The sequence below is a fragment of the Epinephelus fuscoguttatus genome, linkage group LG24, assembly GCF_011397635.1.
Source record: "Epinephelus fuscoguttatus linkage group LG24, E.fuscoguttatus.final_Chr_v1".
Lineage (NCBI taxonomy): Eukaryota > Metazoa > Chordata > Actinopteri > Perciformes > Serranidae > Epinephelus > Epinephelus fuscoguttatus.
The window spans coordinates 12,867,685-12,971,156 of record NC_064775.1 but is presented as its reverse complement, the minus strand read 5'-3'; the positions used below and the strand labels follow the sequence as shown (position 1 = coordinate 12,971,156).

Genomic DNA, 103,472 nt, shown 5'->3' with positions numbered 1-103,472 from the left:
ATTAAATTCCATGTGACTGAAACAGTAAGACGCGCTGCTAAATCTTGTTACTGTAATTAAAATTAAACAAAAAGAGCACTCCTTCCTTTGTGCTCACTGAAAGGAGAAAAGAACCCGGGAGTGTGTGAGAAGAAATAGACCTATCACACGACTGGGATAGCATGGGAAAGGAGTGTTGATCCCCTGCAGATAAATGTTATTGGGCTGAGTTCAGCTGCTTGTAATAATCTCCTGCTGGTTTTTCTCCTTCAGCCCTTTTCCCTGTCGGTGCTGGCTAAACATCAACAGGGGGATAACATGCGAGGTGTGAGGGCTCCAGTCTGTTATCATTAGATTGTTAGTCTCAGGATAATAGTTTACCTTGGTTACATGTGACTGGATTTTTTTAAAAAGTTTCTTTGAACACTGAAATAGGAGAGGGGTCAAGGGAGTTTAGTGCTGGGAGAAGAGGAGGAAGGTGTTCTCTACTCTTTTATTGTAGTACAGGAAACACCTGCAGTGTGTCAGAGGGCATCTGTCATCTGTGGTCTGCTCTTTATTTGTAGGATACTCTCCGTGTGTCTACATCAGGTGTCTCTGTGTTTGTGTAAAGGACCAGAAAAACAGTGAGAGACAGAGTGAAAGCAAACAAAGATTTGCTTAAAGGTAACTGTCATGCAGTTATTTCCTTTCACATGGACTAATTATGAACAGAAATTACTCAAGTCACGCACTTTACTACTGCCAAATTGGCACAGTATATTCCTTATCAACAGTGATGTATGTTTACTTTGTTATCATGAGATGAAGTCAGACAGGGCAGCTGCATGACTGTACAAGTTATAGTTTTGTGCATTACTGTGTGTGTGTGAGTGTGAGAAGTAAAGACAGCATCTGCTGAGTAATCCTGACAAGACTGCCTCAGGACATACATAAAGAGGAAGCTCACTTGAACACTTTAATTGTTTTGAAGGGAGAGTTCAGATTTTTTTGAAGTGAGGTTGTGACTGTTACATATCCATAGTCAGTGCATTACCTACAGTAGATGTCATTCGACACGCCTCCAGTTTGGAGAAGCAGGCTTGAATCCGACATAGATGCTTGGCAATGTAGAGCTGTGGATGGGATTCAGCAACGAGACATATTTTAGCCACCTAAAAAAATTACTATTCTAGAAAGTATTTTTACTGCTTCACTTGGCCATTAACGGCTTCAGTTCCCCATCTCCAGACTCCATACACAAAAAGAGTCATTTTAGATAGCTGGACACATGAGCTGCTGGTCTGCTGCTGCCTTTATCAGTTGAGTAGTTATTGTGTGACTTGGGTGAATCCAAACTAACTCTTTTGAATACTGAAGTCACGCCATAACACAACCAAAAAAATGGATCGAGGCAGTGGTCGACTCCTTTGTTCAGTAGTGGAGTCTTGCTTTAAAAGGGTGATAAAACAGCTTCATTTTCCTGGTGGAAATCACTGACTGACATTAAGGTAAAGCAGTGAAAATACTCTCAGTATAGCATACACTTTTTTTAGGTGGCTAAAATACATTTCATTGCTGATCCCTCCACAACAGTAGATTGCCTAGCTTCTGTGTCAAATTCCAGCCTGCTTCTCCATTGCTGCTTGTGTGAATGGAGTCTGGTGGCTTTGACAAGAGCATAGATGGGGAACTGAAGCCTTTACCGACCTCTCCACCAAAACAGGCTGTCTGACATTAAAGTACAGCAGTGAAAATACTCTCAGTATAGCGTACACTTATTTTGTCCACATTAAATTGCTTAGTGCCTGTGTTGGACTCCAGCCTGCTACTCCAAACTGGAGGCATGCCGACTGACATCTACTGTAGGTAATGCACTGACTATGGATATATACCCCATAATACCCCACATCAAAAAATCTTAACTAACCCTTTAAGTACTTAAAAAAAACTATGTTAATGTACTTTGACAGTATATTTTTGAATGACAGCAGATTTATAAACTGGCTCACCTTTCCTCTTACTTTCCCTTTTCTTACACGCCTGTTGAAATAATTCACTGCAGCACATTATAAATAACACTATTATACATGATTCCAGTGAGTCATAATGAAACATTTGTGGCCTTGTGTTCATTTTTAGACATTTTCTCCCTCACGTGTGGAGCAGTATTTTAAGACTGCTGAGAGTAACTTATCTCTTTATCCTCACAAGTCTCTCACATGATGATTGTAAATGTTGCCCACGCCTCGCTGACACTTTCCCAAATAAATCAAGGTAAATATGAGTCAAACTAGTTGATGCTGAATGCACAGCCGACTGTGCGCACTGTTAATATTCTCAGCCAATCACATGAGCGCAGAGCCGTAAAGCGAACCAATTACGTGGCGCGACCGTTGCTCTCAGCCAATCAGGAGTCTCGGGGCGGGGCCGCTTAGGTGCTTTTTTTTGGGTTACTGTCTATCAGTGCTGTTGGCTCGTGTGGCCAGAGACGCAAACGTAACCTACCTTGGGGGCGCCGAGGGCTATGTAATATGAGTGAAAGCCCAAGTTACGCCACATATCCGGGAGCAGCAGTATTCAAGAGGGGTGGAAGTAGAGGGGAAAGTCCTCTGTGAGTGTGGGCCACCATGGATAAACCCACTAAAGACACCAAGACTAACCCGGCAGCGACGGCGAGCCTTTTGTCCAAGATATTTTTCTGGTAAGTCTGCTTCACGTCCCGGATGATAACTGTTAGCTACAGTTAGCGGGGGATTTAAAATGTGGCTAACACACCGTGACGGGGTTCAAATGTGAGATTCTCACGGTACCCCACGATGTCATGGACGTATGACTAGGTTACTGTGAACTTATAGAAAACAGAAGTGTTGCTTCCGGGGGCACAAATAAAGTATGTACATGTTTACCGTTAGTTTGATAAAAGTTGTTTCTCTGTGAGGGAAGATGTGAAACACCCCCTCACATTGTTCCCCTGGTGTTTATACAATGACGGGTTCCGGTTTGAATCCCTTGCTGTTGTTACTCACATGTAACAGGAAAGCTGGACATGTGTGCCATCTTTGATACAGATACACAGGACATAATGTACTGTATGATAACATCTGGAAGTCAGTTATTTTTTGGTGAGGGCGACATTTCAGTTGTTTAAAGTGAAGAAGTGGTCTAAATGTGTTATAAACCTGGGTTAAATGGAGACATTGGAGAAGTACCTGTAGTCTAAATATGGAAAAAAAAATCCACATTATGATGTAAGATTTTAAAGTCTGTGATGAGTGATCGTAGCTGACCAACATACTGGTAATTTCCTCTCAAAGTTGGCACACATTTAGGACTACTCACTTGTTATAAACGTTATCCACACTGCAATATGGCCAAAATGTGTCATAACATACTTTATGAAGGAAGCATTGTGGTGCCACTGCCTAAAAATCATATTCCAGATGTAAGGGAACGCACTTGTTTGGTACAGACCCCACCAAAAATCAGACTATCATTTTTATATATATTTTTTTTTCAGTAAAAATAAAATGCAAACATTACAATCGCCACCAAAATCACATTGTGACATCTGTCAGAATAATTTCAATATGATCTTTTTTGCATATTGTGTAGCCCTAGTTGCCTGCATTTGTAATTACAACTGTATTAAGCGATAAAAAACAAGATTTTTATTCAGTTTTATCATAAATTTTAATTGTCAATGGTGAAAGCAATTAGATATTTCTACTGATGAATCACTGATAGTATTTGCTTTTTAAAATGAGCAGATATAATATTAAATGTTTGTGTTTTCTAGTTCTTGTTTGAATGAAATACTACTGGTTGCTATTTATTTCGTAAGTAAAGCATTTTTACACTGTGCCCTGTGATGTGGCTAGTTGGCACAACTGCACTAATTTTAGAAAACATCTGTGAACATTAATACTTATTTATGGCTGAGACCTTAACTGTTAATTTGCTTCTGGTTATGATATTCTAACATAAATTATGCCAGAGAAATACAACAGAGAGTGAAAAATGTGCCTGTCAACCTTGGTCTCCATCACTTGTAATAAAAACTGTGTAATTAATGTCTTGTCAGATCATAAACGGTTGGTTCACTACACTTTTCACACTTCATATTTAAAAAGCTGAATGTGACTCCACTTGCCCACATTATGGTCACGACTTTGTGACTATGTCGGATCAGTTGTCTGAATAAAATCATGATTTATACACTGTGCTCATCTCTGTCAAACTCTGAACTCTCCACCTGACTCCTCTGATTGTTTCTCCATCAGGTGGCTCAATCCACTGTTTCGCACTGGATACAAACGCAGGCTGGAGGAAGATGACATGTACGAAGTGCTCGCGGAGGACAGGTCGGAGAATCTGGGACATGATCTGCAGAGGTAGAGAGGCCTTCAAACTCATCTTTCAGCATGGAAGTACCACAATAAACAATCATAAGTAGTGTTCACAGTTTAGTTGTCCTGTATTCACATCACAGATATCTCATTTTGACAAAACACGAAGATGAATTACATGCCCCAGTACACTGTGCACATCCTGACACTTTATGTTTGACAGCTCTCAGTTAAAAGAAATCTTAAAACCGTTGGGACTAAATATATCTAGATGATTGTTTGTGATATCTGCAACTGTGGTATTGTCAGTTAAAATGATAGATCTCAAAGTGGAGGTATGACAACTCAAATCTTAAATAGAAATAACTTACGTTTGAGTTACAACAAGACAAAAGATGCTTAACATATCACAAGGATGAGATGTACACAACAGATCCCTCTGAGACATAAGCATGTATTTATAAATATCATTATCAGTCTGACCAAATAAGATGAAGACGTCCAGTGATCTATGATCAATCAGGCTGTCTTTATGTAACAGGAGATAAAAAATGTATTATTCCCAGTGAATATCTTGAATTGATGTCAATAGGATGAGGCAAACCGACACCACAAATTCCTTGGTGATGAGCTCCTTTCAATTCACAGCACATCCTTGTTGTTGTTGTTGTTGGCTGAACAGCCACTCAGCCAGATTGACCACCACATTGATCACCAAATTTACAAAGCAGGGCGTTGTCTCAGATATCTGAGGATATCAGTGTTGATAAATCAAAACAGAATTGCAAATATCTGCACTTGTCATTCATAATTATCATGAGACAATCTGCATTGTGGAAAACTAGTCCTGGTGATAGGGCTGACACGTTGTGGTCAGCTGGTCGATCTACTCATTTGATCAAATTCTCATTGGTCAGGCAGTCATGGGTGTTAGTTAGTGCTTTGGAGGTGCAGCATTTTTTCAGCTGTGATAGTTTGATTGTGTCTGGTTGCTATGATACGAGATGTCTGCGGAAGTAAAAATGGCGACACTAGGTAGAATACGGAGGGAAGGGAGGGCTGAAGCACGTAGGGAGAGAGGACGTGTGGCGAGCAGTGTTCACAGTACGTGTCCACATGATCCATCATTTCCGTGCTTCCCATTCATTGTCTATATAAGCAGATGTGCGATGTATTCTGGTAGTGCAGCATTGTGTTTTTAGAACCAGGATGCCTACTCCTCGTTTGCATAAAGTCTAATCGAGGCTGCTTTGTGTAAATCGTGGACCAAGATTCTTTGGTTGACTACAGCCCTACCTGGTGAGAAGTTTCCCCCAAAACTGTTTGTTAAAGCAGAAGATGGTTGTTATCCTGTGACATATTTTTTCTGATAAATGTGAAAACCTCAAATTTGGAGATTTTGTCTGTCATGACATTCTCACACTCTGACCTATCAGGCTTTTGGGAATTTAAAGGTGCCCTGTGGCGTTTTCTTGTAAATCAACAACAGAAACAAAACATTGTGTTTATCCTTAAGGGCCAAACAAACACAATTAATGTTTTTCCCTCCTTATCATACATCTGCACAGCTGTTTTTCCTTCAGTTTGAATCCAGCATTATTTACTGTCTTGTTTACGAGCAAGCAGGCTTCTTCTTCTCTGCCTTTTGTGTCACATCATCATCTGTAGATCAGTGGAGTAACGCAAACCCAGTAACATGGGCTTGTGTTGCATCACCTGCGTGCATATGCACACACGTGTGTTCTTGCGCTCCTCGGGTAACCTTTAAACTATACTAAGTAAACAGTTTTATACCAGTAACAGACTTCAAGAAACTTGTTAGCCTAGTCACAGTAAGGCTGTGTTCAGACTGACTGGAGCCCCAGGTGTAGAATACAGTACTTAAATATTTTAAATTATGCTAAAATATAATGGCTGTATATGTCTAAAATATAATTGGCAGTATAGACATTGGTTCCTTAACTTTTTGGCTAATAATTTTTTTAAAAACTAAGCAATGTCTACTTGCACCCCTCATTGTTGGCTGCTTTTGTCCCCAAGTTATGACCAGTTCAGAATAAGTTTTTGTGGCCTGAAGAGGTGCAATCACTAAATTATTCTCAAGAGAAATAAACATCTGGCATAGACAATCAAGTGAAACTGTTTTATATTAAATTGGCTTGCCATCATGTCAATGATCAGCCAATCTCAAATACCCAACCTAAAAATGTGACCGTTAATATTTTGTTTTCTATAAAAACAAGGATTGATTGATAAAAAAAATCACAATAGGTGGTTATTACCCCAGTCAAATCTCTCAAGTCAAACATTTCCAGTCAAGTCAAGCATTATCAGTGGGCTGCCTGCACGGTTCAAGTTTTAATGTTTAACTTTAACAGTGATGGACGTCTGGAAAGCAGTCAGGTTAATGATTAATGTATCAATGTAACTCCGATATTGTAAAGCCTTGTGTTTCCCAACATGTCACGACATGTGCCAGCTGCTAACAGAAACAAACAGCTGGAGTTTAAGTCTATCTTTCAAACACAAACGCCCACACAGGAAACTCACGTCAACTACAAGGCTGCCAAAGATGAACTGGTTGTGTCCTCCAAATCTGGGGAAAAGCAGGCCTTTTGCCGGTTATTAACTCTTAAAATGTGGACCGAACATTAGCCAGTTTTTAAATTGGACACACAGCTATTGATTACTTGGTTGTTCCATGGTCTGTATTTGTTTTCAGTAGTAATCTTTACATCTTATGGCTGGCTGTTTAATTGACAGTGAATGCTGAAGTTACTTAAGTAAGTTTAAGTAAGTGACTTTATTTATACAGTACTTTAAAAAAGATGTTTGTAAGTGCTCCACAGGACACAGCTACAAAGGAATAAGAGACATACATACACAGTTAGAAACAGACAGGACAGATGTTCATTCATTCATTCATTCATTCATTCATTTAGTCCACCTTTATGACTGAGATTTTAGCAGTCTTATAAATTTAGTGCAAGCAACATGACATTGATCTAATGAACTTAGAGGGGACATCAAGTTTGACATATGCAGCCTGTATGGTGACAGAGCCAACTGAATTGCAGGCTATGACGTACGATGCAATAGCTTCCCCATACTTAGCGTACATGGATGCTGCATGGGTTATTACCTCTCCAACTGTGAATCACAACACAGAGCGTCACATTATTATATAACCCAATATTTAGTGGGCACTATACTCAATACTCCATGCTTCATCCTTCTTTACATGATCATGGTTAGAGCTGGTGGACACATCATACAGGCAAGGCAAAGTTTTCCTCTTTGCTGGAATCCCACACATTTATTTTAGCGCATTTTGGCTACATGACGAGCTGCTATCCATCTGTTAATTTGGATTTAGCGCCAGTGCGTCGTTTCATGCTGCAATTCTATTGGTTGGTTAGTAGAGGCAGGTCGCAACAGTCACCCCAAATTTGTGACACTGTCAGAATTTTATCTCAGGCTGTCTTTGATTGCAGGACTGTGACAATGGCCATCTTTGAACCTCTCTCACTGTGTGATGTAAGACAGATAAGATACCGCCACTTTTCTTTCACGTTGGTCATCTGTTGTCTGGGACAGCCCAAAATCCCACAGTGTTTACATATCGCCTCATGCACAAATGAGGAAGTGAAGCAGTTAAAGGCCTCCCTGTCAGGATGGGCTGTCTGAGGACAGGTAAAGCGCTAAAAAACTCTCAATATAGCATACACTTAGGTGGCTAAAATAGTCCCTTGTATTGTACATTGCTCAGCTTCCAGTAAGACTCCAGCCTGCTTCTCCAAACTGGAGCCGTGCCATCTGACATCTACAGTATGTAATACACTAACTATAGATATATACCCCACAGAGCCCCACTTTAAAATCTGAACTATTCCTTCAACAATACTTAAAACAGCTCAAATTTAAGCAAATAATGAACGAAAACAAGAACAGCTGAAAGTGAGCTAGGATGAAATCAAACATTGTGATTTCCCTCAGGTTAAAAATGAGGTCTAAATTGTTCTGCATGTTTTTCCAGTTTGCAGTAGCACAGTGATGAACTGGATTCTTCAGGCTCAGTGAAAACAGCTGGCAACTGCAACTTAATCCAATCTGTTGAGCGTGTTCAATGAGGGTCCACGTTAAAAAACAGCAATGAGATAATGACATTTAAAGACAGCAATGAGGCAATGTAAGGGGATAAAGAAACAATAAGACCCGTATACTTAAATAAAGCCCAGTATATACAATTACAGAGGACACACATACATACAGCCCTTAATCAGTGAAGGCACGTTGACAGAGATGGGATCTGAGACATTTTTTAAAGCAGTGTACAGAATCAGCTGATCTAGCAGAGAGGTGGAGACAGTTCCAGAAGGATGGGGCCCTTACGGCAAAAGCCCAGTCACCCTTGGATGTGCAGAAGGAGCAGGCTATGAATAAGAGAGTGAGTGGCCTGGAGGCGATATAGGGATTTAAGGATGTTCGAAGATGTATTAAGGGACAAGATCATGTAGGGCCTTGTGTTGGAGCTTTGATTGGTCCATAAAATTAGGCTTGAATGTTCATGAAATTGCATCAGCTCTGTCCAAGGTTCAGGCTGAGAATCCCAGCTCTACCGTGAATATGATAAGCAGGATCTTAAAGTTGATTCTGTACTTTACAGGGATCCAATGAAGGAATGCAAGGACGAGATGTTTAGCTTCATCCAGTGGTTTTTCACTGGCTCTTGGGCTGTTATTGAACTACAAATATTTCCTCTGTATTTTTATATGCCCGCCACTGCAGGCACAAAAGTATAGAAGCAGACAGACAGAGAGACCTGCCCCTTTCTCTCTGTCTCTGAAATTTAGACCAAAGTCTGATAAAACTAAGCAGTGCTGATCAAATATGAACCAAGATTATGTTACTGCATTGCCTCTGTCTCGCCTCCGGTGTTTTATGCAATTTATTTTAGCTTGCAATTTGATATCATTAGCAACCAGCTGGCCAGCATATTGCTTCCAGTGTCAACCACCAGTGGGAGTGTTTATTGGTCCGGTGCAGCGCAGTGCATTCTGGTAGTTGTAGGGTTTCTACCTCTTGAGCAAAAGCTAATGCCACAGCATCTTTTCCCTGCTCCTTTGGTCATGTAGCACCAGTTTCATAAGTATTTGTGTCTTGTCACTGCATAGACGGTCTGATATTTTGAAAAGACTCTTTCTCCAACGTAAAAAACTTCTTTAACTAAATGATACACTACATCTTGAAATTAAATTTCAGATGTTACAAAAGGATGTGATTTTTAGGCTAAAGTTATTAAGTTTTACATTCCATTTATATTGATGATTACCACCTCTGTAGCTGTCATGGGATCATTAGCAACCGGGACTGATGACTGTGAGGGGTATCATAGCAGGTTAGAGCGTGCCTTCAGCCAGACAGATTGCCAGACTGATGCCACTCAACCTGTCTCATTGCAAGCTTTGTTTTGAAGTGAAAGGGAATCCTCTTTTTGATTATGCAAGCTACGTAATTGCTAGCTCACAGGCAAGTCCTGACTCACCTGGATGCAAGGCTCGACTTTTTATAACACAATAAATAGACATCAAATAACATGGCATCTTTACATGACAGATACTGGGATCATGAGGTCCAGAAGGCTACCAAAGAGCTCCGGAAACCTGGACTCACCAAATCCATCATTCGCTGCTACTGGAAACCATATGCAGTGCTGGGAATCTTTACCCTCATTGAAGTAAGTGTTTTAAACAAACCTTTTTTTTAAAGTATAAGTATAAAACTCTACATGTGTGGTTTGTTAACTGTTAATTTCAACCCTTGTGCATGTCATTGTCTGCTGTCACCCTCTAATAAAAGTGTTGTGACGCTCACCCTTCTTCATCTCTTTCCCTCCATATCAGGAGATCATTAAAGTGATCCAGCCAGTCTTCTTGGGGAAGATGATTCAGTACTTTGAGAATTATGACCCAGAAAACATGACAGCCCTGTACGAGACTCTGGGCTATGCAGCTGGCCTCTCGATCTGCACCATTGGCCTGGCCTTGCTCCATCACCTCTACTTCTACCACGTCCAGAGGGCAGGCATGAAGATCAGAGTGGCTATGTGTCACATGATCTACAACAAGGTCAGTGGGAAGTCGACTTGCTTGTACTACGTAAAGGAGAACATAGAGTTCTGATTAATTATAATGAACACTGCTTAACTCACAAGTCAAGCGACATTTAATTACTTCACTGATGATTTTTCTGGCCTTTTTCCAGGCTCTACGTCTCAGCAGTTCAGCCATGGGAAAGACCACCACAGGCCAGATTGTCAACCTCCTTTCCAACGACGTCATGAAGTTTGATGAAGTAAGTGAAATGCGAGGCGTCTAGAGATGATAAAAGCAGAAGTGCTGCTATTTTTGCTGCAGTGTCAAGCAAGCCCTCTGTGTGACCACTTGCCCAACATGTACTGTACAATACAGTCTCACCTCCACTGATATTTTTCTCATACTGTAGATGAGACTAATAGGAGTCACAGTTTGTTGTCACATGTGCAAGGGTTTGCAAACCCAGCTGCATTGCTCCGTACCAAGCTCAGTCCAGCACTTTATTCTTTTAAATGCTGATTAGATACTATGTGTCTGACATAGGAATGCTGCTGTGAGGAAATTCTCCCACCCGTTACTAATCTCATTTCAACACCTGTGTTTGTTGAGATTGTACTGGACATTTTACAAGTTGATGATGCTTAATATCTGAGTGCTGCATGAACTTAGTCCGAATGCACCAAATTGCAACTTCACATAAAAAGCATTTAACTGGTTTAACTGGAGATCAGCACTACCGCTATTGTTGATAAAAAATGAAACAAGACAATGGACATTTTTAAAATTTGCTGACAGCAGATCAGTTTAAAATATTCCAGGGAGCAATGACACAAGAAGGAGCAGTCATAATAAGCTGATGAAGAGCTGCAGGCAACAGGTCGCACACCTCCAAATTCTCTCATGTCTTCACTCTCATTAACGTTATCCGGTTAGCTATCAGAGAAATTCCATTACCATTGTTGCCTTACCAGTCTCGATACCTACCTGAACTTGCATATTGAGCAATGCCAGGTACTGATCCGTTCCGATTGCATTAGATTATATTATTTTATATTACTAATCTTGAAAAATTAAAGCCTTGTACACGGCGCCTTTTTACTGGTGTGAAATACTGAGTTTTATTGACATTTTTTTCCTGGCAGTATATTACCGTATTTGCCAGTGGTTGCACAGCGTAAGCCACTGTGTAGGCTTCTGGTTTAAAGCAGCAAAGAAAAAGGGATTTCCAGTAAAACTGCTGTTTTGTCCGGGTGTCAAACCACTTTTGTGTTTGTTAATAAATTAAGTGGTATTGGATTGGTGCGTAGACTAGCGTACTTACTGATACCTGATCCAGCCTTTTAGGTTGTATGGAAGGTATATCCTAACCCTACCTGATCCAAATACTGAAGGAGCTACGATATTAAGTTTATAACCGTAATTGTCACAACGTACTCCCTAAGTATGCTGTTTAAAATGAGAGCAGTGCTGATGTGCAGGAAACACACTAAGGAAAGGATCAGATTTTGGTCGGCTTTATTTTTCGTTGAAATATCTCAGCATCAGCTCGGTACACCTGTCACACAGTCAGTTAAAGCCTGCAGCTTCACCTTTCTCTTGATAATCTTTTGATAATACACTTACAGAGAGTGTTTGGCTGCATTTACCTCCGCATTCTCGTGAGTCTTGAGGTGTATCAGCACCATCTTCACTTCTACCTGCTGCTGCATCCTTCACTTTGTCTGCAGCCCACATAGCACCTGAGACTCTACAGAGACTAATAACTACCAATTATGTTGCATGATTCGTGAAAAAGGGGAGTGTAGTCTACTGATATGAACTGAAGCAATGCATGTTGGACCTTACCTTGCAAGTCACCACTTATGAAGCATTTCATTCCAGGGTATGATAATAGCTGCAGGATAAACTAGTTTGATGGGTGTGACGTGTTTAATATGATGTGTGGTTACAGTGTCTCACGTTAGGCAGTGTCCTGACTTCACTCAAAGAAAGAAATCTCTCCCAGTGTGGGGATCAGGCTTGATTATGCTCCGAGGCTTCGTGGTACCAAACCCAATTAGTCTCGTTGGAGTGTTGTTGAGTGTTGTTTTAATCAGGCGGTCAGAGCCTGCTGTGTGTCAAGAGAGCATTTTGTTTCTTGGCAGTGGACTCTCAATTAAACCTTGTCATGCTCTCATGCTGGTTTGGATTTAAGTCTTTTAAAAGTAATTTCTGAGTGAGTCTACCACCCCTGTACAAACGTCTCTGAACTGCATATTTGGAGATAAAGACGCAAGCGTCTTCAGAGCAGATTTGGATCTCAGTGATCACTCTGTGACTCAGATTTTGTCCTGTTTCCCCATGCTTCTCAAATGAAGTCGCAGCTCATTCATTGCAAGTTCTCTTGAACAGGTGACGATCTTTCTGCACTTCCTGTGGGTGGGGCCCCTCCAGGCAGCGGTGGTTGTGGGACTGCTGTGGTCAGAGATCGGTCCATCGTGCTTGGCGGGCATGGTGGTCCTCATGTTCCTGATGCCCATGCAAACCATGTTTGGAAGGCTCTTTTCTAAGTTCAGGTAACACACGCTCACTCACAAAATCCAGATATAAGAGTCAAGCTGCAGTGTTTCCCACAGAATTAGATTCTGTGTGTGGTGATATCTGACTGGGGACTGCGTCTATGAGCATTTAGAATTTTTATTTATGTTGATTTTGCCTGTTGATGTTGCAAGCATGAAATATTGATGGATGATGATCATACTGGTGATTTGGCTCCCGATGAGCAGTCTTTTTGTTTTTATTTAGCAAGTGTTCTATTGGTCAAGTCTTTTCTCTGTACTTGTGAGTTTGTAGTCACACACTAAGATTTTAGACGGCTGGGGATCTTGCAGGGTCACCATTTGCAAGACTGCAGCTAGATTCCTCTCTGGGATTATTCCCCGTCCTGCTCCTGATGGAAAATATCACACCAAATTCCCTTTAAGAAATATGACCCATTAACATTTTGCAAAAACACATAACTCCAGAAACACAAGATAAAAGGCATCATATGTGTGCATCAGTATAATCCCTAAAAGTAACCTGTATTTGTGTATAAAACTTTGACACTGATAAGTAAGTAATAAGTGCTGGTTGGTGGATAAGATACACTAGACTGACCAAACGTCCTCTTTTGCCCGGACATGTCCACTTTTCACGTCCTGTCCGGGTGTCCAGGGGTTTTTAAAAACTAATGATAATGTCCGGTTTTCCGTGTGTTTGTGTGTGTTAGAGTGCGGCATGGGCCACATATTTCTGTCCGAACCCGATCCGAGCCCGACATTATTTAATGACCAAAGCTCTGAGTTTGTGTCACACAGTTGTTACGGTTACAGGGAGGCGGAAGGTCTGACGCTTCCATCGAGAGGAGAGGGAGAAATAAAACAAAATAAGATAAAATAGGAAAAACCTGTCTGCCTCTTTTATTTGATTTTCAGCGTTTAATCAAGGCGGAGGTGGGCAGCTGGAGGTCCGAGACTTCTAGTGAGGGGAGAGGTAGAAACAAACAGCCAATGTGTGTGTGTGTGTGTGTTATGTTTAGGTCTTGTCACGTTAATAACACTGCCCAAGCAATAAACAGGACAGACAATAGGATTTTATTTATTTTTACACTACATTTTCACTGAAAGCTGACCGAATACAGTTTATAGCTACATTTTTGACCAAACCTGCCAGACCCGTCGGGTACCGTCGGGCTCGGATCGCCACACTCTAGTGTGTGTATGTGTCCCCTGTTGAGGCCTATCTGAATTTCTGTCTTTGAGAGATATTATTTTGTAATATAACTGAATTTTCTATCCATACATATAAATTTTAAATATATTAAAATCATAAGGCATCTTTGAGTAAACTGTGAGTATCATTTAAATAGGCTATGTCATGGCCGGGCCGAGTGTCTTCTTTTTTGGAAATCAAAATATGGTCACCCTAAGATACACGTCAAATTAAACATCCTTCGTTCCACAACTCCACCAGTTTCTCCTCCTTTTCCACAGTACAAGAGAAGACTTGTTTACTGTCTACCCAGTTTGACTGTAGTCCTTTGCTAAACCTGATTTCAGTTACTTTAAATAGCTTCAAGTGAAGATAGCTGTTAGTTCTAACTGTAGCCGAGTAAATTGTAGAGGAATCAGTGTGCGTAGCAATCGTACACAATCTCAACTCATTTTTAAAAGTTGTCAGCATTGTTTCTTTTGAATTAATATTAATTATTAATTATTATTAATATTTCTACAGTTTTTTTTTTTTTTATCAAACTCATATTTTCTACTTTTCTCTCCAGGAGTAAGACAGCTGTTCTCACTGACAGCAGAATCCGCACAATGAATGAGGTGGTGTCTGGGATTAGGATCATCAAGATGTACGCCTGGGAGAAACCCTTCGCTGCTCTGGTCTCTGAGGTCAGAAGGTAAAAACATGAAAGGAGTCTTGTGGTCAGCAGTAAAGGTATTTTTAGATCAAAGTAAGTGTTAAAAGAGGTCCAGGCTCACACGTCAGATCTGTTCAGTTGATCAAGCAGTGCTCTTTTTTTACTTTGGCATTGGCACTATCTGTGAAATGAACAAATAAAACAAGCTCAAGTAATAATAATGAGTATAATAAGTAATAATGTGATTTATTTAATAGCACTAATAAACCCAATGTGTTTTAAATATTGAACAACCAGGTTTATGTATTTATAAGCAAACAATCTTAAATATAAGGCCTAAATATTTTTTGAGTGTGAGTGATAAACCGATTCACTGAACAAGACTGGCTTACAATTAGCCTGTTTTTGTTGTGTTGTTAGATAGCTAACAATCAAACAAACTACAGCAGAGCTATTCAATTACTATTTCAACTGGGCCGCATTTCAAAACCAGATAATGTCGACGAGCAGCGAGCAACGATACACTTTTTTTTGCATACATATATATATTTATATATACACAGGCATGGCCCTCCTCAACATGATGCAGAAACAGAATAAAAAAGAGCTATCACTGCACAGAAGCATAATAAGTGACAATAACAGTATCTAACAACACACACTATCTCTCTACCAGCATCTCCCTCTCTCCTCTCCTCCACACACACACATGCACACACCTCACCTCCTGATGCTTTCCTTGTAGGTCAGTTACACAGGATATAGTTTTATACAGTCCATGGCAGCAACAGTCATGTTTACAACAACAAAGTCACTATTTAAAACCCTGGAATATAAATATTCCTCCTGACGTCACAACACTGAGTGAAGAAAGTATTGTTATCTCAGCATACAGACAAATATCAGTATCGGTCATTCATCCTGGTCTCTGTCCCTCCTCTACTGAGGACACTCACTGTCTGCAGGTTGGCTGCCTCAGGTACATGTTCAGATAAAGTGTTAGCCTACATTCAGACAGCTTTCATTTAGTTTGTCTTTAACACTTTGCTGTTAACACCGCGAGCGTGATGTGCTTGAGTCGACTGCTATCATAAATCATAATAGCGGTGAATGGGAGACTGCGGACAGAGCAGATTGAAATATGGCTTTCTACATGGGTTATCACACTTACTCACAGTAACAAGTGTAGTTGTCGTTAACTAGAGTCATCTTAAAGTTATATTCCCTTCATCTGCACCGCGGCCCCACCGCTGCACAATGGTGATACATGAAACCGAAACTTTAAAAAGTTACGCCGATAATGGCAGAGCTTACTGTTATTACGGTGTTGATTAAACTTGCCTTGGGTTGTTTAATACCGGGTCTTGATACTGATCCCTGCCCGGGCGTTTGATGAAGTCTCCTGGTTGGCCGGTGATAGATTGGTGTCAAACTGTCATTACAGCCCGTCTGAGCGGTTCATGCCAGGCTCGAATCAAACCCCCCCACTGGTGATGTACGCATCGTCTCATTTGATGTTTCTCAATAAGAGTCCAGAATGTCATCGCATTTTTTTTCTCAATGGACACAGGTGTCAAAGCGGTGTTGACAGGAAAGAGGCAGAGGAGAAAACCGCAAAATCACCTGGGGCAGTGCGGGGGGGGCATCAAGGCCACTGTGGCCTTAGGGCAGGTATTTTTTTCAGGGGCACAGGTGCCAAATGAGGAGGGCATGAGAGCCATGTCCCTCGTGGCCCTCGTGAAATTCCTGCCCTGGTCATAGTTGTAGAGATTAATTATTTAACGCATACATAATATTTACATTTATTATTTACATTATTTTACAGTGGACATCCACTAGTGATGGTGAGTCACAAATTCACAACATCCACTATGACATCCACTTAAACAATTTCATATCCTGGTTTGGATGCTGGGTCTAAAAATAGTTTGACAGTATTTTCTCACACAGAAGAAGAGGTCCAAACAGTGAGCAATGGCTGCATTCCATTTAACCATGTTGGCATGATGCTTTATATAGTGACGGGGCGGGAAATGGAGGTATGACATTGAATCTACCAGCCGAGAATCAGACAGCAACAAGTGGTGGAAATGCTGTGATTAACTTTAATGGAATGCTTTCCAAAGTAGATTCAACTCCTACAAGCTGTATGAAACATTATTGGCATTAACTTAATCATTGTTGTTTGTTGTGCTGTTTAGACCTGTGGTATCTTGTTTTCTTAGAACACTGGCCCACAGTGCCCATGATTCAGGTCATGCGGCGGTGGCATGCTGTTTCAGGCACTGGACTGAAATAGAATGGGAGCCACACCCAAACGGCACCATCAGAGTTTGGGGCGTACCCACTGTTGTCAACTGGGAGCACAGTAATTTGTGCTGAAGGAACTGCCTGTCTCCTTCCTCAGGTGTACTGATATTCCCATCAGCATTAGCTCAAAAATATTCTATCTGGGTTCTTGTGAGGTTGAACTTTATGGTTGTTTCGGGTTCATCTGGGTCAAATATACAGTTTATGGCTGTGAGATTCTTTTGTCACCTTTACCATGTGTATAAAGCAGCTTCCACCACATTGTATAACTTTTTCGACAGCCATCTTGATTTTATTCTCTGGACCCTCATGATGATGATGTTGTGAATGATGCAATGTCTTATTCTGTGTTTAGTTGTGAAAAGATTACATGTGGATTTGAATTAGAGTATCTGTTCTACTCTCATGTAACATGACCAAACTTTGTGTAAAGACACACACAAGTAGATATAAACCATTTTGCCACATTCTTTGATTACTGATGAACCAGTTGTTGTAGGCACTTGAGGCATCATTGAACTCAGCAGAGATCCTTTTGTTATTGGGCAAATTTTTGTGGTCTTCTGGGGCTGGAGGCCCAAACAAATCCACTTCTTTGTATTCCCCACCACATGCAGCTTGGGAAAGAGAGCACTAGAATCCTCCTCTGCCAAATGCCCTGTACCTCTAATTTCCCTCCACTCTCGTTCCTGACTGATGTGATCTGGATCAAAAGTTTATCTCAAAGATTAAAGCAAATTCTCTCTAATAGATTCAAACATTCAACCCTTCATTATTATCAGGACGTTTTAAGGGCACCGTCCACAATGCTACCAAAAAGTGAAGCTTAAAGTCAGTCCATGTGATTGTTGGAACTCTCTGTGTCCTCTCAGGAAAGAGATCTCCAAGATCATGAAGAGCTCCTACCTGCGAGGCCTTAACATGGCTTCCTTCTTCTGCGCCAGCAAAATCATCCTCTTCGTCACCTTCACCCTCTATGTCCTTCTGGGAAACACCATCACAGCCAGCCGCGTGTTTGTGACGGTGTCACTATACACCGCTGTGCGACTCACCGTCACTCTGTTCTTCCCAAGTGCCATTGAGAAGCTGTTTGAGTCCCGGGTCAGCATCCGTAGGATTCAGGTACGGTGCTTTAATATTTTGATTTTAGTGGTTTGGGTGAACTGTCCCTTTGAGCTTGTTGAGTCTACCTCTAAAGATTTACAAATAATTTTCCCATTTAATAAAGTCTGACAGTACTTAAACTTGAGATGTCAGTCTTCAGATAGTGTGATGTTTGAGGTTTCGCCTTCATAGAAGCAACTATATAAAAGCAGATAAAAAGATGCCTTGTTCTGGCTGCATCCAGTTTGTTTTTTTATTGATATCAAGGTTCAGAGTGTTCATCTCTTATCATTTAATCACAGCACTGTTGCTCTCACATGGCATCATTTTGAAGGTCCAGCTCTGGAAAGCCACTATCTCTTTGCTATGGTGAGCTTGAAATTTAATTTTAAAGCTGCAAAACCGGCAGTTATGAAACGCTACCTAATGATTTACCCAGCCACTGCAGCAAAAGACATCCTAAAACACACATTGATCACTTTTGTGCACATGGCACTTGTGAGGACAATAGTGGAAGCGATTTTGCGGATAATATGATTCAGGGTTTTTTTAGTTCAACCCTCAGAACTTGGCACTGACTCTGTTCTGTTTTTTATGGTGAAGGAGTTCTTACTGCTGGAAGAGATCACAAAGAGCCCAGCTGCAGTGCTACAGGATGAGAAGAAGGACGCTTCTGTGGAGCTCCAGGACCTGGTCTGCTACTGGGACAAGGTCAGATACCTTGTACTCACTGGCGTACACATGAGGAATGCCTTGAGCCAATTCACTAGATTAAGCAAATCCAGGAATTTTCTTAAACCTTTTAGCACCAACTATTTTGCTTGTGGAGCACAAACACTATGTAGAACTTTCAATGACTGCTGGTATGTTGAAAAATGACACAAAGATCAACATATATGTTGTGTTGATTAATGGACTCTTGGTCGTTGTCTTCATTGAAAAAAGACCCTGGCATAAAAATACCATACTGGTCCAAATATTAGATGACATTAGATGTTGTACTTCCTTTGAACCATACTGTAAATGTCACATTTGTGGAACCTGTCTTTCAGTCACATACTGTACTTATCCACTCTGTTGTCAAGTTCTTTTTTCTCTGACAGCAATTTATAGACTGTCTCTTTAAGGGCTCATAATCTGTGTGACGGTGGCCGTTCTGGCCTGCTTGACATTTGAGTCCCTTTTGTGTCTGTGGTCGATGGTCGAACACACTTTTGACTTTTAAAAATTGAATGAAATCCTTCTTGGCCCATGCTAGTAGGGCATATAGTTTTCCCAAAATCCTAGGGTTTCCCACACATTGAGTCATTTAGGGTGGACTGCATGTATCAGCAGTTGACTTTTTGTTAATTCATACAGAAATAGAACAGCACTCTTGTTTCAGTGTTGTCTATTGTTTTTCCGGCCTATTTTAAATGAAACCGGCCACATTCTCATAGAAACCACACACCCCCTGGTCCGGAACTGGGTCTAACTCGTGCAACAGCAGCTACTGAAAGTTGCCGTTATAGAGTTCCTCCTGCACTGTGTGTCCTCTGAATACAGAGAGGGAGCACAGAATGATCACAAAGGATAACACGCAGACACACACACACACACACACACACACACACACACACACACACACACACACAATCCTGAAAGTCTGCTGATCAAGTGCAAACACTGATAACCCTGCTGACAAACAGACAAACATACACACAAACCACAAACATGATGTCCTTTGTGGAGGCAATAATACAACCAGATATCTCGTCCATTTAAAAAGATTGTATGCGATGTTGTGAATACATAATTTTCTAGTATGTCTCAATTTCAAATATAAATTCCTGGAAAATATTGTTTTGTATTCGGGCCTGTGTGGTGATCTAGGTGCTAATGCACTGTAGAGTCTACAAATGAAACATTTTAAAAACAATATCCCCATCAAGCAGGTGATAAAGAGTTAATTGATATCTTGAATAAAAACCTGATTCACGTTGTAATGTTCAAATATGTTTTGTACCCCCGGCAGAATCTGGATGCTCCAACTCTGCAGAATCTCTCCTTCACTCTGAACTCAAATAAGCTGTTGGCTGTAATTGGACCAGTGGGAGCTGGAAAGGTCAGACATCACTCATGTCATCATTTCAGAGTCAGAAGGCTGATAGACTTGTTACTTGTAGTAGACACATGTATAAGAAAAATTGCTATAAGTTGGACACGTTCAGGTAGTTTGTGTACATTTTCTCCCACCATCAGTCAGCTTGTATCTTACTTTCCTTTATGCCCACATGTCCATCCAGTCATCACTGCTGAGCACCATCCTGGGAGAGCTGCCGAATGAAAAGGGGGTGCTGAAGGTCAACGGTCAGCTGACCTACGCTGCCCAGCAGCCCTGGGTGTTCCCTGGTACCATCCGCAGTAACATCCTGTTTGGGAAAGAATTTAGCCCGCAGAAGTATGAGAGAGTCCTCCGAGCATGCGCTCTGAAGAGGGTGAGAAGTTGTTTAATTATTACATAATGTTGTATAAATTTACACCAAGAGCACATTACAGTTTAGATAAACAGATGACTCATTACATGCTAAAACTAAAAGGGCACTCAGACAGTATTGACCGCTGCCAAGGCCATATACCGTTTCATGTGGGGCGGCAGTAGCTCAGTCCATAGGGACTTGGGTTGGGAACTGGAGGGTCCCCGTCCAGACCAAAATATGGAGCGTGGACTGGTAGCTGGAAAAGTGCCAGCTCACCTCCTGGACACTGCCGAGGTTCCCCTGAGCAAGGCACCAAACCCCTGAACCGCTCGGAGCGCCTGTCATGGGCAGCCCCCTCTGACATCTACCCACTTAGTGCATGTATAGGTCCAGTTTGTGCATGTGTGTGTTCGGACCTGTGTGTAATTGACAACAGAGTGAAAAATTGAATTTCCCCACAGGGATTAATAAAGTATATGAAATTTAAAAAATTAAAAAAAAAAAGTGGTGTTACGAAAGTGATAAATACAGCTTGTATCTGCCTCAGACTAACAGACTTAAATTTACTCAGACTCTCTTTAATGTATCTGACCTCACTAAACATTGACAAACCTGGAACCAGCCAGCTCTGACTTATCTGGCTTATCAATCCTTGGGCAACCATAGTAGTAGTAACAACATCAACACATCCACAGTAGCATATTTACAGTAAAATCATATATTGCAATCCAGATGATGTCTTTTTTCATTCCAGCAAGACAGTATCAGGCCACATAGTAAGGAGTGCAGGAACTAGACTGACCCAACTGCATTGCAGACCTTCTGTGCCGCTGAGTTGAAGATGTGTGTGAAGCAAACACACTTTAGAATATGCGGCTTCTTTGCAGTATCATTTGAAGCATTGTCAACTGTCGTGGCTGCATATGAGTCCAGACAGACCTGAATGTAAACTGTAACTGCAACCCGACTGGTTTGGATGGTATTCTAGTTTAAGCCAGTTTAAGCCATGCAGTCAGTTTGAGCTCAATCTGTTCATTGCTTGATTGGTGGATGAACGACTCAGACCTTGGTTTTATCATGTAACTGCACATCTTAAATTATGAGATTGCTGGTGGTGCTGTCTGCTGTCCGCTATGATTGTACTAAACTGTTAGGATCTCCAGCCTGGCACGAGGAGAGGTCACTGAAGCTGTGTCCAGTGAATGAGTTACATGTGAGACCTGTGACATAATGAATCCTTATTATCCAAATAAAAACCCCAGCTCTGACGCAGACAAGACACTCATCATTGTCTTTGATTGGACCTTTTATGGTGTCAGTGTGTAATACACTCTCACACACACACCCCAAATGAACTCTATCTGACTCTTCACTTAATCTGTACCTTATCTAACCCTAACCAAGCATAAGCCAAGCCCATCTTTTTATCTGCCGTCACAAAATACTCCTGGCAGTATTCATGTCAGAGCAGCAATATGCTGACTCACTGTATATTCACATGCACTTTGGTAACTGTGCTACTGTCAGCTTGTGTCATTTTTTTTTACTTTGAAACAGCTTGGATCCTTTTATCGCCTTGAGGGATGAAGTGAAAATGGGGCAAAGGTAGATTTGAACCTCAGAAACCTGCTTTCTTGGCCCTTTATAAACTTCTCAGGGTTTCTAACTGTGTTCATGTGTGTTATTCTTAGTCCCATGATACTGTATAAGTTAGCTGACATTATATAAACCTATTAACTCATGCTTGGTAAAATAATATTGGTAGAAGGGAAAATAATATTTGGCCCAAATGTCCAAATGTTCTTATGAAAGTCTGTCAAGGCCTGTAATGTGCTGAAAAGATTAACTTCCAGCTAAAAAGTTGCCCACACTTGTGCATTGACATTACTCTTATCTTAGCAGCATGCCTTCATCAGACTGATAAAATAGTCAGAGAATGGGGGAAAGGATCCACAGAGGAAAAAACATTCTCACTTCCCGCTTCTTTTGTATGAAAACACAGTCTTCCAGGGAAAGTGATGTGTGCAGGCTCTTTCTGCACATGTTCCGACATCACATCACTGGAGGGTCAGCTCCAACAGTCCTTGATTTTCTACCTCTTAATTGTGCAAGGTTGTATGTAACAGCGTCTTTTCCTGAGCCTGGTCATCATTGCTCTTGGATCCAGATCAAGCAAAGCAACTTCATTGTTTTGTTCCGCTCAGTATTGCTACAGAAATGGCAACTAGTAGTAGTGTCTGTATGTTGTATACTCACTCCACACACTCATCTGTTCCACATAAATGATATTATTGTGTGTGTTTGTGCAGGACATGGAGCTGCTGCCTGACGGAGACCTGACACTGATCGGGGACAGAGGCGCCACACTCAGTGGGGGACAGAAAGCTCGTGTCAACCTGGCGAGGTAAGAGGACAGTCTAAATTCTTACTGTATATGATAATTAGATAAATTGTTTGTCCTGGACAAAGTGTGCAAAGTTGACGTCAAGATAATGTTTGTATTTTTTATGTCAAGATAAATGAGATATTTCCAGCGGTGTTTTTCTCAAGATGAAAAGAGCATTGATACATTAAACACACGTATTTACGTCTTGAAGGACTATTTGAGAATATATTTACAAATATATAGTTTAAAAATGTGTGCTATAGGGGCCTCGGTGGCTTAGTGGTAGAGCAGGCGCCCCATGTACAAGGTTGTTGCTTCAGCGGCCTGGATTCGACTCCAGCCTGTGGCCCTTTGCTGCGTGTCTCTCCCTCTCTCTTTCCCCCTTTCACACTTCACTATCCTATCAATTAAAGACAAAAAATATCTTTAAAAAAAACAAATGTGTCATGAAATGTACACTAAGCATGCCGTCAGTACATGCTAACAAAATAATGTGTGGTTTCAGGGCCGTGTATCAGGATGCAGACATCTACCTCCTGGATGATCCTCTGAGTGCTGTGGACGCTGAAGTTGGAAGACACCTCTTTGAGCAGTGAGTGACTTCCAAATTGAAGTGTGGTCTATGTGCTTGTGTAACCACCATACGTCTACATGCTGTAGTAGGCACACATTAGAGCAGCAGGTTAAGTTCTCAAACGCTGTTACACCACAGCACTGGGGATTTATTTTATCTATGAGACAGAAAAAATAGTGTTCTGGCCAACACCCTCTGGCGGAGAGAGCTTCAAAGCTGCAGCAGAAAGCCTTCAGGGACAGATCACAGCAGGAGAAAGTTGCTGTAAAAAGAGTGGTGGGAATTTATCTGCCATTTTACTGGTCTCCCCTGTATAGTTTACACTGATTGATATCCGCTAGTTGTTGTAGTTTATTTGAGCCACGTTCCTTTGCGACAAAATGACACTCGTGTGAGAAGAGACAGAGATTAAGAAAAGGTTCACAGTGTTTGAAATGCCTGAACCAAAGCAGAGTCAGGAAAAGGTGCGGTGCTGCTAGTGTCAGGCAGACAATTGAAGTTGGCCCTACTCTTCCTGTTACACTCTTCCGCTTGGATAACACAGTCCCACTGACAGTGCATAACAACTGTAACTAGGAGTAGGCACACACACACATACAGTGATTCTACTTAGGATTTGTTTTCTGTCTAATTGTAACACAACTTGCTGCTCTGTTAATAAGACATAAAATATGTGCATTCGCACTAAAATCTGACCTGATCTTGACTGTATGTCCATTATTCAGGTGTATTTGTGGCATGCTGAAGAACAAGCCTCGTATCCTGGTTACCCACCAGCTGCAGTACCTGAAGACAGCTGATGAGATTATCGTCCTCAAGGAGGTTGGTGCCTGTTCAGATTAAATTATTCCCTGTGTTCCCAAACTTTCTATGTACAGTAAGCTTGGTTGGTATCTGTTTTTTCATACCTTCCTTCTTAAACGCCAACCCCAACTGGCAAGTTTGCTATGTTCCACAAGCTCTGTTAGCTTTTTCAGACTAATTAAGCAATATAAACTCAGAAAGTGTCAAGAAAGGCAATATTCTTACACTGTCTCCTTGTTAAACAGAAATACAACCATACACCTTCTGAATTCAAGTTTCTCTCTTACACCCAACTAAGACTAACGTTAGCTTGTTGCCTTGTTAACTCAGTCATAAAACACACTTCATTCAAATTCAACAGAAACAAAATAAATCTCATTAAAACCGGCTCCGGTTTGGTTAAAATAAACCCTTAATTCACTGAGTTAGATCTGAAAATATGCTGTGTTTATCTCTGCCGTTGCTAGTTGGTTGTTAACAGTCCTGTAATGTTAACCCCATCTCTCACAGTTGCCATTTTTTCAGCTCAGCTGCACCGTAGAGACTGACCTCTGGTGGCGAATGCTGTGCACTGTTTACAATATGTCACCTCAGTATAGCCCCTCCATTTGAGTATGGAGGAAGAGCCTCATGGTATTGAAAATCATCATCATTCATGCTACAGCTGTCCTATCAAATAAAAGCAATAAGCCCCAAAAATATCTTTAAAAAAAGGAAAAGAAAAGAAAGAAAATTATATTGGCAGGATTTTTAAATATCCTGGAACACTGTCTTTAAATATATGGAAATCAACTAACTAAATTTAGTCATTAAAACATGAAATAGAGCAAAATATAAATCTATGTTCACTTCACTTTATCAGTGTGACCTCAGCCATACTCCTAGTAATGTTTATAGAAGAGAGGAATGTTGTTCCTTACAACAACGTAAAGAACATTAACAGCCTGTTCAGGTCACGAGCAGGACTGCACACTGTTTGTGTTTTTTAAAGGTTAGCACCAGCATCCTAGACTGATGAAATGTATTCACCATAAAATTGTCAAAGTGTGTGTATACATGGTGAGGTAGTGTTTATGTGTTGGCAGTGGTAATGTGAACACAAGTGCAGATGTGTAGAGTATCCTAACTGTGAGTGTGTGTCCACATGTCAGGGTCACATGGTGGCAAAGGGGACATATACAGAGCTGCAGCGGTCTGGACTGGACTTTACCTCCCTGCTGAAGGAGGAGGAGGAGCAACCGCAGCCTCCTCAAGACATCATCACCAGGTGCAGAACTCTGTCCCAGAACTCCGTCCTCTCACAGACTTCCTCTGTGCACTCGGTCAAAGATGGAGACCATTTACCGGTTTGTACATCATTTTCCATCTCTCTTTGTTTGTCTAACACAAACTACAGGTGACAGAGGATCAGCAACTGGCCTTTGTTCAAAATGAATGAACGCCATGTCTTAATTTGTCCAGAGGAGGGCAGTGCTGCTCAGTTTATAACGGCTGCTGTTGAAAGGGTATATATACTTGTATGGGCAGTTAGTGCAACCTACGCTCAGTCACCACTGTGTTACCTCATTCAGCGATAGATGATAATGTAATGGACATTTATTTCAATGAAAATCTTTGAGATTATTACCTTAAATATGACATTTTTCTCATGTGTTTGCATGGGACAGTATCTTCCTAAATAGGGTCAGTTGCTCTGACTAAAATGTTACTCTGCCTTTTTCATTATTGAGTGTGGTTTGTAATTTATTAAACTGTGCACTGTGATCATGATGTTTTTCCATGCAGGCAGAGCCAGTGCAGACAGTAGCAGAGGAGAATCGTGCTCAGGGAACCATTAAAGTGAGTCTGTACGTCAAATACCTGAAAGCTGGAGCCAACGTGGTGGTTCTGCTGGTGGTCATACTCATGAACATTCTGGCTCAGGTATGTGAGAAGCCTACAGAAGGGCAATACTATTAATAATAACAATCATAATAATAATAATAATGACTCTGAAAAAAGTTAATTTCACCTTCTACAATGTCGGAAAGTTTAACTGTTAGGAACACTAACCAATAATCCATCCTCTCTCTTCTAGGTAGCATATATCATGCAGGACTGGTGGCTGGCTCACTGGTAAGTATGAAACCAAAACCTGTTGTACACTAATCCCCATATTAGTGTGTTCCTCACAGGTCTCTGCCTTTGATTGATTTATTGACATTCTTCTTGTGTAACTCTGTAATATTTTTACTGCTCAGGGCTGATGAGCAAGAGAAGCTGAGTGCCAACAGCACTGTCACCCAAAACGGAGTAAATGTCATGGCAGAGCTGGACAGAGATTTCTACCTGGGGATTTATGGAGGTAATCTATAATGACGTACTGTCATCTCTTCCTGCACTGTATGTACTGTGTTCTTTTTCAGTGGAGAAAAGAATATTCCTCTGCTTGTGTCCACAGGTTTGACTGCAGCCACCATCATTTTTGGCTTCATCAGGAATATTTCCCTGTTCCACGTGCTGGTGAGGTGTACACAGACTCTGCACAACCGCATGTTCAACGCCATACTCCGAACACATGTGCGCTTTTTTGACATCAACCCCATTGGTAAGCAAAGGTTTTAACATTACCTCTAATTAATAAATAAATATCTCGGTAATATTTTGGGCATTAGTTGAAAGAATGCATAGTGACTTAAAGGGATAGTTTAGGTTTTTTGAAGTGTGGTAGCATGTAAATAAAGAACCATCCAAAACAAGGCTGAACCGTTGATGTAGAGGGCTTGTAATTTGAACCAGGAGGTCACAGACTTGGCTCCACTGTTGTGGTGCAGTCCAAAATTTCGTATAAATACATCTTGAAATGAAAAACAATACAGCAGACACAACCTGCTTTCTCTGGAGCTGTACCCACTGATCATTTAGTACAACTCTCCTCTTCAGCTGCAGTCAGTGATGTACGTAGTTTGTAAAATGTCCTATGGCTGCCAAGTTATCAGCCAAACCATTTAATTGGTCAACCTCAAGTAGGGGTTGTTACAAAGGTGGTGGCATCTGTTCGGAAGTCTTACTCCCGCCTTCTCCTCAACAATGTCAAACAGACATAGCTGTTCCTCAAACAAACTGATGATGTGATCTTCCCTCTTCTCCGCCCAAAGCTGCCATTCCCACAGTTGCTGCCTAGTTAGGTATCTAGCTTGCTAATTCCACCATGCTTTTATGGTAATGTTACAGTGGCTACAGGAAGTTAGCTGTACAAAGTTGTCACTCACCTGACGATAGCAGTGTGCTCTCCTTTGCTGTGACAAGAGTTTGAATGAAGCATTAAGTTGTTAAATTATATACTCTTGTAGTTACTGGCTAATGAGTTCTTTAGCCTACTAATTCCACTATGCTATCATGCGACACTGGTTACAGAAAATGAGGATTACTGAAATACATTTTGCTGCTGCCCCTTGTTCACAGCAGTACGTTGTTTAGCTTCCGTGGTGGTACTCCTGCGGCCACGGAAGCTAAAGTCTGCTGCCAGCCTGATTCTCTAAACATGCCGAGCATCTTATTATGGTTAAGTACCTTACAACCCCACTTCAAAAGATCTGAACTATCCCTATCCCACTAGAATTCCTGTCTGTCATTTGTAAGGAAATTATGTCTACTCTTTTATAATCTCTGAGTGACATGTATTTGATTGGTGTTTCAGAAAAGAATGTTAATTGCTGAAAGGCAAAAATCCATTATGTCAAGTACAGTAGCTCTTGGCATTTAGCTTTGAAGTAAAATTGGGGAGTTGTTGCAGCTTGTCAGAACCCTGCCAAACTTTAAGACACCTCAGGTGCTCCAAAAAAGACCTCCATCCAAGATGTAACAGAGCCTTACAAAACTGTGTGAGGGGAAACCACATGACTAAAAAAATGTGACAGCACTTCAGTCAGCAGATTCTCCCCATAACTATAAATTAGCAAATTAAATGTTATGGTAGCTCAAGTTGTTATTAAGATATTCTCTATATTCTCTCCTCAGGAAGAGTCCTGAACAGGTTTTCAAAGGATATTGGCCAACTGGATTCTAGCATGCCGTGGACTTTTGTGGACTTCATTCAGGTAAGGAGAGATGACACAGCAGCGCATGAGAGCCTCAAAACTGAGGCTAGATGGTTGATTAATACGAACAACCGCAGAAGGTATCGGCCATTCATTATATCAGTGTATTTTGTGTAGGACTTCACGGTTAAGTTTAAGAACATTGCGTACAAGACTCACAGAAATAGCTGAATACAATGCCATCCTCCTGATAAATGATGAAAGTGATGAGAATGTTTATTGGGAGACTGACTAGTGAGAAGTGGAGGGAGCATCTTGCACATCGGTGTTTAATTAATGCTTGAACAGCAAAATAAATTTTTAGATCCATCACTGGTGCAGCCTGAGAGAGAACAGAAACATTTTCTATGCCTCCACACTGACGTGACAGGAGGCATTATGTTTTTGGGTTGTCCGTCCATCTGTCCGTCCCAGATATCTCAGGAATGGCTTGAAGAAATTTCCTCAAATTTGGCACAAACATCCACTTGGACTCAAGGATGAACTTATTATATTTTGGTGGTCAGAGGTCAACTTCACTGTGACATCATACTGTTCTGCTAAAACACTTGTTTGGCCACTATTCAGCACCATAACTCAGGAACAAAGGTGAGCAAGTGGTTGGATACCAATCTCGAAATCCATTAGCTACTGTTCTGATATGCCTCGTGGTGCGAGGGCAATATTTCAGGCTGATGTGGTGTAGCCTGCAGCTATCTGAGTCACAACTTCTCCTCTGTGTGCCAATCATTTCATTGTATTTAAATTTAGAAGAAGCTAGTAGGGGTGGGAATCACCAGAGGATCCATGATACGATACTGTCACAATAGTAAAGTCATGATACAGTATAATTGCGATAAAATATATTGCGATATATTCCCTTTTTTCAACTGTAAATTATGTCCCCAGAGGAAAAATTGGTCAACATCTGTTTTATCGAACAAGATAAAGTTTTCAGTCTGTTCATCTCACTTCAGCCATTTTATTTTTGCAGCAAAATGTATCTAGTGAACTGAAAAAGCAGTTAATAACATTATTCTAGTAGGCTGCCAAAGTTGAATTTGTAATATATAATAATTTATATAATAAAAAATCAATACTTGGCACTGTGTGACGATACGATGTTGTTCCACAACAGTATTGCAATGCTATGCTGTATTGATTCCCTACCTACCCCCCCCTCTAAAAGCTAATACAAAGCTTATGTGTTGTCAGCAGATAGCCAGCGCATACGAGATTGCACTTTGACCAATGCATTCTGCCTCTCCACATGCACTTTAAATGTGATCGGTCAACGTGACTCACTCTACAATTGGAAAACAGAACACTTGTCGATACCAAAACTGGTCCCGTCGCCTAGAGATTCTGCATGTACATGCGTGTTTAAAGAGATTAGTTAGATACTAAATTGGTGACACTAATCTTGTGTGCCGACCATGAAAACATGGTGATTGTGTAGATCTTCTGTGCTGCAGGGTTGTAGATAATACAAATCTTCAACTGCAACGAGACTGATGTGTCTGAATGTCTTACGTTTTGAACTCACAGCTGGCTCACTCATGAGGTGCCAAATGTTACATAAGCCCTGTGACCTCTGCCGTACATGTCCTGTCATGTCTGAATAAAGCTGTAAGGCAGGCCTGTGTATTGAAAGAATCTGGTGATATGATACGAATCATGATACTGGGGTTGTAATTCAATATGTGGCGATACTGTAAACAAGGCCATATATTGAGATGTTTTATTTAATTTGAGGAAACTGTCACAGTATAATGAAAGGAGCACCATATGCATAAAATGAGAGTTACTTTTTTATTTATTTTTATTTTTATTTTATTTATTTTTTTACTTTTCTATGCCATCACAACAGTGGGATCTGCATTTGTATATATTACATTCCCTGTAACACATTAGCACTAAGCTGTTACGTTGTAGTTGAAGAATCAAATGACTGAATATAGATTACAACACGTAACCTCAAACGGCATCATTACAATCACTAGTTCATTCTCTCTCCTGTTTTTATGTCAGGTCAGATGTATGAACACTAAAGCAGCATTTATCAGAGGGTTGATCAGTTGAACATAACAATTCAGCATGTATGTCACACAGTGATCAGTTAACAAGCAGATTTTAGATGTGAAGTATTTTTTGTGGTTTTTTTGTGTCTCTGAGCAGGTGTTCCTGCAGATTCTCGGGGTGATCGCTGTGGCAGTGTCTATAATCCCCTGGATCCTAATTCCCGTGGTCCCCCTCCTCCTTGTCTTTCTCTACCTACGTCGCTATTTCCTGCAGACCTCCAGAGACATCAAACGCCTCGAGTCCACCAGTGAGTTTCCCACTGTGTGTTTCACCGTCAGTTTTAGGCTGGGCACGTGTAAGATTTGTTAAAACGAGCGACAATGCCCATATCGTGTATGTGTCTGTGCTGTATATTAGTGAGTTGAAATTCATTTGTTTTTTTCATCCCTCCCGCAGCTCGGAGTCCAGTGTTTTCCCACCTGTCATCATCTCTTCAGGGCCTGTGGACGATCCGAGCCTTTGGAGCAGAGGAGAGGTTCCAGAAAGCCTTCGATGCTCATCAGGACCTGCACTCAGGTTCCCCTCAGCCTCCGAGTCACTGCTCATCAGTATGAAGCTTTAGCTGTGTCGCTCCAATGAAAATAACATATTTCTTTGTCATGAACAGAGGCCTGGTTTCTGTTCCTGACCACTTCTCGCTGGTTTGCTGTCCGCCTTGACGGCATCTGTTCCATCTTTGTTACCGTCACCACCTTTGGCTGCCTGCTGCTCAGAGACCGTAAAGATGACTTGTGATCTTTTAAGATAAACTCTGACTTTGTACCACTCTCAGAATCAGAAATGTTTAAATCCTAGACAGTGATGTTTGTGTTAATGTGTTAAATGAGCTGTATGTGACATTTAGAGCGTATGTTTGACTCAGAGTTTGGGAAGGGATTGTCTGCACACAGCTCTCATGGAGTTGGCTGAGCTGGCTGTTAGCAGCTAACAGCGCTTGCAACAGCAACTGCCCTGACAGAGCAAACACTATTACCCTGAAGGGAACCACACAGTGGGTGCTACACTTCTGCGACAACCGCGTACCAATATTAGCAGTAAACGCCAAAAAAGTGCAGTGCAGAGCGGCACTCATTAGCTAGCCAGTGGGACACACTCTCAGCTCTTCACATGCACATGTGGCCGGACCATCTACCGCGACAAAGAACTGAGAAGCTTGGAATACAAAAGGAAGCATGCCTTCATCTCCACTATACTCCACCATATCTTTACATAGCAAATGGCTGCTATATTAATGCTCTGAATGTTGCATACAGTTCCTTTATAAGAACGAGTGTCCACTGTTGCAAAAGAACATGAAATGTCTTTCCTGGTTCTGTTAGAGCTGGACGCCGGCTCTGTTGGTCTGGCTCTGAGCTACTCCGTCACACTGATGGGAATGTTCCAGTGGGGTGTCAGGCAGAGTGCAGAGGTGGAGAACATGGTAAGATGTTTGGTTTGTCTGTGACTTCATTTACAACTTGTATTTTTAGTGACTGTATCTGCAATTTTTAGGTGTAGGTGAGTTGCCCTTTGCAGTACACATCTCATGGCTTTGGGGTCCAAATATTCAAAAATGTTATTTGTGAAGTCGTTATTCACATTTGGTGCTTTGATTTTTTTGTCTGTCATGTCTGTAAGTCACCTGCATCTCCACTGTCTTCAGATGACATCAGTGGAGAGGGTGGTGGAGTACACTGAGCTGGAGAGTGAAGCACCCTGGGAAACCCAGAAGCGCCCTCCTCCCGACTGGCCCAGCAAAGGCCTGGTGACCTTCGACAGGGTCAGCTTCTCCTACAGCAGCGACGGACCACTGGTGCTGCAGAACCTGAAAGCAATGTTCCAACCCAAAGAGAAGGTCAGACATCTTCAGAGGCCTGAATACTGTTCATTTCACATCACATTAAATGTGAACTGACATGTTTGATTCTTCTGTCCTGTGTGTCAGGTTGGTATTGTGGGAAGAACAGGTGCTGGGAAAAGCTCTCTGGTCTCAGCTCTCTTCCGCCTGGCAGAGCCTCAGGGGAAGATCTATATCGACGGCGTGGTGACGTCTGAGATCGGCCTCCACGACCTGCGCCAGAGGATGTCCATCATCCCTCAGGTACACATCAGCTGACCACCACTTGGTGTGTGTTTAAACGATACATGCAGAGAGCACAAGACCAGCGATGGGCTCATTTTATGATTTTGACAGTGAGGAGACTGAATCTGTATACTCGGAACAGAGTCATCTGTCTGTATTGTGAGATGTGGGGTGTAAAGGACTTTGGTGCAGTATCTGAGGGTGTGTTGTAATTGGCCGGGCTGGGTCCTATTTTCTTTTAGTGTTAAATCACATATTGTAGGAGACCCCAGGTCCAAGTCCTTAACTCAGAGCTGGTGGCACTTTCTTGCAGTGATGGCCTGCTTACCGGTCAGAGGAGAGGTGTGATCTCTGAGACTTGGGTGCAGTTAAGTCAGCTGACTCAATGTTTTTTTCCAGGACCCGGTGCTGTTTACAGGCGCCATGAGGAAGAACTTGGACCCTTTCAATCAGCACACTGATGAAGACCTGTGGAAGGCTCTGGAGGAGGTTAGTAGCACACTCTAAGGCTGGTGCACCAACCAAGATTAAATCCTTGTTTAATTTTAAATTTAGCTGCACTAAACTTAAATTTAAAGCTTTTTAAACGTCTCCAAACCTAGGTTAATTTACTTCTGTCACACTGAAACATTAACTCCAATTTGAAATGTGATCCAGTATAAACTTAAAACTTAGACGTGAGTTAATTAGTGATGTGCTCCCTGCTTCTCTCCTTAAGAGGAAAGGACAGCCCAAGCAGGAAGGCAAGAGGGCTGTCACACATTGTATACTGTGACTTCTTGAATTTTTTATACATACTATATGACTTTAATTTTATTTCAACATACTATGCTGACTTCTTTAAATTATTACAACATAGCAAACTTTTTTTGCTTACCATACTATGACTTATTTAAATTATACTGTACCATGAATTTACATACATACATACTTAACTTTTTTTTCCCAGCATACTTTACTACCACTTCTTCAACTTTTAACGCCTTACTATACTGTAAGTTTTATTTGCATACTATACCATGACTTGTTTAAACTTTTTTCCACATGCTATGAGTTGTTTTTTTATTAGTTTACTTTAAACCTAGTCTTGGTAAACTCTGATTATAACTAATCTTAGATGAAAATCATTTCTTGTTGGTGCAAGCCAGCCAAAGAGTTGACTTTCTTGCTCCTGTTGTTGCGTGCCTCAGACAAACACTCACTCTGTGTTCCCCACAGGTGCAGCTGAAGTCTGTGATAGAGGAGCTGCCTGGGAAGTTGGAGACAGTTTTAGCTGAGTCAGGCTCCAACTTCAGCGTGGGCCAGAGGCAGCTGGTGTGTCTGGCCAGAGCCATCCTGAGGAAGAACCGCATCCTCGTCATCGATGAAGCCACTGCTAATGTGGACCCCAGGTACTGCTGACACAGCTCACCTCTTTGGCAATCATTGGAAAGAGTGAAAAATTTGTGTGGTAGTACTGTTTTTTTCCCCTCTTCATAGGGTTTTTATTTGCGAGAAAGTAAAATAATACATAGTGGACCTCATGACATACTTGCTTCTTATGTCATCGTTCAGATACTTGTGTTCTCAGTGTGTCCCCAGTGTGAACGCTTTGGAGACACTCAGGGAAATGTTTAAGATCAGAGCAGAAAAAGCTCTAAGTTTGTCTTCAAAGCTTTAATTTAATGAAATCCCTGTAAGAAAAGGGAGGTATGTTTCATCTGATAATGATAAAATGTTTCAAAACATTGAGAGAACAGTTTCAAATTCCTACTGCAGCAGTTCCAAACACATCATGCTAACACAGGTGTTGTTTTCTTATCAAAGATTTTATTCGTTTTATTTGTGGCTCAGGTGGTAAAATGCATTTCTTTAATGTGTGTACTGTGTCTGTCTGCAGGACAGATGAACTGATCCAGAAAACCATACGGGAAAAGTTCAGTGAGTGCACCGTGCTGACCATCGCTCATCGTCTGAACACCATCATAGACAGCGACAGGATACTGGTGAGTCCTCTTACAGATTCTAGAAAGCGTTCTCTGTGGGGTATGTGCCACTGGTGGGAAACCGTTGACATCCCTACTTCCATGTAAGGTCATATTTATTCAAGACAGGTGTATTAGACTGCTTAAGGTTAAATGAGGTGAACCTAGTAATAAACTGACAGCTGAGTGTCAGATTCAACCCCTCAGACTGTACCTAACTATATAATGGTTTTTATTTTCTGCCCTGTCTACATTCATACCTTTAAATGGTGTCTAGGAAAATGGCAGCAGTTGTCACCACCTACAAGCAGAGAAGATAATAGCTGCTGCAAGATTAGCTCCTTTTCCACCAACGTTTCCAGGAACTTTAGGAACACTTCATTCCTGGTAATCTGTGTGGTTTGCTTTTTCACCACACCACAAAGTTTTGGAAGATTTATTCAAATTAGCGTGATGACGTAGATGATTCGGTGTGCGTCCTGTATTTGGCTCCGCCAGCTTATTGGCTGGTAACATGGCAACATTAGTGCTGGTACAGTTTGGGCTGCATGTCTCAGCCAGCAGCTAAGATTAAAAATATTTTAAGTCAAGTGTCAATCTAAGTTAGTCTACATACAGACAGCTGTCATTTGTATTGGTAACAATTCGCTATCAGCCGAACTAGCGTGCTGTCCTTGTGTAAGACATAACGTTAGTGTTGGTGGATGAGAGACTGTGGACGGAGCATAATGAATATTGCTGTCTAGATGTTTACATGTTCATGCTTGCTGAACACATGTATTGGGTTCTTACTTGCTAAGGTTTAATGTCACTTACAGTAATGAGTGTAGTTGCCGTCAACTCAAGTCATTTTTCAGTTATCTTCACTTTGTTTCAAATGCGGCCGCTCGGCTGTTCACCGGTTACCGTGTCGTGGAGGCGTGTGTGTATGTGGAGGAGTTCAGCGCCGGCACAAAAGAACCGATACCGTCAGCACTTATCAATACTACGGTCTTTGATCATTTAGCCTCGGGGCTAATTTAGTACCAGGTTTCGGTACCCATCCTAAATCAAAACACAAACAAAGTGGAGCTTGTTGAAATGAAATAAAGTTTGCAGCGGCTGCCGTGCCAGGAAGTGCGGAACGCTGCAAGTGTGTGTTCCACCAATCAGCGTTCTTTGGCACACAGCCCCACCCCTCAAGAATTCCGGGTAATCTGAAAAGTCCTACGCCCCTACAAGGTACTTTTTTCAGGGTAAGTTTGTGGTTGAGGGAAAATTTTTTCCCTGGGTAATTTCAGTGGAAGCGCGCTGAGGTTTTTCAAAATTTCAGGTAACTGATAAAAGAAAAGGGGCTATTGATACGACTCATCATATCTGTGCATTAAATATGGAACTAGAGCCGCGAGTAGGTTAGTTTAGCATAAAGATTGGAAGCAGGGGGAAAGAGTCTGCCTCGCTCACACCTATCGCCCCTCTGCAGCTCACTTATGAACATGTTATCTTGTCTCTGTTTTATCAGTACACTAATAGATTAGAAGTGAGAGGCTGATGCTTTTGGGGAGAGTGATGCGCTGGAGCTGTTTCTTTGTTATTAACTCCTGAGTGTAGTGAGCAGTGGCCTTGTGCTCACTGACTGCATTCTCACTCGTCAGAAAGACAATTCAATATATCCACAATATATTTCTAGTAGAAATTGTATGTCAAGGTATCAACAACTTTGTTTGTACAATTTAAAACTAAACATCAAAATTGAAAAAACATTCAGTGACTTTTTTAATGGCATACTACACTGACAGATGTGGACAAACCCTGAACTGAAAAGTCAGCATTTTGTTCTTGTACAAGGAATTTATTTGGAAGTCGCTTGTAGTTTTGAGCTGTAGCTCAATGAAATAAACTGATGCTTCTCATGAACACAAGTAGAATGAAAGGATTGTGTCCTATATCAAATAAATCACAGACTACATGAGAGTTTGTGTTATTCCAATTGGGGCTCAATAAACATCGAACGCCTCGTCTAATGGTTTAAGAGAAAATCCTCAAGGAGGAGTCTTAGAATGTCTCTAGCTCATTAGGTCAGGGAGATAGAAGACTAGTTTTAAGTTTAGAGAATCAGAGTTCAATTCTCAGGTGAACAATCAGTCTGTTTTGAAAGCTGATGTCAGAAGGAGAAAGTTAAAAGTTTTATGGGACACAGACTAAGTGTGTCTGGACTGATAGCCCAGGCTGTGAGAGAACTGGCTGGAAATCCAGAATGTGTTGGTTTGGTCCGGTGAATTTTAAAAGCTGCCGTTCAGAGGAGCGAGTGAAAGGCTTTGTGAAACACAGAGGAAGGGTGAGGTGGAATAGCTCAGGCTGAAAAAGAGCTGCTTGAAGAGCATGAGGTTGATGGTTTGATCCTTATCCAGGGCAGGTGAATTTTCAAGTCCAACACCCAAATGAAAAGGGTAAATGCACCCTGAGAAAAGGTTTTTCTATGGCAGCAGCTTAACTCAGTGGTTAAGGCTACTACCCTTGGCACAGGAGACTGGGGTTCAAATCTGGTCAGGTTGATGGTTTGACTGTTATCCTGTGCAGGTGAAATTTAAAGTCCAATGCCCAAATGAAAAGGTTAAATGCGCCCGGAGAAAAGGTATATGTATAAGCAGCAGCTTAGCTCAGTGGTTAAGGCTACTGTCCTTGTTGTGGGAGACTGGGGTTCAGATCTGCTCGGTTTGATTCTTATCCAGGGCAGGTGAAATTTAAAGTCCAACGCCCAAATGAAAAGGTTAAATGCACCCGGAGAAAAGGTGATACGTGTAGCAGCAGGATAGCTCAGTGGGTAAGACTACTGACCTTAGTGTGGGAGACTGGGGTTCAAATCTGGTTAGGTTGATGGTTTGACTCTTATCCTGTGCAGGTGAACTTTAAAGTCCAATGCCCAAATGAAAACGTTAAATGCGCCCAGAGAAAAGGTATATGTATAAGCAGCAGCTTAGCTCAGTGGTTAAGGCTACTGTCCTTGTTGTGGGAAACTGGGATTCAGATCTGCTCGGTTTGATTCTTATCCAGGGCAGGTGAAATTTAAAGTCCAACGCCCAAATGAAAAGGTTAAATGCGCCCGGAGAAAAGGTGATACGTGTAGCAGCAGGATAGCTCATTGGGTAAGACTACTGGCCTTAGTGTGGGAGACTGGGGTTCAAATCTGGTTAGGTTGATGGTTTGACTCTTATCCAGGGCAGGTGAAATTTAAAGTCCAACGCCCAAATGAAAAGGTTAAATGCGCCCGGAGAAAAGGTGATACGTGTAGCAGCAGGATAGCTCAGTGGGTAAGACTACTGGCCTTAGTGTGGGAGACTGGGGTTCACATCCAATGCTACCATATGCACGTCATCGCATGGCATGGGGGAGCCAGGACGCCGGGAAAAAGTGGGGATGTCATCATCATCCCCACATTAATTAACATTATTTGGGTAATAAGGAAAGGTAGGGTAGACAGGAAGGACAGGAAGGGGGCTAGAACAGCGTGATAGGAAAGGTAGGGTATGCCGAAAGGTGGCTAGGACTGGGGAGTAGGTAGTAGAAGAGGAAGGGAAGGTAGCTTGCTCGGTAGGAAAAGAAGGTAGGTAGGCAGGAAGGTGAGTAGGTGGAAGGAAGGGTAGGAAGGTGGTTAATTTGTACTGCTTTTTGTAGAAAGAAAATATAGAAGAAAGAAAAGTAATCAATGAAAATGAAAATCTTGATTAATTAAGTAATTGATTTTAATCAAGTAAAAATCAGGATCTTTATTAAACTTAATCACTTGAGAATCAAAATCAGGATCTTGATCCAATGCTACCATATGCACAATCTTGCTTATCTTTTAATCAATTACTTAATCAAAAAAAAAAAAAAAAGTTACTTGAATTTAAATTAAGTTATCAAAAATCAAGATTTTTTGAGACTTAATTTAAATTCTCAAAAAAAGAGGTACACCACCTTCCTGGCTACCTACCTACCCTCCCTTCTCCCAGTCCTTCCTACTACCCAGTCCTTCCTACTATCCAGTCCTAGCCACCTTCATGCATAGTCATTCCGCACTTTTGCTCTTCCCCTTTCGGCATATCACCCAGTCTAGCCCCCTTCCTGTCTACCCTACCTTTCCTTATTACCCAAATAATGTTAATTAATGTGGGGATGATGATGACATCCCCACTATTTACCGGCGTCCTGGCTCCCCCATGCCGTGCGATGACGTGCATATGGTAGCATTGGATGTGAACCCCAGTCTCCCACACTAAGGCCAGTAGTCTTACCCACTGAGCTATCCTGCTGCTACACGTATCACCTTTTCTCCGGGCGCATTTAACCTTTTCATTTGGGCGTTGGACTTTAAATTTCACCTGCCCTGGATAAGAGTCAAACCATCAACCTAACCAGATGTGAACCCCAGTCTCCCGCACTAAGGCCAGTAGTCTTACCCAATGAGCTATCCTGCTGCTACACGTATCACCTTTTCTCCGGGCGCATTTAACCTTTTCATTTGGGCGTTGGACTTTAAATTTCACCTGCCCTGGATAAGAATCAAACCGAGCAGATCTGAATCCCAGTTTCCCACAACAAGGACAGTAGCCTTAACCACTGAGCTAAGCTGCTGCTTATACATATACCTTTTCTCCGGGCGTATTTAACCTTTTCATTTGGGCACTGGACTTTAAATTTCACCTGCCCTGGATAAGAATCAAATCATCAACCTAACCAGATTTGAACCCCAGTCTCCCGCACCAAGACCAGTATTCTAACCCACTGAGCTATCTGCTGTGTTCCACAAAGCCTTTCACTCTCTCCTCTGAACAGCAGCTTTTACATTTCACTTGGCCTCAATAAGGACTGAACCATCACATTCTGGATTTCCATTCAGTCCTCTAACAGCCTGAGCTATTAGTCTAGAAACACTTTGTGTTCCATAAAACTTAACTTAATTCTTCATACATCGGCTTTCAAAACAGACTTACTGTTCACCTGAGAATTGAACTCTGATCCTCTGAACTTCATAAAAGTCCTCTATCTCACTGAGCTAATGAGCTGGAGACACTTGAAGACTCCTCCTTGAGGATTTTCTCTTGCACCTTTAGATGAGGCGTTCAGTGATCACTGAGCCCCAGTTGGAATCTAACACAAATTATTTCATATGCTGCTGTAAAACAATGGTCTTGCTAGATACTAGGGCCCAACCGATATGGATTTTTTGGGGCCGGTGCCAATATTATGGAATAAAAAAATTCGATAACCGATATATCAGCTGATTAAATTTTTACGTTTTTCCAATTTAAAAATCCCCGAAATACCTGCTTTTGGTGGCTTAAATATTAGTTCAAACACTTGTTAAAAAGATATAAATTGAAGGAAGAACATTTTACTATTTTCAAATACTTTTATCAGAAATTGTGTGGAACAAGCAGCATACGAACAATTTGAACACAAAATAAATCAAAAATATGTGCAAAAAGGCAGTAAACCTCTGGGAAATAAAATAATCATGCAAAGTCTATATGAATTAAAACATTCACATGTATGTTCACAGTACCAGAGTTCTTCTTATTATTGCCAATTTAACAGAGGTTATAGTGCAAAAAGTAACACAAGGACATAATTTCTAAGTAAAACAACATATTCTCTGCATTTTATTAGTGATGAAAATATAAGCGTTAACATTGGCATCAATCGGCCAACCTTTGGCCGATTATTCTCTAATGGCTATAATTGGCCGATTAAATCTGCCGGCCAATAAATCGGCCGGGCCCTACTCGATACTTCTGCTTGTCAACAAGTCCCTTAACAAGGACTGAGTCAGTAAACCATGAACAGTGTCATACACAATATCCTTTCATTCTACTTGTGTTCATGAGAAGCATCAGTTTATTTCATTGAGCTACAGCTCAGAACTACAAGCAACTTCCAAATAAATTCTTCGCACAGAACAAAATGCTGACTTTTCAGTTCAGGGTTTGAACTTGAACGTGGAACTTCATAGATTACAAAGATCTGTGACATAAAACTCACATGTGAACAATAAAAGACACATCAAACGTGTTAATTTACCAGTGTTTTCAGCAGCAGTATCAAAGTGGCAGAGTGGTATAAGAACAGCTGCTGAACATGCCTTAGTAATAAATGGTCCAGTTGTTTTTGGCTCAAGGTGGAAAGGCGGAGTACACAGAGCGAGCCTGATTGCCATGTTGGTTTACACATACAAGGAAATTGTCTTAAAATGATTAGAGTGCAAAAGTCAATAATAGATAGTAAGACACATGATGTAGTATAACATTTTAAATTACAGTAAATGTGTTAAAATCTGTTATAAATCTGTAATAAAGTCATAGCATAGTTTGTCATACTTTCATGAGAAAATTAAGTGTCGAAAAAACTCATGGTGTAGCACGTTGGCAAAATTTGAACAACTCATGGAATACTAAGTTGAAAAATCGGGTGACGTGGTATAAATATAAAATCGCTGAATAACTACAGATGTGGTGGATGAGTGGTTAAGGACTTTCAGGGTGTAGACCAGGGTTTGATCCTGTGAATGGCCATGTCGAAAAAGTTGCAGTATTACATACCAAAAAAAAGAAGTGCTGTACCCTTGTGTACCCTTTTTTGTATTATCTGTTGAAAAACCTCAGATAACTCATCGTAAAGTGTGCTGAGAAAACTGACCCCAAAACTTTCCCCTCTCACCTGGTTTCCCTTTAACTTGATGTTGCTCTGTCCTCAGAGTTGGCTGCCTTTTACAAAACAGTAGCATGGTGCAAGTGTTAACATTTCCTAATCCCACTTGTGTGTTGTCAAACTGACATCAGCACATGGCAAACAGACCTTGTTGCAAGCAACTTCATGTAAGAACTATTTTCTATCTACCAAACTACACCCAACAACTGTGCCACCGCACAGAAGGAAGCGCGCATCTACTCATAGACATGAGGCTCAGGCTTGAGACAGCCCAAGATGCTAATATTAATGGCGTCCTCCTCGGCTGAGCTGTAACATTAATTTCCTAGTAGCAGATGTACGCTGATCTCTGCACAGTGATCCAGTCAGCAGGTGTAGAGAGAAAATAGATCCTACGTGAAACTGTTTACAACAAGGTCTGTGGGTTATCTCGGGTAACTGGGTTATGATTTATGGAAAGAGGAAAAATATGTATTTTAGATTCTTGGGGTGAACTGTCCCTATAAAGCTACTCTTTAAAATAAAAATGCCCCTAAAGGCACAAAGCCACAGTGCAAGTTTCAAAATTGCAGCAGCTCTTACTTAACTTGCCTGCAGAGAAACTGCTTGCATCAGGTGCCTTCAGCCAATCACAGTCTAACCTGAAACAACATGACATTTTTTTTTTTAAATCCTTTTAAAAGGTACACACAGGTAAGAAAAAAACATTTTTAGCAGTTATCACAAATGTGTTTTTTATTTTCAGGTTCTAGATGCAGGAAAAATCGATGCCTATGCCGAGCCTTACACCCTGCTTCAAGATCCAGGTGGCATCTTTTATAAAATGGTGCAGCAGACTGGAAAACAGGAGGCAGCAGCTCTACTCAAGGCAGCTAAACAGGCCAGTTTTACCCTCAAAACAGACACTTTCTTCTGACACATTTTTAAATATGAAAAGGTTTTATCTTAAACCCAACTTGCTTTGCTATATCTTTACAGGCGTATAACAGCAGAAGCCATCCCAACATATCAAACGGACATGCAGAAACAGCAGACGGTAACTTGGTTATCTTTGAGACAGCTCTGTGAGCTCAGGGAGGCTCTGACTCGCTGCTTTGCCAGAAGACTTCAGAAAGTGCCTGGGCTCGTACTGCGCCCCTCCAGCCTCTGGTGAACACACACAGGCCTGATAGAAAGGCCTCATCCACTCCAGCTGCTGAGGAGACGACTGAAGATGGTGCTGCCTCAGTGTAGCCTTGACTGGATGAGCCAAATCCAAGCACATCATGCTGTTGTTTCCTCCAAGCACAGAAAGCTTGGAAATCACTGTTGTAAAAACTGTTAAAATGGATCACTATTTATTTTCTATGCTTCATATTTATCATATGTTAAATTGCTGCTCAGTATACTGATGCCTTGGAGAAATTGCTCGCATAATCCTTATAAAACTGTAAGTGCCTTATTTCAGGTTTGCAGCACTTTGTACACATCTTAATGTAACTCTATCCAAAGTTGCCTTGTGTTTGTAAAGACAGCATTGTTGCACAGGATTAATCATTTCCAAATCTAACAAATTACACAGCAGCGTACATTTCTACAATCTCAGTAAAATTTCTGTTTCATCCATTAATGTCCTGGAATTTACTGATCTATAAATGTCTTGTTCCTGCCTTTGGATCTTTTTATTAACTGTTAATATTCACTCTGCTGATTTTAGAGTTTACAGACAGGGAGGTCAGGTGGCAATCTGAACACAGCTGCTACAATGTGTGTTGAATTAGTTTCTGTTCAAATTATTTGATACTTTGTTTTATTGTTTTTTTTTTATCATTTTAAATGTGTTCTGACTGACATGTTCACACTTTATGTCAAATGCTGCATAAACACCTACAAATCTCACGTTGGTGATGCCACTTGTATTGAAATAGACTCTGTAATCTGTATTTACACAGACTGTTTAAAGAAAAAGGTTTTACCTTATTAAGTGATATTTTCCCTGATGGGCTCAGCAACTGTTTCAGCAACACATGCAGAAGAGAACTCAGACATTTAAAAATGGAATAATGTTTATGAGAAAGATGTAAAAAAGGATCACAGTTTGTATTACATTTCAATGATTAGCACCATCATTAGTGTACCTGAAGTTTCACAGGAGGACTTTGGCTTTCCAGGACAGTATCACACACTCACTGATACATTTGATTTGTTTTCCTTCACAAGCAATTTCAAAGACACAATAGAAAATCGACTTGTCCTGCATAGGTTCAGAACTGAAAATGAAAATCTTTTAGCAGAAAAAGGCTTTCTTTACAACAAGGTAGACATTGCATCTTTCAAAATAAATGAGAGGTCATGCAGTCATCCATATGGTTGTGATGGAAAGCCTCAGGTGTTCTCTGAGACTACTTACAGTCTGGAGTCTGTTATACAGCAGTCTTTGGAAATCTTCACTGGCCTCAGGCTGTCAAGACTTTTGTGCCTTTGAAAGTGTAAAAAAATCATCCCTTCATTAAAAACAAGTCCAACTGAAAACATGCACATATTTGCAATATGGTCATTTTTCACCTCACCTGTCTGGCTGACTCCAGCAGGGCTGCTGCCTCAGCCTGGCCCATCTGTTGCACCATCTTGTAGAGAGCACCCTCTTTGTTTTGCAGCAGGCTGAAAGGACGGTCAAACTCCTGGATGGTTCCACTGTCCAGCACCTTAAAGAAGGACAAAAGTCAACAATCAACAGATTAGATGAGAGGATCATTTGGAAAATAACACAGTATGTCCTAAAAAGTGTGACAGGAAAAAAAAGATATAACATGTCCTGAAATTAAAAAGTCATCGTAAAGTATGTCCTATAATTAAAAGAAAAATCCAAAGTGTAGTGTGTCCTTAAATAAAATTAAAAAAGTCATAGTATATTATGTCCTAAAATTAAAAAATGTCATAATATAGTATGTCCTGAAATTAAAAAAGTCAGAGTATAGTAGGTCCTAAAATAAAATAAAAAAACGTCATAATATAGTATGTCCTAAAATTAAAAAACGTCATAATATAGTATGTCCTAAAATAAAAAAACGTCATAATATAGTATGTCCTAAAATTAAAAGAAAAAGTCATAATATAGTATGTCCTAAAATAAAAAAACGTCATAATATAGTATGTCCTAAAATTAAAAGAAAAAGTCATAGTATAGTATGTCCTAAAATTAAAAGAAAAAGTCATAATATAGTATGTCCTAAAATTAAAAGAAAAAGTCATAATGTAGTATGTCCTAAAATAAAAAAACGTCATAATATAGTATATCCTAAAATTAAAAGAAAAAGTCATAATATAGTATGTCCTAAAATAAAAAAAATCATAGTATAGTATGTCCTAAAATAAAAAAACGTCATAATATAGTATGTCCTAAAATTAAAAGAAAAAGTCATAGTATAATATGTCCTAAAATAAAAAAACGTCATAATATAGTATGTCCTAAAATTAAAAGAAAAAGTCATAGTATAATATGTCCTAAAATAAAAAAACGCCATAATATAGTATGTCCTAAAATTAAAAGAAAAAGTCATAATGTAGTATGTCCTAAAATAAAAAAAACGTCATAATATAGTATGTCCTAAAATAAAAAAAAAGTCATAGTAAAGTATGTCATGATATAAAAAAGTCATAATAAGTATGTCCTAAAATTAAAAAAAAAGTCATAATGTAGTATGTCATAAAAAAACGTCATAATATAGTATGTCCTAAAATAAAAAAAAAGTCATAGTAAAGTATGTCCTAAAAAGAAAAAAGGATCGAATTATAGCATCACAAAAAAGTCAGAAAAGAAATCATAGTATATATCATATGAAAAAGTAAAAAAGTCATAGTATGGTGTGCCAAAGAAAATGTCGTAACTAAAGTCATAGTGTAGTAAGTACTCAAGGCTGGGTCACAGAAGGCATACACTGACAATGGTCCCCACCACTGTAATGGCAGCATTGACGACTCACCAGTATCCTGTCGCTGTCTATGATGGTGTTCAGACGATGAGCGATGGTCAGCACGGTGCACTCACTGAACTTTTCCCGTATGGTTTTCTGGATCAGTTCATCTGTCCTGCAGAGACACCAATCAAATGAGCGAAGTATGAAGTACGCTCTAAAAGCTTGAACACCCATTGAATCTCTGAACTGAGATGCATGTGTATCTGGTATGCAGTAGTTTTCTGTCAGCAGTACCTGGGGTCAACATTGGCCGTGGCCTCATCGATGACGAGGATGCGGTTCTTCCTCAGGATGGCTCTGGCCAGACACACCAGCTGCCTCTGGCCCACGCTGAAGTTGGAGCCTGACTCGGCCAGAACTGTCTCCAACTTCCCAGGCAGCTCCTCCACGACAGACTTCAGCTGCACCTGTGGGGAACACAGAGTGAGTGTTTGCCTGAGGCACACAACAACGCAAGCCGTAAAATCAACTCTGATTGAATACTAACTTCCTCCAGAGCCTTCCACAGGTCTTCATCAGTGTGCTGCTTGAAAGGGTCCAAGTTCTTCCTCACTGTGTCAGTAAACAGCACCGGGTCCTGGGGAACAGAGGGAGGACAGGTCAGACAGGAACATGGTTAGATTCATGGTTTCATTCAGTTCAGGCAGGATTTCCTTTTATTCTAACGCAGGAAAACATCACATTCACATGGTACCATTAGCAGAGGTCAGCTGATGTGTACCTGAGGAATGATGGACATCCTCTGGCGCAGGTCGTGGAGGCCGATCTCAGACGTCACCACACCGTCGATGTAGATCTTCCCCTGAGGCTCTGCCAGGCGGAAGAGAGCTGAGACCAGAGAGCTTTTCCCAGCACCTGTTCTTCCCACAATACCAACCTGACACACAGGATAGACTCTGACTGATCATCATACTTCATGTGTGATGAATAAGCAGACTGTGATGGTAGGTGAACCAAGATGTCTCACCTTCTCGTTGGGTTGGAAGGTTGCGCTGATGTCTTTGAGCGCTGGCTGTCCATCGCTGCCATAGGAGAAGTTCACCTTGTCGAACATCACCAGGCCTTTGCTGGGCCAGTCAGGAGGAGGACGCTTCTGGGTTTTCCAGGGTGCTTCACTCTCCAGCTCCGTATACTCCACCACCCTCTCCACTGATGTCATCTGAAGAGACAAGAGGCTCTTTAAAGACTGAGCCTGATCGCCAACCAGCAGGTCACAACAGCTGACGAAGAAACTAAAGACAACACAGAATTGCTAAAGAAGTCACTGGGCTCTTACCATGTTCTCCACCTCAGCACTTTGCCTCACCGTCCACTGGAAGTTTCCCACAAGTGTCACAGCATAAGTCAGCACCAGGCCCACCTCTCCAGCTTTGAGCCCTAACAAACACAAACACACAGAATACAGAGGGCTGTCTGACGGTAGGGTAAAGTGATGAATGTAGCATCCATACTTCTGTCAATCCGACCGCCATCTACTGTATGTAATACACTGACTATTGATAAGTCTAAACAGTCACTGATTACAGTAGTAAGACGACACTCATGTGTGTCTCGTCCCTCTGTGTGCACAGTTCCTCACCATCTCTGAGCAGAATGCAGCCAAATGAGGTGAAGGTGATAAACATGGAGCAAATGCTGTCGAGGTTAAGTGCAAACCAGCGGGAGGTCATCAGGTACAAAAACCACGCCTCTGGCACGAGAGAGACAGAACATTTATTTTAGCAAAGATCTTTGACGACAGAAACACTGCAGTGATCCAACACTAAAATGTTTAACATGAAAATAGCAATATGAAGCAGAGGAGAACCTGAGTGCAGGTCCTGATGTGCATCAAAGGCTTTCTTTAACCTCTCCTCTGCGCTGAGGGCTCGGATCGTCCCGAGGCCCTGAAGAGACGAAGACAGGTGGGAGAAGACTGGACTCCGTGCTGCAGCAACAAAGACAGGTTGACATTATCTGCTTTTCATTATTTTGAATAGCAAAAGGACGGACAACCCGAAATCAAAATGCCTCTGGCTACAAGTATCACCAGCACAGAGGCATACATATACCCTTTGTGCACCTGATATCATTATGGCAAGAATCCATGAACATACTTGTAGATTCGAGGCGTTTGACGTCTCGTGATGTGTGGAGGTAGAATCGTCTCAAGTACAAGAAGACAAAAAGCAGAGGAATGACAGGGATGAGGATGAGAGGGATGACTGAGGCCGCCACTGCAACCACACCTATATTCTGTAAAAATAACTGGAAAACAACAAGCACCGCACTGTGAGGAATACTGAGAAAGTTAAAAATTTAAACATCTCAGAGGTTCGTCAACTGCAAAAGGTTTCAAAGTAGAGAACAAACACATTTAAAAGTGTCCACAGGGGTTTTTATAAAATCGTCATCATCTCTCACTTGATAGAAGTCCACAAAGGTGATGGGTAACATGGAGTCCATCTGGCTGATGTCTTTTGAAAACCTGTTGAGTATTCTTCCTACAAAGCAGAAAAGAACTGAGTCAGAAAAAAAGTCACACTTGACTCTGCCTTTATTTTTAGTTTGTATGCTCCCTGACATATTGCAACAAACGACGTGGAGCATTTACACTCCCATGCATGCTAGTAGGTTAGGCACCAACTACAGAGGCCAGTGATGTAACTGAGTCAACAATGACTTTATGACAAAACAACCTAACCAGACCTGTTTGATTTTGAATTTTTAAAAGTCTTCTTAAGTTTAAACTGATGTAATTTCAGAGGAGGGCTCACCTATGGGGTTGACGTCAAAGAAGCGAACAGGCGTGCGGATGACAACACTGAACATGCTGTTGTGCAGAGCCTGAGATGACCTCACCAGCCCATGAAAGATCAATAAACTCCTGGTATAGCCAAAGACCACAGCAGCTGCTGTCAAACCTAAAAGCACAAACAGCAGACTACTTAACGTTCTTTAACGTTTTATAGCATGAAGGAATTTATCATCATCACAGTCAACAATAACACGTGTGGTGAAAAGGGAATGAAGTGTGGTGGCAAAATTATTATTCAATAAACAATTTAAAGAAAAGTCTTCACACGTCGGCTGTCTTTCTTGAGTTTTAATAAGCATTCATGAATGGAGACACTCACACATATAACCGCATGAACAGTCAGTCAGTGAGCAAGTGCCTAGCAAGTCTTCTTGCCCTGCTATCTTTATAGTTCCCATAACACATGCACATCAACAGTCAAAATATGTGGCGCCTTGACATTCCTAAAACACAACATATCTTCAGACTAACAAGGACACTTGTTGTCCTCCCTGGCTCATACTCTTGGTGTCTGAGCCTCCCTGGCTCGTGACCTTGGTGTCTCTCACTGCTGTCACAGTAGGGGTTAAATGAGCAACACACATCATACATCATAGCAATACCAAATACCAGAATTTTCCATCACAGAAGGCTTACCTGCATAAATACCAAGGTAAAATTTGAGCTCGAACTCTTGACCTGAGCGCGTAGCATTCGTCCTAGTTTCAATACTGACAGCACTGACTGTGCTGTTAAAAGAGTCCGCTCTCGCCCTGTCAGTTGACAAGATAAACACATCAAACTAGGCAGACAGTAAAAGGTTAAGGCAGATGCTATTAGTCCCTAGGTGTCTGTAGTTAACAATGCTATTTGCACGCAGGGTGGAATAGCCACATCTTACTCCCTCCATGGACTGAGTCGCTCTTTATACTATCTCACCTGACTGAGGATAAGTATAACTCTGAACTGACTCTGAACAAAATGTGTGATAAAACTAATGGTGCTACACGAACCCATAAAAGCTAATCACAACACCAGCACAAGGCTAACCAATACCCAAGAAATAACCCCCAAACCACTGCTGGGTCGAGAAGCAGAGGAGACATTGCTAACCCCACACTTGATAAGCCAGATACCACTGTGGTTGGGTGCTCTAAAACCAAACATGTAAGAATGGCAAAGACTGAAAATCTAACTACAGCTGATCCATCTGTCAGGAAGCTAACAAAGCTGTTGCAAGTCAAACTCTCCACACATCCAAGCAATACGAGGATTATTATCCATGCTGGGTCTTTTGATGTTCTGTAAAGGAAAACTGGCTCTGAGATTCTGAAAAGAGACTTTTGCCTGATACTGGAGAAACTTAGCGCATTCATTTCAGACCCCATTCCAACTTTAGGGGGAGGAATCAAATCTTTTAGCAGACTCCTTGGCCTGAATACATGGCTGGCATCTGCATGCCTCACCCATGGGATAAAATTTACTGACACCTTCAATATCTTTGAGAGGTGTACAGAACATCTCAAGCCTGACGGGACACAAACATCACTAGCTGCAGACCTGCTGGGTGCTAACCTACATCAAGCTCTTAGGCTGCTATACGCAAACAAGAATGCGGATGTTTCTCTCCCTCTTCTCCTGATCCTCTGCTCCACATCACCAAAGATCTCTGTCCCAATCAAGGACTCACCCTCCCCTGCACCACACTCACCGAGGAGCAAAGGTTTCTTCTTCATACCTGCCCGTCATGAATCTCAGTCAATGAGTTTGTGGATCATTTCAGCTTTAAAATCATGAATGCTATGGATGCAGTTGCACCCGCTGAGGTTAAGGCTGTCTCTGGTAAGACAAGATCTCCACGAAGAATAGCCACGCAGGTCAGAACAGAAACAAGAGAATGTCCTAAAACTGAATGCAGATGGCGAAGAACAAATCTCCAGGTTCATTATGACATCTGTAAAGAGAGAGAGGTTGGGGTGCCCTGAGGCTCAGTAGGTGGAGCAGACGTTGTCCTTGCTGTAGCGGCTGCAGGTTCGATTCAAGCCCAAAGTTCTTTTGGTGCTTGTCATCCCCTTTCTCTCCCCCTTTCACACTTGGTCTGTCTATCTAATAAAGGCATAAAAAAAACTTATAACCTCTTTTACATCAAGGTTGAGGACTTCTGTCTGCCACTGCTTTTTATCAAGTCAAATATTGTTTCATTTCTTACACTGCACTGTAACTTATATTCTGATATTTTATACATGTCTTAGCTTGTTTTTATTTTCTGTTCTATAGCTCAAGGGTCAGAAACCTTATGCACATGTTCCACCATTGGCACACTGTAGCACTCTAGTCTTGAAAATGTGGTTTGCCAAATGTTAAACACCATTTTGAGACAGAGAAAACGTTATGATGCCTTGTACAGGTGCAGAAAGCAGGCAAACACCAGTTTTTGCAACTGCTAAAAATCATGCTACCAAAGCAAGCTATCACAATGCTGACTGCAACTGCAAAATGTTGAAGTTTTCACACATGGTGAACATATTAAAGTTCTCCTATGAAGCTCAGAGGTTTCGTTTAATTGCTTACCAAACAAAGTGACAATAAAATCATGAATAACAGACATTCTCATGTCAGACAGAAGCCTTGGTATCACACTTGATGAGTGTGAATGTAAATGACATACCTCTGCTGCTTGAAAATAATGCCTCAAACAACAAAAGCTGAAGTCACTGCCAAGTTTTTCCAAAGCATTTTGAGGAGAAAGGGGTTGCCAGAAAAAAAGGCACTTTATATCAAAAAGGTTGCTGACCCCTGCTTTAAATTGTATCTAAATGTCCTTATTATTGTTTCTTTTGCTCTTTGTCATGATGCTTTTGATGTTTTGTGTAAAGCACCCTGACTTGCCAAGTACTAACTAAGTACTAACCAATCACAGCACGCATGCATAATAAAGCATCATATGGGTGGGTGCAAATAGCCCAATAGCTGCAGTGTGACTACTCTCACCTGGGTGCAAATAGACACACTGAAAGAATAAATATTAATTGGATCAATGATATTCATATAAAAGTAAGCAGATACAGTGCATTTACTTTAATTCCCATAACACAATAAATAAAACACTCACCAGTACACCAGCCACCAGTCCTGCACAATATACGCAACCTGTAAATGGAAACAGAGTTCAATAAGCTTCTTGGTTGAAATTATTGTCACTGTAAAATCATAATTATGTTGGAAAATTACTGGAATGTATCTGTAAATTTGCTAAATATCAAATCATCTGTTAGATAACTCAGAGAGACGCTGCAGCCTTTGACATGAGAAAAGATTCAGACTGCCCAGTTATAACAATTACAACATGAGTACATGTAATGGAATGAACTGTGGTACATGTTCAAAAGAGAATTCCATGAAAAACATACTTTAAATATACTATTTCACTGTATAAGTCCATGGCTTACCTCAGCTGTGACACTGATCAGCACTATTACCATGAACACCAGAGGGTTACAGCCTGCAGTGAAGTACTTCAAATAAATCTGGCTGCGAACATTCCCCTCAGCTCGAGTCTCCTCTGACATGGTATAAACTGTTTCAACCTGCAAAACAAGTCGTTACTTATCCATATCTTCACACTTCAGACTAGAACTGAACATACAAACCTTTCTTAACTCAAGTTGTGATGTATGAATGGACCAGTTTGGAAGTATACAGTCAGAGTTGTGGAGGAAATTTGTTATCAGGCAAAGTCAGAAAATGTATTATAACAATTGTCTAAACAAATAATAAAATTAAATGCAAAATGTATTTTAACATGTATTTAAAAACAAATCTGTATGTTAAACACTGGTGAATTAATCCTGACTCCACTTACAGGAAGATCAGACTTTATTTTGAAACTGTGCCTACCGGGAGCTGGTCAACACGGCTGCTCTCTGGTGGCAGGAGGCTGCTTTGTGAACTTTGTGATTGAATTGTCCTCTGGCTGAGTAACGACTGTCTGTCCGAGTCACCTGATCGAGACAATCGCTCCTGCCCCTCACTGATTTTCTGCAGGGACACAATGTCGAGGCCGGAGCTCTGCAGCTCATTGTAGGTACCCTGGGCCATGATGCGACCCTGGGAGACAGAAATGGGAAAAACACTGCTATCAAGGGCATGAATCACTGATTAATATGTTGAAATGAAGAAGAAACGAATACAAATGGTGAGCAGACCGAATTTAACATTAAAGCTGTAGTTGGTAATTTAAGTCATAGTTGCTGAAACTGTTATCCACACAGTATTACATGAGACAATAAATCATATTCCTCTTCTTTGTGCCTCTAATGGCATCTGCAAAAATCCATGAACAAAAACAACCAATCAGAGCCAAAGAGTCTCTAACGAAGCTGCCAATCATGTCAGTCACTGCTTGTGAACCGGGGTCAAATTGTCAAACTAGGAAGCGCTGATCAAATACGAATCAAGACTTTCTTCCTGCATTGGTCTGTGGGTTCTAGCAGATGCCCAGAGAAGCAATAGGAGGAGAAGAAGGGTCATGATTTCTCCCATACTATCCGTCTCATGTACTTCTTTTAGAATACAGCAACAGTTTCAGTATCTATGACAAAAACTTTCATAAAGGTAACCAAATGTAGCTTTTATGCATGTTTCCACATAGAGACATAACACAAGAAAACACATCCAGTGAAACCTGTGGTATTCATGACAATATTTTCCTCTCCAGAAACACCAACCTCCTTGAGGACCAGAATCTGGTCGGCTGCATTCAGATGCTGCAGCTGGTGGGTGACCAGAATACGAGTCTTGTTCTTCAGCAGGCCACAGATACACCTGATACATGAACATGGAGACAGTCAAAACTTACAGTGTAAATAAAGTGTATTGCATATGCTCAAACCAGACAGTATACATATTAAAAACAGCTCATTTTTGAGTGTGCTGTTGATGCAAACTATTCTACCACACAAGCTACTCGTAGCTGGGAAAAAATGAAATAAAACACAATTCTGAAAAAGATCTTGTAAAAGAAAATAAGGACTAAATCTTAAGACAGACATTTTTCTTTCGGTTTCTCAAGTTTAATTGACAGTGATGTTCCAAAGTTGCAGTTTGATTTTAGTCTCGAGTTTCACATAATAGTAAAGCACGGTTATTTTTTTATATTCATTTATTAAAAGTATAGATAGTATACAATGCACACTGTACTGGGACACATCAAATATTTGGACAGAAGGAGTCACTCACTGTTCAAAGAGATGTTTCCCAACCTCAGCATCCACAGCGCTTAAAGGATCATCCAGGAGGTAGACGTCTGCATCCTGATACACCGCCCTGAAGACACACACATACACTTGGGTGGAATGCATCAATGCAAAGTGCAAAATGCAGCCTGACACGTGGCTACTTCCTGCTGTGGGTCTTTTAAAACGAGACGTAGATGACCACACAGTGAGGCCAAATATGGAAATTCATTTCTAGGTAGTGTGCATTCTGCGTAACATAGAGATGATAGCTGTCACTGTTTCTGACCTCGCCAGGTTGACACGAGCCTTCTGTCCCCCGCTGAGTGTGGCTCCTCTGTCCCCGATCAGTGTCAGGTCTCCGTCTGGGAGCAGCTCCAGGTCCTGCAATACAGGGTTAGTACATATACAACATTTGAGCATGCAAAACATAAGACAATATTGCCAATATAATTCCTTTTGAGTGTGTGTGTACAAAGTCTGATCATTATCCTCCAGTGATGCCTCAGTTCGGTCTAAAGACGACAAGTTTGAAAGTGAATAAAATCTGAAGGTGTGGAGTTAGAAAGGAGTGAGCTTTCTGGGGCTGCACAATGTATTGCTTTACAATCAACACTACAGTGTGTGCATGCACAATATTTGCATCCCAGGACGTGCAAATGTTAGGACATGCTTCAACTTTTTTGCTGCTTAATACAAAAGGAAAACTCGCACGGTGGTAATTTTCCATAACTAATGTAGTCTGGCAGCGTTTGTTGTGAAAAGTGACACTCTTCTGTGTGTGTGTGTGTTGAGAAAAGTATTGTAACCCGGCAGGCAAATGTCCCAGACACAGTGACGCGCGCACTTTTCCAAAGCTACAGTAGTAGTTTTGCTCTTGCCTTTATGGGACAGGACAGGTGAAGCATTAAAGGGGGAGAGATGGGGGACGACATGCAGCAAAAGGTCATGGGCCGGAATTAAGCTTACGGCTCCTTCAGCAAGAACAATGGGATGCCTGCTCTACCCATCATGCTACTGGGCGCCCCTTAAGCCATTTGCCTTTTGCACTGTTTTCACAAAGTCTCCCAACCATTCTTCACTGTTGAGTTGCTGGACTGTACAAGCCAGATTCCAACTATGAGCCAGGCTAAAGCTAACTGAGCTAGCCTAAACGAGCGAGAGGTCTGCCAAACACAGTTGGAAGCCACTGGAAAGGTGACACTAATGTTAATCTACAAAGCACACCTGCAAGTAGTCAACCACAACCTGAAATTGAGCGAGGAACAGGAGGCAAGCAACATAAGAGAGCCCCTTACTTGAGGTTAGCAACATGCATCATTAATATGACACGTTAGATCACTGACTTTAAACAACAAAACAATCAAGGACAGCTGAACAAAAACTGCTTAGCAAAGTTAATATGTCTGTATAGTGACAAAATATACTGTTAAAAAAACAGAAGACATATTAATAATTCCCCCTGAGCTCTACTTTCAAGGCAAAGCACAAACAAAGCCTCCAGTATGGCCACCAGAGGGTGTGCCTGGCTCTGTGGTACGTCTCACCCTCTTCAGAGCGCAGGCTTTGACGACTCTCTCATACTTCTGCAGGTTCAGCTCTCTCCCAAACAGGATGTTACTGCGAACAGTGCCTGGGAACACCCAGGGCTGCTGGGCGGCATATGTCAGCTGACCTTTGACCGTCAAGGCCCCTGTGTCGTGTGGCAGCTCTCCCAGGATGGCGCTCAGCAGAGATGACTGGTGGGAACATAGATTTTATGGACATGTGAGCTGGCCAGAGGTGACACACAATAAATGAAATCAAAACTCAACTGTTTATCAAAGCAGGTTGTAGGCCATCATAAGCTAAACTAGTTTACACTGGAATTTCTCAATTATGGGATCAATAAAGGTGTATCTTATCTTATCTTATCTTATCTCATCTTATGTACTGACCTTTCCAGCCCCCACAGGGCCAATTATAGTCAGTAGTTTGTGTGACTTCACTGTGATAGAGATGTTGTGCAGCGATGGAGTATCCAAACTCTGGAACCAAGAAACCAAAACAACTGTTGGTTTAAGACTTGTACTGACTGTAATATACAGTCTTTAAACATACTCGTGACCTGTACAACAATGTTATACCACTGTGAAATATCCCTTTAAGGTCAGATTATTCACCTTATCCCAGTAGCACGTCAATTTCTCCATCTCAATGTCAAAGTTTTCCTTCCTTTCCTCCAGAGGCAGCCTGGAGTTTTTTCTCTCGATCTCCTCCAGCAAGAGAAATTCCTGGAAGGGGGTTAATAGACATAAGCCTTTACAGTGCGAACCCTATAATCAAAACCCAGACAGTTTGGCAGTTGCAGTGCTATTGGCTTTTGAAATGGGTAACATACAAGCCTTTTGACATTCACACGTTGTGAAACAAGTGTCGTGAAAATAAAAGTAGGTTATGTAATGTGTAACTGAACATTCACATGGCCCAGGTCTATACCAACAGGAGGACAATGAAGATTTACGGTCTCAATAAAAAAAAAAAAAGAAGTTACCCCCGGGCAAGATATGATCTTTGGTGTGACTGTATTCGTCATTTAAAACAAGACATGGCATGTCCCTGCTGTCATGTGATGTTTGATTTGGGCCTGTAAAGAAAGTTGTATCCCTCCTATACACTAAAATATGAGCTGTGATTGATGATCCAGGCATGCAGCACTGTACAAAGCAAAGGAATATGCCGTTTATGTGTTTCAAACACAGATCCTATTTTCAGAAACAGGGATAAGACCATATCCCGTTTACGAGAACCCCAAATATGCTACATATGGCCTCACCCACTCTTGTGTCATAGACTCCCTATCATGTTATGTCCAAAACAAAACAGCTGCTGTATTTCATAACAGAAAACAGAATTACCTCAATCCTGCCAATGCTGACCACAGTCTCCGACAACTTCTCGACGGCCAGTGGGAAGAAGAGAGTGACCGTGAGCTTGATGGTACCGTAGAGGGAAACTGTGACGAACACAGTGCTGGCAGTGATGGTGTTGCCCAGGAGGACGTAGACAGTGAAGGTAATGAAGACGATGATCTTGCTGCTGGCAAAGAAGGAGGCCATGTTGAGTCCTCGCAGGTAAGAGCTCTTCAATATCTGCCCGATTTCTGTCCTGGGAATAGAAGAAGAGTGAGGTTAGTGGCTTAAAGTTTCAGGAGGTTTTCATTCTGCAACCATCAGTTATCCTTTATGCATGCTTTCAGCCTTTTCAACACATATATAGGTATGTTTTGACCTCTTGTCCACAATCAGAGATTTTTTAAAAACTCCTGCAGTTTAATACAGTGTGCGGTGCAGCTGCGTTTATGCATATGAATACAGAAGTTCTGTATTTGAGAAAATGTAATGCCAAAGGAAAGGGCTGTCTGACAGCAAGGTAAAGCAGTGAAAATATTTTCAATATAGCGTCCACTTGGACTGATACTGATTTTTTTGCTAGCCCTGATCCGCCTGTCTCAGTCTACAAACTGGCAGTATGCCGACCGCTATGCAATTTAGGTAATACATTGACTATGGATAAGTACCTGCCATACCCCAATTCAAAAATCCAAACCAAACCTTTTAGTGTGTTAAAGTGATGCTCCACCCCACATCTATTATTTATTATCCAATGCCCACCCCGAGCAAGAGTGATTACAGAAACCAAAACCTCCTCCTCAAGGCTCTTCTCCACTGTCAAACCGTAAGTAAATGTTTACTGTCACTAAGTGTTTGTCAAAAGACTCACTTTGAGCAGAGTATCCCTGTAAGAGGTGTCCTATAAAGACACTGGTGGTGTATTAACTAGTGGAGATGATGTATTAACTGCAGGGCAGACATTATAAATGACCATAAAAAAAAAGACAGAGAAATTCTAGGAAACCTCAGCTGCTTTCTGAGGAATGCTCCACATGCTTTAAAAAACACGTCAATCTATCCTGTCGTGTGGGGTCAAAGTGTCCCACTTTCAGTAATGATGGACTTCTAGTGACTGATGTTAGATGAGAGCAAGTTGGACACTCTGTCCTTTTCAGCTGACCTCCTTTTTCAGAGTACAGTTCGCTTCAAGTCCCGATGCAGTTCACTTAACCTGTGCATTGTGAACACAAAGCGCTCCAGGTTCGCTTTGCTCTTTGCCATTGTATTTAGCCCTCTAGATCACATGCTACTGCAAAAGATGAAATCACATCGGCCTGTAACGCTTACAAGGATGCAGGATGAGGAGTAGTTTGGTCCACAGACGAAACTGCACATCTCCAGATGTGGAGTGTAGAATTTATCAAACGGCAACAGTCTACAGGCAAGGCAAGGCAATTTTATTTATATAGCACCATTCATACACAAGGCAATTCAATGTGCTTTACAAGGGAAATATGTTAAGATAAAACATTAAAGGAACAATAGATCATTAAAAACAAAAGCTAAAAGCAAGAAAAACAGTGCAGAAAATGTATTTAAAAAGCAAACATAAAGCAAAAGCAACAGCAGACAAATATCAAAACAATAGCTACAGATTATCCTAACAATAAGTTACATATGTAGTTCACTGGTAAGCTGCAGTAAATAGTAATGTTTTAAGCCCTGATTTAAATGAGCTGACAGTTTCAGCCGACCTCAGATATTCTGGAAGTTTGTTCCATAGGCGGGGAGCATAGAAACTAAAGGCTGCTTCACCTTGTTTGGTTTTAATCCTGGGAGCACTGAGTAAACCTGTTCCAGATCATCTGAGGGGTCTGGATGCTTCATAACGTACAAGTATATCAGAGATGTATTTAGGCCCGAGACCATTTAGTGCTTTATAGACAAGTAACAAGATTTTAAAGTCTATCCTTTGACACACAGGAAGCCAGTGCAGTGACTTAAGCACTGGTGTGATGTGCTCCACTCTCTTGGTGTTGGTGAGGACTCTGGCTCGTTCTGGACGAGCTGCAGTTGTCTGATTGATTTTTTACTCAGGCCTGTGAAGACACCGTTACAATAGTCCAACCTGCTGAAAATGAAAGCATGAACAAGTTTTTCTGTATCTGGTTTAGACAGAAATTCTTTTATTCTTGCTATGTTTTTAAGGTGGTAGTAGGCTGATTTAGTAATTGTCTTAATGTGACTACTGAAATTTAGGTCTGAGTCCAGAACTACACCAAGATTTCTGGCTTGATTTGTAGGTTTTAGTGTCATGGCGTCAAGGTGAGTACTGACTATTGATCTTTGTTCCTTGGGGCCAAAAACAACTATCTCAGTTTTTTCTGTGTTTAGTTGTAGAAAATTCTGGCACATCCATGTATTGATTTGGTCAATGCACTTATTTAGCAGATGTAGGGGACTGTAGTCATCTGGTGACACTGTTATGTAAAGTTGTGTGTCATCTGCATAAGTATGGTAGGAGATGTTATGATATTCCATAATCTGAGCAAGAGGGAGCATATAGATGTTGAACAGAAGAGGCCCAAGAATGGACCCTTGAGGAACTCCACATGTAATCTTTGTTCGCACAGATTCATAATTGCCAAGTGACACAAAGAAATCCCTGTCTTGTAAATAAGATTTAAACCAATTTAGCACAGTGCCAGAAAGTCCCACAAACTTTTCTAGTCTGTTGAGCAGTATCTTATGGTCAACTGTGTCGAATGCAGCACTGAGGTCCAGTAATACCAGAACCGAAATCTTTGATGCATCACTGCTCAGATGAATGTCATTTAAAACTTTTACAAGTGCAGTCTCAGTGCTGTGATGTGCTCAAAATCCAGACTGAAAGGCATCAAAGATATTGTTTTGCTCCAAGAAGGTGTTAAGTTGCTGAAAAACAACCTTTTCAATGATCTTTCCTAAAAATGGTAGGTTTGATATGGGCCTGTAGTTATTTATTACTGAGGCATCCAGATGAGGCTTTTTTAAGAGAGGTTTAATGACTGCGGTCTTCAGGGCCGTTGGAAAAAGGCCTGACTGAAGAGAACAGTTGACTATCTGTAGTATATCTGATGCTATGCAGTTAAAAACATCTTTAAAAAAGCTTGTAGGCAGAGTGTCAAGGCAGCAGGTAGTGGACCTAAGGTTTCTAACTATGTCTGTCAAAGTAGCATAATTTAATGGGTGAAAAAGTGCCAAATTAACTGGAGTAGTCTTATGAGGCACAGGTGAAATAGCCACTGTGTTGGAGTTACAGATTGTCTGTCTTATCTTTGAAATCTTGTCTGTGAAAAAAGAAGCAAAGTCATTGCATGCCTTGGTGGATAGCAGTTCAGGAGGGACTGACGCTGATGGGTTTGTCAGTCTGTCAACAACAGTAAATAAAGTCTGTGTATTGTTGTTATTTTTGTTGATAATCTCAGGGAAAAAGGACTGCCGCGCCCTTTTTAGCTCCAAGCTATAGATGTGCAGACTTTCCTTATAGATGTCATAATGAGCCTGGAGTTTGGTTTGTCGCCACCTGCGTTCTGCTTTTCTACATTCTCTTTTTTGAGCTTTTACCCGTGTGGTGTTCCTCTATGGTGGTTTTTTCTTACCAGAGACAACTTTGACCTTCATGGGGGCAATATTGTCGATAATATTCATAGCTTTAGAGCTGAAACTATGAACCAGATCATTGACAGAGACTGAGGGCAGAGCTGGTGTGGGCATAAAATCCTGGGTGAACAGTGTACAGGTGTTTTCATTAATATAGCGTTTTCTGATTACCCCTGTTGTACTTTTACTGGTGTCAGCGGAGATGGCCATTTTAAAGAAAACACAGTAATGATCAGAAAAGGCAACATCAGTCACCACAACCTCAGAAATGTTGAGCCCTTTGGAGATAATTAGATCTAAAATATGTCCCTTATTGTGTGTTGGCTCTGTTACATGCTGGGAAAGTTCAAAGTTGTCCAGGATGTAGAAAAGTTCTTTCGCACTGCCGTCTTTGGGATTATCAATATGAATATTAAAATCACCCACTATAACAACACAGTCAAAATCAATACAGACAACAGACAATAGTTTAGAAAAGTCATCAACAAAGTGTGCACTATATTTTGGAGGCCTGTAAATGGTTAATAATACTGCTTGACAGGAGGATGTCAACTGCAGTGCAACATATTCAAAAGACTCAAACTTCCCATATGACAGCTGTTTGCACTGGTAAACATCCTTAAATAAAGTGGCTACTCCACCTCCTTTCCTGAGTTCTCTAACTGAGCTGATAAAATGGAAGTTTGGGGGGGCTGATTCAATAAGTACTGCTGCATTGTTGTTTTCATTTAACCAAGTTTCAGTTAAAAACATAAAATCAAGGTTTCTCTTGATAATAAAATCATTAATTAATAGTGACTTGCCAGCCAGAGATCTGATATTTAATAAAGCTAAGTTTAGTGTACTAACATTGTCTGACACAGTCTGTGGCTGACGCATAACTGGAGTCAGATTAGATAGAGTAGCTGTGCGCTTCGAGTACACATTGTTTTTCCTGATGCTAGTCAAAACAGGAATGACAGACCTTGGAGATGACTCTGGCTGATGCTTTTCAATTTCAAGATGTGTTTGACCATGCCACCGGCTATTTAAGATTGCCGGTATGTTTAAGGAAGCGGCATGGGGTCTGACTCATCTCTGACAGGCACCTGAGTGATGACGTCTAGGGCTACTATTTAAGAGTTCATCAATTTGACTGAGCTTTAGTGTGGCAGCTTTAACTAACTCCTTGATTGGTGAGCGTGGTGGAGGGGGGGGTTGACGCTGGCTCCGTGGTGATTGTGGTGGTGGTGGGGAGGGTTGACATTGGCTCCTTAGTGTTTGCGCCGGTGCTGGAGGGGGGCGACGTTGGCTCCTTGGTGGTTGTGGTGAAGGGCAGGAGGGAGGTTGTTGGATCCCTGACTGGGACAGGGACATCCTCTGAATGCCTTGGGTGATGTGGAGCAAAGGGTCAGGTGAAGGGGGAGAGCTGCAGGCTGTCTGTCTCTGTGCCACGTACTTGTCCTTGGCTCTCATCTGTCCATTCTTGTTTTGGTATGGCCTTCCAAGAGCATGACGTAGGTTGGCCCCGAGTAGTCTGCATCCAGTGATGTTCGGATGAATCCCATCACGCTGAAAACGATCCTTACAGTTCCAAAAGATGTTAAAATTGTCAATGAACTTTATCCCATGAGTGAAGCATGCCGATGTCAGCCATGTATTCAGGACAAGGAGTCTGGTAAAAGACTCGATTCCTTTCCCCAGGGTTGGAATAGGGCCAGAAATGAACACATTTTGTGACTGACAGTCACTCAGTTTCTCCAGAAGCAGGGAAAAGTCTTTTTTCAGGATCTCAGAGCCAGTTTTTCCTCGTAGAATGTCAAAAGACCCAGCATGGATGATGATCCTCATGTTACTGGGGTGTGTAGAGAGGATCACTGGCAACAGCTCAGTTAGCTGCCTGACAGATGTGTCAGACACTGTTAGATTTTCAGTCTTTGCCATTCTTACATGCTTGGTTATTGAGTCTCTGATCAGGATGGTGTCTGGCTGATCAGGTGTGGTGTTAGCGATACTTCTCCTGGCCCTTGGCTTCTCAGGTGTGGAGTTAGCATAGTTTTTTCTGGCCCTGGGTCTAGCAGTGGTTTTGGGGCTATTGCTTGCATTTTGCACAGAAACACTGAGGTATTCCTGTAATTTTAAGTTCATATGAAAGGGAGGGGCATCATAACCACACTGTAGGGCCATATCAGAGTAAAAAAATATATACTACGTCAATATATACCATACAGGCTATGGTGTGGACAGAAAGAGGACTGAGGCCCCATCAGAGCTGGAGTGGACGAGAAAGAGAACTGAGTCCCTTTTCTGTTGGTCCACTTTTTGGTCCACTTTAAGAGGACCGGGTTTGGTTTGTTTAAAAAGGACTATATGTGAAAACACCCTAAGTTTAAAAGTCCTTGTCTGAGTTCAACTAATTTATGGGATTTTGGGGGTAATGCATATATATAATAATAATTACCATGCCAACAGAAAAAGCTTCGAAGCCTTTAGGTCAGCCCTACCAGAGTGAAATTTAAACGTATTTCTAAGGTCACTGTGATTAAACTGATTAAATATGAAAGTATGTGAATGGCATCATGAATAATAGTAACTGTAAGAAGGTGTATGATTCATCCATGGTAATGGTTTACATATTTGCAGAGGCCTCAGACAGGTTAAGGATACTGTAATATGAGGACCTGATAGGTGATCAGACTGCAGTTAAAAACAGACCAAGGGTGACACAACACTGTCTCGATTCCTCAAAGGCAGAATGATTACACTAGCTACTGTATGACCTGTGTAATCCACTATGTAAGCAGTACTGGACCATGCACATTTGGCACCCAAGGAAAGCTTCCTCTCACCTATGGGAAGATGCATCACTGCATATATGTCTTTGTCCATGCACCACAAAAGTAGACTAGATTTTCTACATCAATCACCAATTACTAATTCTTGTATCAGCGCCACTATCCATTCTGTTCAGACATTTTTGGGAGCATATTATGAGTATAGACGGTGTTAAGCAAGCAAAATAAGGCATTTTTAACTGATTCATAGATTCATTTTACAAAGTCAGTGATAAAAAGTAAATGTTGATACATGTAGGCATGTAGGATAAATCATACCTAGTTGCGTCCCACAGTGCTCAGATACATATACGTATGTACATATATTGTGTGATTTTTCTCTTGTTGTGAGTATTTTGTATGTATAATTGTTGCTACTGTACTGTTGTCTTGTTTTGTTGTTTGCACATGGGACACAAACGTAACACCTGCAGTAGGCTATTTATATCTGAGTGACTTAGTTTGCCCCAGGCGGTAGGGTGATTATTTCCCCCGGACTGCTTATAAAATGCACTTTATTCGATCAAAGCACTTTATTCCATCGACGCACTTCAAATAACACTTTATGGCATTACTGCTAACTCTGCACTTTACTTCCATGTATGATTGTTTGTCTGTTTGAACTATTCTTACTGTTTGTTTTAATTACTGTTTTTGTTTTTTAATTGTCTGTGACCTGCCAAGGGACAACGGATGTAAATTAGCAGTACTGCTAACACATGTTTTTATACTGATGTTCAACAATATGCATTGTCCCTTCCAAATAAATGCTTAAATAAATAAATAAATAAATACCCTGAAATGACCCATTTGATCCCTGCAAAAACACTCTGGCTACTTTTTGAAAGATACATTTTTATCCTTACCTTCTGACTTGAGTAACCAGAGCTGAGAAGGGTTTCTCCCAGGCATACATCTTGATGATCCTGATGCCAGACACGACTTCATTCATGATACGGATTCTGTTGTCAGTAAGAACTACTGTTTTACTCCTGTTAAAAAAAATAAATAAATAAAAATGATCCTATTATGAATTTTATTTGGAAAAACTACAACATTTACAAAAGTGTCCAGGTAAGAAAAATAGAGGAATTTCCTTAATACATTGTAAATAGGCATCATAAAACTAATCTATCATGCCCTACCTGAAGATGCCAAAGAGTTTTCCAAACCAGGTCTGTACAGGCATCATGAGGGCAATGACTGCCACACCTGCCAGACACGAGGGTCCGATTTCGTACCAAAGGAGAACGATGATCACCACCGCTTGAAGAGGTCCCACCCACAGGTAGTGCAGATTGAGTGTAACCTATTGAGACGATCATGAATCATGAGCAACGTTCCAACAACTCTGCATTTCATTTTTCACAATTTTCAAAAAAAACATGTGATTCTTGCAATGCAGGTCATGACATGGTTCAAACATGTAACCAAAAACATTGTCATAAGCCTGTGACAGACTTGAGAGGAGCGGGTTAATGTATAAAACCTACCAAATAATAAAACATGTCTGTCAAACTCAGATTTAAGCCTCCTGGCTTTGTGATCTAGCAGTCAAAAATCTCTACAAGTTGTTCTTAGCCTTTACAGTTTTTAGATGGTTTGTGTTAGTGTTTCAGCACAATTTGTGTCACATACCTCATCAAAACGGTTGACATCATTAGAAAGGAGGTTCACAATTTGTCCAGTGGTTGTTTGCCCCATGGATTTACTGCTGAGACCAAGAGCCTGACGAGAGACATTTCACCTGTCTGGTGAGTATTACTGAGAACACTCATAGGAATGATGACAGAAACATCTGCATCTAGGCTGCAGATCTGCTGAATGCTCACTAACCTTCCGGTATATCATGTGGCATGTGGCCACTCTCATCCTCATGCCTGTTCTTAGGACGTGATAGTAATAGATGTGTTGGAGGAGCGTCAGTGCAAATGTGGAGAGGGACATCGCAGCAGCGTAACCATACACCATGCTAAGACTCCTCTGGTCATCTGGGTCATAATTCTCAAAGTACAGGATTATTTGCCCCAGAAGAAGTGGCTGGACCACTTTAATTGCCTCCTGTTTGACAGAGTGACAAAGATACATTAGTGGCACTGGATATGGGTTTAAAAAATGGATCAGTTTTAGCAATCATGCAAAATACAAACAACTACAGCTCAATAAGAATCCTGATAATATTCTGACCCAAAGTAGAAAACAATACACCAGTTCTTTTAACACTGGCTTCCAGTTCGTCAAATATATACTTCAGCTGGTTGCACACCATTAATCTTCAGATTAACACCTTTGGGTATACCAACCTACTTCTCATCATCTCCCATAATGAATTAATCTGGTGAAATGTAAAGAAGGCTTTAAAAGGCCAGAACATACCAGTAAAAATGTAAACAAGCCAGCCATTGCGTAGGACTTCCCATAGCACCTAAAAATAACTCTGCTGAGATTAGGCCTCCGAGCTTCCTTTGTAGCCTTTCTAACTTCATGGTCCCAAAATCTGCGACAAAGAAAATGCATATTTATTCTGCACTGAAACATAGCGGCTGTCAAACCAGAATTATATATATACACAGTAACAGGGCACAGTAGCTTATATATATATAAGCTACTGCGCCCTGTTACTATATATATATATATATATATATATATATATAAACAAAATAATATATATATTAGTACAAAATAAACTTTTTTTAAAAAAAAATTTGTTAATTTTTATATATTCTTTTATTATTATTATTATTATTTATATTATATATATATTATTATATTATTATTATATATATTCGAATAGGCGACCCCCTGGTTCCCAACCCAAGTCCCTATGGACTGAGCTACTGCGCCCTGTTACTGTTATTTAGAAAAATGACTTAGGATTAAAATTCCCCTTTACAGCTTTTATTATATTCAAAAGCTTTTATTTTATTTAAAAGTGAGTAGGGCTGGGTAGTTTCGATACCACAAGTTTCCATGTGGTATCAAAACTTCTCTCGCCGAAATATACCTGCATTTGAGCCTGTTTATATCCAGATAAAAAAATATATATATATATAAATATATATTTAATGTCATGTGTGATTGTCCCAATACTGCAGTAGCTACAACCCATACCCGTCTGTGGTGCGGTGAAGATGAGCGCAGTGTATTGGACAGAGATTTTTGTACATTACTCAATATTTTAATAATTTAAACACTTTAAAAATGTATTAGTGTAAAACTCATTTCATATATTAAATAAAGTACTTTATCACACGGCTCTATAAAATGCTGTATTCTGATTGGTCAGTCACAGCATTCAGAGGTCTGATATTACTGTGTAATGACCGTTGCTATGTAGCCCAGCGTTGCTAGGGACGCTGCCCTGACAAGGAGATTCAGCCGTTGCCGGCAGTTTTTTTTTTTTTCTCCTCCCGATTTAATTTATAAATCAATAAAAATTGTATAATTAATCAATATTCTGTCTCAAATTATTTATTTAACTGATAATTAGTCGTGTAATAAGCGGGATAATGTATAATGAGCCGGTGAATACTGGGAAAACAACTCCCTTCAGGGGAATAGAACTATTCCCCTGTCGGGAGTTATTTTTCCAGTATTCACCGGCTCATTATACATTATCCTTTACCTATTGGTATCAGTATCACTTTAAGGTAAGTGGTATTGGTAATGGTGTCATATTTTTTCAATCAAGCCCTACAAATGGTTATATGGTACTTTAAATGATGCATGGCAGAAAAGGACAACAGACAACTCCATTTACACAGCTACTGCAGACATGCTGATGATCATCAACCAGCTAATACAGATCATCAAAACAACATCTTTAAACACCAAATAGTAGAAAGAAAAATACAACCCTGACTCTAAAGATGTTGAGATGCTGTGCAAATATTAATTAAAAACAAAATGCAATGATCTGCAAATCCTTTTTGACATACAGTGGGGGATATAAATCTTTAAGATGTTAAAAAGTTTTCATGAAACATATTTCTGATACAATTAAATCTCATGAATTTAGACCAGGCCTTGGTATTAACTCAATGAAACTACACTGTTAAAGAAATCGTAACATTTCAATCCATAAAAATGATGTGCAATGAAGTGGAATGACAAGAAAGAATTACTGAGCACTCCAACTGAAATGTATTTAAGACTAGGAGAGACCTTTGTTTGCAATGCATCTTAAAGGCACTTCCTGTATGCAGAAACGAGTCTCTCACGGTGTTCATAAGGGATTTTGGCCCATTCTTCCACAGACAGTCTTCAAGTTTAAGATTTTCTGGTACCTGCTTGTGAATGTGAAATTTCACTTTCAAAACTTTAAATTATTGTCATCTGCTCCCCAACACCTACTGAGTGTTGTTAGAAGAAAATATGATGTACCACTGTGGTTAACATGCTCCTGTCTCAGTGTTTTGGGAAAGTGTTGCAGGCATCAAATTCAGAATTGGTGTATATGTACAAAAACAATAAACTTCATCAGTTTAAACATGAGGTATGTTGTCTTTGTACTGTATTCAACTGAATATAGATTTTAAAAAAAGGATTTACAATCACTGCATTCTGTTTATATTTATGTTTTACACAGTGTCCTAACTTTTTTGGAATCGGGGTTGAAGTTAATTTAAGTCATGAGATGAAATATGTCATGTTCCTGCCAGATAAGTGACCAACTGATTTACACAATAACAATAGAAAAATGCATCTGTGTATCTGTGTAAACTTGTGATGTGAAGATCTTCCATAGAAAATGGTTATATGTATCAATATTATCTATGTGTTTTATAACAAAACAAGACACTCGCAATTCATCATTTATGCCCCCGGGATATTTAGTCTCTGCCTCCTCCCCACCAGCCTCAAAATCCATAAACCATGGACTGCAAATTCCACATCAAGTGTCTGGCTACAAGGGACCTCTCATTCCTGCTTGTCACGCCACTCTTATGCTTAGAAATCCAAATTCTTAATTTCCTTTTTGTCTTGTCCACATAATAAAACTCACGAGGACATTTCATGAGAGTTTAAAAACTGTGTAGGCCTAACAGAGATCTGTCTTTACGAGTCTGCCCCTTTAAATTACTTGATTGCTGAGAGGTAAATGTAGGACGGTTAACAAACTTTCTGCAAACAATAAGGTCACTACGCAGGATGTTTTTCTGAAAACACTTTGAACTGACTGGTAAACAGGTGAAAAGATAGAAGTGAGGACAACTTGTTCACAGTGATGCAATACCTGTGTAGTTCCTCTCCCAGTGTTTCAGATTGATCCTCTGGAAGAACGCTGTACATGTCACTTTCCTCCAGCCTCCGCTTGTGGCCAAGGTGCAGCAGCGGGGTTAACCAGCTGAAACAGACAGTCATTAGTGCAGTTAAAAAAACACAGGGAGGTTTATATGACTGGAACAGAATATGGATCACCAGTGTCACATGTATCAGTCTATCAGACAGGTTAGATTAGTGCTGTACCTGACAATCTGCACAGATTTTGCTTGGCAAATTGCAGAGAAGATTTGGCCAATTTTTCATGGGCGCAACCCACATACTCAGCTCTGCTGCTCATCCCACAAATGCATGTTCCTTACAAATGTGGCACCATTTAAAAGGGAAATAAACAGGCTTTCCAACGGTATAAGATTTATTGCAGAGAAGCATTGTTACAACAAAGAAATAATCTCCAAAACACAAATTTCCTTACTTTTTATGCTTAGTTCATATACAGGCATACTTCTGCAATCGAACAAGATCTCCCGAACAGCTCTCTTCCTGCCCAATTTTTTTCATCCACCAGTCCTCCTACAACTATCACAAACAACGTCTTTATGGTTACTCGTGCTTTAAGAGTCTGGCTTCAGATAAGGAAGTCATTGAAGTTGCCGTAAACGTCAGCCTGTACTCCATTTAGTCACAATCATGCCTTCCGATCCTCTCTTACTGACAACAAATGCAGGCGTTGGAAAAATAAAGGCATCATCACAATAGCAGACCTTCATATCAATAATACTTTTGCCACCTTCAATCAGATAAAAGAAAAGTACACACTCCCAAATTTGCATTTCTTCCGTTATCTACGTTATCTCCAGATCAAGTACACTACATTTTAAGTCAGGTCTCCACAGGAAACCTGGGAGAAAGACCTTGGCATCTCGAGTGGTGATGAAACCTGGGAAACCTGCGTAAAAGACATTCACAAATGCTCCATAAATTCCTGACACCAGCTTATTCGATTTAAAGTGTCATGGGGTGCACGATAACTATCGGGCCGATAACAGGAATTATTACGTCATTCCGATAAATCCGATATCATGACGAATAGCCCCTATATATATATAATTTTGTCAGCACTGCAGTGCCCGCTCCCACTATGAGACCTGAATGGCCTGCAGTGAATGCTGCGTTCAAGTGACATCGGCCTAATCAGAAAAACTCTTTCTGACTGGGAAAATTCAAGAATACCCCCTCGTGTCGGAAAACAACATAATTTCACACAGAAGCGCACACTCTCCCTTTCACACACGCGCGCGCGCGCGCGCACACACACACACACACACACACACACACACACACACACACACACACACTCTCTCTCTCTCTCACACACACACACACACACACACACACTTTGCACGGTATACTGGTACCAACGGTAGACCGCGGCACTAAAACTCCACAGTACATATCAGTGTTTCCGCTACATTCATTTAGCAGCGGTGTGTCGCCGCTGCTGCTGCTCCTTCAAAACATTTTTGCAAATGCACCACCACTCTGAGACATCTGTGCACTTGCACAGCGCAGCAGCCAGTATACTGAGGAGAGCAGCGGTGAGGGGAGTGGGGAGTGGGGGAAGGCTCCTATTTTGGGATGCACCGAATATATTTGGCCGAATATTGAAAAAACCCCCACACATTCGGTATCCAGTGGAGTAAGTGAAAAGCAAGGCCGAATAATAGCGGCGTGTTTTGATAACGCAATCAAACAGCGTGCGGTGACGGACAGAGTAAAATGTCGGCAGTGTGGCGATAAACAGTAACGGCGAATCCCGCCGGTTGTGGGTTGAACGGGGGCCACAGACAAGGACAGGAATATGTATTCCTGTCAAATACGGCGGCGCATGATAACGGCTTACCGGCGAAGAAGTCCGGCTCCAGGTGAATAACTTGTTGCCATGACTGCCCAAAAGTACCTGAACAGCTGAGCCATGGCGGCACACAGTATGTGGCGTATCAGAGGAGAAACTTTAGGGACTGTTCTTTATTTGTCGGGGAGGAGGGTGGCTGGTTGATTTTTATTTCATTTATTTATTTTATTTTGATCCTCCCTATGTTAGTCACTTATTGATGCTGTTTTTGAAGTAGGAATAAGTCAATAAGTAATTTATTCCTTTGAAATATCATTGATGTATTATGGAAAAGTGATTTATCTTTTTATAAATGACAAAAGGCACATCTGCCTCATTTCTGCTGTGGTATTGTGATACTACTCAGAACTGTGATACTGTCACTGGTATCGTACCGTGGGTCCCAATTTTGGTACCATGACAACACTATCTCAAACACACATAGACTCTGTCACTCTGTCTCTCTCTGTCTCTCTCTCTCTCTCTCTCCCCCCTAATATGAGATAAAAGAACAACTGAACCCCATTTACCTTAGTGAAAAGGTATTCATTTGAATGGAACCATAAGCCAAAATTCTTTAAACTTATTTTTTGTTACTATGGAATGCACTTTTTCAGTTTGTTTACATAGACAAGTCTAACTTGTTCAGTGCAATCATTTTCTATATATATTTATTTTTTTGAACTTCTGGAATGAACTTTTTCAGTCTGTAATCCTGATGCATGTATTTGCATCAGTTATCAGTTCAAGGGGCCTTTATTTTTATATCAGTAAGGAATGCACCTTATTTAAATTGATGTTCATTTGAGATATTAAATAGTTTTTTGTTTGATATCTTTTCAAAAATGTTTGAGATGCTTGCCAATAGATTTTCATTGGAAAAAATAAATATCTCTTCATTTAAAGAGTCAAAACTGTTTTGGTTTTGTTCATAGTATTGATGTCATGATCTTATATATATATATACACACACACATAATGTATGTGTGTGTGTGTTATCGGTTATCAGTTTAAAAGAAAAGTTATCGTGCCTCCCTAGGTGCACTGCTCTTATGCTAAACTCCTTTTGTCCCTCCGCCTCTCCACTTTTACCAAAATGTAAATAAGGGGCCACCTCTTTTGGTCTTGCCTGACGCTAAACAAGCTTGGTCAGACATTTTAAGTGCTTTTCAGAAGTATGCAACTGCGATGTCACACCAGACCCACACACTGCCGTCCTGGGTGGAACCCAACATCTATCAGCTTTATCTCACTTGCAACAAAAGACAATACAATATGGCATGGTGGTGGCAAAAGGAAATATCTTGAGTCTTTGGAAAACTGGGCGGGGGGAAGATTAGCAAAGTTAATCGCTGGGAGGGCAAAGGTCACCAGTGGGCTTGTTGTATTGGCCCATTGATGCGGAAGCAATGCAGAAGAGCCAGGTAATTTTTCACATGGAGGTCAAACTTTTTTGCTTTCATGCACCACTGAGTAACTTTCATTGGAAAGAACAACGCCCCACATCCAACACTGTATCCAATTTACATCCGTAATGTCAACAACTCAACCTTCAGAATATTGGTTATTAATTGTTGAGACTGACTTTGGGAGCTTCATATCACCAACACTTTGTGTGACCTTGTTTAATCTTTTAAATAATTTTTTAATCTTTTACTACTGTGCCCACGGTAGGGAATACAGTACATCCGATTGACCTATAACGGGACAGGTCAGGGAAAGCTTTAAGCACAGACACTCTTAGACCCTGACTTTGTTACAAAGCAAACCGTGTGATCTAATGATACCTCTACTTTATCTATTTTTCTGCACCCTGACCTGACATGACTGACCAGACACATGTTTATCTATATATGTGACTAACACCCCTCATAACCCAAACAAGGGCCAAGCCCAAGGGAGTAAAGGTGGTATGATCAAGCTTGTTGTTACTTGTATGTTGAGATAAGAGGATAATTCAATTGTCAAGGGCCATCCACAATTGCTGCTCATACACACACAATGTAAACACCAACTCCAACTACTTGTACCAGCCATGATTTATTTATCTTGTCAGATGCAATCTGAAAAGCATTTATGCATCATTGAATGTAGATGCAAAATGAGATTAATAACTCTTGCTGTCTGATTCAAATTCATGTTTACAGTATGTCTTTTTTCTTTATCATTCTGGGCTGAATTTTACAATTAAAACACTATCGCCCACGACTGGATCAACTACAAACTTATTCTTTAAAGATTATATTGGAATGCAACATGAAATAAACATTTTGCTGTTGCATTAATTGTAAATAGTTGAGTGAACCTAGTCAGCTAGTCAATGACTTTACTCTCCTACAAATGTATGGAGGACATTACTTTGAGTTGCGACTTGTAGTTAAAGCTGTGAGAATTCGTTTCTCCAATTAAAAGTAAAAAAGTAATGAATCATGTTACAGCTTAAACGTCCCTTTGAATATGAGACACACTTCCTCTCCTCCAGTCCCACTTCAACAGCTCCCATTATAACAAGTTAAGATTTCCTTTAGTTTTGCACCAGTGTCCAAAAACTAATACGTACACTTCAGACCCAACGCCACAAATGTGCCAGTCACTACTTGTCCCTGCGCATTATTACCCCACTGCTCATTTATGACTCATAACAATGTAATGTTCATTACTTACCACAGAAACACCCTGGATAAACAGCCGGCGGTGGCCAGTGGGTTGTGTTTCTCTTCTTTCTTACGGATATCCATGACTGTCTGGGAGTTTGTTCATGCGGCTGTCCCGGGCGTCCGCCTCGAAGGGAGACGCACAAGTATCTTCGCGCACCAGTTTACTCAGACACAGCATAATTCATTACAGGTATGTGTGTAGTTCGCGGACATCACGGAAATCTGAGACTCCACCGACGCTGCTGCAGCTACTCGGGTCGGCGTTGAGGTGTCTTTACGTGCTCTTTAAATATGCAGTAATTACTAGCCGGCTACACACCATAAATTACGGTTAGTCAATGACTCTTTACTTTCCGAGTAGTGTTTGGGGGAAATTACTTTGTATTGAGTTGCAACGGGTGGTTAAAGTTGTGTGATGAAAAGTCAAAAAGTATGTTTTTGGATGAAATGTTTTGTTTTAGGGACTCTTTGTTTCTAGTATTTGCTGTTATTGCCAGTATCTGTTTTCATAGTTTTGTTGCTGAAGATGCTTTTAATATTTAGTGTTTGTTTTTAGAGTTAGTGTCCTTATATTTATTTCTTGAGCTTGCAACTGAGATCTCTGTAAAATGCTTTCTCATTCTGTCCAGCACAACAAAATAATGGCGACATGGCAAAAAAAAAAAAAGTTGAATTTATTGTCAGCGATGTTGAGTAGATTGGTTACAGCTTTTGCCATTTAAAGTCAGTGTTAACATAAATCACATGCTTGTTGTGCATGAAAGTTGGTTATGGCGCTTGATGTCTGACAGCTACCTGTGCACTGTAAATTTAACTCCTTTAGACAGCCATGAATTACATGACACGCTCCAAAACTCTTTATGTTTACGAGCAGGCCCTGAAGGCGGCCTCTGCGCAACATGCTTGTGTCCCGCCTGTATGTATTCCATGTGGTCATCACGTGGGTTTTCACGAGCGCAGGCACGTGGAATGTGGCCAAGCTAAAGTCCTGGCGGCAAAATGGACTAAACCCTAATTGGTTACTTCGATTTGGGTACAGCACATAACAAGAACTTGTGATCTCCTCACAGCATGCCCCTTATCCCTGCAGAAGGATGTGTGCAAGATGTGGTTCTTGGCCCCTTGAGACTACAGTGTGAGGAACTGGAGTCTTTTGTTTTACATCTTGATAGGACCCAGCAGTGTACAGCATGCAGTAATTAGTTATTACATTAGCTAACACCATCAGTTAATAATGGCTCAATAGGAATATTAAACACTCAATGGGCCAACCAGTTTATCCTGTTGATGCAAAACCAGTTTATATTTAATAATACTGGGTTGTTTTCATTAACAAAGAGTTTAAAAATAAATCACATTAATTTGTCCTGTAAAACATTAGGACAATGCCTTCAAAGGACTTAATACAGGAGATACGTATGAATATTATATTATGACAATAAGTATTTAATTCTGTCAAGCTATTAAAAACTGAAAGGAATGTAGGGTACTTTACTTTTTATTTAGGGTACATTTGCAGTTCCACGAAGTCACCAACAGAGGGAACCGAGAGCCCATTTATGTATGTTAATGCTCTGATAGCAGTCAGTCAAGTCGCCAGTGAAGCCCAATTTGAAAAGTTTCACATAATGTTTTTGCTAAAATTGTTTTTAGATTGTTCTGTGCACGCCTGAGAACACAGAGGGAATGTTTGTAATTGGTCATGATGGGATGGGACCAGTGTCCATTTAAGCAAATGGGTTTTACATGAAGGTCTTAGATTAAGACATTTCTCCAAGTTTTATGCCGGGACAAACCATTTTCACAACTCAGCGATGCTTGGACACAGCCAACATCAATTTCTCAACCTTACCTCCAGTGTCTACCTGCAATAGTTCAAAGCTTGACATCATCACCGACCAAGCTGTGCTCTGGAGTGCAAGCGTTCCTCAGTCTATCTCTGCTGGCTGTCCATCTGCTGTCAGCAGTCACTGCTGCTTCCTGGGCCCCAGCTGTTGCTGTGTCACATCTTGTTTACACCAGGGGCCACGGCTATGTTTGACCTAGTTGCTGAAAAGCCCAAGAGGCAAAGTCAAAAGCACACTACACATAACATAGATGTGGGGAGGGGGAAAAAGCCATTTTGTGAAACAATTGTTGTTTGGTGTCAATACATTAGGTGTGCTAAACATAATGAGCAAGCATCCGTAACTACGCCAACAACTGACACTGTGTGGAAAGGTGAGGTCAGGTCTTGGCAGGCCAGTGTGGGCGGGGAGCTACAACACTTTGACAGTTTCAAAAAAATGTGTGGTTTTAAATTTGTTTGGTTTTATTGTTTATTCATAAGGGAGCCAATAGTGAAGGACACAAGCCCATATTAAACATGAGCTGAGCTGATTTTGAAAGCAAAGGAAACATCTTTTGGGGATACACAACAAGGTTACCTGACCTCAGTCTCTCAGGTCGTATCCTTACACTGGCAAATGTATAAATAATCACTTTCCCAAAATGTCAAACTGGTTCTCACAGAGATAGATGTACAGTGCTCACACACACATACAGCAGGCAGAGCTGGAGGACAGTAGTTGGTGAGGTACAACAGCGTCTTTTAATTCTCATGTGAAGCAGTTTCCATTTAGAGAGAAGGTGTGTGGAGTCCAGCCAAAGAAGAGACCCATTTATCCTCCCAGGTGTGTGAACTCCCACCTTCAATGTCCAACAGATAACAGGCAGTAAGGCAGCAACTGTCACTCGCTGCATGAGTCCTGAGTCACATCCTCCTTCGGCGGTAAGCTCAGCAGATCCTGGATCCTTTGCATGTCCTTACTGGTTTCCTCTGTCTGAGTGCTGACATTCAGATCGCCGATCAACTCGTCTGTCAACTGCAGACGAGCCGACCTTGGGATTTGAAAGGAGAGTGACTTGTGAGCAAGACATCAGGATAACAACCAAATTCAAAAGGCATCAAATAATATTAGAAAGGTTTCATAATATATCTCACCATTCTGAGAGTTTGAGCTCGTAAAGCTCCCTGCGCTCTTTCCTCCTCCTCTCTCTGACAGTTTCTCCGGCCACCGACTGCATGCTGATGATCAAAGCACCAGTGGGAATCCTGAGCAGAAGTTAGCTTATGTTATGACAAGTAAAACAAAAACTACACTTTATACTTCTGTTGTCTGAACACGGTTGTTACTACCTGCACAACTACAGGTAGAAATATCAACAGTGTAACGCATGAAACCATTTCTGTTGACACTTTACTGAACACATCAACACTGGGGAAACCGGGTATGATTAAGATTCCTGAAAAAACTTCCTGCTATTGTATAATCTGTTTTGTATAATCTGTTTTGTAACAAACCTAGCTGTCACATTATGTTCTGTCAAAGCAGCTACTTTAATTGCATAACCCTTCCAAGCTGTCTGTCACAAACACCATATTAATAATTTTGTGCCAAATTTCCTCTCCGCAGTGTCTTACAAAGTCACACCCTCCTCTACAGTCCCTCCGGCCCAACCTAGAAGTTCCAGTCACACCTCTGCCATGTTCCCGGACAAGAGGATCATTCTGGGGTGAGATCTGGAGCGTGATGTGCTTTCCGATTAGCTGCCTGCTTTCATTTCACTCCCTTCTGCCCCGACTGCACCTGGCATAGCCAGGGCCGGGCCTGTTTGCACAAATCAAATGCTCCAGGTGGCTGGTCGCTCAGGCAGACAGTGAGGAGAGGAGAGAAGGAGGAGGAGAAGGAGGCAATGCTAGTATGGAGCCAACAGGAGAACAGACTAGGGCTGAGCCAACACGGAGCTGATGATCACAGAGACAATCCAAACCAGCCCCTCCAGTCTGTTACACCATCAAACACCTCACACTCAATCACCATTACACAATCAAATTCAAATCTGCTCTTGGCTCCGTGCGCTCAGCTGAAGTGGCCAGAGGAGCGAGTGAAAAGTGGGACAGGGGGAGAAGAGAGGGTGGAGGAGAGAGAGGAGATGGAGTGAAGCATAAGTCCAGATCAGACCATGGTAGATGGAGATGAGAGGCTGGAATAACAGAGATGGTATAAATGGAGAAGGGCAGCTGCTGCCTTGGCCTGCCTCCTTGCTCTAGTACCCAAAACATGGCCCTCTGCAGTGCACATGAGTCCCTCTGGCACTGTGAACAGAGTTGGAGGTGGGGGGTAGGGGGTGGGAGGAGGTTCAGCTGGGTGACAGAGGGTTGCTGGGAGGGGCGCAGCTGGCTGCCAGAGTGCTCACTGCTCTGCAGCACACGGCCATGAACAGGGACACGCACACAAGCATGAGCAGATACGCATGTCTGTTAAAAAATAAATGCATGACAGCTTCTAACAATGTAACTCAGGTCTGTGATGAGGATTGAAAAGCGTCAGGGGAGAAACTAGACTAGTGACTGCAACAAGTTTAACTGTTAAACTACTGGGGTGATCAATGGATCTGTGTGGACACATGTGGTAGCAGAAAACAAGCTCACCCCATCACTACTCCGATGACTGTCCCTGCCACCAACCCTCGCAGGCCCAGGTTCAGTCTGAAAAGGCCTCCAGTCACAGCTGTTCTCACACACACACACACACACACACACACACACACACACACACACACACACACACACACACGCACTTTTATTATTATCATTCATAACTCAATGTGCTGGTATATGATGTCTGTGTTTAAACAATTTGTCATCAGGTCAAATGAGGATTATAAACATTTCATAACTATTATCAGCACCAGAAATTTTACTACTAACTCTGAACTTTTTGGGAGGTGAACAACCAGTGTTGTCCAGGCAGAACACTGTCCGAAATAAAATCACATTTTCTGGACAGTGAAATTTCAGATTAATCTCTTTTTTATTAAATATTTTATGGCCATTGTTGTTATGCACTGTTTAGACAGCTGTAGCAGAGAGATGAAAGGAAATGGAATTGGAGAGACAAGGGAATGGCACGCAACAAAGCCCCTCGGCCACAGGTGAACTGAGGACATTGTGGCTCATGGTCTGTGTCCTTACCCCCTCGGTGCCACAGGAATCTGGTTTTCTAGAAATGATGTGTGACTACTTTGCACAAAATAAATATTAGAGGGATTGATTGGTGTCTGTCTGCTCTGGGAGTCAACAGGGTCCAGTGTGCAGGGTCAATAAGGTCGCAGTGGATTCATTCAAAAAGCTTGGAATTATATTAGAATAACATGTACATATTCACAAGTAACCATTTTACTATATTCTTTTGCGAACTTAAATGACATTCTGTGGTTTTGACTACATGATGAATGCGTTTGTATGGAAACAGGATACACTGGGTTGCAACAGGTCAGTTAACAAAAGCATATATTATAAAGTGTTGTATCAATTAAAATCTTTTTTTAAAACATAAACACAGCATCAGTGCAACACATACAACTGCAGGCCGACAGTACGCTGCTCTGGGGCCTGTTGTTCGAAAGTAGAATTAACCAATCCAGGATAAGTGGAAAAGCGAGATAGGACAAATTCCCCTAAATCCATCCTGGCCTAACTGGTTGTTGGAACACCAAGCCAGGCTGAGGAGGCGCGGCTTTGTCAAGCCAGGTGTAACTTATTCAGGTGAGTGCGCGTCCACGGCTTTCTTAAATAGACCCCGAGATCGATCACAGATTCACCGATGCAGCAATGGAGAGGGCATGTGCCGCATACTTCTCACCCAGTGAGCAGCGTCTCATCATGGACTCTCATGAAGAGGTAAAACATATAATCACGAAGAAAGGAAACACTGCAGCGATAACAAAGGAGAGAGAGAGCGCGTGGCAAACAACTGCGGACCGACTGAATGCGTAAGTAATCTAAAAATATACACTTGTTGCGCAAATTAATCTGTCATAATTACAATTAAAGTTCCTTCCACAAATTAACAGTTGTACACTTCGCCTTAAAGCTGAGCAGTGGAAGTTAAGCAACTGCTAATTTCACACCAGCAGAAAAGCTCGCCCTGGATCACAACCGAGGCAGGCCGATGATGGAGGACGGAGGGGGGGAACTGCCCTCTTCATACAAGTTACATTATTCCAGTATACTGTACATGGAATCAATCATTTTATTTATTAATTAATCAACCATTGGTGTTATGTGGACTGTCTGACTTTGGGTTGTTTTGCAGTGTAATGCAAATTGACAAATTAAAAGAAAAACCTTAAGGAAATTGGACTTAGAAATTAAGATACTAGAGAAAGAAGTAAGTGATTTTAATGCACACTGTAAGCATGACTGTGATGCAATGTCTTAATCAATATTATTTCTCTCTTTCTCTCCACAGCTCAAAGCAGACAGTGACTGATCACAGCATTTTTCATTTAAATAAAATGAGGTCAAAGAATATTGTGGTTTCATCTTCATGTTTTCATTCATTGATGTAAAGTACACTGGAGTTATTGGTCCACTTAACTGGGAATATAATTTGGGAAGGTCACACAGTTATGATACCTAATAACCACTAATTGTGTTAATGCCAAATACACCTACTTGTATGTTTATTCCAACAATTAATCCTTTTATTGGTAAAGACATGTGCATGTCAAAGTATGCTTGGGCTATGACAAAAATAATGTTTTAAATGTTTTGGGTTTTTTTTATTATTGTAGGCTTAATGTATTTTGTTCAAAAATGAGGCATATACGTACATAAGAACATGAAATGACGGTAAAACACATTGATTTTTGATCACAGTGACAGCTGACTGGACAGATAAGGCACCAGGCTAAACTAAACCTGGTTGTTAACCTGGTCCCAACCAGGCTAAGTGCACAGAATAAATATCCATCGCAACATATGTGCCTCTGCTTTCGAACAACCGAATCACCGCTAAGTTAAGTCAGGATAACCAACATATCCCAGCTTAATCCCTTATCTAGGTTTCGAACAACAGGCCCCTGGATAAACACTGAGTTCGGATAACACAACTCCCTGACAGAAATGTGCGAATGTGAGCAGTGTTGTTGTGACACAGCAAGTGCATTCAGTCAGCTTTCCTGGGTAAATAAAGGTTTAAAAACGAGGTCTGATCAGGCCCCGTTGATGCCAATGTGACTCACCTCCAGCTGCAGCATAATGGCTGAGGGCATACTTGTCTCGGTACACAGACAGCCCTGTGCTGACAGAACTAGAGAGGAAAGGGAACAGATAGACACACGAGTAACAGACGGTTAGACTTGCCTTGTTTTTCTCATACATGTTCCCTTAAAGCACTTTGAATCACCTTGTTATTTAAAGGTGCTGTACAAAAACATGCTTTGCCTTGACTTCAGCTGAGCTTAGTTTACAAGGAAATTGCTGAATCAAATGCAACTTATCTGTCGGCGTTAAATGCCTCCTTTGTAAGAAGTTCCTTACATAGAGTAAAATATTTTCATGTTCATTGTCTAAGATGAAAAGATCAGAAAAGACAAGATAATCATTGTTTGCTTACTTGAATAGGGTGACAAAAGCAGCCACTCTCCAGCTCCACCTCCATCCATACCTCACAAAGCCCCGGACTGCTGCATTATGGGCTGAGCGCTGAATTAGACACAAAGGACACACAATAATAAGGTTACTGCTGTGGGATTACCATGAGGCCAAAACATTACAGTTAATGTCATCTATTAAAAAGGTTCCCAGGAGTGCAATCAGTTTCTACTGGAACTTAATCAGCAATTGTTGCAATAAGTGTCACAATTTACAGCACAACACTAACTGAGCAGTAGAGTGGTTGTGCTACACTCAAATGTAGATCATGTGTTGGGTGCTCCTGGAAAACTGGGGAAGAGCAGGATAAACAAGACGACAATGCAGGTACTCCAATAACTCCAATAATAATAAGAAGAAGAAGAACAACAATAAGAATAAGAAAAACAAGAAGAAGGAGAACAAGGTGAAGAAGAAAGAGAGAAGGAAGGAGTAGGTCTTGGTCTTATGGACTGAGCTACTTTCTGCCACTTGCCCACTTACCACTGCGTCCACTCTGCTGGTGTAGATTTCCGCCTGGCTGACTTGGATATACCTCTGCTTGGCTTGGAAAGCTGCTGGCAGGCCTCCGTAGAGCAAGCCTGCAAGTGCGCCAACTAACCCGCTCTTTACCACGTTGGTCAGCTCCTCTGGGTACCTCTGTGTTGCACTGCAGGGAGACAAGAGCCACATTTTCTTTTGAGGACATAGTCAATGCCAATTATTCCTCATCTTTAGACACAACTGAAACTGCAGTGTCAGAAAGGTAACTGCTACCTAAACCTAGACCTAAAGAAGTTATTCAAACCTAAATGAGGAGGCAAGAAAACTAACTAAAAACCTGTCCGAGTAACACAGCAGTGAGCATGCGGAGATTATTAAGCACGTAAATGCTGTAGCTGGTAACTTTAATGAAAAATGTTAGAGGGAAGCATAATATGAATAAAACTGAGAAAACTCCTGCACAGTCACTATTTTCTGACATTCTCTGTCACAAAGTGAGTTCAAGAGTAAGAGGAGAAGAAGAAAAGTAAAGAGGAAACTGAAATACCAACTCTCTGTCAAAGAGGTCCTTGATACGGTCCCATCCTGTGTCTGGGAATTCTGGCTTGCCTATGATCCTTGGCATGGTGCTGGAAGAGGGGATGGGTGCAGGAGCAGAACTGGTGGAGGAGGAGGAGGAGGAGGAGGGAGAGGGCATCTGTGCAGGCTGGGCAGCAGCCACATCAGCTGCATGGACCCTGGGGAGCAGGAAGCAGAAGGAAGGAGGCCTGGCACTCTGGATGAGGCCCTGCAGTAGGCCGGTGCTCAACATGCCCCGAGGGGCTGAATCTGCCCGTCGTCTCTGCAGGGCGAAGCCCGTTCTGGGCTGCTCTGGATGCATCACGCTTCAGCTGGCATTGGGCTGCAGCAGAGAGGCAGAAACACATGGCCATGGGTTGGGATGTTGCACTCTCTGCCTCGACTTAAGCTCCATCCTCAAAATAAACAGCCTTAAGGCAAATGAAATCCTGGCAGGGCTACACAGGCTGTTCAGCTCAGCAGCTGTTAAATGGTGCAGTCCTATCAAAACACACTGGGCACACAAGCAGACTTTCTGGAGAAAGATTTCTTTATTGACTTCAAAGTGCGTCACTGATGTTTCAACGAGCTGCTGGGAGTCAGGTCCTCTAAGCAGGGGGTGCTGGCTGGTCCCGGGTCAAAGAGAAATACATAAGGTCAAAGAATCTTTACAAAGCTATCTTGTGACTTGGGAAATGCCACCCTATAATGATTTCTGTGGTAAGAAATTACATAAAAAGTAACAATTTTCAGGGGTTTTTTTGTTAAGAAAGAAGTGAACGTAAAATGAGTAACACCTTTTCAAATCCATATTTTGTTCCATAGCTTTTTAATTTGCACACATCCTGCTTTGTATCCTTCTTTGTTAATTCATAAAGTGAGGACCCCTTAAAATGTAATGACCCAAAAGGTGATAACCGACCTAAAATAGATTAACGTGACGTTTCTGTTTGTCAACTTCAAACAGCATTAAAATACACTGAGCGATTAACTCTGCTATGTTAGAAAATTAGCATATTTTCGACTGTTAACTTGAAATGGGCGTTTGCCGATACCTGTATCATCTTATAAAGTACACTTCTTATTGATGATATATTTGGAATATCAATAACGAACGAAAATAAAGTCACCTGCAGCCAAGCTGATGTTAATAGGCGTCCTGCACAGCGTCTGTTCAGTTGCTGACTTTTCCCCTAATTAGTTTGATACTGTGCACCTGTGTCAGGTCTCACTTTACACTGCTGCTCGCTCGGCTACAAACACTCACACATTTCTGTAATACAAATACCTTACTACCTAACATTATAATTGTCCATGGCGTGTAAAATGAAGGCTTTAATTGCAATTGTCTGGTTATATATTTTTGTTGTCAAAAAACTAACCGTTATGTTAAATCATCATGTCTGTCCGATAATGGGAGCTGTAGCGTTAGCATGTAGCCTATTAGCTTCTGTCATCTGTGATTTAAAGGAGCAGCTTACCAGCAAGCGGCGCAGAATTTCTCTACAGTTAACCGTTTGTTTTATGAAGCACAGTAGCCCTAGTTAAGACTCATTAATTCTAGTTGGTGTCCATATTTCTGTTTTTCATAATTGTCCTTATGCTGTTTGTTTCTACGCGGTGACTTTCCGACGAGCAGCCGGTGCTCCGACCTCTGACCCCGCCCACAGCGACACACACCAGATGTGAACACAGCGCCCCTGCCAGTGGAGGACTGAACAGCACGCTGCAAGATCAAGGATGTTTCAAGAGACAAACTTTTTATTGACACAAAAACAAAATGCTGCACAAGCCACAACAACCTGGATGTTACACTCTGACCAGGCGCAGCATCACAGCTTTTTGGTCAATTCAACTCATATTCAATTCATACTAATGGACCAGCTTTTTTTTATTACCACAGTTCTTTACAATAGTGTAAAAAATAATCTTACATCAGTGAGAATCTCGTTGTTCACAGCACAATGTGAATACTACAACATATTCAACATTATCCTGCATCAACTTTACATCATCTATCACCTGTCAACATTAGACACATTCTTTTCAAGAGGTAAAAACAATTAAGAGGTTTTTTTTTCTTTTTAGGAAATACTGCACATGAAATATTTACTCTGTTATTATTGCTAACTGTTAGCACTTCGTGTGGAATGAAGTGGTGGCTGTGAATGACTCTTTTGTGCTTTCAAGTTATCAGAGGTATGGCAGAACCCATCCAAATGCAGACACTGACAAGTAAATCAAACAGTACATGGACATATTGCAAAGACATTTGGTGAAGGGCTGCTGGGGTTCCTTCAGTTGTCCAGTAGAGGGTAGCAAAGCTCCAGTGTAAGGCTCCCCATTACTTTGATTTCTATTGATAAATTGAGTAAATATCAGGGCGCTTGGGTAGAATATCTCCCATATTTTCTTCATACAAAAAGCCCAGATCAAGATATTGCAAACAAGTGTTCCATGTGGTGCACTGTTTCCGGGAAGCCTTACACTACAATTGGCTGCATTGCAAATGTAACAGCATGGCATTTGTGATTAATATTATTGGCACATCTTACATGGATATTTGAGCACCAGTCGAAAGTCAACCTCACACTTCAAGTACCTAAAAGTTGAGTTTTAGTTGTTTCACAGCTGAAAGGGCAATATCTTCATTAGATTTTGGTGAGTGGTCGCCAGGCCAGATTTAACTTGAGCAAGGCACTGAACTTCTTACATTTAGTCCTTGCACGTCACTAGGGGTAACCAAGTTGATGCTCAAATACAAATTCAAAACAAAAAAATAGTTACACTTTTAAGCAGCTTTCTGCAAGTAGTCTGATTCTCATGAAAATCTGTCTTAAGCCCAGTCATTTGTGATTAATGTTACAAAACAACATAGTCTTTACAGAACATGTTTAAGGGACAATCCAACAATTCATAAGAGACAGATTTTTTTGTTTTTAAAAAAGTCAGATGATATTTCATTTGACACTCCCTACCACATTATTCAAACACCACAGCCCCAGTTAAGATGTAGCTTTTCCTAAAAAGAAAAGTGTAGTCTCCAAGCCAAAGACAAAATAACCCCAATGATCACTAGTTATTTTCTCTGCCTTCAGAGCCACAGAAGACATCATACTCCTTTTTTTTAGAGGCTGAAGAGTATTCGTCGTGATGAGCAAACTGAACTTGATGAAGTCTTAAAACACAGTTAACATATAGTAGATGTTACTTTGATTCTGAGTGTAGACAGCAGCCATAAAAATTGATCCACTAAATGAACCAGAGTGATAAATGACTCAGAGTTGGCATGTAAGACATCTAGTGGCACCTGAAGGTATGGCAGCATCCACAGTCAACATACTAAACTATACTTTTGACTGTGGAATACCAAGCTTTGTGCCCTGTAACAGTAACACATGTTCCAACTGTGCTGCACATGAGACTAAAACACTGGACTCAACGGACATAAATGTGAGAACTACCTGGACAAAGCTTTTGACTTTAGATGAGCTTTTGCCAAAACTAACATGTAACATTGAAGGAAATCCTACGTAGTGCTGCAGTGATTACATTCATTATCTAGAGTTTCCCTTCACTACAGCTGCCCTGGTCCTGCAGAGTCTCACTCTTACAGCTCCGTCTTGCTGGGTCTGTGGACAACCTGGTCGTAGTTGCTCTTTCTCTTGGGTTTGTAGGTGAGAAGACGGCTGAACTCAGTGAGGAGTCTCTCCCAGTAGCAGGACACATCTTGCATCCGCAGGTGGTCGAGGATGAATTCTTTACCCCTGTGGGCAAGGAGAGAAATGTCAGTTCTGTTGGGATGAGAAATGGACAATGCGTAACTTTTGTATGATCCGCTACCTTGTGGCAATCTCCTGTGCAATGTCATCATTCTCTTTGACAAACTGCAGGAGTTCCCTGAGGAGACAGAACATGTAAAGACATATCAACATTTAGCACACATACAGATGAAGTTCAGACCAAAGTATATTAGAATTTACACCCTGAAAACCTGAACACACCTGATTGAAGTGCCAACGTTCATAATCATAACACTATAAAAGAGCGTTTTTTGTAAATATCAAATGAAAGCAGATTCACAATGTGTGAGGGGATACATGTGGACTTGTTGTACCTGACATCAGAGAGATCCTGCTGGACTGGGATGTAGTGGACCCAGGGCTGGAGCTGAGGGTAGAAAAACTCCTGCCATTCATCCCCCACATGAAACACCAGGGAACCACAGAGGAAGAGGTGTTTGAGGCGGAAACTGGCTGCCACACCTCGGAAGTTGAATAAATATCTGCAAGTGTAGGGAGGGACTGTTAAAACTGGTCACAACACCAGGGGCGGAGACACTATTTCAGAAGTGAGGGGGACAAATTGAGGTCTATTGAGTGATTTATCATCCAAGTTCAGTAAAACAAGTTCAGTTATTAGCTTACAAAATGGAAGTGACAAGGTAACAGGGTAATAAGCCACATAATTTAAGATAGACATAGACATAACATAAGCCTGGTCTCTGTCCTGACACATGGCCTTGTCCCTGTGCTACCTATTGCAATACAGACAAAAAACATTTTAGAGTAGTTCTGAAATAGCTGTGAAAATTAATCTTAGAGTCACTCTTATCCTATAGACATTTCCTTAGCCAGTTATAATTTCTCCTTATTTGTGAGGCCGTGGGCTGGTAATTGGTGCTGCTGTCAGGTCCCTGTCCTGATACCTGCCTGGTTTCTCCCTGTCCCTCTTCTATCTATTGCAATAATATAGATAATATATGTGCAAAGCAAAATTTAGAAACAGAATTAAGAATAGTAGTGGTGACACACGTGTGGAAATTACTCGCAAAGTCACTTTTATGCTATAGATATCTTCTCTCAGCCAGTTATAATCTCTCCTCACCTGTGAAGACCATGCATGATCATCCTTGCTGGCCTCTGGTCCACTGTCTCCTCCCTGACCCTGCTCTTTATATTGTGGCAATAAAGATTTTTTTTTAAAATATGTGGAAAGCAATAGTGAGCACAAGTTCTGCACAGAAATTAAGGAGGAGTGGGTTTATTCCTAGCATGAAACTAGCTAGAAAGCGATTTAACATAGGTAACAATAACATTAGTATTCTTGTTAACTAGCTTAACTTGATACTGGCATCTAATAATTAGCCATCATTTAGCTAACATTATCTACATGCAAGAAACTACAAGAAACTGTGCAAGTTTTTTTGTTTCTTGCTGGTTGTTTTGCTTAACATAGTTAACAGCAGCACTGCCCAGCAGCACAAGTCTCGTCTGTGTGATAGTGTTGTGTCGTTCGCAAACGAATCATTCAAAAGAACGAATCTGTTGAGTGAACGTACTGAATTGAATCACTTCCGGAACTGATTCGTTCATTTCTCAGTTCAGTTGAGCTCAGCAGCCAGGGTGCAGGGAGGGACTGCCTACCGTGTGACGAATCACTCGGTGAACAAATCAATTGGTGAACGAATCACTCAGTGAACGACGTAACCCCGATCCCTGAGGGATTCAAATAATTTCTTCTCAGCGATACACTTTCATAGGGAACTGTTTTCTCCAAGCTAACAGCTAATGTAGCCAGGTGTCAAGCCACATGAACACGATCACACACCTCCCCATCCTTTTAACAGACTTAGTTTCCAGATAAATAAACTTAAAACGTTAGGTTGGCCAGTAATGAGACTCACCAGTGCAGGGCAGACGCAGCAGTAGCAACGGAGAGAGACTGAGTTGGACTACGTAGTACACAGTCAGGGCTCCTCCCGCCAAGCACTGAACAATTCGGAGTCTTTTGAACGAATCTTTTTAATGAACTGATTCCAGTGATTCAGTAACATCTAAAGAACTGCTTTGCCCATCACTACTGTGCCATTGATTCAGATCACAACACGACATGCAAGCATGTGCATGCCGCCTGGCAACGCCTACTCATGGTGTGCTTAAAGATGGCTTGGAAAAACACGTTACCACATGTTAAAAACGACTTGAACTGTTATAATGGCTGTAAAAAGTGCAAGGGACATGTCCCACGCGTACCCCGCATCCGCTACGCCCATGCACAACACATTTAGTGAAGCTGTTGCCATCTAACAAGCTGCCATATTAAAAGTCACACTTTGTCCCAGAGACAAAAATCCAGCTTACTTGTATTTGCAGTGATCGACCAGGGGGATTTCTTTGGCTGGGGGTCTCCCTAGTGTGTCCTGAAACACACAGAAAAACACAGGTTGGTAAACAAGTAACACAGACTGACTTTTAGATTTCCTCTTTGAGTCTAAATAAAAGAAAAGTCACAGGAGTGTTATCAAAAGTCAGTGTGGTGTGTTACTTTGCCAAACTGTCTTCATGCTTTAAAGGAGCTGTGTGTGACCGTCAGAACAGATCTGTGATTTTTAGCTATGGCAATTTCGGGGCTGTTTCGAGTTCTCTTTAACAGAAAGGACTATCTCTATGGAGATACTTTTCATGAGCTGTCAGAAACTTAGAATAGCTATTAGAGCTTAGATTCTCTGCCCGAGCCCGAGCCTGGCCCAACCCGGCCCATGGGCCCAAGCCAGGCCGGGCCAGGACCCCACACCCCTCTGACGGGCCCAGGCCGGGCTGGTCAGATATGAGAGAGAGAGAGAGATGGCTAGAGGGGTGGCTAGAGACAGGGGGAGTGGTAGAGATAAGTGGGAGGGACAGCGGCTTTCCGTGCCTCCAAAAAATATGCCCTGTTCATTCAGTGCTTACCTATCACTCTCAATACATGGACATGCAATGACAAATTGTCATTAACTTATTACGTTATAAAAAACAATGAAAATATGGACTTACCCATGTCTAAAATGACCTGTTGAATTGAAAAAACGAGTACTGACAGGAACAGACGAGTGGAGTCGATGTTTAACCGGCGCGGAGAACACAGGAGAAACGCGCTGCCTGTGTGGACAGTCAAGCTCCTGCGAGTACACTCACAGGACTTCCGCAGCACTAACGCGCTAGGTGTGTCCTTAGCGTTAATTATAACAGCCAACTTATTGAAAAATGTCGGGTTTAAATCGGGCTCGGGCCCATAACTACAGTTAATTGGATTGGCCGGGCCGGTCCCGGACATAACGTGCACAGGCTCAGGCCGGGTCGGGCTGAATTTTTTGGGCCCGATCTAAGCTCTAATAGCTATCTGAGCCTGTCAGTGGCAAACACAAGCACTGTTAGTGGACAAAATTGACCTCTACAGCACTGAAGCTCAATACTGGACCAATTTCGAACATTACTGCTTCCATTAGTCACTTAGAAACAAAAATAATCATTATGAATGGATTTAACTCTGATGTGGTTTCAGTATGACTGACCCTCTCAGACTTCCAGGCCTGGTTTTTTGTGTACTCTGCATCCACCAGCTCTGGAGCTTCTCTGGACAAAAGAATCAGAGGGTCGCGCTCTGGGCTGGTTCTATTGAAGAAACAGAGAAAAGAGTGACGAAACAGTCACCTTATAATTCGTCTGAACTTTGCAGTCAACTGCGGTGAGAAGACAGCTGACAAAAGAGTTACTACCAAAGAAAATGTGACAATAATTGTCACGAAAATAACTGTATTGTTATATAATGTCACATAATTATACAAACTAATAAAGTAACAGGACTGGCAGACTGACCTGGAGCCTCTGAAAAATCCTCTGGACTCTTTCTGTTTCCATGGCCACTGTGCTGCAGACCTACCACAACACATCGTATGGATAAGGCACACCTAAATTATATACTTAATAAGCTACATCTGCAAATACTATCATTTAAGAGTTCCATTGACCAATATCTTATTTTGTGAATACTAAATGAATGATTCATGCCACTAAATTAGAATATAAAAAGGTGCTAAACCTTACTTTTTAAGGTCATCCCTCATTAGATCCCATCTACCCAGTCCAGTGGGGTATATGGGCCACACAGCAGGCCCTCCCTCCCAAAACGTCCATGCAGGGTACATGATGTCCTGGTAGTCTGCCGTCTACTTAAATCAAACATGACACATGTACAAACCAGTTATTGCGTTCAATAAATATTTGTGTGTTTTTAAGTGTGCACAAAACAAATGCACAAAGTCTGACCTTACTGAAAGAGAAGACAGGCAGGGTTGGCTGCACCCAGCTGGGGACTTGAGGGTAATCCCTGACATTTACCACCATTTCCATGTCAGGTAACCTGTCAATCACCTCCAAGATGAAATGCTCCACCCCACTGCACCTGAAAAGTGAAAGATGGATTTAGGCAGAGCAAACAAACAGCTGTATACAGATATATAATATAAACACATCAGGTACCTCCTTACCTGGCAGGAAACATACAGTTGTGTTCTCTGTACAACTTGTGTCCGATGATCTGATAGTGGGTGCCCACCCCTCTCTGAACAGTCGCAGCCATGAGATCCTCAGAGATTCTGCCTTTAAAGGGCCGCAAATCATCTTGTAGGACACTGGGACAGAAAGTGTGGCAGAGGAGAGGGGACAAAAAAATGATCAAGTCCACATTCAAAAATTAAACCTGCACAAAGGTGGTGCAGCAACTATCCATCCACAATACATGCGGATACATACAGACACGTTGGCATCGCACTCACCTTAGATGGCAGCTACAGTTGACTGGGTTGCATGGAGTGTGCCCTTTAACAGCATCAGAAATCTTGTCTCTAATGTTCTTCCACTGTTGACCTAAAAGTGACAAATGGTCAGATTAGATTGTCACATTGGACCAATCCAAGCATCTACCGATGGGTCAAGAGACTGATTCATCCAGTTAGGGAACGGAGGGCTTATTGGGTCAGTATCAGGTCAGTATCCCCAAAGAGGCTGACTCTAACAAGGCTAGTGGGTTAGGGGGGAGTTTCAGTGTCCTAGAGGGACCTCAAATATCCTGCTTTCATCACTGACTGATTTACTGTTCCACACAGTACATCATGACCTCATGTTACAACTGTAGCATAAATATACTGTGTCTTTATCTGTCAGGGCAGCCAGCCAGAACATCTATTAAGGCTAACTAGCTTTAGTCGACCTGTTGCCAAAACCACGCCCAGCCTAAAAGAATATATCTTAATTAATATGAAACTTATTTTACAATGTTACTGTAAGCGAAACATCTCTTCATCCGAACCTTAAAGTTAGCACAGTTAGCTTCGCCGAGTTAGCTCGCAGGCTAACGTTTGTTAGCTAGCTCGTGAATTGATGAATGACTCCAACATCAAAAGTTACCTCAAGTTGGCACAGCGAAATAAAACGCGACAAACTCTTATTACCACTTTTAAACATTGTTTCATGAGTCGTATTTGTTCAAATATGTTATTACCTGACACGTGAACCAAACATAAAACATAAACTTGCAGCAGTATTAAAAATCTCCACAGCCAAGAGCGCTTCATTTTCTCTCTATCCTCCAGCGCTGTCTGAGGAGGAAAACAAAGCGGGATCTGTGATCTGTTACTTCTGCCTGAACACAGCCATTACGGTAATGCGCACAACGAAAATCTATGGATTATGTTACCGTAATGTTCAGAAAACTCGACCAAAATATTTCTAAAATCACATGCTCTCAAATGAACAGAACTGGTGGACTTTAAAGCTGCACAGTTATTGTATAAAATAAAAAATAAGATGCTTCCAGACTTTATCCAGAAGTTCCATATTAGAGTGACAAAAACAAACATTAGTAGGCTACAAATTCAAAACAAAGATGCATAAGTGTAATAGTTCTAAAAAAAATAATGAAAATGTGTAATACATTTAACAGATTTTACAAATATATGTAAAAACAAGACAAATATTAAAGTCATTAAAGTTATGAACACTAGTACATGGATCTTTGTTTGGGACTTCTAGGTAAAGATAGTATACATATATTTTATTTGTTTCTTTCTTTTACTTTCATTGTACTAATCTAAAGGGAACAGTACAAACATATACTGTAAAAAGGTAAGGTTTTAGCCCACATGTTTGGAGCAGCAAAACTTCCTTTGCTTTGTATCATCACTGCTTCAATGTAATTACTCATTTTAGTTTCTTTATTATTTGTCCTTCTACATAATTGAGTTTAATAGCTTATAAAATGACCAGAATCAACTACACTAAAGTTATTTAAAGGATACGCTTCACAAAACCTGCCTTTTCATAGTCACATTCACAGCCTGCCTATCTCAATAAATAAATTCCTCCTTCATTTTACAGCATGAGATTTCATTTTCCAGTGCATATATTACTATAATCGTTGTTGATTAAATGGCTGATGAAATCCCTGTAGTTTCTTTGTTCTAAATTCTGAATTTATGTCAAGGGCATGGATGAGTATCACATGGATGATTGTCTATGAATTGTTGAGGTGAGTTTCTGAGTCAGGGAGAGAAAGGGAAGAAAGGACGAGACCCTCTGGGAGATTTGGGGCTGTAAGACTGAGTGACGGAGGGAGGAGGAGACAGAAGACAGGTGGAGGGAGAGATACAGACAGAAGCAGAGCAAGAGAGAGGAATTAGGGGCAGAGTATTTGTGAGAATATTTCATATTTATTACAAGAGAGGTAATAGAGAGCAAATTTGTAGATTAATCTGAGCAGCTCTACATTGATATTGATTGTACTCTTCAAGTTGGGACTTCTTTGATTTCTCTGAAAACTTCATTCCGGTTTGCAAACACCTCCACAACCTGGCAACAATGCAGCAAATCTGGCTTTCTCTGCTGTCTGGCCTTTGCCTTCGCCTGGTTTTCTTCTGCAGTGCTGAGGAAGGCCTCGAGTTCCCTAACTTCGACGGGAAGGACAGGGTGCTGGACATCAACGAGCGCAACTACAAGAAGGCTCTAAAGAGATACGACCTCCTGTGTCTGTTCTACCATGAACCAATGCCTGCCAACAAGGGCCTTCAGAAGCGGTTCCAGATGACAGAGCTGGTGCTGGAGGTGAGGAGGAGGGTGTACAGAGGTGGGAAGAGGGGAGCCGGAGAGTTAGTAGAGAGAAAGAAAATGCCAAGTGTAGAGTTAAAATAAAATACATAGAGATCAGTGCTGATGTTCTTTCTTTATTATGGAATTTGAGTTAATTTCAATCAGGGGAAAAAAGCGTAATACCCTTTAATACCACTTTATACCACAATTTTCCTTATTAAAGGTTGGTAAATCATTTTTTAATGCCTTTGACTTGTCAGATCGTGAAAATCCCTTTGAAATGTGTGTAATAATGCAGTTATAAATGTTAGCAATGCATTAATACTTAGTGGTTTGTCAATTTTCAAACGCCAACAGGTCTGCAGTTGTAAATGTATGTACTATACAAACAGTAAAAACTATCAAAAACATAGAAAGCTAACAGCATTTAGCTCGAAGCATTGGCAATTTTCAACTAACTATATCCCTTTAAATCCTTAATTTCCATCAGGTATTTAACACCTGAACCCTGCTGAGAAGACGTCATTACTGATCAAAGATGGATGTGTTATGACATAGTATGCCCTGATATATCTGATGCTACTGGTAACATAAAAATGTCTCAATGGGCTGAAGCTAAAATCCCCGCAGGTTACACTTGGAGCCTTTCCGCTGGGCTCATTTGACTCGAACCTGTCATAACAAGTCATTGTATAGTCAGTGATCCCTCCCCTGGCTGGAGAACCTGACAGTGAATGCCTCATTCTTCCTCTGCCACCTTGACGTGTCGACTGTCTGCTTAAAAATAAAGGGAGGAAGGATTCACAGCTGTCACACATGCTTTACCTGCACGCTCTTTTAACTGGCAGGCAGTGATTTTAATCCCATTATGTGCCATCCTCTGTGGTTCACATGTATCCAGGGATTGTTTCTAGGTCATTCTGTTAATAGCTTGTTCCCAAAACTCTTTACTATCGGGCTGTGAACTAGAAATAAGTCGATGTATTCTTGCATCTCTTCCCTTCTTATTTGTCACTTTTACATTCCTGTCATGTTTCATGCTCTTAAAACAGAAACACATTCAAATAGAGCCAAAGTATCTTCTGCTCAGTGGTACTTCTAAATCTGTTGTCCTTACTCGAGCTGAAAGGTGAGCAGTCCTGACTCACAGCTTCCCCCTAACAAGAATACTCCACAGGGGGCTCTCAGCATGCACGCACCTCTGTAATGAAAAGATTTATTGATGAAGACAGTAGCAGCTGTGGATGCCGGCTCAAATACACAGCATAGAAAGTGCAATGCAGAGTAGAAGGTGTTTCGATCCCTGGCTGATCCTTAAAGGCTCTATTTCAATCAATCAATCAATTTTATTTATAAAGCCCAATATCACAAATCACAATTTGCCTCACAGTGCTTTACAGCGTACAACATTCCTCTGTCCTTAGGACCCTCACAGCAGATAAGGAAAAACTCCCCCCCAAAAAAACCCTTATTTAACAGTTAAGGTGTTTTCGGTCTTTTTTGAAGATGAGACGGTCATAAACAGGGCTGTAGCCAGGATTTTAGAAATACTGAAGTCTTGATTTCCCAGATATTTTATCTTCCTGCATCAGGGGCTCCGAAGCATTTCACTTTATGACAAATTGGGACCCCTTGTCATCACATTTCACACAAAAAAACAACAACTACAGAAATGTCAGAAATATGATCCTGCAACCGCAAAGGTTTGTCCCACGCAGCCCAGCCACCAGAGGAAAATGTTGTCATTTACATTGGCATTTACTGCTAATACATTACATTTGTACGTTTCATGCACATCAACATTTCTAAAGTGAGGCAGTACAGGAGCTGATTTGTCATCAGGAGGTGGAGGGGATGGTGGATGTCTTGACACCTTGTGAAACAGCTGCTACCAAACTGCAGACAATTGTTCAAGGCCAGGTTGTTTTTCACTGACCCTTTCCACATTTCCAACAGCGTTTGCAGAACCAAATCTGTGTGTTTTTTACCAACACATTGCTGCATCTCCAACAGTGTTTCAGCCACTGAACCTGGTTGTTTTTCACCAACCTGTCCGTACTTTTCAAGCAGGTTTTGTGCCCTAAACGTGGAGATTTTAATCTAAAATATAATCTTTTCCTAACTATAACCAAGTGGTTTTTGTGCCTAAACCTAACCACACCTCCACCACAGAGTTGTTGAGAAATCTACAGTTTCAATGTGTTCAAATGTAACATATCTGTGGTTTACAGAAACATACAATGCAACCCTTTTTTCTTGGGGATGTCCTGTGACCCCCGCATGGGTTACAGCCCCCCACAATGGGAACCACTGCCCTATGATTGTCCAAGTCCATACTATGAGGAATAAATCTATGGAGGAAGTAATACCCACTAACCCCCTTTACAGTCATCAGTTGAAATGATTTCTTCCCCCAGCAACAGCATAGGCCGAAAAATACAATATATTCAGCAGAAAGATATTGAACAAATACAATTTTTAAAAAGTAAAATAATGTGTGTATAGATGGATTGAATAGCCCTACTCCTCCTTTGTAATTAAAGCCTCCGATTCATATATCTGACAAAAATAACCATATTGACGCATACTTAATTTAGCTATCATGAATAACTATGAAAAAGAAGACAATTTATATAGCAGGTTTCATACACAGCTTTGGTTCAAGGGGCTTTTCAAATTGCATAAAAAAAGAAAGATGAATTAAGAATCAAGGCTGATGCTATCGAGTCTATAGCTTCATACAGTATGCCTATACACAGTGGTGCTTTAAGCTAAATGCTACGTCAGCATGCTAACATGCTAACAATGAATAGTGAATATGCTGATGTTAAGCAAATGTAATGTTTATCATGTTAGCATTTACTACTTAGCACTGAGCATAGTTTAGATTTGTATCATTTGGACAAAGATTAAGATCCTCAAGGAAGTTGTTCAGAGTATGTGTAGTAGCCTAAGGTGAGTAAATGTGATGTGACCTTAGTAGCAGTTAGCGGTCAGCAAGCCCAAGTAAAAAAAAATCCTCTAGAAGGTTTATATGCATGTCAGAAATGTAATCTGGTCCTCCCCTAAGTTGCTATTTGCAGACCAGCAGCAGTATTTTAAATGTTTTTGAACAAGTTGTAACTTTCTTTGGTTGACCTGAGAACACTGTTACATGATCTGTTTTAGATTAATGTGTTTACCAGCCTTTTAACATCTTATTTTTACACGAGTCCATTTGTTCCAGCAATATTCTAGGTGATATCCTGATTTTAATATGCTGCTAAAATGTAAATCTGAGTCCAAAAACACCCACAATTCTGGCCTGACTCACAGTTTTTTACAGCCTATAGAGATAAGGTGTGATAATTTCCTGTCTTTGTTTGGCTAATAAGACAATCCAGGCACATCTCGTCAATAAGGTGTTTGATGCACTGACAAAAAAGTCTTATGCTGACTGACATTCTCTCTATGAACACCCAGCTCACAGCTCAGGTCCTGGAGAACAAAGACATCGGTTTTGGGATGGTGGATGCACAGAAGGATGCCAAAGTAGCCAAAAAACTGGGTATGACTCATGTCTTCATCATTCCACAGTCGCCAAACACAGTATCACTTCCAATACTGTGCATGCCGAATGCCTAAATTTGGATTATGCTTTTATGGTTGTTGTTTTTTTTTCTGTAAAATCTCCTCTTATACTTTCTTTGTATGACTTTGCTTTCCCCATATGCTCCTTGCCAGTAATGTTCTTTAATTATAATGGCAATAGTGTCTTTGCTACTTTTCTCTAAACGTGAGACCTTAAATTTTTTCCCATACACTATACTCTTGCCGTTTAATTAGGTCTGGAGGAAGTGGGCAGCTTGTACATCTTCAAGGACGACCGTGTCATTGAGTTTGATGGGGAGCTCTCAGCAGACACACTGGTGGAGTTTCTATTGGATGTGAGTGGAAAATCTGATTCTGCTCTTTTTTAAATGTATAATCTGTGTAGCCAATTAACAGCTGCAGCCTCATTAGAATACGTGTAAATGATGTGTTTCATAGCAAAACAAGATCCAGCAGGAGTAGCTTTCATGTCGCTTTCCCCTGAAGGTATTTCTTATTAAAGTGACATTTGGGGAAATAGAGTTGTGAAGTGAGAGGGGACGCTGATTCTGGAAGTGTTTTTCCCCATGCCCATTTGAAAAGAAATGCGGGACTCTCCGGGATAATGTCACAATTTTATAAGTTTGTGCCACCAGTTTGGTTCATTTTGGTGAATTGCCCACAAATACTACCCAATATTATTACCCAATAATACCCACGAGCCTTAGTCACAGTTGCTATGTAGAAGGGAGACCAGTCAGATGCATGAATCCGGGGCCCCAGGAAGTGGGCCAGACTTTGAAGCCAATTTTACATAGTGGCCAAACCATGTAACTGCAGCTTGCAGGTCTGTCACGTGATGCCATTGAGCCCAGAAAATCTTTTTCCCATAGACTTACATTGTGAAAGAGATATCTGTAAATCAGTGGATAGTTTTTTTTTTTGAGTGTCACAACCCCCACAAAATGACTCATCATTTCACCATCTGTATTTGGCCCATTCAGTCCGATTACATTGCAAAAGTCTCGAAAAGCCACACAATTAAATCATTTTATCACGATTCATGTTGGCAGAGGGCTAAATCAGAAGTAGCTAGCTCAGCAGGGGGAGAGTCTCTAGCGCCTACTCTATGGGCAAAATGATGCAGACAGTCCAGGTAATTTCACACCCAGCAAGTCAAACAGCTTTGGCTTCATGTGCCACAAAGCAGCTTCCTTGGTATTAACATGGCCCTGCCTCCAGTGCTGTTTCCAGTTCTCTCTATACATCCATGAATCGGAGGCATAAATTAGACACGAAGCTGGAGAGAATTCAAAACACTTTGTTGATGCAGTTGTAAATGAATAGTTGCTGAATTCATGAAAAATTCCTCCAGAATTTAAAAGTATATTGATTTCAACTGCAAATTGTGATTTTGGTTTTCTTAGCACAACAAATGTTAGCTTCTGCCTCATGGATGAATAAAGAGAACTGGATACAGCGTTGGCCCTGTACATTACTATGAAAGTTGCTCAGTGACACCCCAAGGTATAAAATTACCTGGACCTGCTAACATGAATGTGGATACAAAAAGAGTTTTGAAGTGTTATCAGAGTGAATGGATCCATTTCTGATAGTGAACCAGTCATTCCAGGGGGATGTGATGCTCAAAAAAATGTATCCAGGGGTTTTATTCACCCAAAAAATGCAAAAAAATGTTTTACAAAAGATATAACAAAGGTTTGGGACCATAAAAGAGGTCAATGTAACAGAACTTAACTCAGGAAATACAAACTCAATATAAAGTGTATTAACTAACAAAGTAACTGTCCAACAAAAGACAAAACAGACCTACTGAATACATACAAAAGGGCACATATATAATGGCTGATCAGACCATTCGAAACAAAAGGGGGGTAACATACAAACATTAAACACTACTAACTAAATTACAAACAAAACAAAAAAGGGCAATTAGATTATCAGTATAAATACATTCAACTACCAACCTAACAAAATGAATCAATAAACTAATACAATCTAAAGCAATAATAAACTCTTTAAACTAAACCCCCAAATCCCCCCATGATGTGGCAGGCACTTGGTTTGGCCCAATTGGTCACTTTCTCCATTTAATGGCTGTGCATGAACATTTCATGGCAGTAAAAATAACCTATCTGTATTATTCTGCCCCCTATAGGTGCTGGAGGACCCAGTGGAAATGCTCAATAACGCCATGGAGCTGCGAGCCTTCGAGAGGATGGAGGAAGACATCCGCCTCATTGGCTACTTCAAGGGAGAAGATTCATGTTAGTTCACCACCAAACTCATGCTAGCATCTGTGTTTAGTGTTGAATGCATCTGTGTTTACATTCACAAACATAAGGAGTGTGTGATGGGTTAAAATACACAACACTGTGTCTCTGTCCCCTGAAGTTGCCTCACTGTATTCCCCAGATGCTAATGGGATCTAGAGGCTAATGGAGCTACATCGCCATGCTAAAGGGAAACCTGATTCCAGACTGCGGCACTGTCACTCAGTCTCACGGGAGCCTTTAAATAGCTTCTAGTTCTCTGTCTAATAGGTCAAACTGCAATTATAGTTCCTCTCAAAAAAAGGGAGAAAAAGTGAGACAGGGGAAGATGCTATCTGGTCCAATATGACGGTGGCATGAAGTTTCATTATGGAGCCTATTTCTGTCCAGAGATAGGTTGGTCCTTGGTTGTGACCTTGTTGGGAGCCAAGCCAGGAGCGCGTTACAAGCGTATAAAACTGTATTAAGGCAGACTTTGTTACTGGGGTGGAGACAGTAGAATCATGATGGGAAATTGAATGAAGCGAGTGTGTTTCACTGCTTGCCTTCCTGATCACATACTGTAGATTGGGGCTGGGGGTGTGAGCAGAATGTGAATGATTAAGTTCAACACTTAAATCTGTTTTACTTTCTCAACTTAGGTTTCTGCCATTCTTACTTGAGTTCTTCATCACTCTCTCTCTCTCTCTCTCTCTCTCTCTCTGTCTCCTTTTGTCTCAGACTACAAAGCTTTTCAGGAAGCCTCCGAGCGTTTTCAACCTTACATCAAGTTCTTTGCTACATTTGATAAATCTGTAAGTTTGGATTTGATTTTGATTCTTCTCACATACACATCGCTCGTTAATACACTATGTAATAGTTTGACATTTTGGGAAATATAAATGTAACATTATCCTCATGGCACCTCTAAAGCTCACTTATTGATACTTTATTTCTTGTTTGTTTAATTCGTACAAAAAGCGAAGCGTAACAACTACAGGTTGTGGTTATGACGGACTATTTTTTGTGCTGGAAGAATGGATGAGTTACAGAATGGGCATGCTCGACACAGGCTCAGGTGCCTAAAATGACCACCAAGAGACACAAAACAACCTCAAACAGACACAAATGAGTCTCAAAGAGACACAATATGACCACAAAGAGACACAAAAGAATCTCAAAGAGACACAAAGTGAACAACAAGAGACATAAAACAACCACTAAAAGACCTCAGAGACACAAAACAACCTCAAAGAGACACAAACGAGCACAAAGAGACACAAAAACATCACACAGTGACATAAAACAACCACAAAGACACACAAAATTACTCCAAATTGACACAAAACTACTACAAAAAGATAGCCTGGAAATCCAGACTCAAATCTAGAAAGATTTTGAGTCTGGCCCTCACCAATATACCCTTCCTACCCAAGGACTAACTGAGGCATTTCAAATGCTACCGCAAGCAATTGGATAGCACGATGGCCAATCAGAGCAAAAAACAAGGTGACGTATTCATTGTACTAAGCCCCATTTGTTTGCCGAACAATGGGGCTAACTGATTATGCTTTTGCCGTATCCTGTCGGCAAAACAGCAAAAACGTCCTTCCTGGAAACGAAGGGTTCTTGGGACATCTGGATATCCTGGTTAACAAAAAGATGCAAATCGACTACAAACAACAACTCGACATCCTTTTTAAGTCTCTGAGATTCTTGAGTTCTGGTCCAGCAGTAAAAAAAAAAAGTTAGTAGTTGTAGTCATTTTGTGTCTCTTTTGGTGTGGAGGTCTTGCTTTGATGTAACAGGGGTTGGGGGGCCTTTTACATGTCTGTGCCCAGGGGCCCATTGTCTCATAATCCGTCCATGGCCAGAAGTAGTGACTTCCTGAAGTCTTGTGCCACCATAGCTTGTGAATTATTGATTTTTAGCAGTGCTGGTAAAGCCAAGCTTGCAGGTTCCCTGTGTTTCCAATCTATACACAAAGCTAAGATAAGCTGAGCTGAGCTAATGGTAGCTTTATATTTAGCGTACAGTAAATATGAAGTGGTATCTTCTCATTTAACTGTAAGAAAAAGAAGGTAGATAAGCCTATTTTAAGCTATATTTAAATGAATAGCAACTGTTTGTTCAATGAGTTCATCCACTCATTAAACAAAACCCCATAATTGTATCTTCCTATCAGCTTATCATTATAAATCTTGGTATGTTTTAGGTAGCCAAACATCTCTCCCTCAAGATGAACGAGGTGAATTTTTACGAGCCGTTCATGGAGGAGCCGGCCATCCTGCCTGGCAGACCTCTGTCAGAGATGGACATTGTTGAGTTTGTCACCCAACACAGAAGGTTGATTAGATTTCTGTCTTATGAGTGTAATTTCGTTGCTGATAAACCTAGTTGAGCATTTGATAAGAATGTGCTCTTTACAGGGCTACTCTGAGGAAACTGCGGGCAGAGAATATGTTTGAAACATGGGTGAGTAGCTGTTCAGTTTTACCATGAGAGACAGAGTTGGCTCCCCACACTATCTCTATACATTTTCGTGAGATTGTCTTGAGATGATTTGAGGTGTTTTAATACTCAGCTGTTCAATTTCTAGGAGGACGACATGGATGGAATACATATTGTTGCTTTTGCTGAGGAGGAGGATCCAGGTCTGGGAGTTTTTCCTTTTGGTTTCACAGTTTTTCCTGTAGCAAGTAAAGGAGGTGTGTTCAGGTTCTTCTGTTCTGTCCTCCAGATGGCTATGAGTTCCTGGAGATCCTGAAAGACGTGGCCAGAGACAACACCAACAACCCAGAGCTCAGCATCGTCTGGATTGACCCTGATGACTTTCCTCTGGTTCTGCCACATCATTTGCCTTATATTAATATATAATAATAAACAGTATCAAAAATTTGGTCACTGATAGTCTAAGTTAACCTGGTTTGTCTCGTCCCTGCAGCTCACCACTTACTGGGAAAAAACCTTCAAGTTGGACCTGTTTAGACCTCAGATCGGAGTGGTCAACGTCACAGATGTAAGTTATGGTTCAAATCCATGCATTTCAAACGCTGGGGTCTGTGGAGATTGACTCGCTCCTGGAGCCAGCCTCAAGTGGCCATTAGAGGAACTGCAGTTTTCAGCACTCCCATGTTGGTTTCATTTTTCAGCCCTGGAGGTTGCCATCTGTACTGTACCAAAGTATTTATTAACCCTTACCTTGACTTTCCTGGTGTTCCAGGCGGACAGTGTGTGGCTGGACATGTCCAATGACGAGGACCTGCCCACCGCGGAGGAGCTGGAGGACTGGATAGAAGACGTCCTGTCTGGCAGGGTGAACACGGAGGATGACGATGAGTCTGCTGACAACAAGGAAAACCTTGACGGCTATGTGCCAGAAGACAGTTACGAAAGTCACGACCCAGATGAGGAAGATGACAGCGATGACTAACCTTTATGTCAAGGGTTGGTGTGCTGCAGTTCAGACCTGGGTCAAAACCCTGAACGCACTTGGCACATTAGAACCAGATTACTGACATATTCTCTCTTTTTTCCCAAATAATTTAAAAAAGTGAAATTAAAAGAAACTATATGGTCTCCTACACAGTTCTACACTGTGTAGACAGTGGTTTAAATAGTCAGGCAGATAAGACAGAACTGATTAAAGGTCATCATGGGAAACCTGTGGCCTAGTTTATAATAATGTTAGCACAGTGCCTGAAGCAGTAATTCTCCTGTACTTACCAAGGATCAAGATATCAGCATAGCTTCTGTGTGGCATACACAACATGTAAGTTAAAGCTCCATTGATAGATTTTGGCCATGTGGGGGCAGCATAATAAAATGTAAACACTGCATATCACCATGGATTTTATAAAGACAACCGGATAAAGCGCTGAAGGCAGGGCCCAATTTGTTTCTAAGAAAGCTGATCAGTGGCTCATGAAGCCAAAAAAAGTTTGACTTTCCAGATATACAATTACCTGGATCTTCTGCACCGTCGGCCCCATTGAGCAGACTACAGGCTTTGCAAGCTCAGCGACTCACTGCCGCCGTCCAACCGGCTAACTTACTGTTTGGCACTACACTAACTTAAATGGGGATAAAATAATTTAATAGTGCACCTCCTTTAGACTTTCAAAATGTTATTGGGCTAAATGGATCAATTCCCGATACTGCAACGAGTGATTTTGTGAGGGTTGTGATACTAAAAAAATCCATCCATTGATTTACAGATGCTTTTTCCCCATTGTAAGTCAATGAGGAAAGGTCTTTTTGGGCCCAATGGTATCATGTGACAGACCCAGCAGTTGTGATTCCACTGTTTTGCCAGTACAAAAAATCACAGTCCTGTGCACCTCTGGGTGCCTGATTATCACCTATTAAGTTGGTATGGCTAACATGTTAGCAAACAGTTTCCTATTTATACATCCAGCAGACATGGAGCAACGTTAGTTTTCAAGTAGAATGAAATTTTGAATGTTCGTCCAATAGCCACTCACCTGTTAGCTCTGTTTTGGTCTCCACCAACTACTGAGTGAAATATCTGTCTCTGTAGTTGCTAAATGTTTCATTATTTTGAGCAGCTAACTTTGCCAATCTGCTGTTTGGTGCTGAACAGGTAGCGTACAGTTGGTTTTTAGAGCTTTTAACAAATACAAACAATACTAATGTAAGCTATGAGTGGATGAAAACATCAAAGCTGCGGGCCAAGAAACCAAAACAATGACCTGAAAGACACAAAAATGCTCTGTAAAGGCCCAAACACACCAAACCGACATCAAAGAACTTGTGGAAACAAAGGCAGACCGTTGCGTTGCCTCATGCCGCTCACGTCTTAGCTAAAAAGTTGTGCTTGAACACACCGCAAAGACTACAGCCAACGGCCAATTAGCACTTACGTTCTACATCTGTGTGAAAGAAAATAACTCTCAGCAGGCGGCGAAGGTCTGTATTTGTCAGCACATCAACAACACAACCTGATGTTGAAAGAAGAAATTATATTTCTCAGTTACAAACCGTATATGTCAAAGAGCTCAATGGCTAAAAAAGATTCTTGATATAACATGTTAAATCACTAGCCCTCTGCTTAAGTTGTATGTTTGCCTCTGTCATTTCCATCTCTCTGCTTGTGCTCTGAGCTGAACTGTCAATCAGAGTGATTTCATTTACCAATGGGCTCCACTGGCTCCGACGCCAAGAGAACAAGGACCGACTATTGCCAATGGCGCAGGACACATCGCAAAAACTAGGGCAACAGATACCCCACAGTGGCCAAACATTTACCGACGCACATACGATCTTTGGCTTGGTGTGTCAGGGCGCTAAAACTGAGAGGAACTACAAAGTCAGATTATAAATTTTAGCGAGTCTGTCACTATAAGTGGCATCTATCACGTTACACATATTAATATAAAATATTGATTATACAGCTTTAAGGTTGACATTAATGATTAGACAGTTAAGAGGAACTGTGTGTCTACGTATCTGTGAAAATAAATGACAAATGATTTGGTTCTTCAACATAGAACAGTGCTTCTATTGTTTTCTTGGGATTAATGCATTGCATAATAAAAGTACACTACGACAATGTGTACGTCTTTTAATTTGAACCATCTCTGCTGTTTTTGAAGTATGTGTGTGTGTGAGAACACACACTTCAGTACTCTCCCTCATTAGGAAGGTCCAGACTGACGCTCAAGACAGCAGATTGGCACATTTTCTCCCTCAGTCAATGAGCGTTTTCACCTTGAATTATTCAGACATTGGTGAATAATTCAGCATCATTATGCCTCCTAATGGGAGAAGGGACATGGTCAATGAGGCTGATGGAGTTGGGGTGAGACAAGCTAAAAGGCTGCCCACCAGGGCCCCACAAACTGCATAAGGA

General features: G+C 41.1%; 5 protein-coding genes across 6 annotated transcripts; 2 read left to right on the top strand and 3 right to left on the bottom strand.

Moving 5' to 3' along the window:
- The first annotated feature begins 2,438 nt into the window (after positions 1–2,438).
- abcc4 (ATP-binding cassette, sub-family C (CFTR/MRP), member 4) lies at positions 2,439–42,377 on the top strand. Its single transcript, XM_049569731.1, has 31 exons — positions 2,439–2,662; positions 4,242–4,352; positions 9,924–10,044; positions 10,211–10,435; positions 10,572–10,661; positions 12,794–12,957; positions 14,703–14,828; positions 17,972–18,221; positions 18,807–18,914; positions 20,218–20,307; positions 20,489–20,680; positions 22,972–23,066; positions 23,554–23,640; positions 24,348–24,444; positions 25,578–25,772; positions 26,212–26,349; positions 26,504–26,541; positions 26,667–26,770; positions 26,867–27,013; positions 28,426–28,505; positions 30,663–30,813; positions 30,963–31,082; positions 31,174–31,284; positions 31,886–31,986; positions 32,209–32,400; positions 32,491–32,646; positions 33,028–33,117; positions 33,847–34,019; positions 34,508–34,613; positions 42,007–42,141; positions 42,240–42,377. Exons 1-31 carry the CDS (start codon positions 2,589–2,591, stop codon positions 42,327–42,329), a joined length of 3,957 nt encoding a protein of 1,318 aa, XP_049425688.1. The 5' UTR covers positions 2,439–2,588; the 3' UTR covers positions 42,330–42,377.
- Positions 42,378–43,545: 1,168 nt separating this feature from the next.
- LOC125884666 (ATP-binding cassette sub-family C member 4-like) lies at positions 43,546–72,576 on the bottom strand. The gene is made up of 31 exons (XM_049569732.1): positions 72,337–72,576; positions 67,792–67,902; positions 64,932–65,052; positions 64,392–64,616; positions 64,194–64,283; positions 63,701–63,864; positions 63,422–63,547; positions 56,125–56,374; positions 55,390–55,500; positions 55,165–55,254; positions 54,775–54,966; positions 53,517–53,611; positions 53,232–53,318; positions 52,721–52,817; positions 51,891–52,100; positions 51,443–51,580; positions 51,106–51,143; positions 48,651–48,766; positions 47,974–48,120; positions 47,621–47,700; positions 47,314–47,464; positions 47,025–47,144; positions 46,797–46,907; positions 46,494–46,594; positions 46,185–46,376; positions 45,939–46,094; positions 45,705–45,794; positions 45,452–45,624; positions 45,224–45,329; positions 43,811–43,945; positions 43,546–43,719 (listed from the first exon to the last, which is right to left on the bottom strand). Exons 1-31 carry the CDS (start codon positions 72,408–72,410, stop codon positions 43,705–43,707), a joined length of 3,912 nt encoding a protein of 1,303 aa, XP_049425689.1. The 5' UTR covers positions 72,411–72,576; the 3' UTR covers positions 43,546–43,704.
- Positions 72,577–74,617: 2,041 nt separating this feature from the next.
- timmdc1 (translocase of inner mitochondrial membrane domain containing 1) lies at positions 74,618–82,521 on the bottom strand. Of its 2 annotated transcripts, none has more exons than XM_049570535.1 (8): positions 82,335–82,521; positions 80,847–81,196; positions 80,296–80,461; positions 79,775–79,863; positions 79,401–79,468; positions 76,804–76,882; positions 75,313–75,423; positions 74,618–75,209 (listed from the first exon to the last, which is right to left on the bottom strand). In XM_049570535.1, exons 2-8 carry the CDS (start codon positions 81,173–81,175, stop codon positions 75,059–75,061), a joined length of 993 nt encoding a protein of 330 aa, XP_049426492.1. In that variant the 5' UTR covers positions 81,176–81,196; positions 82,335–82,521; the 3' UTR covers positions 74,618–75,058. The 2 variants fall into 2 exon arrangements, with proteins under 2 accessions (XP_049426492.1, XP_049426493.1); XM_049570536.1 differs by lacking the exon at positions 82,335–82,521 and adding an exon at positions 81,984–82,307.
- A 95-nt stretch (positions 82,522–82,616) lies between these two features.
- Positions 82,617–90,294, bottom strand: poglut1 (protein O-glucosyltransferase 1). The gene is made up of 11 exons (XM_049570552.1): positions 90,175–90,294; positions 89,450–89,540; positions 89,162–89,305; positions 88,941–89,076; positions 88,719–88,840; positions 88,491–88,550; positions 88,187–88,286; positions 86,997–87,055; positions 84,971–85,138; positions 84,697–84,753; positions 82,617–84,620 (listed from the first exon to the last, which is right to left on the bottom strand). The coding sequence occupies exons 1-11, from the start codon at positions 90,245–90,247 to the stop codon at positions 84,464–84,466; spliced, it is 1,167 nt and encodes a 388-aa protein (XP_049426509.1). The 5' UTR covers positions 90,248–90,294; the 3' UTR covers positions 82,617–84,463.
- Positions 90,295–91,274: 980 nt separating this feature from the next.
- LOC125885168 (calsequestrin-2-like) lies at positions 91,275–102,749 on the top strand. Its single transcript, XM_049570668.1, has 11 exons — positions 91,275–91,772; positions 95,220–95,304; positions 95,583–95,683; positions 97,507–97,615; positions 98,342–98,415; positions 99,816–99,946; positions 100,030–100,075; positions 100,200–100,254; positions 100,341–100,441; positions 100,545–100,619; positions 100,824–102,749. The coding sequence occupies exons 1-11, from the start codon at positions 91,530–91,532 to the stop codon at positions 101,031–101,033; spliced, it is 1,230 nt and encodes a 409-aa protein (XP_049426625.1). The 5' UTR covers positions 91,275–91,529; the 3' UTR covers positions 101,034–102,749.
- Positions 102,750–103,472: the final 723 nt, after the last annotated feature.

What these genes read in the sequence shown, in the direction of transcription:
- abcc4 (XM_049569731.1), top strand. Translation starts at nt 2,589, where the DNA reads ATGGATAAACCCACTAAAGACACCAAGACTAACCCGGCAGCGACGGCG. An exon ending in GTCACATGATCTACAACAAG is followed by an intron (nt 10,436 to 10,571) that starts GTCAGTGGGAAG and finishes GCCTTTTTCCAG; the next exon opens with GCTCTACGTCTCAGCAGTTC. An exon ending in TCATCAGGACCTGCACTCAG is followed by an intron (nt 31,083 to 31,173) that starts GTTCCCCTCAGC and finishes TGTCATGAACAG; the next exon opens with AGGCCTGGTTTCTGTTCCTG.
- LOC125884666 (XM_049569732.1), bottom strand. Translation starts at nt 72,410, where the DNA reads ATGGATATCCGTAAGAAAGAAGAGAAACACAACCCACTGGCCACCGCC. An exon ending in GACTGGTGGCTGGTGTACTG is followed by an intron (nt 48,767 to 51,105) that starts GTGAGTGTTTTA and finishes GTCAACTGACAG; the next exon opens with GGCGAGAGCGGACTCTTTTA. An exon ending in ACATCAGGACCTGCACTCAG is followed by an intron (nt 46,908 to 47,024) that starts GTTCTCCTCTGC and finishes CTCTCGTGCCAG; the next exon opens with AGGCGTGGTTTTTGTACCTG.
- timmdc1 (XM_049570535.1), bottom strand. Translation starts at nt 81,175, where the DNA reads ATGCATCCAGAGCAGCCCAGAACGGGCTTCGCCCTGCAGAGACGACGG. An exon ending in CCAGCAGAGTGGACGCAGTG is followed by an intron (nt 79,864 to 80,295) that starts GTAAGTGGGCAA and finishes TGTCTAATTCAG; the next exon opens with CGCTCAGCCCATAATGCAGC. An exon ending in GCTTTTGTCACCCTATTCAA is followed by an intron (nt 79,469 to 79,774) that starts GTAAGCAAACAA and finishes TTTCCTCTCTAG; the next exon opens with TTCTGTCAGCACAGGGCTGT.
- poglut1 (XM_049570552.1), bottom strand. Translation starts at nt 90,247, where the DNA reads ATGAAGCGCTCTTGGCTGTGGAGATTTTTAATACTGCTGCAAGTTTAT. An exon ending in AGGCCTGGAAGTCTGAGAGG is followed by an intron (nt 87,056 to 88,186) that starts GTCAGTCATACT and finishes TGTGTGTTTCAG; the next exon opens with GACACACTAGGGAGACCCCC. An exon ending in GTCGATCACTGCAAATACAA is followed by an intron (nt 85,139 to 86,996) that starts GTAAGCTGGATT and finishes CTACACTTGCAG; the next exon opens with ATATTTATTCAACTTCCGAG.
- LOC125885168 (XM_049570668.1), top strand. Translation starts at nt 91,530, where the DNA reads ATGCAGCAAATCTGGCTTTCTCTGCTGTCTGGCCTTTGCCTTCGCCTG. An exon ending in AGAATATGTTTGAAACATGG is followed by an intron (nt 100,076 to 100,199) that starts GTGAGTAGCTGT and finishes TTCAATTTCTAG; the next exon opens with GAGGACGACATGGATGGAAT. An exon ending in TGCTGAGGAGGAGGATCCAG is followed by an intron (nt 100,255 to 100,340) that starts GTCTGGGAGTTT and finishes TCTGTCCTCCAG; the next exon opens with ATGGCTATGAGTTCCTGGAG.